This window comes from Phoenix dactylifera, chromosome 8 (assembly GCF_009389715.1).
Source record: "Phoenix dactylifera cultivar Barhee BC4 chromosome 8, palm_55x_up_171113_PBpolish2nd_filt_p, whole genome shotgun sequence".
Classification (NCBI taxonomy): domain Eukaryota; kingdom Viridiplantae; phylum Streptophyta; class Magnoliopsida; order Arecales; family Arecaceae; genus Phoenix; species Phoenix dactylifera.
The window spans coordinates 28,594,761-28,735,859 of record NC_052399.1 but is presented as its reverse complement, the minus strand read 5'-3'; the positions used below and the strand labels follow the sequence as shown (position 1 = coordinate 28,735,859).

General features: G+C 38.3%; 12 protein-coding genes, 2 long non-coding RNA genes and 1 pseudogene across 32 annotated transcripts in view; 9 read left to right on the top strand and 6 right to left on the bottom strand.

Moving 5' to 3' along the window:
• The window catches only part of LOC103712592 (sucrose synthase 1-like), a 6,770-nt gene extending 3,015 nt beyond the window's left edge, over positions 1-3,755 (top strand). For all 3 annotated transcript variants that reach the window (XM_026806736.2, XM_008799158.4, XM_017844147.3), the window contains exons 6-16: positions 369-487; positions 598-814; positions 932-1,027; positions 1,166-1,339; positions 1,572-1,688; positions 1,799-1,965; positions 2,058-2,282; positions 2,443-2,761; positions 2,900-3,144; positions 3,226-3,364; positions 3,457-3,755. In XM_026806736.2, coding sequence (XP_026662537.1) covers positions 369-487; positions 598-814; positions 932-1,027; positions 1,166-1,339; positions 1,572-1,688; positions 1,799-1,965; positions 2,058-2,282; positions 2,443-2,761; positions 2,900-3,144; positions 3,226-3,364; positions 3,457-3,513 — 1,875 coding nt within the window. In that variant the 3' untranslated portion in view covers positions 3,514-3,755. The remainder of the gene's footprint in view (positions 1-368; positions 488-597; positions 815-931; positions 1,028-1,165; positions 1,340-1,571; positions 1,689-1,798; positions 1,966-2,057; positions 2,283-2,442; positions 2,762-2,899; positions 3,145-3,225; positions 3,365-3,456) is intronic.
• A 1,336-nt stretch (positions 3,756-5,091) lies between these two features.
• On the bottom strand, positions 5,092-9,918 carry LOC103712593 (kinetochore protein SPC24 homolog). 2 transcript variants are annotated; one of them, XM_008799159.4, is made up of 6 exons: positions 9,787-9,917; positions 9,414-9,692; positions 7,824-7,965; positions 7,581-7,682; positions 5,640-5,713; positions 5,092-5,425 (listed from the first exon to the last, which is right to left on the bottom strand). In XM_008799159.4, exons 2-6 carry the CDS (start codon positions 9,592-9,594, stop codon positions 5,328-5,330), a joined length of 597 nt encoding a protein of 198 aa, XP_008797381.1. In that variant the 5' UTR covers positions 9,595-9,692; positions 9,787-9,917; the 3' UTR covers positions 5,092-5,327. The 2 variants fall into 2 exon arrangements, with proteins under 2 accessions (XP_008797381.1, XP_026662536.1); XM_026806735.2 differs by having other exon boundaries at positions 5,423-5,554; positions 9,787-9,918.
• Positions 9,919-10,218: 300 nt separating this feature from the next.
• LOC108511500 lies at positions 10,219-17,286 on the top strand. 2 transcript variants are annotated; one of them, XR_003386684.2, is made up of 3 exons: positions 10,219-10,558; positions 14,625-14,946; positions 16,528-17,286. It is a non-coding gene; the product is annotated as an uncharacterized LOC108511500 (long non-coding RNA). The 2 variants fall into 2 exon arrangements; XR_001879765.3 differs by lacking the exon at positions 10,219-10,558 and having other exon boundaries at positions 11,697-14,946.
• Positions 17,287-18,015: 729 nt separating this feature from the next.
• On the top strand, positions 18,016-20,650 carry LOC120111680. Its single transcript, XR_005513129.1, has 2 exons — positions 18,016-18,781; positions 20,385-20,650. It is a non-coding gene; the product is annotated as an uncharacterized LOC120111680 (long non-coding RNA).
• Positions 20,651-22,966: 2,316 nt separating this feature from the next.
• LOC103712610 (probable E3 ubiquitin-protein ligase RNF144A) lies at positions 22,967-27,098 on the top strand. Its single transcript, XM_017844145.3, has 2 exons — positions 22,967-24,745; positions 26,763-27,098. Exons 1-2 carry the CDS (start codon positions 23,703-23,705, stop codon positions 26,836-26,838), a joined length of 1,119 nt encoding a protein of 372 aa, XP_017699634.2. The 5' UTR covers positions 22,967-23,702; the 3' UTR covers positions 26,839-27,098.
• A 2,054-nt stretch (positions 27,099-29,152) lies between these two features.
• LOC103712589 (E3 ubiquitin-protein ligase RNF19B-like) lies at positions 29,153-33,059 on the top strand. The gene is made up of 2 exons (XM_008799153.4): positions 29,153-30,879; positions 32,423-33,059. The coding sequence occupies exons 1-2, from the start codon at positions 29,570-29,572 to the stop codon at positions 32,526-32,528; spliced, it is 1,416 nt and encodes a 471-aa protein (XP_008797375.2). The 5' UTR covers positions 29,153-29,569; the 3' UTR covers positions 32,529-33,059.
• A 4,223-nt stretch (positions 33,060-37,282) lies between these two features.
• LOC103712588 (ethylene-responsive transcription factor 1-like) lies at positions 37,283-42,104 on the bottom strand. Its single transcript, XM_008799152.3, has 3 exons — positions 41,504-42,104; positions 37,669-38,591; positions 37,283-37,570 (listed from the first exon to the last, which is right to left on the bottom strand). Exons 1-2 carry the CDS (start codon positions 41,769-41,771, stop codon positions 37,717-37,719), a joined length of 1,143 nt encoding a protein of 380 aa, XP_008797374.2. The 5' UTR covers positions 41,772-42,104; the 3' UTR covers positions 37,283-37,570; positions 37,669-37,716.
• Positions 42,105-47,036: 4,932 nt separating this feature from the next.
• LOC103712587 (protein TONSOKU) lies at positions 47,037-58,195 on the top strand. Its single transcript, XM_039129456.1, has 20 exons — positions 47,037-47,412; positions 48,178-48,975; positions 49,661-49,837; positions 50,179-50,270; positions 50,426-50,524; positions 50,604-51,088; positions 51,189-51,229; positions 51,512-51,784; positions 52,344-52,491; positions 53,386-53,505; positions 54,375-54,475; positions 54,584-54,707; positions 54,884-54,996; positions 55,221-55,332; positions 55,805-55,909; positions 56,005-56,071; positions 56,177-56,297; positions 56,407-56,580; positions 57,417-57,534; positions 57,615-58,195. Exons 1-20 carry the CDS (start codon positions 47,137-47,139, stop codon positions 58,121-58,123), a joined length of 4,053 nt encoding a protein of 1,350 aa, XP_038985384.1. The 5' UTR covers positions 47,037-47,136; the 3' UTR covers positions 58,124-58,195.
• A 545-nt stretch (positions 58,196-58,740) lies between these two features.
• Positions 58,741-61,670, bottom strand: LOC103712586 (annotated as a pseudogene).
• Positions 61,671-69,361: 7,691 nt separating this feature from the next.
• On the bottom strand, positions 69,362-75,001 carry LOC103712585 (proteasome subunit alpha type-5-A-like). Its single transcript, XM_039129455.1, has 7 exons — positions 74,827-75,001; positions 74,651-74,732; positions 74,472-74,552; positions 73,098-73,211; positions 72,911-73,012; positions 72,290-72,348; positions 69,362-69,463 (listed from the first exon to the last, which is right to left on the bottom strand). Exons 1-7 carry the CDS (start codon positions 74,838-74,840, stop codon positions 69,412-69,414), a joined length of 504 nt encoding a protein of 167 aa, XP_038985383.1. The 5' UTR covers positions 74,841-75,001; the 3' UTR covers positions 69,362-69,411.
• A 2,627-nt stretch (positions 75,002-77,628) lies between these two features.
• LOC103712608 (pentatricopeptide repeat-containing protein At2g33680-like) lies at positions 77,629-80,022 on the bottom strand. The gene has a single exon (XM_039129643.1). It carries the CDS (start codon positions 80,020-80,022, stop codon positions 77,629-77,631), a length of 2,394 nt encoding a protein of 797 aa, XP_038985571.1.
• A 704-nt stretch (positions 80,023-80,726) lies between these two features.
• LOC103712607 (nuclear intron maturase 3, mitochondrial) lies at positions 80,727-90,996 on the top strand. 9 transcript variants are annotated; one of them, XM_039129454.1, is made up of 5 exons: positions 80,727-83,234; positions 83,482-83,585; positions 84,184-84,425; positions 85,565-85,760; positions 90,619-90,996. In XM_039129454.1, the coding sequence occupies exon 1, from the start codon at positions 80,854-80,856 to the stop codon at positions 83,089-83,091; it is 2,238 nt and encodes a 745-aa protein (XP_038985382.1). In that variant the 5' UTR covers positions 80,727-80,853; the 3' UTR covers positions 83,092-83,234; positions 83,482-83,585; positions 84,184-84,425; positions 85,565-85,760; positions 90,619-90,996. The 9 variants fall into 9 exon arrangements, with proteins under 9 accessions (XP_038985382.1, XP_038985381.1, XP_017699632.1 ...); XM_039129453.1 differs by having other exon boundaries at positions 85,539-85,760; XM_017844143.3 differs by having other exon boundaries at positions 85,533-85,760.
• Positions 90,997-95,667: 4,671 nt separating this feature from the next.
• LOC103712583 (transcription factor bHLH10-like) lies at positions 95,668-109,109 on the top strand. Of its 7 annotated transcripts, none has more exons than XM_008799147.4 (10): positions 95,668-95,767; positions 101,752-101,823; positions 101,987-102,771; positions 102,863-102,949; positions 103,026-103,121; positions 103,217-103,387; positions 103,589-103,654; positions 107,612-107,677; positions 107,764-107,832; positions 108,475-109,109. In XM_008799147.4, the coding sequence occupies exons 3-10, from the start codon at positions 102,043-102,045 to the stop codon at positions 108,799-108,801; spliced, it is 1,611 nt and encodes a 536-aa protein (XP_008797369.1). In that variant the 5' UTR covers positions 95,668-95,767; positions 101,752-101,823; positions 101,987-102,042; the 3' UTR covers positions 108,802-109,109. The 7 variants fall into 7 exon arrangements, with proteins under 7 accessions (XP_008797369.1, XP_008797368.1, XP_026662525.1 ...); XM_008799146.4 differs by having other exon boundaries at positions 101,752-101,839; XM_026806727.2 differs by lacking the exon at positions 95,668-95,767 and adding an exon at positions 95,794-95,898.
• A 2,327-nt stretch (positions 109,110-111,436) lies between these two features.
• Positions 111,437-118,240, top strand: LOC103712582 (E3 ubiquitin-protein ligase AIP2). The gene is made up of 5 exons (XM_008799142.4): positions 111,437-111,726; positions 115,871-116,084; positions 116,985-117,256; positions 117,622-117,831; positions 117,946-118,240. The coding sequence occupies exons 1-5, from the start codon at positions 111,580-111,582 to the stop codon at positions 118,093-118,095; spliced, it is 993 nt and encodes a 330-aa protein (XP_008797364.1). The 5' UTR covers positions 111,437-111,579; the 3' UTR covers positions 118,096-118,240.
• A 3,890-nt stretch (positions 118,241-122,130) lies between these two features.
• On the bottom strand, positions 122,131-136,033 carry LOC103712581 (AT-rich interactive domain-containing protein 4-like). The gene is made up of 15 exons (XM_008799141.4): positions 134,838-136,033; positions 134,516-134,707; positions 130,734-130,787; positions 130,133-130,221; positions 129,771-130,050; positions 129,566-129,622; positions 126,708-126,739; positions 125,369-125,504; positions 125,116-125,289; positions 124,127-124,762; positions 123,908-124,045; positions 123,696-123,794; positions 122,861-122,961; positions 122,675-122,765; positions 122,131-122,425 (listed from the first exon to the last, which is right to left on the bottom strand). The coding sequence occupies exons 1-15, from the start codon at positions 134,979-134,981 to the stop codon at positions 122,300-122,302; spliced, it is 2,349 nt and encodes a 782-aa protein (XP_008797363.2). The 5' UTR covers positions 134,982-136,033; the 3' UTR covers positions 122,131-122,299.
• Between the last annotated feature and the right edge of the window lie 5,066 nt (positions 136,034-141,099).

Genomic DNA, 141,099 nt, shown 5'->3' with positions numbered 1-141,099 from the left:
TTATTCTTAAATCTGAATTCAGGCCTTTCATAAAATTGTTACTCTTTTTGAAACAATTATCATAATCTTAATCTTATTATATCCGTAATAGTGAAAATTGACCTGATGTTTGAGGTTTTAAATGATCAGGAGGAAATGCCTATCATGATTTTAATTATGAACAGTAACTTGGATCGAGAAATTTAAAGTTTTTCTGATCCTAAAGATCCAGAACGTTTATATAACATCTCACCAGGTGTGTACATATATATATGTAATCTGAACCCCCCCCCCCCCCCCCCCCCCCGGCGGCGAACTCCACACGCGCACACAGACAAAAAAAAAAGGGAAAAAAATATAGTATATTAATTTTTGATGTTGTCATGCAGACAATGATGTTAAATGATAGAATACAAAGCCTTAGCGCTCTCCAAGCTGCACTAAGAAAGTCTGAGGAATATCTGTTGAGTATCGCAGCAGACACTCCATATTCGGAATTTAATCACAGGTAATTTTATGTACATTTTTTCTCTATTAATAATATAGTTTAGAGTTCTACAAGATTTTAACTAGAATGTCATATCTGAATGGATTGTTTCCTATTTGAATAATGTTTAGATTTCAAGAGCTTGGTTTAGAAAAGGGTTGGGGTGATACAGCACAGCGTGTCTGCCAGACTATTCATCTACTCCGTGATCTTCTTGAGGCACCTGATCCTTGCACCCTAGAGAAATTTCTTGGGACAATTCCTATGGTGTTTAATGTTGTCATTTTATCTCCGCATGGTTACTTTGCCCAAGCTAATGTTTTGGGATACCCTGACACTGGAGGCCAGGTAGAATACTCGAGCAAAAATAGATCTGGATTTGAAGAAATTTCCGCATCTTCGGATTGCCTTTTCTTCTATCAATATTTTTCTTTTCCCCATCAACAAAAATTCTTTGTTTTGCAGATTGTCTATATTTTGGATCAAGTTCGTGCACTAGAGAGCGAGATGCTTCTTAGAATAAAGCAGCAAGGTCTCAATATCACTCCCCGAATTCTTATTGTAAGTTTGACATACTATCTTGTGGTTCTCTTATTAAGTTCATTGATTCTATCTTCTTCAAGGCAAAAATCTATTAAGGATATGGGAAGTTTTGATGCTATAAAAGCCTTCTTCTGTGACCGTTATTTTATCTTACAGGTGACTAGATTACTACCTGATGCAGTAGGGACCACTTGCGGTCAGCGGCTTGAGAAAGTCCTTGGCACAGAGCACACACACATTCTGCGGGTTCCATTTAGAACTGAAAAAGGAATCCTTCGCAAATGGATCTCACGCTTCGATGTATGGCCTTACCTTGAAACTTATGCAGAGGTAGATGTCTCATCTGATTTTACTAAGCTTTTCTCTTGGCACTGGACCTTGTTTCTATTGTGCTTCCATGCCTACCCCTGAAGTTTTTTAGTTCTTTTGATGCTACATGTATTATTGATGAAATACTTGGGCATGATAAATTGATCTATGAAATCTGATGGTTTGGGTTGCAGTGCTCTTGCTGCATAAAATTTTCTGCAAATTTCTGAATTTATTTTTGTTTTGTGGATAGGATGTTGCCAATGAACTGGCTGGGGAACTGCAGGCAACCCCAGATCTAATTATTGGAAACTACAGTGATGGAAACCTAGTAGCATCTTTGCTGGCACATAAGCTAGGAGTTACTCAGGTTTGTTACTTTATAACATCAAGTGGTCTTTTGTTTTCCTTTCTGAAACCAGACTGCCCTCGTTATCTACCCTAGTTATTTACGATATCTACATGTCCTTTTGTATACAGTGTACTATTGCCCATGCCTTGGAGAAAACAAAGTATCCAAATTCAGATATATACTGGAAAAAGTTTGAGAACCAGTACCATTTTTCTTCTCAGTTTACTGCCGATTTAATTGCTATGAATCATGCTGATTTCATTATCACCAGTACTTTCCAAGAGATTGCCGGAAGGTATTGTTTCCATCCGGAGTTTAATTATCCTTTTGTCATACTAATTTCTGATAAAATGGAACTGATATTTTCAAACATCTATGTTATATCAGCAAGGACACTGTCGGGCAGTATGAGTCTCACATTGCGTTTACCCTCCCTGGGCTCTACCGAGTGGTTCATGGAATTGATGTATTTGATCCAAAGTTCAACATTGTTTCCCCAGGAGCTGATATGTCTATTTACTTCCCTTACACGGAGGAGAGTAAGAGATTGACTTCTCTCCACCCTGAAATTGAGGAGCTCCTCTTCAGTTCTGTGGACAACTCTGAACACAAGTAAAGATCTACGAACATCTCTTCTAGTTCCTTTATTCTGTCACTCTCTCTCTCTCTAAAATAAAAATTCTTTCAAAGTTTTTTTTCATATAATGTTCTCATTTGTTTTCAAAAATCTCCTCTTCTTAGTTGATAGTTACTGACTTGGAGATTCTTGCAGGTTTGTATTGAAGGACCGGAATAAGCCTATTATCTTCTCAATGGCAAGACTGGACCGTGTGAAGAACATGACAGGTCTGGTTGAGCTATATGGAAGGAATGCCCGTCTGAGGGAACTGGTCAACCTTGTCGTTGTGGCTGGAGACCACGGGAAGAAATCCAAGGATCTTGAGGAACAAGAAGAGCTAAAGAAGATGTACAAGCTTATTGATCAGTACAAATTGAATGGCCAGATCCGCTGGATCTCTGCGCAGATGAACAGGGTTCGCAATGGTGAGCTGTACCGCTACATTGCTGATACTGGAGGAGCCTTTGTACAGGTATAGCCTTCTGCTGTCTAATTCTTTTTTTCTAGGACAAATTGGTGCCTAATCCATTTGATAGTGAGTTATGAGCCATGAATTGCAGCAATTGTTATCCTATAGAATTTCACTGATGTTTCTTTTCGTTGGTTTAAGCCGGCATTTTATGAAGCATTTGGGCTCACTGTCATCGAAGCCATGACGTGTGGCCTGCCCACATTTGCAACATCTAATGGAGGGCCGGCAGAGATCATAGTTCATGGTGTTTCTGGCTTCCACATTGATCCTTACCAGGGCGACAAAGCTGCTGAGCTTCTAGTCAGTTTCTTTGAGAAATGCAGGGAAGACCCCAACCACTGGAATAAAATTTCACAAGGAGGGCTGAAGAGAATTGAGGAGAAGTAAGTGTTACGCCTCATGAAGTACTTTTCCAAATCGAGTCTCTTGATTTCAAATGAGATCTGAAGCTTGTTATAATACAGGTACACTTGGAAGCTGTATTCTGAGAGGTTGATGACATTGGCTGGTGTTTATGGATTTTGGAAGTATGTCTCCAAACTCGATAGGCGAGAGACCCGTCGTTACCTTGAGATGTTTTATGCTCTCAAATATCGTAACTTGGTGAGTTTATCTTTTTCTATGTATCTGCTACTCATGTATATATTTCAGTTAGTTGATTAAATGATTCACCTTTGCTGTGATGTCCGATGCAGGCAACCTCTGTCCCTCTGGCTGTTGATGGAGAGACTATTAGCAATGGACCGAATTAATGATAAGGGGATGTAGACTCTGGTGTTTGCTAGTGATTCAGGATTCAAATGGAAAAGCTTCTGTCATCTTCCTTTCTGTCCTTTCTTTTGGATTAGCACATTTTTCTCATTTCTTTTGGATTGACATCATTTGTAAGGGCTTGTTTTGTGTTTCACTAAGTGTGGAAGACTTTGATGCTTTCTGAATGTGATTCTACATGTGAGGCTTAGTCCCAGAAATACAAATACTTTATCTAACCTTATTTCTCTGTGCCGAATGAACGTATGTCTGCAGAAAGCTAGCCAAGTATTATGCAACAATTATAGTGAGTGAGATAACCAAGACTTGAACGATATATTGCTGCAGGAAGAACCCAGATTGTATTGATAGGGACTTGGATCCAATCAAGGAACAGGGCTGCAATTGGATCAGTTTGAGATGAGATCTAGTCTAGCTTGTCTTTGTAGATGCAAACTATTAGGCTTGACTGCAAACCCTACCTGATTCCCTGGTGCAATGTTGCTCAACTTTTGCTTACCTATTATTGTAAGGACTAGGGCTGGGTTAGGCTGGGACATGCCTCTACCTAAACTTTGGCTCGTTGTTGTTGTTTTTTTTTTTTTTTCTTTCACAGACTTTGGACGGGGCTTAGGGCTATTTTTGGATAATCCTAGGCTCGATCCGAATCCAATCGGGCTGGCTCAAATTATCTGTTTGAGCTAATAATAGGTCTGTTTGAATACGATTAAAATTTAATATTTTATAATATTGCTGCTTATATAAATAAGCTAGTTAAAAATTATATTTTTTCATAATACATATGTAAATAATATACGATATATTATTTTTAAAATAACAACGTACAAAAATAAATTGATTTGGGCTTAAATACAGGTCTGAATTCAGACACCATTCCAGATCTTGTTTAGACTCGGGCTCAGGCCATTTTTAGCCCTAATTGAACTCACTTTTCTGTTACTTAATAGACATAAATAGATTTTGTGTCTGATATTCCTAAATTAGTAACCGCGGGGTGATGAGATCATAAAGCATAAACATAAAAGAGGCGCGTGTCCAGAATTGAACTCAGATACCCTCGCATCCCAAGCGAGAATCATAATACCATTATGTAAACCGAGTCCTCCTATAAATCGTCCAACTCAGCTCCTGCAAACACGCGATCCACCACATAGGTGGAAGCCGAAGCCTTGCGGGCTGTTCTCAAATGCAAATTACTATTTGCAATGTAAATTGTCTTCATTGGATAGAAAGCACTGAAGCCTTAAGCCTTGGCAGTGGACTAAAGGAGACTTAAGAGTTAGGCTCTTAAGCTTCAGCACTCAAACCACAAGCTTAACCCTGCTTCTCTATGTAAGCACATTCACTGTTACCCGCTAATCTGTAAACCCAATCAATCTTTCATGTCAATTAACAAGGTGGCAAAACCTTCAAACTAATTTATACCTTGGGTGATGTTGGATTTTAAAATCTTTCAAGAATCACACTCTTGCACCTGCTTCCTAAGTGATTCTTAACTCTGAATTTGTTTTAGAGCTTTAAGAGCTTTGATTCATTGCTTTGGTGACAAAAAAAACAGCTGAAATTAACAAATACTGATATTAAGCAGCAGAAGTCTGATGGCTAAGTCCACATTCCTTTGCCATTCATCATAGTATGACTCGACAAGCTAACACGATCACCACCTCCCCAACCTCAACAAAAAAAAAAGCAGGAAGCTGACATAAGATTCATACATAAGACTATGAACAGCTGAAAATGAACAGTAACTTGGCGATGCCTCAACTATGCCATCAGGAACTGGATGATGAATCAACTATGCAATCTTCCACAATCTGTTCAATACCTCTGTTGGAGATGCTGTGAGCTCGAACTCAAATTTCTCAACTTTCTTCTTGTTTCTCTCCACAACATCTGATTAGTTTTAAGGACAAAGCCCATTGAATCACATTATGTCAAATAAAGATCTCGAGAAACTTCCCAGAAGAAGTCCTCAGCAAAGAAAAGCTCAAGGAAATCCTTTAATTGGACTGGCACGAGATTCTACTGACTGAATGAAGGGGAAATACCATTATACAAACAAATGAAATAAGGAAATGCAAGTGCCTACTTCTGGTAAAAAGGATACAGCCAGAAATCTTGCCCTTGTCTTCTAAATTTGGGATGATACTTGTCACTGAAGCACACATAGAAAGCAAATCTCTGCAAATAAAGAAGCCAGATTAATTCACAATTGATTAGCTGTAGTATAATAATCGAAAGTGCTTCACCTCATTGTAGTTTGATGGAAACCATCAGCTTATCTAAAAGGGACACACATACAAATGTAGGTACAAATATTAAAAAGGGAAGGGGGGGGGGGGATATTTGAATATATCTCTAATTGAATAATAAGAGGTAGAAAAACTTTGGTGTTCAAAGAGTTTTATGCTAAAGGCAAATTTGTGACATAGGAGTTGCCATTTTCTCTCACATTAATCCATATCTAAAGTCTTCATACCCAGAGCATATTATAGAATTAGCAACATTTGTTAAATCTTCTCAATCAGAACTCTCACTCTATCTCCTATTGGGCTAAGGAGAATTGATGCTTTACAGGGTCTTGGCTGCTAGTGCAATTGTATATTACATGGCTCTCTTGAGTCTTGATCTTAAATTGAAAATGACCCACAGGACAAATTTCTGTTAAGGTATATCCAGAACTATACTTGATAAGAACATAGAAGTTTTTGTTGTAACCATAACCTTTAGTCTGCAGGCTTTATCCTATTTGCATGGGATTTGCTTAACTGTTATAAATATTATCATTATACTCTGAAAGAATTAGTCTTATACTTTAAGAATTTTCCATTGCTATCTCTTAGGTTGATGGCAATCCTCCATGTAATGGTGTTGAATTCTAACTATGGCAATTTTAGACAAAAGGACCTAGTATGAGATCTAGAAGATGAATTGTTGAGAAGGGAGGCATAACTTACTGTATATAATACTTGCAAACTAAGTTAATGCACCAGAAACAACCGTCCAAGATTACACTGAGCTTGTAAAGAATATGAACAAATAGGAATAAATGAATGTATTCAAGTTGGAGGCTCAACTCAGAAGACAGTGCTGGAAGTTCATGCTAGAAAAGATCTGAACTTGTTTGTATAAAGGTGACCATGAGGCAGGACTGAAGATTGGCAGTCGTCAACACTGCTGGCTATTCCTAACTTTTGTTGTGCCCTTGCTGATCTACATTGGTGGAAGGAGCAGCTAATAATGTATGTATAAGTCCTAGGATTTTTAAATACCAAGGCATATTTGTTGCAAGAGAATTTTATATATTAGAATTATGCTCGGCAGTTTTCATGTACAATGTATCCACACTATCAGATACAGCTATCTAACTTTGCCTTCGCCATAACTCAATTCACTAAGATGGATACAAGTATCCTATACTGACAAGGTTAAGATACAATAAATTCAACTAAAATATGTCAAATTTTATAGTATACGTAAAAGTTCTCTCAGATACAAAGGTTCCACATGATGTTGAGAATATGTCAAAAGAATTTAACAGAGGAAAGATCACATAGAATGTGCATAAGAAATATTAAGGAGATTATCGTGGTGCCAATATATACATGTCCAAGTGTCCGACATCCGTTTGTCATTTTCTCCTTCATATTGGTATTTAGGTGTCAACTAGAAGGTAAAAGTGACAAATTTTGTAGGGTGAAGTTCTATAGGCTACTTGTGATGAAACAAGACTCTGTGAGATGGAGAAAAACCACAAAGGCATGTATTGAATTGCTATAATTATGGCATTTGGATGACTGGACAACCAATACCCTTTTAAGGCCCAATGGTGTATCTTATTTTGAGTACTCTTAATTCATGTTGTTCATACTTCATATGACTAGTCTTGTTACTTTCAGTGCTAAAAATAAAGTCCATATCAGCTGGAAAGTGGGGTCTCTAAAATGACATTTGGGAAGCCTGAAAAAAACAAACATTATTCAACATGAAAAATGTACAAAAAGAATTTTGAAAATGCAGAGTGAAATAAAGATACATAGATACTTACTGTGCAGTCGATATGTCTTTCTCTTTTTTCTTGATTATTTCTTTTCGTTCTTCAATTGAAAACCTCTGATGTTCCAAATCACCAAGGTCATCACTGATTGTCGTGTTGTAGCACATTAAAGATAATTCAGTAATGATTGAAAGTTTGCCATTTCTAAATAAAATATCTTTTTGAAAATACAAGTACACTGAAATGAACTGAAACATATCTTAAATATACTAGTATACTTGAACTTAAACTTATCTTAATTCCTGACAAAGCAGCCGTTCCTCTTGAAGTTTATCTTCCAATTCATTTTGAAGTTGTTCTAATTCAGCATCAGCAATCGTTTCACATTTTACCTTCTTTATCTTCTCCTGATATGCATTCATCTTTTTTTGATAGTCTGCAGTACAATCAGGATGCAAACATTTAACAGATAATGCTTTGCTAGGATAGCATATTTACCGTGAAGGAATTTAAGTTTTAAGGAACCATAAAGAACCAAATTAAGTTTCACTAAAGAAACCGCCCAGAGCATATTCCCAGCATTCTCATCTTGAGTCCTTAAAAGGATTTCTCTTCTTCCTGATTCTTCATGACAACACAAAATCTACAATGACTGCTTTCTCTAAGCAGAAAACAAATTCTTCTTGTCCAGGGCCTCTACCAAAAACACTTGTCGCCAGCATCTCAAATATATGATCCCATGACAAACTGACAATGGCAATATTGATGCTTGATGTCTCTCGATATGGTTGCAGATAAGCTGAAGCCAAGATTTGCAGCTCAGCCTTGGATTATTAAATAAAAGGGATATATGATCAAGAGTAACTACAAATGTTCAGTCTTCATTCATTTTATAATCAACGAGCTTGAAAAAATCTTGAGCTGAGCTCAAACTTCTGCTTATATTTGCAAGCCCAGAGCTTTCGGCCTGGCCAGTTTTGAAGCCGAGGCTTGAATGGGGTTTGAGCCTAGCTTGTTTCCCAATCAGATGAGCTCAAAGAAGCCTGTCACTAAACTGAGCCTAAGCTGTTTATGAACAGCTTGATTTACTTGCAGCTGTAATTTTGCAGATAATATATACGGACACCAAGAGCTGATAGAGTGCATGACTTTAATAGCTTCAGAGTTTGAAGGAGAAGAGAGAGAATTTTGAAAGATTGGTCTAGTTGCATTCTTTTGGACTATTTCTCCTTTCCTATGTCATTGCCTAAGACAGGAATCACCTAAGAAGAAAGGTGGCAGTATGCCATCTAAATTTCAGGAGGGATCTGATGGATTTAAAACTTCAGATAGTTATGGCAATGGTTAAATTCATAAACATTTATCCATCTTCATCAGTTATCACATCATAAGATTAGGAGGTTAGTAAATGCTTAATGATTTCCCACTTCCCCTCATCGTGGCTGGCTGAAACATTGACTAGACACTGACATTGTCCTGTTATTGTTGGAAGTGTTATTTAAAAAAAGTTTTAGAAGAAGGCCATGATTTTTTTTTTTTTTGGGGGGGGGGGGGGAGGCCAGGACCATCACTCAGTTCCTCAACCCCATATCATGCACAAAAGACGAAAGTTAGCATCTTTGACATACTGTGTATTGGATCTGCAAATGCCAGAGCATCTCTTGAGTTCAAATTGGTTCAATCAATATGAATCTCTTCACTTGTTTAAGGTTTAATAGAGAACTTATGGTTTAAAGATATTCTTTTGGCAAGACTTCTAGGATTTAACTTCTCTTTTGGCTTTTTTAAAATCTAAGCTAAATCTCCCGCTATCAACCATCAAGGAAAACGAAAAAAATCAGATAAAATTAAAAATAGAAGACGAAGAAATGGAGGGATCCTGACCTTCTAATAAGCTTCGTAGCTCCTGGGAATCCGACTGACACGAGGAGCGGATCATCTTAGCTCCCTCCAGCGATTGCATCAAGCTATCACCATCCTTCTTATTCTTGAGGACTCCAACAAGATCATCCCCCAGCGAGAGAAGATTCTGAATGTCGACTCTTTTACCAGCATTCGCCATCATAAAACACCAGAAACCCACCGCGGACGAGAGAATTCCCACTCTTTGATGAATAAAAATCCAATCTTTAAGTCCCTCCCCTTCCCCCAAGTTCACTCCTCCTGCATCAAACACGTATAAAACAAGAAATTCCGATTCAAAACCACCACATTTCTCCAATTATTCCCAAATAATGAGAGCGAGAGAGGGTTTAACCAGTGGCGGAGCCGCCGCCACTATATATCCACCGCCGCCGTCCGCCGCCCGCCGCCGTCCGCCGCCGGGTTTCGGAAAACCTTCCGTGCCCTACTAGGTTAGGGAAAGGGGGAGAACGGGGTGCTGACAGAAAAGGTAAGCGATGAAAGGCCCGCATATGAATTTCTATACAAATAAATTAGATCTCCTGTCCGGATTGTAATTAAACGCATCCTAGCCGCCCATATTATCATTAATCGCATATGAAACCGGCTACCGCATAGGATGGTTTATGGGAAGGCATCGTAGATAATTCTTAACAGGCGGCAGGTGCGTTTAAAAGTAGGGCTGGATCGTTTTCGGGTCGGGTTTAAATTAAAGAACCGGATCCGGTAAGCGAGGAACGGGTTTTCTCTTTATCCGACCAGACCCGATATAGAGGTCCATCCTGCTTTTTATTTTTTTACTAAGTTTTCTTCCGTCCATCGATAAGAAGGCTCGTTTTCTCTCTCCATCCATCGCTTCGAGCTTCATCCAGCACTGAATCTTTTGGAATTTTTTTATTATTTTTGGGCATCTGAAGCATTAAAAAATGAGGTTTTCTGACAAAAGTTTCCTCTTTTTTTTTGAATTCAGTATTGTCTCGATTCTATTTCTCTGTATGGTACGATTTTTCCCGAGTATTTAGGGATTTTATGAATCCTAGGGCTTCCTATTGAAAACCATGTGGAGCTTGATTTCAGATGTTATGTATTGGCACTCTTCTTGCTTTCACTCAAGATTATCAAGAAAGGTAAAATTCTGAAAGATTGGAGCTTTTTTTATGTTTTAGATTAGGGACGTTTTCTCTGATGAAGAGAAAATGATTCTATGGAGTACAATAGCTTAATTTAGTGCAATCTTGATGTTTGATTAATATATAATATGGATTAATATTTTCAACCTCAACAAATATGAGAATTGGGAAGATTTGGCATAGATGACGTATGTTATTTTGCTAGGTAGGGATGAGAAATGGTTACTGATGGAACCGCAATATGTTAGGAGTGAAAGCGAAAGACCTATGTATTTTAATATATAATGATCCATGGTCAGCAGAGTCAGCCATATGTTGAACTCCTAATATTATGGGCTCCTTTTGGTCTTGAAGTGCTTCTTTTCTACAATGGTCTAAAATAATAACATTAAAGCAGACAAGTAATTATTTTATTATAAGCTAATTTTTTATATAATATTTGGGAATAATTTAGTGCAATTCTAGAATTCTATATATAAAAAATAAGTTTTTTTTTTTTGGTGATCAAAAAGGGCTTATAGACGATTGCCCCGGAGGTCAATGAAGTGATTCCAAGCCTCTTAATAATATAGAAAACATCTGTGGTAATTAATATAGCTCTCTACACATCATATCTAAATATTGGATATTATCCACTGAAACTTTTCATTTTTTAAACATTAAATAAGTTTTAAATGTTAAATTTGAATCCAATGCCTTAAAATAGTAATCAATCTCGGTCTTAATGTATCATCCAATAATTTGATATATCATATCTCATGTCTCAGTTGAGATCTTGGAATATCATGTTCTTTTTTTTTTTGCAAATTTTATCTTCACACCACCAGCTGTTGTCAACCAAGATCTTGGTTCATCTCAGCATTGACCACTCATTTTGACGGCTAAGAAAACAAATTTTACAAGGTTCTGTATATTATGTTTCTATTTGTCCTTTTTCTTATTAGATCAACACCTTCATGATTGGGTGGCTGTCTGAAAAGAGGATGATATACGGGGAGAAATTTTAAACTTAGGAAATAACTTCTCTTAGAGGACATAAGGGTTACAATTCAGAAAAGAAGAGGAGAGAGAAGATGTGGGATCATTGGGATTGGACCTTGGCCCCCGGGGGGGGGGGGGGGGGGGGGGGGGGGGGGGGCGTTGAATGGGTTAATACTACAGAGGTAGTAGCCCAGGATGCTGCTATATCTTTTAACTTGCAGCTGACTAGGTATGTGGTGGCTTTATTCACCGACATGTCTGCTAAAATTTAGGTAAATAGAGTAGCTGGCTTCATATGATTTAAGGGATCTCATCTATTGGATCGTTCTCACTCCAAAATGAATGCAGTTCCTGGGGTGTTAGCATCATGATGGTGCTACCTTGGACCTTGGTATCATGTAGACCCCACCAAGATGATTGTAGGATTAAGATGATATTCCCACATTTAGTGGATGCTGTTTTTTCTTATTGGTGATGCTCATTAGTTCCATAACAAGGAATTCTGAGGACAAAAATTGAGAGAAGGAATATTCTTGAATTTCAAAAAACTTTCTTTTTAAATGAGTATAAATTTGACTTCACTTCTCTCTTTTCCAGCATTTTATTGTGATTATGTGTGTGTGTACTTAATACTGCACTATGTTTTGTTGGATCCTACACTATGCATCTCAATACTGAAAGAAACATTGCTCTTTTTTTTTAAAAAAAAATCTCTGAATCTTGTATAGTTTTCCTATGATATTATCCCAAGAGAGTTTTGGTGCTAGCTTCCTGAGTTTTTTTTCAAACCTTGAATCACCTATGAACTTCTATCTACTTATTCTATTGGGTTATTATAATTTGCTTGAAACTGCAGCTTAATTGTCTGACAGTTCAAATGTGCAATCATCTTATTTAGTTCTTGGATTATTCTTTTGATTTCTCATGATGGACTCCTAGGAGCATATTTTGTGAGTATGTTGCAGCATAACCATTTCTGGCACTTAATATGTTCCCTTCTGCTTAGAAAATTGTGAAGTTTGATACTCTCGATTGCTGCTATAAGTTTTTCATTTCCTTGTAATGGCATTTCTTCTTTCAGTCTATATAGGTTTTCATTGAATATGTTGCTTTTTAATTATTTGATAAAAATGAACTTTTTTTGGGAGGAGGAAAAGTGATAGATATGCCGATAAGAACATTTTATTTGAGCATATGAATTTGTTGTTTAAAACTTGTTCAGTGTCACGTCATATTGTTATTCTTCATTGAGCTTAGACCAAATAAGGGGCTCTTGAGTCCTATTCTCTCTTTGTTGTGGTATAACCTGTAGGAGGAGCTCTGTCTGTTGAAAGCCTTCAAGAGTCAAATACAGGATGGAAGCATCTAGAGAAATAGTTTCATATCCTTCACTCTTTAAGCTTGATATGAAAGCTATTATCAGGATGGCTTCCAATCTGATTTCTGGAGTGTCCCTGAGAAAAAAGCTTGCTCATCAGGGAAAATATCCTTAATACAATGAAATCCTTATCAGTTAATGATTGAGAACGACTTTCATGATGGATATGATTTAGGTGTAGGGTCTTTGCATTACTTCACAACCCAAAGATCACCCTGAAGTGAACTTGAAAGATGTCTTGAGTGGGATAGTTGCAATTCTCACTAGCAGAAGCAAAGGATATGGTGGCGTTCAACCTCGTTAAATTGCTAATATATCATTTTTGGGATTTGAAAGCAATGGAGACTAAGGTCTGCAATCTCGGTACTGGGTAACATACTGGTACATTACTAGTTCAATATAGTACGAGTTGGTACGGTATGGTATGCATCCCATACCGAAATAGCTCTCAAACCATTTTTTCACTTTTATCTCGGTACAAGTAGGTACACACCTCGGAATGCCTCGATACGAGGCGGTACAAGATCTGTACCAATCTGAATATGAGTTTCGTACCAGTTTCAACTTGGTATGGTACGGTAGGCTCCATACCGAACGGTTCGAGATGGTACGTCAACCTAAGATGGAGACATGTTCCTACATTCATCAGTGTACATTACCAAGTGCACTACTCTTGCTTGAGGCAGAAGCCACCAACTATAGTACTTTTAAGGAGATTCTAGAAGAAGAACCTATGGAGTGACTTCCAGATTGTTATACTACAGTCTGCATGTAGTGCACTTCTCCTTTCACTGCCCTTTACCCATGGGAGGCATTACTGCCGATTTTGAGCGGCTATCTTCTGCATTTGTTCCTTAACTTATGGCTTCTATGTCTGATATTTCAATGTTGCATGTAGACATGTGGGAGTTTGGAGGGTGATTCATGAAAGTGAGATAAAATGTCAAAAAAAACCTTTATTTATCTAACCTTGCACTAGGAAAGTCTCATGCCTTTAAGACTTCTACCATGTATATGGGATGGCTTTATGAATCAAACTGCTCTCTTGTGAGTTGTTATTAATTTCACAGCCCGGTACATTTCCAGCAGATAGAGTACTTTACTATAAAACCTAAATGACTAGTTGCTGGAAAGTGAAAGGTAAAATACTGATTTTGCTGCTTTATGTTTATGGAACTTAGAAGCAGCCCTCCCAATTTCCGTGGATTAGGGGGGAAAAAACTTCGTTGAAGAATTTGGCTAGCAAGGTTTGGTTTTGAGGACTGCTTTCATGTTTGAGGTACAGAACACAATATCAAATGTTCAGCAAGTACAAACACTTAAGTAATACACTAAGAAATTGATGATCTATCAATATATGTGTTGTTCTTTTATCATTTAGAGCTCATATATTGATGTCTCTTCCTCTAATTTATACATCTTTAAGGCAAGAGATGTATCAAAAAAAAAAGTCTGATCTGTCAAGAGGCAAAATTGCTCGTGAAAATTCCAAGTTTATTAGCATGATGCATGACCTTACCTTTCTTATGTTTATTAAAGACATGCAAATTGTGTGTTGTTGAACATATCAGATGCCAAGTTTGATTTTGTGGGTGACCATAAAAAGAACATTATTTGAAGTAATTAACATGATGAAGACATAACTTGGGTCTTTTTTAGTTGGTTTAGCTTCCTAATAAATAATAGCTGATTGTAATATTGCAGGATTCTGTACTTCGAACTTGGTCATCCAAGAGGAATATGTGAATTCAAGTTCTGGGACTGTGCCGTGCCTTTAGATCATACATCTTTCTTTTTGATTTCTCTTTTTGTCTAACCTGTATTGTACAGATCTTGGGCGAACTGATGGACTTCATCATTGTTCTACATGGTTCTAAAGCTGTCAAGACATTTACCAGCTCCAAGCACTTTTCCCTTGTGAGAGGTTTGAATGCAATAGCAGGACCAGTTGGGAGAGTCTTTGAAGCAGATTTCTGAGCTGGTGATAAAGGATCTGGAATTTGTTACACTAACAGTTGTACCAAAGGTAATATTATCAGAAACAAAAATATCTGGATGTTTAGTAACCACTGCATTTTCTTTGTTCTATATTTTTCCCAAACATGTGGTGAACCAACATTTTTCCTTCTCATGATCAGTTCGCTCTCCTACTCTTCCCCTAAACTCTGTCATGTACCTATGTACTCGTCACTGGCGTCAGCACCCTTTGCTCCTCAAATTTGGTGAAGTCTTTCTCTGAAGATCCAACTGCCATTGTCTATACCTTGTGCACTTGCCACTCCACAATCATGTTTCCCAAGAGATTATTTTATAAGCAATACTCTTCACAAACGTCATGGTTCCCATCTACTTCTGTTTCTTGTTTCTTTTGACTCCTTGTTATGGTAAGTAGATGTTGGGGAAACTCACCCATGTTTAGACCATCCAACATGGATCCAAAGTTTCTGATGTGCATTCTCATGGAAGATGATTTAGAGTGGATTTTTGAGCTGTGCTCGGGTGCTCGATATTGTGTTATGGGATTTACTGGAGTTTGAATTTTGCATATAATATGTACTTGAAAGAAGAACTTGAAACAAAGAACCTTGAGTCCAATATTAGGTTGATCCATGACTTTAAACTAGTAACTAGTTGTTGAATCAATGGGTTTGACTTCATCTATGAAATATGAAATTGCTGTGAGAATTAAGATACTTGGCTTTTCTTGAAATAACCTTCAATTTGCTTGTTTTAATGGTCATGCCGAATTATTTGCTGACGAAGGAAAAAACAGTTATATAAATTATAAGCTAAAATCAAATTTGTTGTAGTCTGATAATAATTATATTATAGTATAATAAAATCAATAATTGCAGTATACTATAATATGCTATAATGTAACTATAGTATGATAATTATTTAGAATAATGTACTAGAATAAACTTATTCTAAAATCAAAAATAAAATTTATATTATGGTATAATACTATAATAATTATACAATGTGATAATATGATAATGTTACTATAGCATCGATGTTATAATTAGTACCAATGGCATGTCAGTTGCATGGTGATCACCCTCTCTCCTGACTAAATAACCAAGAACAGAAATTGCAGATGCAGTTTTCAGATGCGAGCAAACCAAACAGATCCTTGCAATACCAATGCAACACTTCTAGGTGCAGCTGCATCTAGACATGCGGCAACCAAAGTGCCCCTTAATTCAAACTTGGTAGGAGCAATTTTCTGGACAATGTACATTTAATACTACTTAATAATATGTGATATATGTTTGCGTTTTTAAATGACTGTTGCAGCTAGAATCAATAAATTGGACAACTTTCGTTGACAAGGTGATTGTTCATTGTGCTTGACATATTTTTGATATATGTATGTATTTACAGCCATGACTAATGATTTGAAAATTTTCACAAATGATTTCATCTGGGGTGTTAAAAGTTGGAAAATTGTGTATATAAAACCTATACTAAGAAGTCTGGCTCACTCCTATGGTAATCCACTCCTTGCAGTGTCTCCATTTCAGGTGTCAATTATAAGACATAGTGTGTCTTTTGCATGTCATGACAGGAAGTATGATGTCTATGTTTCTGTTTGAAATGGAATCAGGTGCTTTTGTTGGAGTCTCACTGGAAGGTAACATTGTTGCAACATGGATTGATGCTAATCTGTGATTCTAGGCGATGCTTATCTGACTGCAACTGACATTATTCTGGGAACAGTAGAGTGACCTGAAGCTGCTGCGCATTTTATATTGTTCTGAATGGCCTCTACTGGTGGCTGACATGCTAAACTTCCAATTGTTTGTCAGAGTTCCCATTGTTCATCAATGCTCTGCTTTATTTTGACCATCAGAGAGGCCAGTCAAACAATAAGATGATGGTTGGGATCACAACGAACAAAACAGAAAATGACACTTTTGGGTGTTCACCGGAGTGTGAAAAATATCAACAGTATACCTTGCTTGTTCTGCATCTCTATATTGTCGGAACTGAGAAAGACCGTGCATATTTTTATCAGAACATTCAATGGAAATACACTTGAACATTGTTCATTTACTTTTGGTTATATTGGTTTCTTTTTGGACATCAGTTGTAGACTATCATTGTACTGGTAGCCTTTCTGTGATTAACCTTAAATTATTGTTCCATTTGCAAAACTGCATTAATCTTTGGAAATTTTTTGTCCTCCAAATTTTAGGCAAGTTCTTCTTGATGAATATATTTTAACCAGTCCATAATCTAGCCTACCATGCATGGTGCTCCTTTATATTATGTTAGTCAGATAGCTTGTGAAATGTATATGGGGTGAATTACTTGTCTCATTTTCGTGAAGCTTCAAATTAACCTTAGCAATTGCTCAGCAAAAGTATATTGGTTTTTATTGGTATTGTTGATTTTTTGTTCATTGAGGAACAACTAATATGCAAGGTACACTTTTAATGAGGAAGAAGAAAGCAAAAGAAATAAAAAGAAAGTAAAGAATACAAAGAGCAACTCATTGAGCAACTCAGGTTGGTATGTTCAGACTATTTCTCTGTTATATACAAAGAGCTGAGGAACACTTCTGAGAGAGGTGAGGGAAGTTTGAAATAAGGAGGGCCTGCAAGACATTAGGAAGCTGGACTTCAGTTGTTAAAATAAAACTGTTCATGTAGTAGAACATGCAAGAGATGTTTCATGCTTTACCTTGTCTGACTTTAAAGAACTAAGGGCTCTGCTTAATGTGAAAGCACCATAGTTTATGCTTATTCTGCAATCGAGCGAAACCTACACAACAAAAATAGTAGTAAACTGAGAATTCTAGGTAAGTAAAGCTTACTGATTTCCATTACTGTGTGTGGAACCAAGATGACAAGAAGTGAACCTAAATTTGTCCCCTTTTTTTTCTATTGTAGATACCTAATCTTCAGTAATGGACGTTCAAGAGAATAACAAATAGATGAATTAAGGAGAACTGAATATATAGAAAACTTGAGATCAAGAAGTACCAGGTTTGAAGCGAACCTTAATCTTTGGCAATAGAAAGTTCAAGACATGCAACCGAGCAAGGATTCCTCCAGATACTCTGATCTCAATGTGATGACCATCTGAAGAACTGTTCATCAATTCCCCGCTGATAAATTTGCTGATGTTTAGTTGTTTGAACAAGACATGCATCAGAACAGTCTCATTCCTGCTGTGAGATGGCTGATAAAATGTTGGAACCTCGAGAACGCCTATCGGATTGCTTTCAAATAAAATCCCAAGCACTGAGGAACCGTATCTGATTCCAAACTTGTTGGGGTTTTGCGTGACAAACATCAAGGAAACCACTGATGAAGAGTCATTTCCTTCCTTGCCAGAGATTGCATCCAGCTTGAGAGAACCCAATTGTATGGCATGCAGATGGAAGATCGGCTTCTTTGGTTTTAGGACAAATATTATGACTAGAATTGCTGCAGTTAATATTGCTAGGCTGAAGAGAAGGGAAGAAAGGACGCAACACCACTTTCCAGGAGGAAAACTTGGATTATGAGTCTCCATGCTGCTTGGGTAGTGAGCCTCTATGATCTCAAATGGTTGTCGATTTGGTGCGTCCATTCTCACAAATCTTCTCCTCCTTTCTTGTTCTCCTTTAGCTTTTAGTTTGTGAAGCATAGAATGCTATGAATCCATAGAGAAATTGTGCAATGAGGCAGGAGGGCTGAGTTATATACTAATTTCAAGCATTAAAGGAGACGGCCGGGCTTTCCCTTGGTAATAAGCCTCGTGCAAGTACCTCTTGCCTTTATTCCTTTCTTAAAAGTTGCCTCTTGAGCCCCTTTAAGTGGTATCTCCCCGGAAACCGATGGCTTCTGCTGCTGGACTTCTTCCTTCCAAAGGTAATGGAGGTTCCACCTTTATGCTTGACAGCATTCGTATTCTTAAGTTTCAGAGATCATCATACCATTTACTTTTTCTACCATAAAATCATAGCATTTGTGATGCTGATGTCTTCTCGTACCACTGACCTAACCATGCACACTATTTATGTATTATGACATGATGAACATCAAGAGACATTTAAAACGTCATGAGTTACCATAGTACAATTTCTAGCTCAACTCCGGTGCATAAGATCATGAGACAATTAAAGAACATGAGAGAGAGAGAGAGAGAGAGGGAGGGACTTAAGCGAGTTCTCTTTTCCCCCTTTGAGAGGAAGAAGGGAGAGACTGGAGAGATGACATCTTTTAAAGAAATCAACTACTAAGAGACCAAGAAAAGATATATTTAAAAAGAAAAGAATGAATGATCACTGGCCTGGATCAAAATTGCAATTTCAATCGAAGAAACATGCATGAACTCCTACAAACTTAGCTATAAGCGGTTTCCACGTATATTTGGAATTTAGAAGAGGTATTAAGGATGAAGAAATGTCAGGCCTCATAGTTTGGATCTTTCTTTATGATTTGGCCATAAAGGAAGGAAGCCATAAAGGAAGGAATTTCTGTCTCCTCTACGAGAAGAAGTCTGGTAATCTTTTAGTAAAGTCAGTAGATATTAAAAATGTAAGAGAGGCTCTTTTAATCCTGCAAAGTTATCAATAGGCTAATCTGTTCATGTTTTGACAAAAAAAAAGAAAATCTCTTATAGTAATGTCGTTGGGTTCTATGATACATATTTAACAAGTAACCTCTTTAATAAACTTAATATGTAGCTAAACTTGCATCCATGATACTTCCTCCATGCATATATATGTGCATGAGAACTTCTGTACAATGAGAAGTTTATTGCTGCCTACTTAGATGCCTTGCTTTTGTTTCCTTTTGAAATGTTTTGGTATCGATAGCAGGAAGTATCGCCATTACATCTAAGGAAATTATGTGTCAACTTCAACTATTATTACTTTCACATGCAGTGATGTCGATTAAATGAACAAACAATTACGTAGTCGTGTTTCGTTAAGTGCAGAAATGCTCCTTTAAGTGTATGAAAGTACACAAATAATGAGGAGGAAAAAAGACATCGTAAAGCCAGCAACGTATAAGAAGATGCATTAACTGATAAGGTCCAAGTGATAGCAACTTTTCATGGAAAGAGCTAGATTAATGAAATATAGCCAGGCCTACATAAATTACCGTTCGGTCACCAAGCTGCATGAAACCTAGACGTCCGTTGTCTCAAAAAAAAATTAAAACAAAATGTGTACGTATCATTGAAAGTATCATTGCAATCTTTCCTACTTGATCATATGATGATGAGAGGTGCGTGTGATTCATATTGCATGTAGACGAGACAACTTTCTCATACATACATATACATTTTACATACATACGTACATACATACATACATACATACATACATGCACACATATACATACTCTCCCATGACAAATCATAAATAGGCAACAAATGTTGATGAATGTCATGAGCCGCCACCTTTTTCCTCTCTCTTTGATTCATTCCCTTTTTCCTCTTTTGCAACCCGTGTGGGAGCGCTAGCTTGATGGTGGCCTGCCGGGGCTCCGCCGCCTCCCCCGCTCCCACCGCGGCTTCTCTCCGATATCTGCGAGGTGTCAGATCCTATCATTAGAATGATAGAATGAGCAGGTTGCAGTCGATACAAATCATTGTTTGTATTGATAAAATGGCATGTATATCAAGACACTTATAATTGCATGTATCTGAATAAGTCTGCTAAAATTACATATATATTGACAATATTCATTAATTGACGTGCCAATCAACCACTGCACACCAATTACATAGATGAATTGAGTGGTGTGCATATTTGATGCTGCATGCAGCAAGGTTTTTTTTTATTATTATTTTTTTAAGAGAAATCCTTGTGAGGAAATTATGTGCATATTACTTTCTCCTTTTTATAAAAATTATGTGCATGTTTGATGGCACACTCACGCCAACTTAAACGATCGCATCATTCTCATCTAATGTCTGCACCATTTCATAAATCCTGCACATCTTTGAGACTAGCAAAACAGTGCAAAATATGCCATGAACACGCAAGCACGCTAAAGAGGAGCAAGGTGCCAAACTTAACCCGTTTGGCAACTTTTGAAAGGAAACATTCACAAATTTAGTAGCATAAAAATTTTGTAATATATTTGGCGATGATCCCACAAAAAAAATGGTGTAATATATTTGGTGAAAGCTATCTTGGCAAGAAAGTGAGTACTTACTGGTCATCTTGGTGCTTAACCTTGAGATCTTAATTAAGCACTCTCACTATAAGATCTAGACTGAGTTTTCACTTGTTAGACAACTTTCGAGTTGATGTTTGCTCCCTGCTTATGCTTTTAGAGTTAAGCATGGGCCATTGAAACTGAAGTAGATCCTATGAGATTTATATTATAGCAGTTTGTTGATGGATCTTGGCACGTGCAATGCATGTGATCTGCGAGGAAGGATGCATGGTCCTAAACCCTTCATTTGATTAAATATTAGACAAAAGGGAGTTAATTCCATCCTTTTCCTTCCTTTTTTGTGTCAATATTTCTTTCTTGTGTGATCAAACATGCAATTGAACATCACTTATAAACAACATAAAAAGGTTTGTTTTATAAACCTCAGCTTTCATAAAACAAAAAATTATAATTAGATTTCAAAAATTAAATTAAAAAATATTTTTAATGAGATGAACGATAAAAAATGTACTAGAATAAGATTTATAACCGAGCAGTGTACTAAGATTAGTATCTTTGATGTCCAATTTACGTTGCTAGTTTTCAATGAGAGAAAAAGGATAGTTCAAAAATACATTACAAGTAGAATCAACTTTTGGAGTCGATCTCTAAGAATTTACATTATAATTGTAAACAATATCTAGCATATGTTGATGGTGTCAATAGGTTCGATTATCAAAGTTAGTAGATTTTGAAACTGATGGTTTAGATTTGAATCCTTCGTCATCTAATTCCAGCGTTATCACAAAAAAATAGAATATATGATTCACATCCTCTACATATGAAATAGAAATAGAAAAAGAAGTAGAGTGGATATTTTTTCAAAAGGGAGATAGAAAAAAAGTATAGCGGAATGGTTCTTATTGGGATGGAAAAAAGGACTTCTTTCCTTATAAAAAAGGTGTATAGGAGAAAATATTCATGACCAGAGTCGATCTAGTAAGGGGCACTTTTACGGTGTAACATAGACTAGAATCTATTCTTCTTCTTTTTTTGTTAGCATATTAGAGATTGAGTGAAATCAAAGGTGGACTCCAAAGTTAATATTCTTTCAAATGAAAGTCGAATCAAGGAGGACCGGTTGCTAGTGTCCATAGGTTCAGTTGTCAAAACTACTAAATTTTGCTAGTAGTGATCTAGCTTTAAATCTTGTCTTCATCTAATTTCAGCGTTATCACAAAAAAATTTAGAATATATGATTTACATCCTCTATATATGACATGAAAATAGAAAAAGACCTAGAGTGGATATTTTAGAAAAAAAAAGGAGATAGAAATAGCAAAAAGGGGAGTGGTTCTTATTAGGATAGGAAAAAAAAACTTACTTCTTTAAAAAAAATTATATATATAATTTTTTTTTGCATGAATACCCTTCTAAAAATTTAAATTTGCGTGAATACCCTCTTAAAATTTATATTTATTTCTGTACCCTCATAAAACACTGTTTTTACACAAATATCCCTAATATTATAACAATTCTTCTAACCCAAATTTATTTTAATTAAAAATAAAATAAAATTTTGAAATTATTGTTTTGTCCATCATCGCAATCGTCTTATAAATGTTTCATTTTGCACATCTACCTATTAAGGATATTTTAGTCATTTTAATTTAAAACCATTAATTTTTTAACGATGTTAGATAACATGGGTACATTACATATGAAAAACAAGAATAAAAATGGATAGAATAGCAAAACAAATATTTTACGAATATATATATATATATGCAAATATCAATTTTGAAAGAATATTTCTGCAAAATTCGATATTTAGGATGATATTTATGCAAAAAAGATTTAAGAAAAACTATGAGCAGATAAGAGACATTCTTACATAGAAGATTAAAAATGAATCACAAAGTTAATATTCTTTTCATTGGAGGTTGAATCGTGGACCAATTTTATGATCATGGTCATCTATATAAGCATGAGGATAATGATTGTATGTGCCCAAAATCCAATTTTGATGGAGATATTAGAGCCCTTCATTCAGATGATTCTGAGCCCCCGGATTGAGTCGGATCCTGATTGGGTCCATTTGAGTCCGAGTCATTTTATTTTATTGCATTATTTACTTTTGTCTTAGTCAAGTCGATTGGGTTAGTTGTTTTGTTATTAGACTAGTCAATTAGGTCTATATAATTAGGCCAATTTAGTGGACCAACTTTGGAAAGGGTTAATTGATGTAAGAGTCCGAATTTAGTCAGTGTCAATTGATTGATTTGGTCAATTGATTACTTGAATCGGTCAAGATCTATATAAAGACCATCCCTCTCATGTACGAGGCAATTGATGATTGAATGAAAAAAACCTAGCCTCCTTCTTCTTCTTCTATAATCTCTTCTTTCTGTATCTCTATAATCTCTTCTTTCTTCTTCTTCTCTTTTTCTTTCTCTTACTCTCTTCCTCCCTACAGTGGTGTTCATCAAATTCTATCCCATAAGTTTCTAATGTGATAGATTAGAGTAGTAGTGATAGATAAACACGAATATTCGTGTCACCCTCCACCAGCCCTAGGAGCGTTTACTTTCCTACGAAGGGGAAACTCTTCTTTTCGAATCTAATCCGCCCTTCCACGGTTCCACCTTCTTCCGTTTAGACTAATAGGGCTAAAGCTATGAGACACCGGCGCTCCAACCCTCCCGCGGCGGCCGGAGCCGCCTCACTTCAAATCTCCCGCCACGGCGGCGACCGCGACCACCCCATCCCCGTCGACCGCCTCTCCGTCGAGGGCGACGATGAGAAGGAAGACAGAGACTCCGTCGCCGGAATCTCCCACTACAGCGGCGACAGGAACCGCCCCATCTCCGTCGAGGACTACCACGACGACGTCCTCCTCCAGATCGCCATTGCCGAGTCCCTCCACCACCAGCCCCCGCCTGCCTTCATCGACCTCGAGGGCTCCGAAGGTGTTAAACAAGAGAGCCGCGGCCGGGAAGGGAAAAGGCCCATTAAAGAGATCTCTTTTATCGACCTCGATGGCTTCGGAGCATTGGAGCACGACCTGGATGACCCAAGAGGGAGGCTGTCAAAAAGGAGGCGTTTTGAAGAAAACCCTGTTCCAGAGGTCGGGGAATCTTCCGCTGCTCCGCCGACGGAGCCCAAGCTCTATTGTAGCATCTGTATGCAGGATTATCTCGATTTTGAGAGCTTCAGTATGAGGGGCTGCTCCCACTTGTACTGCGCCAGCTGCGTGAGCCAGTACGTGGCGGCGAAGGTGGAGGAGAATGAGGTGTTGATCGGCTGCCCAGACCCCAGCTGCAAGACTGGATATTTAGAGCTGGATATGTGCCAATTGATCCTCCCGCCCAAGGTGATCGACCAATGGGCAAGCAGGCTCTGCGAGGAGATACTTGAGCCAATGAGGTTTTACTGCCCATACAAGGATTGCTCCGCATTGCTGATACATGAAGGGGGAATTAATGGTGAGGTGATTAGAGAATCAGAATGCCCGCATTGTTATCGGCTGTTTTGTGCTCAGTGTAAGGCGCCGTGGCATTCAAATATCACATGCGAGGCCTATCAGCAGCTTGGAGAGGACGAGAAGGGGAGGGAGGATTTGATGCTGATGGAGATGGCGAAGAACCAGCACTGGCAGAGGTGCCCCAAGTGCAAGTTCTTTGTGGAGAGGACTGAGGGATGTAATTTTATGAGGTGCAGGTAATGCTTATCTTCTCCATAGCAATGCCATTGTTAGTTTCTATATTAGCATCTACTCATCTGGCTTGCCCTTTTTAGGGAGTCTTTCCATCAAGCTTTACATGGCCTTACCAACTACATATAAACCACTGATGCAGGCTACATAGCTACCCTCCTTTAACTCATCTATCTGAAGCTGGACATGCTTTAGTGGCTTATTCCTCACAAATGTGAGAAGCATTATATCGAACTTTAGAATTTTCAGATTACTTAGTTGACTAGAGGCTAGCATTCATTCGTCCGAACATGATGTCCCATTTGATGAGTTACTATCTATTGCAGTCTATAGGAATAAGGGAGGATAAATTGTTATGAGCTTTAGAATTACATGGCTTGACGATGATTTATTGGAAGTAAGTGTTTTGGTATTTTGAACTATCGACTTTAAAAATCCCATTTTTATTGCATTTTAGCACTGTGGAGAGGCAAGTAATCGATGAGTGGGCGGAGATTTCATCGTGGTTGTGTTATAATGTAAATGTCTCAAGAGAAAATGAGATGATACTTACGGCAAAGATGCCCAGTTTTGATTAATATCATGAAAATAAGCTTAGTGTTTTATTACTTAACAGTTTATAGGGGGACTTAAAGAGTGGATAAATAACAAAAAAATGTTTCTGTAAGCTTGGAGAAAGCATATGAGATAAAACTGGGGTTTAGCAGAAGTTAGTCGGTAGGAAAGATATATACACTAGGTGTTGTCCTGGTAGCTTGAAGTATTTGAACAAATGAAGACTGTTAATTGCAAAAATTAGTTTAGATGAGGTTATGATCTTCTATAAATTTAATTTAAGGATATGAGAACTGGGATGAGTCTCAAGTTGGAATTGGATGTGCCTAAGAAGCTTGTTGAAATGAAAATTTCTGTTTTAATTGGGATGAAGTGCTTGACCCATTACATGTGGTAAATATTTAGTATTATGAAGCTGCTAATTCGTTTTATATAATATACAAATATATAATGCAATACATAATGCAAAAACAGAGAAGCAGTTGAAGTCCCTTCCCGATCAAGCTAGAGTTCAAGAAGAGCTCCTCCGTTGTTGTTGATTTGAGTCAATAGCTGAATCTGAAGAAAGGATCTGACTAAATAGAAGGCTGAATTTATAGCTGGGCTTTTATGCAATTTTATCATACCATTCACATAAGATGAGCATTGGCAGATATGAGAATGTCAAGGTGGATGGATGTTAAATCATGGGGAAGTAATGTTTAAAACAAGAACCTTAATTCACACTATAGTGGGGAACTCTTGAAACGTAGTTCTATGGCCTATGGGCAATTCAACTGTAGCGTAATATTGAAAGAGGCATTCGGTTTTGTAATTGGCTTTTATCTTTGGGATGTTGCAAAGGGAGACTGGACCTAGCATAAATTCATGGAATTCGAGGCACTATAGTACTGAGTTTTATAGCCAAACATATGCTATTAGTTCTTGATTATTTGTTTTAAAATACAGTTGGACTTTATTTTTTTTATATTCAGAAATCATAGTTATACATATATTTTTTATCCTTCACCAAAAACCTTCAATGAACACTTCCTTAATCATGAACAGTGCAGTTCTAATGTCATGGTCCTCTAAGCCGTGCGGAATCTCGATTCAATCTCCATTTGTAGTTATATACCGGATTATATCCTAAAGAACTCTCTCAGATGCTTCAAATATAACAGCTCTACACCACATTTGGCCAATTTTACCACCATGTATATGCGCATATATGTAGTTTGGCAGCATAGTTGTTTATCAGTAATGTTCTTTTGATATTGTTGGTCGCTCAACTGTGGTAATGTTTTTTCTTTCCAGAATATATATGACATGTAGATTTAACTATCTCGAACTTGTTTATTTATTTCTCACTCTTTTATTGCGGCATGTGCATTTCTAATTGATAGTTCATGTTACCTTATTGTGTTAATGGTAATGCTTCCTTGTTAAACTAACGATTCTTTTCTTTTTTTTTTACTGGGTTTGAAGGTGCGGTAATACCTTCTGCTACAGGTGTGCAGGGCCAATGAACAGTGACCATTATTGTCTAAAATGCCGAAGTTAGCTCTAGTTGACGAGAGCTTGCCAAAAAAAATTATACCAGTCTCATTGATGAATGCTAGGAATGACAGTGTCTTACGTTTCTTCTTTTTAAGATATATATAAATTCTCCTGAGACGGTAGTGGTCATAGCCTCTGTGCTTAGAAATTGTTTTTATGATTATTAAGATGTCTTTTGAGTAGTCCTGAGGCCAAGATTTTGCCCCTCAGGTTCTTCTATCATAGAATAGAATGGTAGAATGAGCAGCTTCTAGTTGATACCAATCATTGCTTGTATTTGTAAAATCTGCATATACATACACACGTATATGCACGCACTTATATTTTTTTATATATAAATATGGGGGGAGAGAGCTAGATTTGGTTACAATCGAGTAGATTTTCACTCGGATTTGGCTAGATCTAGATTGGATGATAGGATCTCACATTGATAATCAAACGTTAGATGTGATCTACTACCTAAAATTTGCTTACATACTAAAAATTGTGAGATTTGAAGATGCCTAGCCTATGCATTAGCTAATTAAAAATATGCAATCTAAATAACATTAAATTATATATAGAGAGAGAGATAGAGAAGAATTTGAGGTGAAATTTTTGATTTGCCTGTTCCTAGTCGTCATGGAAAAGAAAGGCAGAAAGAAATAAGAAAGAAATTATTTTTCTAGAGCTTGTCCAGTACTACTAGTACTAAAAATGCATATTCTTCGCGCGCGCGTCAGGTAGACGCGCCGCCTTGCATGCAAGCAAAGCGTTATTGGTGGCCAAAGCTAGCAGGAAAGCAATGGTCCCAAGTAGTACGATTCAATCAGACCCATAAGAAAAGAAGCAAGTGGTAAACTATGTTCAACAAGAGTGAAGTAATTAGAAGAACGAGGTATGTGCAATAAGGGACTTTTACTTAGTTTTATATCTTCGAGTCCTGGTTCACTTCGCTTCTCTCTTGCCCTATCTATTATATATATATATATATATATATATATATATAGAGAGAGAGAGAGAGAGAGAGAGAGAGAGAGAGAGAGAGAGAGAGAGTCCAACTCTTCTTTTAGTTTTTTTTAAAGAATGCCTGAAATTCCCAATATTTTGATAGAATTTACGAGTTATTTGTCGTTTGACCATCATATAGCAATTTTATTTTAGGAAAGTATGGAAATTATTTTGGGCGAGGTGATCTACTAATTTCTCTATGCTGGACACAAGGTCATATAGAAAATTCTTGTTAATTGGCATGGTGCATGACTTTAAGATATAAACTGTAAGCCTCTGTCACTTTTGCCAACAAATTTGATCTGCTATGAAATCACAATCATGCGCACATAAAAACTGCATCTTATTCAATCTCAATGTGCATATTGTGTCATACATTCAACATGATGCGCCTTTGAAAGTTTATGTGACAAATAAAGGTAAGAATTCAAATAATCATGCTGAAAAACTTAGTAATGAAATGTGTTTAAACTAGAATTTGAGCAGTCCAAAATCGGATTTTAAAAGTTTTATCTAAAATAAATTTTAGTTAAGATTCAAAATGTTGCCCATTTAAAATCTTACAAGCAATGGTTTATTCTAAAAATATTATTCATGATTATTTTTTGTTTATATTGAATTAAAAAGTACTAAAAAAAGGTGCCCAGTAGTAGTATTTAAAATAGATAACTTACCGATAATTATACATATTTTATAGTATTATGTCTAACTTCTAAATATTTTAATTTTTAAGAATAATCTAGTTTGTCCGATTGAGTTGATGATAAGACATTAATCCAATAACTTGGACCTTTACAAGGTCGATCTTTGTTTCATAATTTGGCAAAGAAACTGACGTGGCAAAGCCTTATAGAAAGGAAAAATCTTCAAATGAAATTAATTTCAAATTTATAAAACTAGATGCTAGTTTTTGATAAGAATTTAACAATTGTTATGCATTATTATGTAAATCATTTAAAAAAAAAATCTTGTAAAATTTTTGACTTCGATGCTAACAAATTTGAAATCAATTTTTGCCCAAAAAAAATTATAAGAATTTCTTCTATCCAAAAAAATGGTACTTACTTTTTAAAAATAATTTCTAGAAAATTGAAATATATCCTACCAAAAAAAATGAATAATACAAAAGTACTGCAGATAAAAAGCAAATTGCGTGGACCATGAATAAAGGAGAGAAAAGAAGGGATCCAAAAAAAAAAAAAACGAGAAGCAAAAGTTTGAAAAAGGGAAGAATAGAAAAAAATTAGGAAAGGAATCCCCTAAGAAAAATATCCGGACGCATATAAAAATCCAGCTCGGGAAACTGAAGTTCTTGGAGTCGAGGAGCCCTGGGAAATTGAAGAGTCCTCAAGCCATAAATTTTGGTAAGCGTTGGCTTTTGAAGCCGCTCGCACATATTTCAAAGCTCTCCGACTCCCATGGCTTCGAGCTGTATCTCTCAAAAGCACTTATTCTTGCGACTCCTCATCCCGATTTCGCTCGACCATTAAAGCACTTATTCTTTCACCCGAAAGATACAACCCGAACCTTTTTTTCCCCAAACAAACCATGCTTTTTTTTTTACTCAACTGCTTTTTTGATGTCTCTTTTCTTCTCTCTCTTCCTTTTTTTTTTCCTTCTTTAGTGGATTCCCTCTTCCCGCACTAGCTGCCTCTCTTAGCCCTGAAGGAAAAGAGACGCTTCAGGGGTTAAGATAAGACCAAGAGATCTCCAATACCTTCTTTCTTCCATCTAACCATCGTTTAATGGATCCTGTGCAGCACGACCTAATGGATACTTCGGTGCAAGAGCGGAGGGAAGGCCGGCTGATCCACCGAGGAGAAGGAGAAGATTCCTTCTTCTCAGCATTCGATGCCATCGATGCCGACGGGCTCGGCGAAGCCCTTGACGATGACGAGAACCTTGCGCAGGAACTACAGCTCCAAGAGGTGCTCATGGTCTCCACCAAGTCAACAAATCCACACGTCGAGACTGGCGAGCCCTTGGGTCCTTCTCTTCCCTGCTGCTGTGTGATCTGTGAGAGACCGCTGCCGTCGCCGGAGGTTTTCCGAGCAGTGACATGCTCTCATGCGCTCTGCCGCGCTTGCTTGGACCAGTATATCGAAGCAGAGCTCCAGAAGGATGTTTCTTCTGTCAAATGTCCCCGTGCAGGCTGCGACTTGGTGCTCGAGCCCGAACCTTACATGGGTTTTGTTCGGCCGGACGTCTTCGATAGGTGGCTCGATGCCCACCAGAGAGGTGATCAGAGGAAGAGCATTGTTCTAGTGGAACCGCATCCAAGCGTAGAGCAAGGCGAAGCTGCCATCTTCCATGTCTCCATCCAAGGAGAGTTCAGCCGCCGCGATCTCCTCAAGCTCGCAAACACCTTGCTTGATGCTGCGGCGGCACCGGGAGATGGCCCGGGCAATCCAAAGGGGAAGCAACCGATCATCGAATCTCCTCATCCCGTGACGGAGATCGGGCAGTCGTCTAGCGCTTCGCAGGACGTCGACAGCGAGTTCTACTGCGCTATCTGCATGGATCCGAAGCCTCTTCACGAGAGCTTCGACATAAATGGTTGCTCCCACAAGTTCTGCACGAGCTGTGTGAGACTCTACGTCACGGCGAAGGTTGGGGAGAATTCGATCACGATCGGTTGCCCTGACCCGGCATGCAAAGATGGGAATCTCGAGCCCGAGAAGTGTCGGTCGATCCTCCCAGGAGAAGTGTTCGACCGTTGGGGCGTCGCTCTGTGTGAATCGGCGCTCGGGCCGGCGAAGTTCTACTGCCCGTATAAGGACTGCTCGGCGCTGCTACTCAACGAAGGTGGCAATGGCGACGAGCAGGTGATGACAGATGCGGAGTGTCCTCATTGCAAGAGAGTGTTATGTGCTCGGTGCAGCGTGCCATGGCATCATGGCATCAACTGCGAGCAGTTTCAGCAGCTGGAGGAGGATGAGAAGGGCGAGGGGGACCTGATGCTGAGGCAATTAGCCAACACAAGCAGGTGGCAGAGGTGTCCCGAGTGTAAGATCTATGTGGAGAAGATTGAAGGTTGTAATTTTATGAGCTGCAGGTAATGCTTGCCCAATTTTATTGCCATCCTTCTTTATTTGATTTCTTGATATGCGATCTAGTATTTGAAACTGTGTGAGTACATATCATACATTGGCATGCATCGAAAATATAATATGCAAAAGGGACTACATATCATAGAAAAGATGGCATGTAAGCTTTTCTTGTATACATTAGGATACCATCTTCATGTCAAGTGAGACCTCTTAATCTAGGGGGAATGTTGTGGTGATTTTATGAATTGTTTCATGCTTTGAGTCAACCATTGGAATAATTTATTCCTTGAATTTATATCTCTAAATTTCTCAGCTTCTTGGAGTGGGCTTTATTAGACCTTTTTTTTTCTTCTTCTCTCTTGTGTAAAATATTGACTTCTTGCATATATGAGGCTTTGTTCTTTTCCTTGTCCTCAAACACCCACACCTGCTAAGAGTGCCACCTAGTTCAGCTGTTTAAAGTCATTGGGGATTAGCTACCATAATTCTGATTTGTACAACGAAAAGAGTCGACTTTTTGTTTACTCTATAACTTTCTTAACTTTTTTAGCTCTTTAACATTTTTGTTTCCTAAGTTGCCTGCTTTTGGATTAACCATTGGCAATTTACTCTGCATACCAGTCTACAGTTGTCTGCTCCTTAGCAAAACTTTCTAGAATTAACTAATGTCAACTTTTTTGATTGAGATGAAAAAATAACTAATCATCAAAAACTAGTTATCTCGAGACCCGTGCTTACGAGACTCGCGCAGTCGAGACTTGTGATTCGTGCATCTTCGCGTGCATCCTAGGTGCTCCGGCTCAGTATATGTCAATCGTACATTTCATAAATTTAAAGTGGATAATGGTGTAGCTATTTTTGTAACTCCCTACTCATTTTTGTTTACAAAATCATTATTATTTTTCCCCATTTCTTTGAGGGACTACCTTGGCTTCCTACAACAACTGAATGTAAGTGAACCCTAGTTGCAGGGGGTGGCCTTTTTCCAGCGACACAAACTACTATAATTGGAAAGGGTTTTAAAGATGTCTCTATGATGGGTTGAAGTCCAAGCAAGAACAATCTTTGGTGCTTACATTTTTAATATTTCTTTAATAGTACAACCAGATATAATAACAGTTCCTATAAACAAACATAAGAATAACCTCAACTACATGCATCTTCCAACTACAAGCATCCAAACACCATCTTAAGGCATCAAGGGACTCAGCAAGTATGTATAACGATCTAGGACCTTACCCAAAGAAGCTAGCTAAGAAGGTGTTATGTGGATTCATTAGCTCTATATAACAATCCAAGATTTACTCAGTGCATAGCCAATGTGAAATTAAACATATGCCCGCCCAGATCATCACAGTATGCTTTCCATTTTTTTATCCCTTGTCTGGGAATATGCAATAGCAAATTCTTCTTCTTATATTATGTTAATAAAATAATGATTGGTAATCTTATTATTGTGTATCTAGTTTCAAAGATCCTGCAATTTCTTTGCGTGATATGTTCGCTCTTCTTGTGCAAACTAATGTTTTGTTTGGCAATAATTCGAAGGTGCGGTCATTGCTTCTGCTATGTTTGCGCATCTCCAATGCGGAAGGATAACCATTACTGCAATAATTGTTTGGGTGTTGCGGAGCAACCTCATGCCCCTGCTTAATAAAAATTTATCAGAAATCCTTTGTTTAGTCATTTTTTATCTTTTTTTTCCTAAACTAGATTGTTTTGCAAGATAGAGGCATATAGAAAGTCCTTGTTCTTTTGAGTGACAATAGAAGGATGTTGTTCACTGGGGCGGTTCTATTCACATGAAAGTTTGAATCTTTCTAAGAAACATAGCATGTTTTTGTACATAATTTGTGCACAACAGTCATGGTTATGAATGAGATGGTGTATCTCCCTTGGTTACTTTGGGAGATTAGTTTGTTTCTCCTTGCGTAGCTGGGGCCTTCATGGTTGACACGGACAAATAGCCTTAACCAAGGCTGAACCTAGGCCATTGTTGCAGCATTTGGACTAGAAGCAGAACAAGGCCAAGATCCCTTGAAGGACCAAAGGTCACCATAGCACACTTCCATGAAGGCAGTTGAGGTGGATGCTTTTGCTCTCTACATGGGGTTGGTCCAACAGCTTGCAGGGCAAAATCATGGACATTTTAGTGAGGTTAAATATTATCGGAAACCTAGATATATATATATATATATATATATATATATATATATATATATATATATATAGATGCTTAACAAGATTGTAAGCTTACAAGGGAATGAAAATTATAAATTGTTGTGTTTCCCACAACAATATTTTTCGTGACAGGCTCATCTCCAGGCTCCCCTGCAGCACCAACTTTTTGAATGCCTTTCTGTCACCTTAAGCCATTGCTCTAGCTCATGCTTGTGGAGTTCTGTGGGATTTTTTGTGCAGTGAGGACTGTAATTCTCTGTTTTTGCTTTCAGTTGGATGCTCGGTTTCCTAGCAATTGAGCTTTGGGTTTGTTTGCTTCTTTGGTTCCTCAGTCACCTCATTTCTTCTCACTTCATTTGCTTGATGAAACTTGAAGTGGACTACCAATAGATTTTTAGAAAAGAAGGACAAGATCTACAGAATAAAAATCTAATTTCAGTTGCACAAGCAAAAATCTTAGCATAAGTATATTTAAACAAAACTATTAATTGCATATACTAGTATATGTGTACGTGCGAAGATATATTTATGATTGGTTTTGATCATTTGATGGATCTTTTAGATTTTAAGAAAAACAATGAGATGATATCAAGAGGCATAGAAAAGAGTATATGAAGAGTAAGAAAGTAGGCCTTTCTTTTGAATTAAAATAAAATTTTTATCTAATGAAAGAACTATTGCTCCGTATTTACAAATATGATCATTATATGATACGAATATAGCTCAAGGAGTGTGAATAGAAAGATCCATTTTCGCATCTCAAATGATCGTCAATATACCGATGCTCTTCCAAATCAAAGGGGAGGATCATGCTGGTTGAGAGTGAGATTAATCTCATCTAATCGGGATAATGTTGGTGAAAATAGAAAGATCTTGTTTACTAGGGCAATCAGAGAATTATTTACAATAATTAATAAATAATAAATATAAATATAGGGAACAGCCTTTCTTTCTCCATTTTTTATAAAAAATATTTTTTGCTCCATTAATTAATTACTTTTAATATGCATATCGATAACATTAAAGGCCTCAACTCATTCTTTCTTAATGCAGTTTCGATGGTAACCATTGAACGCTTGCTCGAATGGTATTATTCTTTTCATATTTTATACGCATGCATGCGTAGGACTTTAACACACGCAACTAGAACTCTATGTTCCTTTAACAATTGCTAATCATTACTTCCAAATGCTTGCACCTCAAATAATGGTTAGAATGCTATGTGGGCAAATATCATACAAAACTGTGATGTTTGGGAATGCACAGCACCCTATTTTCATGATTCCATTTAACACATTACTGTTGTGTTCAATTAGTTTTTATTTAAGATATTGAAAAAAGAAGAATATTTTTCTATTAAAAATTGCAAGATGTGCATACCAATCCATGTTACTTAAAGGGAATGTTTATTTGAGAACTCATCTATTCATTCAACGTATTCACCCAAAACACGTTCAAATTGGTGCATGAATACATATAAATATATTTGTTTAAATATTTTATTATTCAAACAAAATTTGTAATAAAGCATTCAGCTGAGCAAAACAATTAGTTTTTCTTCTTTTCTTTTCTTTTCTTTTCTTTTTAGATAGCACGTCTAAGAAATACTTGAATAGAAAATTTTATGTTTTTTATTTTCTTTGAATGAAAGGGAGGTAGAGGTGGCTACCAAATTTTTGTTAAGATTAGAAAAAAATTACATTAGATAGGAGAGAAGATTTAAAAAAATTATATTCCAGCTGGTAGATGAAACAAGACAGAAAAATGAGGAAAAAAATTCATACATACTGTATATCAACCAAAGGTTCGCTATTTTGATACCAGACTTTGTACCTGTACTATTCTATTATAGTATCGATACACAGTATAGTACGAGGCAGCCGGACGTATGAGTGTCAGTACAGTATGAAACTACATATCGATATTGTACTAACTGGTACGGCTGTCAACCATCATAAAGATCTTTAGGGATATTTCTAATCTTCATCCAAACTCTCCCGAAATCCGATCTAAGATTCTGGTCATGTATTGTAGATCAGTCATTAAAAATGTGAAGTCCTTCCCATAACATAGGAATGTTTATTAAGGAAAGTCTTGAAATTCCCTTCTTTGCTGTCCGAAACTATTCAAAGCCACGAGTTTATAGTCTAATGGTATAAAAGCAGATCTTTGTCAAAATATCTTGAATAATCTTTTGAGATTACTTGATCCAAAATAATCTTCGAACATTTCTGGCTGCAGCTTTGATGTACGTACGCATGGATTGATTGTCCCACATGAAGGAGAGTTTACGAATAGCAGATTGGACCCGCAGCACGGCAAGAATAGTAGCTCACAGCTCTCATCATTTGTAAGGACGTATTCCGGGTTGCGGGTCAATCCTGGAATAGTGATGAGTTACCCTGCAATTCCTCCACAACCATACTTTGCTGGAATAAATTTATCCTCAGTGGCGCCGCTTTTCACAGCACTTAGAAATTAGAATTGGGAAGTTGAGTCATGGGTTAGAGAGTTGAACAAAAAAAAAAGGGTCCTTAGTGGGTTTTTTAAGTAATGCTCCTTAGTGAATGTTGACGTGTCTGGTGTGAGGTGTAAGCAGGCTTAGGCTTATATAATTTATAATAGGTCACTGGGTCCGAACAATCTGAAAACTTTAGATACACTTGAATCAAAAGGCCATCTAATGTCTTCTTTTTTGATGGAAAAAAGGCCATCTTATGATTGCTGCCTAGGATTGCAGTGTTAAAAAAGCAAAGAAAGAGTCCCTTGAGAGCTTCATTGGCTCTGATTCAGAGAACCGTACTCCTTGCTACATCAACCAAGTCATTTACTTCTCATTTAGCACTAATAACCTTAAAAACTTTAGTTCACCCTCTAGACCTTCTAAAAGGAATGCCAAGCTCTAGGGCAGGTGTGAACTAGCACATTCATGAAGACCCAAGTCATCTTATTTGTACCATTCCAACTACAAATTGCAAACACCAATTACTTCATGACATATATATATATATATATAGGACCAGGGAACTCGGAAATGAGTAAAGGATGGAAGGCCAAGTTGGTTATAAACAAAGAGGAGATAGCTCCTGCGCAACCACCAATTAAAGCAGGTGCACTGCATCTGGAATCACCAAGATAAGGTCTGTCTCATGGCCACAAATGACGCAGAGTTACGGACTCCTTCCCTTCAATAAATAGGGCCAGTGACACCCTTGCATCAGAGGAAGCCATTTCCGAGTTACCAATATGTTTCCACATAGAATAGAACTATAATCTTGTGCTAGCATACCGATAATATACTTCTGAACTGAGCAAAATGAAAGGAAAAAAATTCATGTAACCAACCCCAACTAATTTAGGATTACAGTTTAGTTGAGTTGTTATTCTTAACATGATCCCACCATGAATGAGCATGCAAAGTTAAATATGAACCCTAATTCCATCATTAACATTCATTCCACAAATTAGATAGTAATCTCGCAAATTACTGATCCAGAACTGAATCAACTAATCAGAACATGAAGTGTTAATTCTTTAACTTTCAGAATAGTGGTAGAATGCTGATTGGCATGCTTTTATATGACACAAATTTGCAGCCAAATAGCATCTTTTTTTTTTTTTGACATATTAATCTTCTCTATGCTAAACAGCCTTGGTTAAGCTGGTTGGCATGATGGCATCCTTCTCTGCTTGGGAGAGGTCCACATTTCCAACCCTGGTGGGGTTGCCTCCACTATTTCTCAAAAGAACCTCCTATATGAAATAGACAAAACAAAAATAATAAATATACATATAAAGATACAATAATAACCCCTGTAGCTATCAGCAATTTTACACTCTCAAGCTAACAAAAGTTAGGAAAACCTGGAATGGTAGTTCGTATCTCATGTTAAGTGCTTGTGTTGGTGATTTATCTGAAGCAGAATGCCAACTGATTTCAGTTGTAAACAAAACAAATTATAATGTCAAATTATAATATGCAAATGGTGGATCATGAGATTCTAATGACCCTTTCCATAATCCATTCTGAATAGCTGGAGCCATTTATTCGATGATGGGATTCCAGCAAAAGAAGAGAAACCATTATGCTCAAGCCAAATCTATCACCTTTGATTTGATATAGATTCTGCGAATGCCCATACGCCTAATAAGATTGCAGCTTTGTAGCAATTATTTCATCTGCATCTCAATACAGCAATTACCTTAATAATAACCAGCTTAAGGAAATAACCAGCAAGAGGAAACAAGAATACATAGTTGCAAGCTCAAGTACCAACATGTCCACAAGCATCTTCTTAGCAACATCGGACAAACATACAATCAAAGCAGAAATCTTACAGGTTTCAACATTATCCATCATGACATTAACATAAAAGACCCAAGTCCAGTACTCAAACAGGAACGGTTCACATGATAACAGAGCCAAAACCAACGATTAAATACCTACAGACAATAGCATAAACCAAGCACAACCGACAGTGTCTGCTTCACCATATCCTCCATGAAGATCGATTCCTGAAACAGAAATAAAAGAAGATAGAGCTCTAAGAGAAAAATAAATAGGAAGGCAAAAATAAAATCAATAAACCCAACAAATACATGGGAATGCTTACACTTCGATCTTTATTTACAGAGCACCAGTTGCCAGAATCCGAGATCCCTCAGTAAACGCTGTTTTCCACAGGTAGCAGGTCATCGAAACTCCAAAGGTCGACATCACTCACAACCTGAGTCAGGTCGCTGTTCAGAAAGCTGTTGATCGACTCGTCCACGCTCCCATCAAGATAAGGCATCTGCAGAAACTTCATGTACGATTCAAAAACAGACAGCTCTTCGGAGATATCCTCCTCTGTGGGCGGCACCACCTCACCAGCATTGTTCTTCAGTTTCTTCTGTGGGCCGCCGACTTCCAGGAATGCAGATTCCTCACCTTCAGTGATGGTGGGAATAGGAGCAAGAACTGATGTGATCTCAGGAGTCTTAGCCTCACGTTCCCATCCAAAGTCTGAACAACCAAAAGAGTTACTTCCCTGATCGGAGCATAAATTCATCCCAGGTCCCCCGGTAGGAACAACAGGTTTTATTGCAGGGAAGGCACTCGGGTTCTCAGCTTGCTTAATGGGCTGCTTCTCCTCAATGAAATCAAAGATGGAGTAGGAATCTTGATCTGGTTCGCCCAAGTAACTGAAGGACTGGCTAAACTTAAGATTCTCGGGTTGGTTTGGTTTGGGTGCTCTTGGGGCAGTTGCTTTCTGGATGTGTTTTTGAGCACTTGGGCTTACCTCATTGGGGAAGTTCACCTTCGCTTTCTTGCCACGGATCTTACGGGCTTCTGCATCATAGGCCCTTGCAGCTTCTTCAGCAGTGTTAAATGTTCCAAGCCAAACACGAACTCCCTTACGAGGATCTCTGATTTCAGCTGCCCACTTACCCCAGGGACGCTGACGGATTCCCCTATACTGATTCTTTCTCTTTCTATTAGCTGACTTAGCTATGGGCCCATCATACCCTACAGGCTTCAGCATGGTCGATCCATCTGCAGTCCACATAAAATAAATATAGCACATGAATAAAAGACTCGGAGGAAGAAACAATTTACCTTTTAGTACTTGGATATCTTCTTCACTAGGAAAAAATTAAGAGAAGATGCATTCAGCGCTACATTTAGTCCACAATAAGAAATTAGAAAAGTATGAATGGTCGTCACAACTTGCCCAATGTACATTTTTTCAACTAAAAAATGAGACAATCAGAATATCTGAACCAAGAATAGAAAGAACTTTTTCTTTTATTTTGGGTCAAGACTTGATTACGTTGTGACTGCTCTCCTGTTTAACAATTAATGAAAAGTTGAAAAGGCAAAACTACATAGTGATGGAGAAAATATGTTGTATGCATCCATAGATAATGCTTGTCTTCCTTCTTATTTTACCAATATATATATTATTGTTTAAAGGAAAAATCAGAATATTAATGCTGCTAGTTAAAAAATTGATGAAAAAGAAAAAAGTTATGGTAACCTTTACTTTCACTGGAACATCATCTTCATCATCTTGGGCCTTATCCTGTGGAAATGAGATCAGCTGTGAAGCACAACTTTAACTCAAGAGAGATCCATGGAAAAATTGAACAAAGTTAAAGCACCAGCTATCACTGAGATGTTGTTCCTATAAAATTGGTTTTGAACTCCTAGGTAAAGCGAAATATAGGCAAGAGAAGACCCATCCACGAAACCTAGAAATCAATCTGGTCAGAGTTTTAGCTCAAGAAACCATGGACCGACTCTCTGAGGTTGCCTTGTAATTTGAAAATGTCTACTTAAAGTGGAACATTTAACTTTGGGAAGCACACATTGTTGAGAAATAAGTTACAGAAACAGTTCTAACCTTTACTTTTCCCCATAACAGCAAAAAAGGAAATTGAACTAATTCATTAATGTACGTGATGCATATCTCTTTTCAGTTTGTTTTCCTCATGACTAAGAATCCGTTGGCTACACATCTGGTCTAAAATTCTAAATAGATTAAAGAAAGAAAGGTGGCCTTCATCAATCTATAACAAGAAATGTGCATTTGATCTCCATTAATCCTTGCCATCTCTTTAATGTGTGTAACATAAAAATCTGGAAATAATTTTCTGAACACAACTTCTATGTTTTTAAAATCAACAAGATACAGATAGTTTGCATTGATTTGTTATGATGATTCAGCATTCCCAGCAAAAGGACAGGAGTCCAAAGGTAGCCCTGTAAATACCAGACATCATCTCACAGTGGACCTAAATTTCCATCTCATGGCTCTTCCAAATTTACAGTCTAAACCTAGACAATTATTTAACAACAGAAACTGCAACACCATAATGTTGAAAAGGATAATAGTGTACAAAAGCCCAAATGGTAACAAAGCTCAAGGAAACAGAAATTTATCTTGGTGATGCAAAGCCAGAATTGAGATAATGATCATGAACAAGAAACATTCACAAGGTGGTATCTTAAGCCACATCCAAGAAGGAGAAGGAGAAGAAGAAAAGAGAGAGGGAAATTGTACAACCAGAAAAAATGGTAATGTCGTCACAAGAATACAGCATAAAAAATATAAATGCATCACAGAAAGTTAACATGGTAAATTAATTATTTTTGGGATTTTGGAAAGAATGATATCTCGATAATAGAGAAATGCAAATTCCAGTTATAACCTGAAAAATCATTTAATGGAAAAGTAGGAATCGTGAAAGTCCTTAAATATTGTAGAAGATCTGAGAAGGACAAACTCTAATAACTGCCCCAACAAAGATCCCCAATGCTAATTTATTAAATAAACTCACAAGAAATAAAGGGATTGAGATAGCAAATTCTACGAGGACTCGCAAATTTTCTTTTAACAAAAAAAAATCCATGTCTATTGTGAGAAAGGAGAAAAAATCCCTGCAATTCTTGATAAAAGTAAACGGAGAAAGAGTAACAGAAATCATTTACCCAATTGCAAATAAACAAGAACAAAAATAGAAGTTTCTACATTTTTATGAAGAAAATCCATTCCAAATAACTTTTATCGGAAAATTTTCTGCGCATACAGACACCAGGGGGGAGGAGCCTTGAGAGTGGATTGCAGGAAAGGAAGCAAGTTTTTTTTCGTAAATATTCAATTAAAGGGTAAGGGGGAGCAGAAAACCGGAGTCTTTTTTCCTTCCTTTCTTTTTCTCTTTCAAATGAAATCACAACAAAATCAACAAAATCCTAGTAGTAGAAATCACATTTCGACAATCATGTAGAGAAGAAAATGATGAAACAAAAGAAATGGCTCGATTCTAAACAAATACCATCTCCTTCTCTAACTTTTAACGTATAATTTTTAGAACCCGGGAAAAAAGATGGCAGCTTTTAAGCAAAAGAAAAAAACTATTTTTTCCCATTTGGATGCCACTGGTAGAAGAGAATTAGTTTATCTTTTTTTTTATTCCAATCAACTTCGGCTATAGCTAAGAAGTAGAAGTCGCATTCACCGATCAACTAAAACAGTAGAAGATTAAAATGAAAAAAACGATTCAAAACCAGAGAAAAATAAACACATTATTTACATTGCAAAATTTTTCAGTGCTCGATCTCTTAAAATCCCGGGGAAAAGCACGCCGTCAAAGAAGTAATAGTAAAAATCCAACCTTTTCGTCTAGGTACCTAGGGTGGAAGAGAATTATTTGATCTTTTTCTTCCGATTAACCTAAGAAACATCCGACACCGAAGAACAAAAGATAATAAAAAGAAATCCCATTCACAAACCAAATAAAGCAGAAGAGATTACATCAAAACAAAAGAAACAACTCGAACGCTAAGAAGACAAGCGGATCGCTTCCATTTTCGAAATTCTAGCACCCATTTCCCAAAATCCGGGGAAAAAATCGCAGCTTTCTAGCAAAAGAGTGGTAAAAATCCAATCTTTTTAATCTGGATACCTCGGGGGAAGGGGGTTTTGGGTGGGACGGCGAAGGGCTTGACGTCGATGAGCTCCGCCTGGTCGTCCTCCTCGGATTCCGACGACTCGTCGTTGAACTCCTGGAAATCAGCCTCAAAGTCGTCGTCGATCCCCACCGCGGGCTGGCGCTTGCCCCCGCTCTTCTTCTGCGCGCCAGCCTTCTTGAGATCCGGCCAAAGATGGTCGGCGGTCACCCGCCTGGACCTCTCCGTCGGTATGAAGTCGGAGATGATCGCTCCTCCACACATCTCCACACGCTAAAACTCCTTTCTTTAAGGAATCAGTGGAAGAAAATTGGAGAGAAAAAGGGAAGTTTTGGAGAGTCGTTAGAAGCCGTAGCTTCAGGTGTGAGAGGCTTGCAAAGGTTGGTGGGAGGGGGTTTTTATGTTGATGGGTTTAGAAGGAAGGGAAGGAGGGATAGGGGACTTGTATTCAGGTGAGAAAATGTGATGTATTCAATGAAATTTTTTGAGTAAATCTCATGAAATAAAGGCGAAAATTTATGGATACCATTTAGCTTGGTCACAGGAAAATATATGCATATCCTGTAAAGGTACAGGATTTTGATGAAGAGAAAGAGCTAGTTGGCAAAAATACTGTAGTATCCTTCTTGCATGCATTGAATTATATGAATACCTCTTTGTTAGGGGCAGGGTCAGTGTTTAGAATGAGGTTGAGCACCATCATAACTTGCCTTTACTTTTAATAACCTCTCAGATGTAGAGAATCTAGGACTATTGAGAATCACATCATTAAACAGATGCTAAGATTTAGGGAGCCTAAAATTATGGCTGCTTCCAATCAATTGGTGATGTGGTGAGGATTTGCTTAATGCAACTTGCAAAGGATGGGTTATTTCATATCTAAATTATGAGATTAGATATACCTTTTAGATTGTTATGTCATGAACATCTACTACCAAACATTATTTGTTCACCTAACTATTTCCAAACATTTGCAATTGATTGTTGGGTAGGTTTTGTGCATAGAGTCACAACGCCATCTTGTTGAACATGGTTGCGAAGGCGGGTTCCATACATTGGAAGAATTAATGAAATATTAGATATAAATGTTGTATAGTGCCCCAAGTTATAAACTTATAATGTCACCTATATTCTTGGTATTTTTGTTTCATATTTCTTTCTTTATATAACTAGAAGCAAATGCCAGTTATTACTTTCATGCAAGAACACTTATAATTACAGTGATAATTAATAAGAAAAATGGATTCAAAGAAAAACTTTTGTTGCACCATGCAAACATGAAACAAGTGTTGTAGACATTAAAGGAACCAGCAGTGCACGCTATAAGAAATGCCTTATAATTAATGAGATGTCTCTTATTTGGTTGGAGTTTTCAAAGGAGAGAAATGGAAAAGTTGTATTCTCATAGGAATATGATTCCTATATTTCATGGAAAAGTCTTTTCCATGAGGCGGAAATCACTTTATTTTTATTTTTTCCCAAAAAGACCCTTCAACATTAAAGAAGCATTAAAGAGACATTAAAGACTTAATTTTTATTAAGGGCATAATAGAAATTATACATAACTTTCCCAAAAAAGTGGATGGCCAACCAAACATAAGCACTTTATAAATTTGTCACTTTTCTATGGTCAACCAAACATGTCAAAAGTACCTTCCTAAGCATTCTCTTCCTAGAAATTTGTTTCCCAGAAATCATATTCATAGGAGAAAAAATGCTTTCCGTGAATCAAACGAGCCCTAAGTAGCAGTTTGTTCATTTATAAAGCTGGAATCGATGGCCCATCATCTTGGCTCTCAGAGACATCATAGAGATATGCTACATTGCACTTCCATCTAAAAAGAAACTCCATGCTTTCATTTAGAGAGGCAGTGAGATAACCCTCTCACCCCTTCTCTATCTACAGTAAATGGCTAATTTGTAAGTAAGTGAGAGATGGAGGCTACATTTGGATCTGGAGATTTACCTCAGATATCATAAGGCAAGGATCTGATGGAAAAAAAAAGTACAGGGGTGGGGCAAGGATGTACGGAAAAAAAGAGGTGCATGCATGGAATCTTGGGGTGAGAAAAAGGAGGAGATGGGAAGAGCAAAGAGACGAAGCTACGTGGGTCCCCGTCGGCTGTGGACAAGCGAGCCAACTTGGTTTCGGTGCCCCGAAACTATAGTTGCGTAGGGATCCGGCGATGGCACGTACATCTCGCGCACGATGACGTGCAATTTGCAGTACTGTAAAGTTACGATAACGACGTTATTCAAACCTACATTTAAAAAGACATCAGAAATGGATATTAGGAATGGATTGCATCTTCCTTGAAAGGAACTCAGCTATGATTATTGAATGGACTTGGAGCGAGGATCGGCGAGGGGGCGGACATCTGCTGCTTGATAACATTCGCAGGATGGTACGAGGCTGCAGTTTTTTTCAAGCCATGTATGTGTTTTAGGAGTGAACAAGACTACAGAATGGGTTGCTTCTTTTACTACTCAACACTCAAGAGAGGTTTTGTACATGTAGCTGTCTTCACCACTTTTGCGCCACATCCTCTTTCTAGACTCTTCTAGCTATACTCATGTTGTACTAAAAAGAAAAAAGAAAAAAAAAAGTCCAGCCCTTTCCTCGCCCCCAAGGCAGAGCCAAACATTTTTTAAGCTCAAACTCAAAAATTAGGCGAGGTCTAATTAAGAAGTTGAAATTGCAAGCCTCAAATGGTTTTGATCTAAGCTAAGGTTGACTACGAGCTTGGTTTGTTCATGTAAATAGGTTCGAATTCGATTAGGTCTAAGGTTGATATATGTGGGTGCTTCCTTAAAGTAGGCCAGAGCATAATATTGGCTTGGTTCATGGATGCTGATTCGATTTCTATGATCTTTTGTGATCATGCAATTCAAACATATGGGAGTATCATAATTCATAGATGGTTGGATACAATTGAGATAGGATCATGTCATGCCATTGTCTTTATTTGAAATGCTCGTACGAGGATGTAGGATTCCATCATTAATCCAACCATGTCGTGCACCTAATAAAGCCAACAAAAATGTAGAGCTGGTTGCTTGCAGAGGCTAAAAGTTGCTGCAACTGAAAGTCTCTCCATTTTTATGCGGACAGTTTCATGAGATCCGGTAAAGAAGCGTCGCATGGCACATTGCCTCCTATAAAATCCAAGTGGGTTAGCGTCGTATTGTGCTGGGTTGGCTCAGGGGAATTAATTTAGATAGAATTAGCTTAAGTAAATTACTAAATAGTAAAAAGGTTTCTGGTTTTTTTTTCTTAGGTCAATAAGGTTTGCTTGATTACAGTCAGATGCACTCATGCCAATTTTTACTCGGTAGGACTGTATAAGAATTCCATGCGAAGAAAGGATGGAAGCCTATCTATTTCGCCGCTTCAATCGTATCGGATTGAGTATAAGTTCAATTATTTTCCATATATCCAACATCAAGTTGGCATTTTGAAACCAACACAATTGTAGGCTTCCATGTTGAGTGAATCTAAAACTCCGCAACATTAGAAATACTCACCAAAAGCAAGTGGTGACCATCATCATCGTAGAGATTTCACCATCTACCGCCATGTAATCTAGGTTTGCTGAAGATATAAATGCTCATCGAAAACATAATACACGTTTCAAACAAAAACAAATGATAATTAAAAAAAATTAAAAAAAATTAAAAGACAAAATTATAAGAGGAAATATATGTGCTTCAAGAGATGGAGAACTGGTCTAAACTCGGACCAAATATCCATCCGATTTCCGACCCAACGGCTGAGCCGATGAGTAGGTTCATGTTATGGTTGATCAAATTGGACCTGACCGGCCCAGTTTAATTATGCGCTACTGTATCCACCATATCTATAGAATGGAATATTAGTAGGACAAAGGGAGGCGTGTGGCAAAAATTTACCTTTCAGTTTCAGCCTTTGGACTAAGTTCAATGAACTCTCCACTAGTATATTGTTATGAGACCTATTAATTATTATTAAATGCATGACTGTGACAGGTATTTTGGACCTTGTAGCCAACACCTTTCTTTGATCATGGTATGATTAAAGAATCGTTTGGGTCGCAAAAAACAACGAGAAAGGTGTGATCAACAAAAAAATAAAATAATATTTTTTGTTTTATTAGAGTTTTCAAAAAATAAAAAATAGTATTTTTATAGAAATAAAATTTTTATATTTTATAAAAAAAGTCATGGGATATTAAAAAATTACTTTTTGTACTGGTTAGAAATTAGAATTCTTTGTTCTCCAAAAATTCATGAATAATATAATAAAATAGTTTTTATTAAGAATATAATAAATATTTTATATAATTTTTTTAAAAAATAAAATGTTCAACAAAATATAACCTACTATGATATATGCCATTGTTTTTTTATCAACCAAATATATTAAAGTTATTTTCTCGAGCTTTTTTTTTCTAGAAGCCTATGCTTGAATTCTGGATTTTTGGTTGCGTTTCTTTCTCTCTCTCTCTCTTACTTTCTGGATTCCTCCAGAGAGATAGCGAGGGCTAGAGGGGCATGACACGAAGCGACGCAGCTTCTTTCTTCTCCTTCCGGCAAAGATGCCTCAACTGGTATTTTGTACGTATATAAAGTAAGATAGAGAAGCGATGACAAGTGGCTGCTTCCCACTCCCAGGACTCATTTGATTTGGTCAAAAAAAGAAAAAAATATTTAGTTAAACTTTTTTTAAAAAATAAAAATATTCTTTTTTTATATAAATAAAATTATTATATTTTATAAAAAATATTATTTTATATTTTATTTAAAGAAAAGTTCATGCTAACTGATTTAAAAGGCAAGTGCTAGCTAAAATACTAAAAATAGAGGCCGACATATCTATAGTGCAATTATAAGTGAAGAAGATAAAAGCTATCAACCTAATGCGAGATAATTAATGAAGGAATTTAACGCTGATGATCCACTATTCACAATGTGGAAGAGATAGGTATATTACATACCTACCATGTATGATAATAATGGTATACAGGGTACATAAGGCCAAAAACATTTGGTAAAATTAAATAGTGACACATATTTTATATTTTTCTAAATATAAAATTAAGTACTTGGTCTTATTTTTATGAATTTATATTTAGATTAGGCATATTTCCACCCAATGTGCTGGCCATCCTCGTACAAAGGGATAGAGGAAGGGAAACGTGACGGTTCCAATTTTGAGAGTACCATAAAGGCGAAGAACGCGGAGTTGCTTTGAGTACTTTACGATTTTTTATTTTTTAACTTTATTAAATATATTTGTATACATAATGTATAAAATATCTGTTTTAGCTATAAAAAAAAAAAAGACAAGAAAGAAAGAAAGGAAGAAAGGGAGACGTGACAGTATCATGATGTCCGGTCGAACCAGAGAGGTCCCGTTTTACGGTTTCTAAGTTCTGGCGCCGGTCGACCTGAACCAAGAAACCGGTTCACCGTCTAGACCGGGTCCAACAATATTATTTATATAAAGGCTCTAAGCACCTTTCGCTGGTCTCAGTGCACCCAAATAAATTCGATGCACAAAATTTGGCGGGAACTCGTCGCCTCTCTCTTTCTCTCCGACCCGACTCGGCGACTCCAAAGTTGAAACCCTAGCTCTAGGAGGACCGTGGCGATGGGGCGAGGGGAGGAGGAGGAGCTCCGGGCGGCGAAACGGGGATACCGTGATGCGGAGCGGGAGGGAAACCACGAGGAGGCGGCGCGGTGGGCCAACGTGGTGGGCGACATCCTTAAGCGCCGCGGCGAGTACGTGGAGGCCCTCCGCTGGCTCCGCCTCGACTACGACGTCTCCGTCAAACACCTTCCCCAGAAGCAGATTCTCCCCACCTGCCAGTCTCTCGGGGAGGTCTACCTCCGCCTCGACCGCTTCAAGGAAGCTCTCACCTACCAGGTACTCTGTTTTTTTATTCCCCTTTTTTTCTTTTGTTGATCGAATTTGAAATGATGTTGAAATTTATAAAGCCCCCCTTTTTTGGAATCTTGTTTCGTCGTCTGCGTTTGTTTATCAGGATTTGGTTGTTTTGTCTAATCAATGACTCCTAGATGTAGGAATTGCGGAGAAGTTGCATATGGTGAAGAACTTGCTAAAATCCAATCTTTTCTTCCTTGAATTGGGCTTCTCCAAAGCAGTTGTACTGAAATTACTCCAGTTTGTTCTTCACATAATTGGTCGAAGTCATCCTTGCAGCTAGATTCTCCATGAATGAATCATCATAAAATGCTTATTTATGTTAACCTCCTTCCTATATGTCTTTTTGAGGTTCTTTATATTCACTGCTATGTTGTAAAGATGAAAGTGACTGAAAAGTTGCATATTAAAGGGGTTTAAGCTCCCCTCCTCCCTACCTTCCTTTTTCTGCAGAAAGAATTAAGAATAAAATCCCAGGAGAGTCTTCTTAATTATTAATGCAAATATTTATACTAAAACCAGCAATTTCTCTCCACTCTTATAGTGGTCATACCTGTATTGAAGTAGAAAATTCTCATTTATTTGATACTTGATTGTGCAGTCTACCATTCTCCATATGCATGTAGTTTTCTCTGATATGCCTTCCATGTATCAATTTTGTGGGAGATTTCATACTACATTTGCTTGAAATTAGCTTTTGTTTTGTAGCTTGATGCATCCAATTCTTGTTGTTTGCTTGAATTGCAGAAGAAGCATTTGGAACTTGCCAAGGATTCAAACGATCTTGTTGAGCAACAAAGAGCTAGCACTCAACTTGGTCGAACTTACCATGAGATGTTCTTGAGATCTGAAAATGACCATCATGCTGTGCGAAATGCCAAAAAGTATTTTAAGTTGGCGATGAAACTCGCACGAACACTTAAGGAGAGTTCTTGTGAAAAATCTTCTCTCTTTATTAAGGAATTCATTGATGCTCACAACAACATAGGTATGCTTGAAATGGACCTTGATAATTTGGAGGATGCTGAGAAGATACTTCTTCAAGGTCTAAAAATATGTGATGATGAAGAGGTTTCAGAAAATGATGATGGTCGCAGCAGGCTTCATAACAATCTCGGAAGTCTCTATATTGAATTGCGGGAGTGGAATAAAGCTAGAGAGCACATTGAGAAGGACATCTTAATTTGTAAAAGAATCTGTCATCCTCAAGGTGAAGCCAAGGGGTTCATCAATCTCGGGGAACTGCATTATCGAGTTCAGAAGTATGATGAAGCACTCCTTTGCTATCAGAAGGCACTTGACATTGCAAAGTGCATGGAAGATGAAGACACATTAGTTGGTCAGATCAATCAGAATATCCGGACTGTGAAAGAAGCAGCTAAAGTGCTGGAGGAGTTAAAAAAAGACGAGCAGAAACTCAAAAAACTGACAAGGACCACAAGCGAAGCCCGGGGCACATCAAATGAGAGAAAATGTCTGCTGGAGCAGAATGCATGTCTTGATTGTCTAATTGAAAAATGTGGCATGATATTTGCCTGGCCAAAAGTGAGTTTTTAATGTTGTCATAATCTTAATCTATCTTTGTTCTTTTTGTTCACCTGACTTTGTTGTTTCTTTATGCCATGGAAACCTTGCTTAAAGTCCTCAACTTCTTCTTGTATGAAAACAGTAAGATGTTTCTTAGATAGTTCTAATAGATATAAATTTGTCATGTTTCAGATAATGTAGGACATTGTTTCAGTTGCAAAATGAGAAGCCATGTTACCCTTGAAAGAAAGAAGATTTCATGCTAAGTATTATTCAAATCTTCTAAAATGATGTACTCTCTACCAAGGTTTCAATATTCTTGCAGATTGAGGTGATTGGAGATATTTGTTTGCATCAGCTGGATAATCATCTTACTAATAGTCAAGGATTCAAGAGAGATAGGTTGAATTAACATATTTGTGGTTTTAAGATGATTTAGGCACATAGACAATAAGCAGAAAGGTGGAGGTAAATTAATGAAAGGGATCATTTATATTTTCTCTGTCTTTGCCAATTAAAATGAAAAATGAAAATTCTTTTTTATTTCATTTGCTACAACATGGGCAACCTCAATATAATCAGTCGTATAGGACTTTAGCAGTCTATTGTGTAACATCAAATACTAATGCCGGAATAAAATGTGATTTTGGCTAATGGTTTAGTTTATCTAGAAATTTCTGATGTACCATGTTTTTTGATTTAGCATCAGGAATTTGCTAAAAGGAAGAAAAGGGTGGCGAGCGAACTTTGCGACAAGGAAAAGCTTAGTGATTCTTTTCTTGCCATCGGAGAGTCCTACCAGAAGCTCAGGAACTTTGGCAAAGCTCGGAAATGGTATATGAAGAGTTGGAATGGGTACAAGTTAATAGGAAACCTTGAGGTAAAATATATTAGGTTCTTGCTTGGAATAAAGAATATTATGTTGCACTAAATTATCTATGTTCAAGTGACGAACATTAAGCGCTTAATGTTTTGGGTAGATAATAGTATGTTTGAAATTGATAGCGTTCCTTGGGTGGCAATACTTTGTTGTATCACCAAAGAGGTGCACTTGGTTGTCTTACAACGCCCAGATGGTGCCCTGATCAATTTCTTTGTGCTCACTGGTGCTGCTAATGAGCTTTGCCACCTGACATTAAATATGCATCCATGTCTCAGACATGATAGAAAGAAGTATTTACACTGTCAGTTAACACTTATTTAATAAAATAATGATTGCAGGGGCAAGCATTAGCCAAGATAAATATTGGAGAGGTTTTGGACTCGTCTGGTGACTGGGCTAGTGCATTGGAGGCATTCGAAGAGGGTTACAGGCAATATTTCATTTCTTAAATAAACACTAAATTTCACTAAAATGGACAATATTTTGGAGCATAGGAGAAAGTCAATTGTTTAGTCTAAAATAGTCATTACTGCTGGTTTCTTCATGCTTTCTGTGCTATATTCTGAGGACTTGCTTTCTTTTCAGAATTGCAGTTCAAGGCAATTTACCATCTGCCCAGATGTCTGCGCTGGACAATATGCATTACAGCCACATGATTAGGTTTGACAATGTTGAAGAAGCCAGGTATCTTTAAGGGCATGCAGACTTATTGGTAGAAGAATGCTGTTCAGGCAAATTGCTTATTGAAGCATTTCTGCTGCAGGAAATTGCAGCATGACATTCGGAAGTTGAAGATTTTACTAGAAGAAGATGCATTGAGGAACAGGGGGAATGATTATTGCTCTGAAACTGAAACAGAAAGCGATGATGTATCTAATGATGTGCCTGATGTATGTGCTTCATCTGATATTAACAAGACTCCTACAATCAGGTCTAACCTGCTCACAAGTGGAGAGGAATCTTGTGAGGATGTTCCTCTTGCATCACTTATCCGCCGCAGTAAAAAATCAGCTAAGATCAAGATGTCTCAGTTGGATTCTGTTGGCAAGAAGGCCAAGATGTCTTGTCATCTGGCTGAAGCTTCCTCTAGAGATTTATACAAGTTGAATGATGATCAGCAGCCAGCTGGTCGTAAGCGTATTCGTGTAGTGATCTCTGATGACGAAGCTGATGAGACAGATGAGATCACTGGATCAGGAAGAAAGTTTCATAAAAGACTGGTTGAGGATGTTGCTACTTTTCAAGAAGGTTGGATTCAAGCAATTTGACTTCTTATATATTTAATTATTTGTTGAATGTTTTTTACTTTTTGCTTGATACTAAAAGCTCTTGTTCCTGTGATCCTCAGAAAACCACAGGGGTGAGCCAATTGGCACCAATGAATTTCAGGTAACTTTAATCCCATAAGCTCTTAATTCTAAGCTATCTCATCATTTTGTGCTTGTAGTGTGCCATTTCATAATTTGTTGCTTGTTTTATCTGTGACAGTTTGTTGTTGTGTCTGATAGGCATCTTTCACCTTAATTTATTGGTACTATGATAAAAGCCTATATTGTCTATTAAAATATTTTGTGCATTATGCTCACGAGACACAAGTTTTGTGTGGGAAATTTACATGGCTGTTGCCTACGCTGAAGCTCATGACTGTAACAATTGCTTTCCATTCCACAGGACGTTTCACATCCCAGTGCATCCAAAGATGTACTCAGTGCTTCTACACCTATCATTGAAGAAAGTATTTGTTCTTTCAGATCCAAAAGCCCCATGTTTACTGCTGATAATGGCACAGATTTTGGATCTTCAAGTGATGCAGGAATAGGCATTGCATCCAAATCTGCAGCAAGTGGCTCTAAATTTGATAGCGGTCATGTACCTGGCAGTCTTCCACAAAGAGAGAATGGTTCAGGATTCAATAACTTCAATCTATCTGAAGATGACAATAGTGTAAGCTTTATTATTTCCATTTATTGTTCTTTGTTATGTATCACTGCATTAACTGAATGTATATGTCACACTAACAAATTGCGTACAGCAAATCATGGCTATGGTGAAGGCTCTTCATGGCTTTGGTCGTTGACTTTTTTGCCTAATAACAGTATTTGTCAACTATTAGAGGAAAATGTGCTGAAAATATGATTATGACTTTGGATGCTTTCAAAATTATTTTTTCCCTTTTCCCTATGCTAGCATATAATTCTAGGGAACTGATCTGATATAAAAAATCATATGTTCATTTGTGACATGGCTTGGAATGCACAAGATTTTGACTCCCTTATTTCTTGGTGATTTGGTCACATCAGAATAAACATCCTCATTTCTTGATTTGCATTTTTCCAATTTCTGTTTTTGTTTGTTTTTTACCCAAATGAAAGATTCTCTACTGTATTAGTGGATCAGTTTTACGAAGTCATGTTTCGTGGTACCTTTTCAAGTGTAATATGTCTTAGTTAACAATGTGTTCCAATGTTATTTATTAATCTTCACATGTCTGCTCAATATGCAGCAGTTCATCACATTTAAAATTGGTGATAAGTTAGTATATGTGGACATAAGTTCTTGCGATGATGGGGGCTATCTGAACATCGAATACATGAAAGCTGAAGTGGCATGTGTTTACTATCTTCAGCTCTCTGAAGAGAGGAGGGCCAAAGGTATGTTAGAAACTTCTATGGTCAAATTATATACTGTACCATTCTTATTGGCTTTAAAACCTTAATCTTAGTTGATAAGCCTTTATCACATTTATGTGGTTGGCTATGACAATCAAGACATGGTACATTAGATTCTACAGCCAGCATTATAGATTTTTTTTCATTTTGACTTTGAATTCCCCATGTAGTTCAATGAGAGCTTCAGAATGTTAATTCTCATTCTAAATTCGAAGAAGTAAATTGGAAACTGGAGTATGCAGCCTGATTTTACATTCTAATATGCGACTTGTGTGTTGTTTGTGCATTAATGGTACCCAAGGTGGAGAAAAAAGAAAAACGGCCTAGCTTCTTAGACCAACCTGAACTTCTAAAAATCCTTGTGTTCTCATCCTTTCTCAGTTGATTTCTTCTTCATTCTCAACAGTTCATTATACTATTCACCATGAAGAGTAGAGGTGAAAGAGGATCCGTATTTTTTAAGCCTCGTTTTAATTATTAAACCATCTAAAGGATAGAGTATTTGGTCAACTTATAGGCGAACCCTCTTTTTTAATCCTTGTCGTTACACTAAACCATCTAAAGGGCAGAGTATTTGGTCAACTTGTAAGCTTTTCACCAAACTTCTATATACAGTACTAAATCTTCTTGCTTTCAACATTACTAGAAGTTCCTGACAGTATCATCATAGGCATTTCAAAATCAAGTTTCAGTTGAAAAAAACATTTAGCCAAACATTTTACTCCAGAATATATTTTGGTTTTGTTGTCGATCCAATATATCAAAAGGATTTCCTCAATATTGTTGTATATGTTCTTTAGATAATGGATGGTTTTATGCATGCTAAGTGCTGTCTAGAGTTCTACTTTGCTCTACTAATTAAGCTGCATGCTTTAGGATTGTTGCCTGTCATCGGACATCTTAAATGTTCCGGGAAATCTCTGGATCCTGAAGAGACAATTGAAGGTCTTAAGCATCTTGCTTGTGGAAAAATCTGGATTGATGTGGTTATCGATGGTAAGAATTTTCAAGATGCATTCATATTTCTTCAATCTATTGTTTTTGCAAATATCAAATTCTTGTGATATAATTCAGCTGCTGCCTACTAACATATGCATCTGAGACAGAGTGCAAAAAGTATGCATCGACCATGTAAATAACACACATGGCAAATAGTGCTCAGTATGTGCTAATCAAGGGGTACATTTTCATTTTCTCCTGTTAGTGGCATCTACCTTTGGTTTTGTTAGAAAGAGAATGACACTGAAAAATTCACTAAAGATAAAAGGGAAAGAAGTAATGAGGCACCCATTGTTCGGAGCAATGCATACTTGATACCATAGTTTCAAATCCCCGTGGGATATCTTGCTGGGTGCAGGGATGGGTCCAGTCCCAATTATCGGGATGAGACCATCCCACCATCATCCAAGTGTCCTGAACAGTGCTTCTTGGAACATCCCTGCCCCTAAGAGTCAGGATGGGGCGCAACTGCAGTGTGTCCCATTCCACAGAAAAACCTGGACAGTCCCATCCCATGGAATTTTAAAATCTTACTCCATACTAGGTTTGTGTTTATGTCAACAACAAACTGATTGACGAGTAAAGGAGATCTCTTCTTAGACTTTCGTGAGGTATCACTTCTTTGAGACATGTTTCTCTTTGGTCTTTTGTCATCTTCTAGCTTGATAATATTGTCATAAAACAGTTCAAATATCCGTCCACTTCCTGTTTCTTAACAAAAAGAGGATCTGTTAAGTTCCACCATTGAGGTTTTATTAAATATCATTTACATTTGCATTCTATAATTTTTCAATAACCATATATTCTTTTTCTTTCGTCATGGTTACGGAACACGGCCTATTTCTAATGTGACTTATACTGCAAAGGATGGGTTCCAAAACGCCTTATGAAGTTGTATATTGATTACTGTGGGAAGTTATTGGAGGCACCCAATATGAAATTGCTGAAAAAACTATATAATCTGGAGGTAATTTCTTTCCAAAACTTCAGTATAGTTCGTTATTTTAAGTAATTGTTATCTGTTCATGCGGCTGATAAATCAAAATTTTCAAATTGGCTTATTTGTTTAAATCAGGTCTCGGAGGATGAGGTCATAGTATCTGACTGTGGATTGCAGGATTTTTCGATTTCACCTTTCTTAAAAGCAATGCAGGGTCACAGAACAGTTGCAGTATTGGACATCTCTCATAATTTGTTAGGTATAATGCTATCTATTGCATGTAAAATATAATCTCTTCTATGCCTGTTCTGATCTTAAAGCTTGAGACTGGAGATATGCCATATCTTCTAACCACATGCACCGGTACACAGTCTCACACACTGATTAGTCCTGGAATTTCCGAATAATACTATTGCTTGATTTGATATTTCACAGGGAATGAAACAATGGAGAAGCTTCAACAAATATTTACATCATCAAGCCAGAAATATGGTGGTTTGACATTGGATCTGCATTGTAACCGTTTTGGTCCAACTGCTTTATTCCAGGTTTTCCTTTCGCTTTCTATTAAATGCTGCTGCCCGATGGACTACTTTTTTTTTCTTCTCCCTTAAGAATGCAAAGCTTGTAAAATTTTTTAGAACCATTTTAAATTTGGGATTGTGAAATAGATTTTTTCTAATTATGGTGATTTTTTATTGAAATATTAAGTATTTAACCAGAGGTTGATTTCTCTTATATTTCAAACACAAATTTTCTCCTCAATTGACAGATTTGTGAATGCTCCGTCATGTTCTCTCGATTGGAAGTGCTTAATCTGTCTGAAAACCGTCTGACAGATGCATGCAGTTCATACCTTGCCACCATCTTGCAGAATTGCAAAGGTGTGCATTGCTATCAATTGCATTTTCTTATCTTGTCGGTGTTTAATATTTAGAGGTGATCGAAATGCAATTCGGCTGAAACATGGTGAGGCAGCGTAGATGAAGTGTTGCCCACGGAAATAAAGGGAAAGGTAGAAAAGAGAGATACTGTGGAAGTAAATTCCAAAAATGATTTGAAAATTTCCTTGTATTGTAATGCCTTATAAAGAGATACCAGATAGAATTGGACTTTCGTGCGACTTTTGGTTCTTTAACCAGAATAGTCTCCAGATAGTGATGCAATTTAAATCTGCTATATGGAGCTTGTAATGAGTCATTTAAGCTCCCTCCATTAGGCAGTACTGGTCATTAATATTAATATGGTTAGCGAAGGAATTTCTTCATCAGCTGGCATTTGCTCTTTTTAACTCTTTTAATTTACTCTGTTACATAAGTCTCTAACTTAAAATCAACTTCTTATTTTTGTTTGCAGCACTGTACTGCTTAAACATAGAGCAGTGTTCTATCACATCTAGAACGATTCAGAAGGTTGCTGACTCACTACATGATGGATCTGTCCTTTCGCATCTCTCATTAGGTATTGCTTGTGATGCTTCTGTTAAAGTTTGAGCTCAATTTATTTAATTATTTAGTTCGAATTGCTTATATTTTTTTTATCTGTATGTCTAACAGGAAAGAATAATCCTATATCTGGAAATGCAATGGTTAATCTACTTTCCAAACTTTCTTCTTTAAACCGGTGAAAAATCTAACTTTGTTATCATTTTTTTTAAATGATTTTTTGCTTGATAATTCCTGAATGTTTCGCAAATGGGAACAAATGCATCAAATTTTTTGCTTGTAGATTTTCAGAACTAAGCTTGACTGGTGTAAGACTGAACAAGACTATGGTTAATAGCCTCTGCCAACTTGCTCAATCCTCAAGTCTGTCAGGGTTGTTTCTTGGACGAACATATATTGGAACCGTGAGTGAACTTTCTTTGCATAGTTTACCCTCTCAGAGAGTACTATTTACCTTTAACAATCAAGCTGATTTGCGTATATATCTGAACTTACATATTGCATGTATTGCAGGACGGTGCTGTAAAGTTAACTGAGGCATTATCCAGTGGGCCTCAAGAGTTGGTGAAGTTAGACCTATCATATTGCGGGCTGACGTCTCATGATTTTACAAAAGTTTGTGCAAATCTTGCTGTCATTGGTGGTATAATCGAATTAAACCTTGGAGGAAATTCCATTGGTCAAGAGGTTTGTTGTTCTATCCTTCCTTGAAAATAACACAGAATGCATTATCTTACAAGGTTGATTCTTCGCTTAAGCCATTTTTTCCAGCTTAAGATCACAACTGTAGATGCTGCATGCATAACGGATATTTGTTTCAACCTTACTCTTGGATATATAGCTATGTACAACATGAGAATATTTCATCCAAAATTTGAAGAAAATGTGATGTTGGTTATTCAATGTGCAATGCAATTCTCGTCACTTGAGCCAATTAGTGTTTTAGCATGCCTTAATTATGTTGATTTCAGGGGTGAACCAAAAATTTTGGCATCCTCTGCATTAATCTGTTTGATATTCTGCTGTTCTATCATGATATTTATAAGTTTGATAATAACTATGTTAATCAATCAGGGCAAATCTTTTACTAATCGTGATACCCCCTGCCCCCCCCTCCTCTTCCCCAAAAGGATTCGGTGTTTGAATTTCCTCTGTAGTGACATTCATGTGGGTTTTGTCATGTTTAGATGAGCTCCACTAGCATAGTATTATAAGTTGAAAACCATGGTTATAGATATCTCCAGACAGTGATGAGTGATTGAAGCTTTTATACATGCTAAATTACATAACATTTAAGTCCAAGCTTGCAGTTTCTAATTAGAATAACTATATGGTCAGCGCCTTATCTTTGTAAATGGATATCCAATCCCTCACCTCATGATGTCATGAACAAGGCTTATAGCTTGCTTGCAGGCTTAGACCAATCTAGTACTACCTAATGTGAGAGAGAGACATTTATTTATTCTGCTCTTTTAAACTTGAATTTGTGGTTATTTCTCCTTTCACCCTATGCATGGAAGCAGGTCTGTGATGCTCTGGGATCAATTCTTGTGGATCCTCAATGCAGCCTCAAATTTCTCATTCTCAACAAGTGCCATCTCGGGTTGGCAGGAATTGTTCGAATTGTTCAGGCACTAGCAGGTCATGAAACATCTTGACCTGTTCCTTTCGAACCATCTATCGTCATCAATCTCCTCTGATTATTTGTCGACTGTTCACAGATAATGACTCGCTGGAGGAGCTTCACTTGGCTGAGAATTCTGAGGTCTGCAAGGAAAGAACCTTGAAGTATGATTCAATGATGCAAGGGAGCTCAACTCCTGCAACCCAAAAGCCTGATGTAGCTGAAATGGCTAATGCAGTTGATGCAGTGAATGCTGGGCGCACTGGGATTGAAGTTGCCGATAGCGAAGATGAGATGATCAAGGAGGAACTTCCCACCTTGTCCGGGCCCGATGGAAGCTGTGCAAGCAGCTGTCAGAGGAACCCGTATGGGGGTTGTCAGCTGATTCAAGAGCTATCCGAGGCCATTGCTTTGGCCAAGCAATTGCAGCTGCTTAATCTCAGTCAGAATGGATTCTCTGAAGAAGCTATAGAATCGTTGTATGCTTCATGGTCGAGTTCTAGATGTGAAGCTATGGCTCGCAAGCATGTTAGCAAAGACTTGATCCATTTTTGGGTAGATGGAAAGAGGTGTTGTGGTGTAAAGCCCTGCTGTAAAAGAGATTAAAGGGTTGTTCTTCGATGAAGTCCTCTTGCTTATTTAAAGGAAATAAAAACTTCTTGTCCCAGTATTTTTTTAGTAATCGGCATCCTGGAGCTTCAGGTGATCGGTTTCATCTGTGAAAATAATTATATAGTTTGTTAATTTCTCATAGTCCTTGTTCAGGTTTTTTGGTAGGTTGAGTTTGACGCGGGCTAAATCTACCCTGGATTGCATAGATCTCTACATCCAATTCTAGATCCATATTAAAATCCTAAGCGTGATCCTTGGCGCAAAGTTATTCAGGTCCTTTTTTCCCCCCAACATTTTAGGCCTGGATCTTTCTGGGTTGGAATTGGCATATTGGTATCATCTTATTACATAAATGCCTTTAAACTTTAGAATATTATGGATAAGAATCAAAGGAAAACTTTCATCCATTTTGAGCCTAAACCATTCCATCCAGGAGTGCATTAAGATCCAAAATCCCAAGGATAACATCCGGTCCAAGGAAATCCCAATAAAGTCACGCTACCAATAACTGTTGCAGGTACCAACACATCCGTTTCACGCTCACTCCCAAGCAAATAAAAGCCCTCCCAAATACCATGCACATGCCTTTGTCCGACGCACCGAAAGCAAGATGGAATACCAAGACTGCGTGTAATAATAATTTAAACAAGTACATGACAACAAGAAGCATGCCCCCAAACATAGTCACTGATGGTCCCCAAAACCTTATCTCTAGCATTTTAGAACCACCATTACCTCTTTCCCTCCATCTCATCACTCTTCTTTGATGTACACAGTGCTCTTATGCTCTCTTCGAAGCCAGAAGCCACACTGTCAACATTATTACACACACACATATATATATATATATATATATATATATATATATATACTTAAATAAACCCTTTTAAAACCCTTTGGCTTGGCTTCAACAAAAAAAGGGCATTACAAAAACCCTAGGTAATTCTTGCAACTCTTCTAAAACCCTGAGCAAGGGTTCGTTCGGACTTGCATCAAAACAAAAGCGTCTCCTTGCTTCCAAGGCCATCACAGAGGTGCCTGCATTGTGATCACAATGGGGCTGGCCACAATATGCCTCCCGTCACTCCATGTCAGCGCGCCGCTCCTCACACGCAAGCTTCCCGGCGGCAGCTTCTCCTCCACAACCGCCGCCGCCTTCACCCTCAGAATGAAGCTCAGCTTCTGCCCTGTCCTCCGAAACACCAGCTCCTTCGGCTCCACCGTCACCGTGCTCCCCTCCGGCGCCCTCACCGATGCCCGATACACTGCGCCGCCCCTCCCGACGTTCCTCACCGTCCTTATAAAGTGCGTCGACATCCTTTTTCCACTCCCATTATCGACGAACACCGCTGCGAACGACGGGTAGTTCAAATTTCCGGCGTGCCCGGCCTTCCTTGCGCCGCTGCAATCCGCCGCACGCCTCGTGATCGACCTGATGTTCTGCTGCGTATAATTCAAATTGCAGAGAAAATTCACGTAATCCAGCAACGAGACGTCATAGATTAGCCCAGGGTCCATAGCTCGTTGGGGGTCGACATGGCCGGAACCGAAGTCGAAGACATCGGAGGAATTCCCGGTCGACTCGTCCAGCATTGTCATCTTCCTGTTATCCTTGGTGTAGGGCGGTGGTCATCAGTGCGGATTTGACCGCCGCCGGGGCTCCACTCCGGGTGCGCGGCCTTGAGAAGGGCGGCGAGCCCGGACACGTGGGGGCACGCCATTGATGTGCCTGATAGGATGTTGAACTCCGTCCGCCGGCGGTCTGAGGGGATACGGCGGGACCGACGCCGTCGGGCCACGCGGCCAAGATGTTGAGCCCGGGGGCTATGAGGTCCGGCTTCAGGATCTCCGGTGACTGGGGGTTCGGGCCCCGGGCCGAGAAGGAGGCGACCACCGGCGCCGGCCGGACCCCCAGGCGGGTCCCGTGGAAGAGGATGGCGGCCGTGGCCGGGGAGTGGAGGGTGGCGGCGGCGATGTACTTGCGGATCTTGTCACCGCGGCAGCGCCGACGGCGGCGGCAGGGAGGACGTGGCAGTCGGCGACAAAGGCCCTCGCCGTCGAAGACGCCGTTGGCGAGGATCATCCCGACGCCGCCGGCCTTGCGGACGGCCTCGCCCTTGGCGGCGCGGGAGTTGACGCCGCGGTCGCAGACGACGATCTTGCCGCGGACGGCCGTCCCGGTTGAGGGAGTCCTCGAGGCAGAGGGAGGACGAGTAGGCCGTCGCCGGCGCCGCCCTAGGGAGGCGGCGGCGTAGATCAGGGGGTAGAGGCGGCCGGGGGCGAGACCGGGGCCGCCGGAGACGCTGACGCCGGGGAGGATCCGGCCGTCGCCGAGCTTGACGTCGGCGGGGAAGTCGCGGGTCCATGGAGCCGGCACCGACGGGTGGTGACCCAGGGGGCGACGTTGGTAACGGTGAGGCCCCCGGGGCCACCGTTGCCGGCGGAGGCGGAGACGAAGATCCCGGCCTCGGCGGCGGCGAAGGCGCCGATGGCGATGGCGTCGAGGTAGTAAGGGACGACGGCGCCACCGACGGAGAGCGAAATGACGTCGACACCGTCGGCGACAGCGGGCGTCGAAGGCTGCGAGGATATCGGAGTCGAAGCAGCCAGCGACCCAGCAGACCTTATAGGCGGCGAGGCGGGCCTTGGGGGGCATGCGGCGGCGACGCCGCGGCGTAGCCGAGGGTGGAGGCCGGGAAGACGTAGCGGCCAGCGGCGATGGGAGGCGGTGTTGGGGTGCCGTGGCCGGTCAGTGTCGCGCGGGGAACGGAGCTCGGGCGGGAACTGTCGTTTCATGCTGGCCTGCTTGGTGGCCTCGTACTCGCGCTCAGCAGAAAGTAGCGGGACGGCCGAGCGGAGCTTGCGGTTGCAGGCCAGTAGGCGGGAAACCAGCGCCGGGGAACGCAGCGCCCTTCCACGTTGGCGGGGACGGGGCCGAGGCCGCTTGTCCGGGGAAGCCCGGCGCTCGGAGGCCAGATGCCGGTGTCGATTACTCCGCACGACGCAGGTCGGAGCCCAAAGTCCCGTCTCGGCGAGGAGGTCCGGAAGGCGGTCGGAGGAGAGGAGGCCGAGGAAGCGAGGGGAGGCGGGTGGTGAGTGGGCGGCGGACTTGCTCCGGGAAGACGGCCCAGACACCGGGGAAGGAGGAGAGGTGGCGGGCAGCGGCGGGGGAGAGGCGGGCGGAGAAGCCGTGGAAGACGGAGGAGTAGGGTTGGATGAGGGCGGCCACCGGGGGTCCAGGAGCCGTCAGCGGAGCCGGAGACGGTGGCGACGGTGGTCTCGTACCAGTGGGAGTGGGTGGGGAAAACGGACGGCTTGGCATCGCGGTCGACGCGGGACGATGTACGTGCGCTTGCGCCATTGCTGAATGTCGTTGGAATCGGCGGCCAAGATGCAGGATGGAGCAGTAGGAGGCGGAGGAGAAGGGTAAGGAACAGGAATCGAAGCTTTATTTCCATTCCAAGAAAGGAAGGAGGGTAGAGGGAGAGTGGAGTTTGGGGGAGGGAGGATCGGATCCGTGGCTTTATATGCGGCAGCAGTGGTGCGGTGGCACTCTGGGACGCTGATGGTCTCTTTGGTTTTGTTAGTTTACTATTACCTTTTTTTTTTTTTTTTTTGGCTAAGAAACAATAGTAAAATATGGTCCCTTTGCTTTTGGTCGTCTCTGATTCAGACCATATGAGAATGATCGAGTACTGTTGCAACTTTCAGAGCATATATATTTATCGAGAGGCAAATATAATCGCTGATTGGATGGCCTTCTACAAGATGATTCACTTTGGAGGCTTTTCTAGGTGAACCAAGCCTATAGACGCTTCCGACCTGCTTAGCCGGTTTTTTTTTTTGATTTTGTTGGTTGCACTCATGCGTATGGTGCAAGCTGCCGGTGTACCAAAAAAAATAAAAACAACCATACATGAGCCTATCCAAAAAAAAATAAAAAATATATTTAAGTTTTTTTTTATTTCACATTAAACATTATTCAAAGAGTGTGACTGCTGTCTCTAATATGGACGGGCATATTAATATAATAGTACATTATGGAGATTGGATATAAAGGGATTGCAACTTCCCCACGTCCCCATATGTCCCACAAATTTGAACAATATGCATACCCTAACCAAGCTCTTTAAGTGCATATTAACCATGATATGGAGATTCCCACTTCTCATAGCTATTATTGTTCTAATGATAAATCAAAGTTAGAGAGTCATCAACAAATTTCATGTTATGCGATTAACCATCTCTGCACAGATAAAATTATCTCTATTTAATTTGAGAAATGAGGATGCCAGGTCAAGATCAACTTGCATCATGGACCGTTCATGGATCGCATAACTGATCCTTTACAATAATACAAATCTGCTGCATCGTGCCCATCATGCGATTCACCGATGAATTGCGAGCCACCACCAAACCTCTCTATTTGGGCATCAAGTTGAACAGAATCTTGGCTTGAGGATTCCACCATTCAAATTCAAGGTCTCTAGCAGATGAGAGAGGGATGCCAACTATTTGACCTAATTCTTGCTAATCTAATGAATTTTGACAAAATTTATAAAAGAAACACACTCCTGCAAATTGGATGTGCAATGTCATATTATATAATAAGAGATTCAAATTGGAGGACCACGACCAATCGACCATCCATAGTATATCTCTCATCTAATACACATGCCAAATTCTATTTGATTATAATTGTAGCCAGTAATTCCTTTTGCAGTCATTTAGAGTCAGGCTTAGACGTTATTATTTGCGACAAAATCTCATTTTAGTTTGATCAAATAAAAGTAATCATGGTAGAAGAGATTTTGATTAATGTAATGGTGGCAACAAAGTGTTACAATGGATAATGATAAATATAGATGGTAGGAGAATACAATAGACAGATAAGTAAAATTGGTTAAGAGCTTTGGTGGAGATAATGAAGGACATAAGTTTTCGCACAAGATGGTGCCTATTTAAGTTGGTCATAGTTTTGTGTTTGGACTTGATCATTACTCAGCATTTGTAGATGTGTTTCAAGTGACATGCAATTTACAAGAGTTAAGCCTAGTCTAATAAAAAATCATTATATGTTTGCAATCATTTATGAGATGCAATTCTAATTGCCATTATACAACATATTGGATGGTCGTCTGTAGATTGCTAGACTCATTACACTGCTACTCAGAAAAAAAAAAAAAAAGGAAACAGCTTGGTACATTCTTAGTAGGATGAAGTGACTTCAACAATAAAGGAATAGCTTAATCAATAATTGAGACAGTGAAGAGAGAAAAACAGGATTGAAAAAGCAAGCTGAACTTATTCGCTTCGCCTTATTTCTAATGTTTCCTACTTGGATATCCTCTCCCAAATACTCATAGAGCATGTTGGTTAGAAAAAGTTGGACTCTGAAATAGAAATAAAAATAACTGACTCCCATTCCAACCATTTGGTTGGAGGAGTCCCATTCACATTCCAATATAGAGGAAATGGGAATAGCCCAATCCTCTCCAAAATTCAATTCCTATTCTTCTTAGTATTAAATTCTATTTCGATTTGATTTCGGTCATGAACCAAATGAATCGGAAGATATGGTCATTCCAATTCTGATAACGAATCCACAAACCTAACTATCTCCACGATAGTAAACAAGAGATTTTAATAGCAAGAAAAAGTTAGCGCCATCTAAATGCTCTATTTGACTCCAAAAATAAGCTTGTAGAGCCCAACTTATCTTTTGTTTCCTTTGTTTTATTAAAACCTTAATTGAGGAAAGAAAGCAAAAAATTTCTAACCATAAGTCCTCCCATTCACAACCCTATCCAGACAACAGCCAATACCAATGCTGTGGATTGCTGCCGATCAACAGGAGTATACGTACTAATGTGTACAAGATTATGAGAGAGGACGTCCATCACATCAGACGGTTCAAATGCAGCCAAACACATGCCACGTGTCCTTCTGATGTGCTCCACGCTCCCACTTCGATGGGTCCATCGTCCACTTCCTGCTTTAGATTTTAGTAACACAGTAGCCAGTAGGAGCAGCAGAGACGCGTGCGAACCGCACGCGTCTTGGCTGGCATCGTTATGCGGCCCTCCGCGTGGGCCCCCACGTGCGCCCTCTCCCGTGACTCCCGACAGACGCGTACCGCTGTATGCATCCCAGCCGTCCGTTCCCTGGCGATCATCATCTGATTTCCGGATTTTGAGAGGACCGTGGAGAGCATGCAATAGATCAGGACCGTTCGTAGGTGCAGGGTCCATCAAATACGGGCTCATCCTTTCGTTTTGGTCCCATTCAAATTGGAGGACCCTGGAAGGTGTGCCAAAAATTCCATGAAACAGTGTCCAAAAGTTGTCTTTATTGGATTCTCTGCATCTGTTTGAGTTTTTGACTGTACAAACTTTACATGAAGTGATATGTCTATGGTTATGATCCATGATATATGTGAATGCTTTCCCCTGGAATCAAGCTTTTACTGTTCTTTGAATTTTGAATTTTTTCACAAGAGAATATTTAAGAGACTAAAAATATTTGGGTGTTCCTTGTCCATTTGATGAAACATTAACACATTAAACAAGATTTTGGGTAAAACAACCATTTTTTAATAACTCATTTTTTATCTCTCAGTTTTATCAAAAAATTTTATGGATAACAAGCAAGCAAATGTTCATTAAGAACTATATTTGTGTGAACATGTTTACTTCAATTTAACAACTAGGAAAATATCACAACCAGTCTCTCTTTCTGTGTATTTCGTATTTTTTTGCAACCTAAATCATGGAAAAAGAGCATAACAAAGTGCCATACCGGTAAATAATATGGAAAAGAAGTGATTTTTAAATGTTTTGTTAAAAATTGCATAGATGTTGTATAGCTCACTGATAGCATATTATAGAGTAAACTACAAAGATCACGATGGTTGTCGATAGTCGAAATTAGGTATTCGACCATATGAAGTGAGGTCACATGGTGAAGGAAACCTAATAAAGAAGAAAAGGAGGGGGAAAATTCTTAAAAAACTGAGATATGCAAGTAATGAACTTCCTCAATGGCACTATCTAGAGGATAAAAGAGCCCGAAATGATCTCTACTTATAAGATGAAGGTTCTGTTATCTATTCTTTTGTCTCATTTCTATTAAAGGTGACAACATCTAGTATTAATATTAATATTTAGTTCCAAATATGGTCTCCATAGTCTATTTTGTTTATATTCACTCTAGATTATGCAAACCTAAGTCGGCTACTGCAGCACGCGGAAAGCACTTGAAAGGAGCTTACAGTAACCTTACAGTTATAAGTGCTTTAGGAGAACTTCAGTAACCTTACAGTTAATGAGCAATGGACAGGATGCAGCATCTATGGATAAAAGATGACTGAGGATATCAATTGGTTCTCTCCCGCATCTCAATCAATTTGATATCCACCATATAGATGCTTTATTTTTCTGGCTAGGAATCTCTCAAGTGTGAACTATTTGTCATCTACAGAAATTTAGAATCTTTTTTCTCGAGCCGTATGAGGAAAAACCTTCTATACGTTTCTAGAAGGGGCATTGTTTATTTACATCTATTCCAATGAGCCATCTACTGAATCATAAGAAGTTCTGGTTCTGGAGGTATAATATCGACCACTTGATATCCATCCAAGAGGATGCCCAACCTGGTATTAAAGGAGTAGCTCAAGTTTTGCTGTTGAAGTGCATGGAGTTAGGATCTTAGCAAGCTCAAGAGTTGGCATGGGATTCAATCATCCAATGCTAGCTAATACCATGTACAGATCAGGGTCTAGCAGGGAACATTGTAGCTCAGTTAAACTCCAGAGCCTCTGTGTGTCATTCTCTGCTAGCATGCTAAAAACCATGTTAAACTTCATATACAAGCACTAGCAATTGCATTAGCATTCATTTGGTTAGACCCTTGATACACTTTTGACAAGAGAAGACAAGAATCCCAGATGCCTAGGTGTGGACAAGAGAGGCTTTCCAAAAGGAAGAGAACAAGAAAGAAGGAAAAAGATAAAGGAAAGCGCGTGCAGGGGCCAGGACTTGGGGGAGATGAAATATTGAGTAAGGGGGATAGGTGTAGGTGCATGCATGCGATTATTAGAACTCCTTTTGCGCGAAAGAAGGATGCACCTTCCTACGTGCGAACCTACTATTGGATCGTACAATAATTGCTTCGAGATTGTGTAGATGAAGGAGGTTGGAGGGCTTGAAGATATGCATAGGAACACAATCCGACAGCCGATGTTCGCAAAAGAAGATCAACTATTCTTTCATCTTAAATGAGTCTAGCCGGTTAAAAAGTTCGTGTTGGAGAATCCAGAGTCTCTTTTTTGGGGTCATATTTACAATATCTGTTCATCCTATTTGCTCTTCTAACCTATGGTTACAGATCTTGCTCCAAGGTTTTGACGCGGACGTAGAATTTTGAAGAGCTTTTGTGATTCCATGGATTCTCAAACCAGAATTATATTCAAAAACTTGCCATGGTTTGTGTGTTACTGAAGAAATTTGACCAACATATATTAAACAAGATAATAAAGTCATTATGATATTTCTATGCAAAAAAAGACCATTGTAAACGTGGGTATAATCAAAATTCTTTAACTTTATTAGAAGTTTATTTTCATAATGAACAAAAGAATTGTTAATTTGCAAAAATCTGGAGTGACTCATTGCTATGATGTGCATATATGTATTTTGGCAGATGAGCATTCAAAGTGGAGCCTCTGCTTTTCCCAGAAGCAAGGCAGTGAAGCAGTAGAGAAGGGAAGGGAACACATTTGGAGACAAATGCAGTGGGGATGGGTATATGGTAGAAAGATGAATACATGAAACTAGAGTAACAGAAGCAGGTGGAGAGAGAAGTGAAGGTAAATTACTGTATGAGGCAAGGTATAGAGTGGCGGAGATGAATAGAACAGAGGGTAGAGGCCCCTGTGGTACCCTTCTAGAGGACTCTGCCTCTCCGACACCAGATTGAATAATAATTTCTCTGCCTGGTACCGGTGTATCCCCCACATCATTCATCTCTTTAATGAGCAAATCTAGCCAAGTTTTCAAGAGCTTGTCGATGATAGTAGTGCCCACTTCTTCTCACATTTAAACAGACCCCAATGATGATATTAAGCACATTTGGTGTTTTTTTATTTTTTTTCTTTCTTTTTATTTTTTATTTTTTATTTTTATTTTTTAGGAAGAGAATACTGTGTCATTGAATAATACCTGTTGCGCCGATCCCGGAACGCCAAGATGGGCACTTCCGTGAACCTATAAGACGGACGGCAAGAGTCAAAAAAACTCGCCAGATTAGCTCCAACCGAGCCCTCCAATATTTTCGAGGAGGATTTTTCTGAATAAAAGAAATGGAGAGTGAAAAAAAAATAGTCATGCCGGAATTAAGGAGTAAGGAAGTGTTCTTTTTTTCCTCTTTTTTTCTTTGAGATCCCACATTTTCGATAAATCGTACCCCAATAACAATAACTCTAGGCCGTACTATAACAATCTGTTAACATGGTGCAACAACCTAGAGACAAGTTATAATGCAATCGCACGTGATGAAATTGCTGAAACTATACAAACATTTAGGCAGAAGCGGTCAACCCGCCTTTGCCATAAAAAGAGAATGCTCAGCTCAGGCCCGTCACCAAGCTGGACGATGCATAGATAAGCTGAGGTACCTTGGCTGCTCTGATTTGCTTATCCTAGCTTTTCTGGCCGGCTCGAAGGTCTGATGAACCCTAACAACACTCACGTCAGACATCTTATTTGTAATTGGTAGGAACTTCATGATCAAGGAATTATTCATGAGAAAAACCAACCCATTTAACTAATTGCTTGAATGAATGCTTTATTCTATCAAAAAATACAAAGATGAATGCTTTACGAAAACAAGTTGATGATTGAGAATATTCTCGATTTGTGTAGTTTAACAGTCGACATAAGAATAGACCTTCACCTACGGTGACCATTTTCTGTGTCAGAATTGAAGCTTTATTCCGTTGGTATAACCCAACATAGCCTAATAATTCATTTTTCTATGGTCGTGGAAGCCAAACCACTCTTTTCCTCTTTTCTCTTCTTTTTCTTTTTTTTTTCTTTTTTCTGTTTCAATAAGACAAAGGCCTTTTTCCAACATCATAAAGAATTACTTTAGAACAAGGAACAAAACTCCGTGCCAAACAGACCTCTACCAATTTGATGCAACCAAAGGAAAGATAATCATTACCAAAAAGAATAATCCGGTATAACTGTGTATGCCACCACAAACTCATTTGCAAAGAAGCAGAGCTAACATCCAGTGAGATAAATTATAAGTTAGTCACGCAACTAAGACCCATCGCAATTTGGAATCCATCAAAAAGGGTCTCTTCCCCTGGCTGCAATGTCAAAAAGTCAATGGAGATAAAGAATGATAGCACTGGTCCCAGTTGGTATGAGAAAATAAAAGTATAAGCATCAGCCTTGGATTGTGGAACAATGTTTTTACTTGAATTACAAAAAAAACGATGTTATACTTTTCAGTGCAAAATAAAGGCTATCTATCAATAATATCTTTTTGATCAACTGGTTGTTGCTGGAAGCAGAGGAAGCCATGACACATTTTTTTCTTGAATGATACTTGTCGGCTGACAGGTTTATGATGTCTATTTTGCAAGTTACACAAAGCAAATATAGTGAGTGCAAACACAAGCAAGACGAGATGAGCAGGGCAAGTAAATCAGAATATGGAATAAGATTCTCACTGGACATTCCCCAATTCAGAAAAAGAATCCCAACATGAGCTGATATCAGATAGTTTGTGGGAGAGAACTTATTGGAAGCGTTAGTATCAATTCTTTTATAGGTGGTTGATGACAGCTTCAACCTCAGAAGGAGAATAGAGATGATAAGTTGGAGCCACTTTGCAATGTCAACGTTGTTTGGTGTTACTGAACAAGAGCAAAATCTATATCAGCATTATTTTGACGGTCCAGAAAAGGAAAAGAAATAAAAACAACAAGACAGTCCTGCCTTGTCTTCCATCACTTGTCTCAAGATTGAGAGTGCTATCGTTTCAGCTTCTGAAGGGTTATATCCTGCAGGATAATATCATCCAGTACATTTCCAAGGTTAATATCATTCATGAGTCAGTTTTGAGGGCTTCAAGTATTTGAAAGAAGCCTGGAAGTGGATGACTAGCTTGCCAATACACAATAACAACTCCAAGAAAATATAGTTGATCAAGCAAATCAATGTACTTGTTATATACTGCTCTTGCAAGGCAGCGTCCCTTCTTTCGAACCAGATCTATTGCTTTGCATTGCACTGCCAAAATGCGCTGGATGGGTCTGTGTAGTATCTGCATATTGCATGTGCGAAAAGTAAATACACTGCATAGGGAAACTATATTTATGCATGCATGTGCAAAAAGCTATTTCATTTACTTATGCATAAAAGTCAATGTAGTTCATTCGGTAAACGATAAGAAAAAAAACGAAAATGAACCAACTCAATTTACTTCATTTTTCTATCATCCTGCCAAAAAAATAGCAGATCATCAGTCCTTTCACCGCATATGCGGAGTTTCTGGAATAGGTTTAACGTACAGAAGGAGCAATCTTTTCAGCACACAAAAAGGGAAGGACATTGTTTTTTAACATGGTTTATGCTTCCTTGAAGTCTTCAGCAGAATATTGGCATAAGTTTTTCTCATGAAGAGATAATCACTCTATACTTAATTTTGTAATTTCGTATCATTATAAGCATGCTGATTATTTATATTCATGGCGTCTCAGCTTGCTGACAAGGAACTAGAGCTAAGGCACTGAAAAAAATGTGATGAATTTCCTACGACAAACAATGCTCCTGTAGTGAATTTGGAGGATAGCTAGCTGGAAATTTTTTAATCCATCAACACCACATCCAGAAACTAATCCACCTGTGAAAGAAAGGTTTTGGCTATGCACCACAACAAATAAGATTGAGAGTTAGGAGGCATTAGAATTTTGAGAGCCGGAGATTAAATGGCAATGGTATGCCACTTTCATGGTAGGCTTGTTATCCTGAACCAAAAATGAGCTAAGTGGATGCAAAGAAAAGCCGGCAGTATTTGGTTTTGATGAAGATACTGGTGGATAGTATTAATAACTTTGATAGCGGATCCTTGCAGCTGAGTCAAGGGAAAACGAAAACAGTTAGTTTGTAAACTGATCACCTCTAGTCAGGATTGAAAATCACAAGCTAGTGATTTGATTATCAGACATTCTGGACCACAAAGGCAATGAAGTGGATGATAAGAATGACATGATTGATGGTTGCAGTGCTAATGTTTGCTGGTGATCACTGCAGCCTACTATTGCTTCCGCTCTTATACATAGCAAATCTTTACACCTGCAAAAAATTACGCTGCTGCCTAGTTGATGTCCGTACTACATTGTAAACATTACCTGCTACCTAGTTGTTATCCAAACCACTGGTGCTCACATTTTGCATGTAAACTTAATGAGCTGGGGATATGGAACATCATGGTTATGTATGCAAGCTGCAAACAAATATACATCATACATGGAAGCTCATATTGTTTTGGTGGTTAGCACTTAAATTGCTATACTAGTTACTTGAGGCATGCACTAGTGGGAGGATCTAACAGAACCTAAGTCGGCTATAGATAAAGGAGTCGCGGACTACTTAACCTCCCTTTCAAATGAATTCATATCCACCTGTATCTTTAGATACACATATGTAGCACATTTCTATGCTCATCTTTATGCAGCTTAGATGATGACAGCAAATGTTACAAGTATGGAACTATCGAATGGGTGCTGTTGAAATGCAGCCAAGAATTTCTTCTGTCATGAATTATGAGTTAAAAACCATTAGGCAGCATAATTGTTTTCAACAAACAGAATAAGCATAACATTTATAATGTGACGGTCAAACATGTCTATGACTTTTCTAAATAATATTTCCTTGTAAATATTGATTGGAAGTAAATTATAGATTTTTTAATTTTCCACTTTCAAAATTTCCATGGCCTAGAGGGGGACAACTGACCAAGATGGTAGTCTCTACTGTTGATACAAGAGACCTGGGTTTGATCCTGCCTCCGCCGACTTTTGGCTAGGCTTCCATGCATCCTATTCTGACAAAATGGCCAACTATATGTTTCTTAGGTTCTTTACCAAAAATTGGCTGAAATATTTGGCTTTGATGGTCAAACGCAGTTGTGGCGCTGTGAATAAACTAGACAGATGATTCTAGAATGCATGCTAGTTGATTACATGAAAAAAAAAAAACTCTAATAAGTATTAATTCATATATTCAATTGGAATAGTTTAAATCCACTAGATATGTACTATGTGGCCTGAAGCTCTATTTCTTAAATTGAAATCCCGACCAATCTTTCTCCCTAGTACAGGCAAAAGCAAACAATACAGCATACCTCCTTTTTCTCTCCCACTATATATAACAGATCTCTTATAATGAGATTACAAGAAATTAGTTTGACATATGAAAATGGATTAATATTGAACTAGAGAAAATTGCATTTTGAGAATATTTTTGAATGTCAACAACCTTAATGAACACGTTTCAGAAACATATCTTTAACCTTTAATACATGATTTATGAACCTTTGGTACACATCTCTAAAAGTAACACTACTTGTTGCTACTAGATGTAACCTGAATACTCCAAGGAATCAGTATGTTCGGCAAAAGAAGATTTCCAATATGCTGCTCAAATGCCTTTCAGGCATATAGGTGAAGAAATTTCACTGTATTGTTAGGAGAATCATTAAAATATATTGTTTCAGATTACCATGTCATAATTAAGTTTTACCATGTTAAGTAAGTTTCGATAGTTCAAGTATTAGAATTGAGGTTTACATCTTATGACTAGTCACCAGATAATTGTTTTGTATGGTACTACAGCTTACAGTTTCATTAGAAAAGTTTAATTTTATGCAATTAAATAAAATCCTGAAAACACAACATATTTCTTATTAAGCATCTAATGCATTCAAAAAACAGATGACTGAAGCTGCCCTATTCCTACAATTCAAAGAGATAAACTTCAGTCTATCAAGCATATGAATAGACAGAAATACTCCAACCAATATCAAATATACCAAATTGTGAGGCATCAAAAATTTGAAAATCAAGATATCAAGCAACGAGGTACTTACAAGCTAGGCCCATTCTCATCATGTCCAGCAATTAGGAGAGCCACCCCAAAAGGACGTGACTATAGAAAAGAACAATATTAATATAAGAAAAAAAAGGATCATGAATACAACTAATATCTATTTTATTTCATGGAATTATTTTTCTAAAAGGAGAAGATATTTTTGATAAATAAAGTAACATGAGCAAATATCAGAACAAGCAAAAAAAATTGTATTTTCCTCTTTATTTGAGTTGAAAATTCAATGGCAACCTATATTGGGTTAAATGCCCTAATATGGTTTCAGCCTACTTCGTGACGAAAATAAGTATGAGGATCACAAAGAATAGCAATGAAGATCCAACATCTTAAACAATGTGATGGCACAAAGCGACGAAGGAAAAGTCTTCCAAAGAGACACCAATTACCAAATGCACTTGAAAAGGAAAAGGCATTACGGTTCTAGACTGTTGAACTGAAATTTGTTAATCATGTATGGCATGCTATGGGTTCCATAAGCTGGAAAAATACTGTTTGGAAAAGGAAGAGCATCATCTAAAGCCCCCCCCCCCTTCTTCTATAATTTGAATTAACATACTTATTCCAGATGTTAGTCAGGCTTAAAATAATTAACAAGGTTTACCATAGATCCTTCCTTGCCTTCACCAAACCTAAGGGCAAGATCACAGAGAGCTTGTGTAGTAGAATCAACTGACATTGGCTCGCCATATGAGAACCTGTGATTCTGATAATCAGGCAACCAGTTTAGTTATTTATAAACGCTATAGCACCTAAGCTACTCTGGAGTGCAACTGACAATGAAACAACACCTGGGTTTCAACACGTGCATGTTCAACAAGAGCGCGAGCATCAGCCATTACTCCACTGATAGCACAACCTATGTGTTCATCAATCTCCATGATCTTTTCTACACTGCCTGGTTCCTGTAATGCAATTTTTTTTTTACAATTTGATCTGTAGACTTGAATAACAAGAATAGAAACACATGAAAAAAAACTATGAAGATGGAAAATTAAGGAAATAAAACCTCCAGAGGTGAAAGAGTAGTCAAACTAGAAGACAATCTGATATCAGATACAAAATTCAAGCTGCACATGGTGACCATCCATCAATGTCCAAATTTGTCAAATAATAACCTGGATAAATTGGTTTGTACAAGTGTCTAGCATTTATTGAGTAATGCAATGAAATAAAGTTGAGAATACTAGAACACCATTTTTAACTTTTTTTTTTTTGCTTTGAAAATGGGGAAGGGGGAGGAAGGGACAAGCCCACCCCTGCGTAGCAGCCCCCACTGGGCCCCCACCCCGCCAGGAGCCATTTTTAACTATTTACTAACTTGGTGTTTGGTATGTTTCATGTTTTTCAGAGAATCCATGAAAATATGTATGCTGAGTGGTGTAGCAGAAATTTTTTTCCCTCGGATAGGATAATTAAACTAAATTTAAATAGATCCCACCAGATTTCTTTTAGGAAACGAAAAGGCTCACAACAAATATAGCTGACATCAGATTGATAGTTAGGTGAATTTGCATAACCTAAGAGCTGCAGTGGCTGGGACGCTACCTTATTGTAGGAAAAAAAAGAAAAAAGAAATAAATTTGTGTAGAGTGCATTATATTCAAGTATAGAAACATAGCCACCAATAATTTCTAATATAGAAAGAATCCTGCATGCCTCTGGAAACAATAATATCAATTTAGTTCATAAGGCAAGTATACCAAGATGTAGAATTGCACCATGCATGATAAAGATCAAGAGCAGTGAGGTTGGTGATTCTCTGTCCACTAGAATCATTTGAGGCGACTTTCCTGATGTAAAATAGCATATTCTCTTTCTACTCATTTTCTTTTCCCATTGACCTGTCAAATAAGTAACTCCTTTGCAGTGTATAAAAGGCTAAGATCATAACACTTCCTAAACTCCTGACCAACATAGTTAAGTTCGCTAAACTCATGACTGCCTTGAAATCTGAACAATATGGGTGCTTCATCTTATAATCAACTATTTATCTATAATACAAAGATCACGTCTCTCCACTATAAGGAAAGCCACATTAATAACCACTATCCTAAAAGAGAATCTAATTCACAAACCCAATTCAGATTATCAATTAGAAGCCTAAATATTCACAAAGCAGAACCAAGAGCAAAACTTTGAGTTGAAGTTCAGGGGGAAAATACCAGAAGAGGAGAACTGACACGCTTCTCAATAGCGAGAACGACACCCTCCTTTGTCTTCAAACCGATCGCAGTCGACCCCAACTGCGCAAAAATTAAAGCAAAGGCCGAGAAACGCTCAAAAGAGACCTTTTCTGTTGATTTATATGCCAAAAAATTACGATAAAAATGGGAAAGATTACCTTGATCGCCTCGATGGCGTATTCGATCTGAAACATCCTTCCCTCCGGCGAGAAGGTGTGAGCATTTAGGCCATAATCCGTTCTTCAAATCCATCCCAATCTCAAGGGACTCAACAAACGACTGAACCAAACAAAACGAGATGAACACCCTAGATTCGAGAGCGTTGAGGCCTCACCTTGTGAGAAGCATCTCGGAGGCCGACCAGAACCCTAGGATCCCGCAATGCAGCGCGCCGAAACCCTAGAAATTGCGTTTGAAAAGGAGATTAGAGGGAAGAGAGATATCGAAGAAAGTAGAAGGGGAGGGAAGGCGTCGCATGGTAAGGCCACCAGCGGGCGCGTTTTCGTGTGGAGGTGAAAGAATTTCTAACGGGGAGGTGACGGGACTTCCGCCTCCAAAGTTAAGCCTTAATGGGCCTCACTAGATCAAGAAGAGGCCCATGGGCCGTGACACTGATGGATCCTGCTCGGTCTCTCAGACACTGAGCTCAATAGCTTATGGGAACTAATTGCTAGATGGGGGGATTGCCAAAAAGTTAACAATTTTTTTCCTTTTAAAAAAAAAATTCCACAATCTCTACCATTAAAATGATCCACTGGCAATTGTGGCAAACCCCCTCTTCTGCCAATAAGTTTTCATTTGTTGGTAATTCGACGTATATCAGCAGCAAGATTTCGAGGCCGAGATGCGAGATGATTTAAGAAGTCCTCAGAAGTTGATGGATCATAATTCAATCCATAAAGCTAGTCCAGTATCTATGGCTTAAGAGTTCTTGGTGAGCTCAATTTTGATGATGATATTGTCCAAATTGAGAATGTTGGGTTTGGTTCGAAAGAACTTGTCGCGGAAGACTATATATTCTCATGGTCATCATAGACTAATTTGCGAAAGCTCGTGCAGTATTTTCGAACCACAATCGATCTTTTGAAAGCTGTTTTTTTTTGTAGTATATTGATGCATTGTCTCTTTTTGAAGCAATCCCTAATCAACAGAAACCGACTCCCTAAAATACATGGCGTTTAGTGGTGCATGACTCAAATAATCATTTCTCAGATTAAGAACTCTTCCAACTGGACAAATGACCAAAAAAGATTATGCACATTTCTGGTATTAGTTACTATGTGCCAGCTATTTCATTTAGCTAATTACACTTGAACTTAACTTTTAATGTATGAGTTAAGGTTTGAGTTGTGGATGACTGATAATGATTTGTAAAGCCTTGCATAAGTAGGATTGCTAAGGGTTTGCTTTGTTTTGCTTTGTTCTGCTCTCTCTCTCTCTTCCCCTATGTCAAAAATAAATGGCCTAGTTTACATAAAAAAGAAATCAATATATTGCTTTACATGTTATGTAGTCTCTCTGCAAAACTCTTAGTTGTTTTGTACAAGTTTAAGAAAAGAGAGTGGTGAAACTTGCCTGCTACCTAGTAAAATTCCGCTACTATATATTATATCACAAGTTCAAGCACCTAGTTTTAAATAATCCTTGATATTAGAGACATGTCAACCAATTCAATCCAAATTACTGATAGATGTCAGGTCCAATTCTTGATGTCAAAGTCGATGCTTAGATCATACGGTTCGCTGGTTTGTTTCTACGTTCGCATTGGAGAGGAGCAACCTGGCGGTATCTGGCTGGAATTAAATTTTTGATTGATTTTTTTCTGAAAAGTGTGCACTGTAACTTTATGCACTTACTTATCTATAAATTGTTTTCTCATTAGTTAACTACTAGAAAGATTTGTCATCTTAGTACCGAATTCTATATCGTTACCATTCTATTATTGTGCTGGTATGTGGTACGGTATAAGATGGCATGACGTATCAGGTATTCGTAAACAGCATAGCATATTGAATGTTGATAGAGTATGAGATTATGTACCAATTCGGTATCGTATGAGACTCCGTACCAATTCTACATTGGTACGGTATGCATGCTGATATAGTATGGTACCAGACCAATCAGTATGGCAAATCTTGACTAATGCAGTGAGTACTCCAAATAAAAAGAGATATGATTAAATTGGTATTGGAGGATTTAGTGCTAGCTAGTTGAAGCTACGCTCAAGATTAATAGTTACTGCATGATATCCATGCTAGTCGAATTTGTTAAATAAGCTCATGAATCCAAGAATTCTAGAGAAGAATGGGAGCAGAAGCAACTAAAATGACTCCTGCCAAAATTGCATGCTGTCATTACCGGACAACTGAGGGGAATCAGACTGGGATAATCTTAATTGATGTTAAATGAGAGACTGCATAGCTTCAACTTTCCACACAAAGAAACAAAAAAATTTGGTGCCTCAGGTCTGCAAGTACGCAGAAGAAATATAATATCAGAACTCATAATACGTGACTTGAAGACTTAATTAGTTGGGTGTAAAACAACTAAAACTACGTACATATTCAATCTCCCACGAAAAAATGAATGTGTAGAGCTATTTCTGTCCATATCAGTGATTTGCCAAACAATGCATCAATGAATTCTACAAACCTATTCCCTGGAATATTTGGCTTCGATAATGGAGAATATTCATAAAACAAGGTCCAGTTAGTCAGTCTTGTGATTTCACAGATCCTTTCTCAAAACTCTGTTCATGCCATTCAACTTGCAAGCACTCTGGCATGCAAGCAAAACATGTGAAATGGTCTTTCTGAATAATTTCAAGATAAGGCTGCATGCTTGAGGATCTTGATAATAAACAAATGCCGGTTGAAATACTAATCTTGAATGCTGATTGAGAAACTTCAAAAATCCAGAAGAACATAATACATTCTGTTGTATTCTCTCTGCATATGCTGTTAATCAGTATCCAAGTTTTAGAAAGACTGGCTTGGTGAATCTTGCCCACTCTCTAGTAGAATACTCAGGCATCAGTTCAGCTGATTTCCATATTTCTTACTTAGTTCAAGCAATCAGTTTCCACTTTATTATATACTACGGCCAAAGGGTATTAGCTAGTTCGTCCCCAATTAACTTAACAAGCAATCCAACTCTTGCCAACTTTTTTCACGTTTATGTGAACTATCTCCATTGCTTCTCTAGCTGTCCTTCTATCAACCCACCTTTCTTCAACTGCATACAAATTAGACAATAATACATAAGTTGATCCATCAACCATGCCCCACATCACCATCTTGGCTACCGCAGCCAAACCTAATGCAACGTATCCATAATTTATACAAGAACTAATCAGACTTCTCAACATTGTCGAACCAGGTGTAAATCCCATTCTTTGAATAAAATCGACAGCTTCCTTGAACAAACCAGCACGCCCAAGAGCATCAACAACACAAGCACAATGTTCAATCTCTGGTCTAATTCTGAAGTCATCCCACATCATGGTGTAGTATTGGATTACCTTGTGAACAAGGCCGCCGTGGCTGCAACCAGTCAGAACTGCAAGAAATGTAATTCCATCGGGCTTCACCCCAAGGTCAATCATCTCGTTGTATGCCTTCAAAAGCTCAGCAATGTTACCATGCTGGGCATGCCCCGAAAGCAAAGCATTCCAAAGGATGAGGTCATGTTTAGATGTCCTTGTGAAGTAGTTGACCGCACTCTTCATGCTACCGCACTTGGAATACATGTCAATAAGAGCGCTCCCGATGAAGGTATCCTCTTCTAGTCCAGTTTTTATGATAGCAGCATGAAGTGACTTCCCAATTTCAGAAGATGTTAATTTCGTTGAGGCTGTCAGTGCACAAGCAAAAGTAAAGTGATTTGGCTTTAATCCATCTTGGAGCATTCTAACAAGCCATACTAGAGCTTCCTCACTATAGCCAAGTTTCGCATAGGCTGAAATCAATGCAGTCCATGAAACAACATCATGCCTCATCATTCTGAAAAGTTTAGTGGCCTCAGTCAAGCACCCACAATCAGCATAAAGAGATAGTAATGCAGTCTGGACTGAGATATCGGTTTCACAACCTGACTTGATCACAAAAGCATGAGCTTGTTTTCCTTGATCAATAGCCTGCAGATCAGTGCATCCCGTGAGAACACTGATGCATGAAACTGAATCTACATAGAAACCTTCTCTATTCATCTGGTAGAAACTTCTCAAAGCTTCCATGGAGAACCCATTGTAGACATACCCTGATATTATTGTCGTCCATGATAATACACTGCAATCTTTACCAAGCTGTTGAAATATTTTCTGCGCATCCTCCATAGAGATACATTTTGCATACATATCCATTAATGCATGTCTGATGCAGCTGTTGGATTCGAAACCATATTTAAGAATAAGAGAATGGAGCTGTATACCTAGTTGCAAGCACCCAGAAGTGGCTGCAATCCCGAGAATGCAAACTAACAATATGTCATCCAACAACCCTCCTTCATGGCAGATCCAATAGAACACTTCCAAAGCATCTTGAAAGCATCCTAGATTGGCATAGCCATCAATCAAACTGGTCCAAGACACCACGCTCTTGCTATCTGAACAAACCAACAAATCAAAAGCATCATTGGTAAAGCCACAGTCACAATACATCCTCACAAGAATATTCTCCACAGCATCGTCGCTCTCAAAGCCAAGCTTAATTGCCAAACAATGAACTTGAATTCCTTGTCTCAAAGATTCATACCCATTAATCCCACCCAACAGATTCACAAAAGTAGCTCTATTGGGCACCATAGAAAATGCCAAAACATAATCTCGAAACTTCACAAAAGCTTCCCCAAAATTCCCAGCTTTTGCAAGTAAACCAATCACAGTGTTAACCAACACAATGTCTTTACACTCCAACATGTCAAAAACCTTCATCATCTCACCTAAAAGCCCAAACTTAGCGTAAAACTCGACAAGTCCATTTGCAACAAAAGCACTGTTGCCAAGGCCATACTTAATTATAACGCAATGAATCCACAATCCCACACCAAAATCTCGATAACTTGAGCAACTCTTAAGAGCACGTGTGAAACTAAATTCATCCGGAGCAACTCCACATCGCAGCATTTCTCTGAAGCCAGCAAAGGCATCCGAGCGGAGCCCAGAAAGAAAGTACCCATCGATGATGGTGTTCCAGGAGACAACATCAGGTTGCAGCATTTCATCAAAGACCTGACGGGCGTCATCCACGGACTGGCACTTGGAGTACACATTGGCCAGGCTGTTTGAGAGGAAGAGGCGGGGACGGGGCATGGTCTTGAGGATGTGGCAATGGAGGGCCTTTCCATTGGAAATCGACTGGGTCTCCGTGAAGGCTCGGAAAAGCCCGGCGTACGTCTTCTCTAGCTCAAAGAGTTCCGTGGAGGACCTAATGGAAGCTGGGTTATTTGAATACAAACGGGTGTGGAATTTGACCGTTAAGTTGATGATGGAGCGAAAGGAGAGCTTAAGCTTCGTTGGAGATCTGAAGCCCATCCATCCAATTAGTAATTACCGAGCCATTATCGCCGGACCTCCTTCCAGTGATCTAATGAGAGCTTAGGAGCCGAGCCCGTACCATCATAACGGGTCCGACTCGTGAAGCGCAAATCTGGAATTGTATCTCAAAAGTTTTCTGGCAGATGAATTTCGATAGTAGCTTGTCTGCTGATGATGGTAATGCTGGAGTGGCGTTCGGCGATCAGGCCTCTAGGTTGATTGCTGCAGGGCGTCGTACTTTTGAAGCTCCTGCTTTTGGAGCGAAATTCAGGGCTGCGTAAAAGAGATTATTCTATGCGAGATTTGTGCTAGAGGCTAAGTGTATCATTCTTGAGGCGGACTCAGCTGCAACGATTGAGCGTATACTAGAGATAGGCGAAGGAAGGCAAAGCATTCATTTCGAAGAGACATTGGGCTGATGTTGAAAGAGTGTTGTACTTTTCAGATCGTGTATATATTTCGGAAAGCAAATAAAGTTGCTGATTAGACCATCTTATTTGCTGCCCAACACTCTAGAAGAAATCTTTGGACCCAGCTACTGTGTAGTTTTTTTTTCTATAGATTCAGCTCGCTGTGCTCATATGAAATTAGTGTCAGCTTGATGTACCAAAAAAAAAATAAATAAATAAACAAATAAAAAAAAAAGGGTCCCGTTCCACACGTTTCCGGATCCGGATCTATGCACCATATAATCGACTCCTCCGCCTTTGCCGGCTTCTCCGCCATTCCTTCTCCTCCCTCGGCCGCCCTTTTTCGTTCAAAAAACCTCGTTTTTTTTCTTAGACTCCCGCCGCCGCCGGCCGACGCCTCCTCCTTCTTTCGAATTCAATGCTCGTAGCTCTCAAACGCCTCCTCGTTCCTTCCACAGCCCGCGCTTTTACCTCCCTCTCCCCTCTCCCGTCCCCTATCTCCCCTTCCGACTTCGAATCCCTCGTCCTCCGCCAGTACCGAGCCGGAAAATTCCACGCTCTCCTCCCCTCCGTCGTAGCCGATCCCTCCGTCCTCCTCGCCGCCTGTCGCAACCTCTTCTCCCGCTCCCACCCCTCCTCCTCCACGCTCCCCCTCCCCCTCCTTCCCTTCTCCCTTCCCGCCTTCTCCGCCACCCTCCGCAGCGGCGCCCTCGACCCCTTATCTCTCTGCTCCTCCCTCGCCTCCTCCCGCCGGAAAGGTCAGGCCTTGATCCTCCCCACCCTCGAGCTCAAAGTCGCCCTCGAGGCCCTCCGTATGGCCCTCGCCGCCGTCTACGAGTCCCGCCTCGCCACCTTCGCCTACGGCGGCCGCGCCGGGATAGGCCGCCACACCGCCGTCCGCTACCTTAAGTCCACCGTCAGCAACCCCACCTGGTGGTTCCGTGTCGCCCTCCGGCGTGAGCACTTCGGTCCCCGCCACGTGCGCCGTCTCGCCGCCGTCATGGAGGAGAAGATCGACGATCCAGCCCTCATTGCCCTCGTCGAGCGGCTTTTCAAATCGGAGGCGGTGGCGATCGAGCTCGGTGGAGTTGGTCTGGGGAGAGGGTTCCCCCAAGTGAGCGATCTTAGCTCGATTCTCATCAATATCTACTTCGATGCCTTTGATCGGGAGATCCAGGAGCTTCGAGCTGAGGTCCATAAGAAGAATCCCAGGCTCTGTGATCTCGATGGTGAGAACTCTCCGGTTATTCATATGCCTATTAGGGTTTATGCCGTTAGGTACTTGGACGAGATACTGGTGATCACTTCTGGCTCCAAATTGTTCACAATGAACATAAAAGATAGGATTTTGAAGCACTTGGAGGGAGAATTGGATCTCAAAATCGATAAATTGAAGAGCTCGATCCATAGCGCCGTCTCCGAGAAGATGGATTTCATGGGAATGGAACTTCAGGCTGTCCCTCCTTCGGTTCTGCACCCTCCCATGTCAGAGAAGGCCATTAGGGCAAAGAAGAAGTACCTAAAGAGGAAGGCGGCAAAGGCATTGGAGTTGAAGAATGCCCGTGAGACTCGAAGGAAGAAGCTTGGATTGAAGATATTGAATCATTTGTTCAAGAAGCTTAAGCGTGGCCATGTGTTTGAATTTGATTTCCGGATCGAGAGCGAGGTCAGAGAGGTGTTTAGGAATTGGGCTGAGGAGGTGGTGGCAGAGTACTTCAAGTCTAGAGAGGATTGCTGGAATTGGCACCGGATGCTCACGACTGGAGACTTTTTATCTTTGAAGAGGGTGAGGGATCAGTTGCCTCCGGAGCTGCTAGATTCATACGATGAGTTTCAGGAGAAGGTCGATAAGTATCTAAATCCTGTTGGAATTAGTAAGGTCTTAGAGGAAGAGGAGAGACAAGAGGAGGAAGAAGAAGAGAGGAGATATGCTAGGAGGACAGTGGAGGATTTAACTGAGTTGAAAATGAGAGTCAATGCACCTATACAACTTGTAAGGAGGGCGGTGAAATTGGCTGGGTTTACTAATTCTATGGGGCGACCCCGGCCAATCAAATTGCTCATCTGTTTAGAGGATGCTGGTATTATCAAATGGTATGCTGGTGTGGGAAGGAGATGGTTGGAGTATTTCTGTTGCTGTCGGAACTTTAGAATGGTAAAGACTGTTGTCAATTACCACTTGAGGTTCTCTTGTTTCTTGACACTGGCAGAGAAGCATGAATCCACTAAACGCCAAGCCATTAGACATTACACCAAGGATCTGAAAGTCATCGATGACAATGGTGTGGAAGAAGTCTACTTTCCTACTGAGAGGGAGATAAAGATGATGGGAGACAAGAATCTCTCTGATCCAAAGCCTGTGGATGGCACATTATCTATGATTTTAGCTAGACTAGCAGTCAATGAACCTGCTTGCTCCTGCTTAGCCCATTTCTGTGATAGAAAGGATACTGTTCTCTATAGAATACGTTTGCTTCAGAACCGTTTGAATGTAGATCCCTTGAATGAGAACAGGTGGGTGCCAGGGATGGGCGCTATTCATGAAAGCCTGAATAAAAAGGTTCTTTCACTCTGTCCACAACATGCAAGCGATTTGTTCATGGGCAGGATTGCACTCCAAGACATTGACTGTACCTCATTTGTGAATGTCGAGTAAATTGCACAAGTAACATATCAATTGCTTAGACGATATGGTTCTGAATTCGGTGAAACTGTTGGAGGTCATCACTAGACAAATGTTCACACAAGCTCTCCTTGTTGCTTTGCCAATGTGGTGTTGCTAACTCTTCATTTGCCCAGGTAAGAGAGATTTGATTGAAAGTTTCATATTTTCAAATAAAATATTGATTGATATTAATGTCATTGTCATTTATTGGGTACTGAAAATGGAAGCTATTCAAGGAGTTACAATTGAAGGATCAAAAGTTTTTGCACTAACAAGACATAGACTAGCATCAAATATGTGACTTTAGTTAAATAATATCCTGTTTAAGTTTTTATCTTCTTAATGGCTCAGTCCTTTTGTTTTTCAATATGTATTTACTAGGTTCTTGTTCTTTACCAAAGAAAAAGGTGCATATTATAAGCTATTTTCGGTATTACTGCTCGGTGACTTCTGGTTTTAGAGATGCACAATTCTGGTATTGGAAGGTATGCACTTTAATTCTTCTTTATCTTTCACAAGGAGCAATATTCTCTTCTAGTCCTTGTTTGCTTGTAGCTTTTATGTATTTTCAAAAGTAGATAATTTACTGTAGACATTTTTTCAGTGAATTAGAGATCATATCATCAATAGATATCGATTCTGAACCAGATCCATATTTTCTAAGAATGAATCAGCAAATTTTATATCATAAGCATGCAAGTTTCCTTGAAGATTAGGCAACTCTTCTTTTCTGCTTATCAAATTATGATAAAACATAGTACTGCATTGTTTAAGGACCATCCCTAATATTCTTTTGATGATGCAGTCAGAAATGGAATGTCTACCGACTTGATTGTCCTCTAGGGAATTACCATAGCACTAGAAAATGCAAAATTGCCCTTTTATTACAATTATTAGTGTCCTTCCCTCTTACAGTCCTTAATGTTGATGTGAGCTTGCATTTGGTTTAATTGGCTGCACAAAGGGATTAAGTCATAAGACTCTGTTTGCTGTAATGTTTATACATTTGAGAAGTATAGCAATTGCTGGTTTTTTGTACTAGAAAAACAAAATAAAATTTGGAAATCTTGCATCTTTCTGCAGATATAATAAACTATTGTTCCAATCTGTCATGGAAAAGTGCTATTTCACATCTGAGTATACACAAGTAAATGTTGAATCTGGCAATGTGAATAAATATCTTCTATGTTGTAGCATATGCAGCAACATTCGAAGCTAGTGAACTTGTTGATTACACTTCAATTGTTTATGAAGCTGCCAAAATTTCTACCAGGGTTCATACATGTTCTGCTATGCAACTTCAGATAGCAGTTCTGCTCTCTTTGGTAATGGCACAGTGGCCCTATTTCACATTTGCATTTCTTGAAAAACTCATTTGGACAATGATAGGTTATGATAACAATCTGCACTTTGGAGTATATAGAAAAAATGAGATCGCAATTTTTTCTTCTTCATGGAGCCATGTTCACACAAATAATATGCAATTTATTTATTAAAGAATTAGGAAACTGATCTGGAACTTATACCTAGACTAGTATCATTAGGGTATGTTTGTCTTTGCTATAATTTCTTGTTTTCTATTTTAAAAACAAAATTACAGAAACTGAGACAAAAAACATGTTTAGTGTTATAGTTTTTATTTTCTTTTTTCAAAAATTATTTTTTAAAAAAATAAGAAAATCATGTTTGTACCACCACAACCAATACCACCTCTACCACCATCATTGCCTTATTACCTTTGCCATTGTTGTCGCTGCCTCCACCACTATTGTTGCCGCCTCCACCACTATTTTTGCCGCCTCCGCCATCGTTGTTGTCACTGCCACTCCACCGTTACCATCATCCTCACTTTGCCACATTGCTGATATCTTCGCTATCGCTACCACCACTGCCACCGTCATTGTTGTCGTTGCCTCTACCACACCACCACTGCCATTGTCGCCTCCGTCCCTTTGGCATATCATTGATGTCATTGCCACCACCGCCACCACTGTAGCTATCATTGCCACCTCTATTATATCATTGCCAATGCTGCCACTGACACCACTACAGCCTCCATTGCCTTCGCTGTTGCTACCACTGTCTCCTCCTACCATCACCATGTTTGTTTTTAAAATAATTGACTACACCAAATCTGTATATATTTGTAAAAATAAAAAAATAGAAACAGAATTTCTATTTTCTGAAAATAGAAAAAAATGAAAGTGATTGCAAATGACACCCTACTTTCTACAAATTTTACTAACATATTGGTCAAAAAAAACTTAAAACAACTTATCTTTAGTCTGGTTAACTAGTCAATGTTGGAAAATTTATAGCCGTAATAGAGCAATCCATTATAGATTGAGGTACCTGTCTGGGTAAATAGAGCACATCTAGGAATTGATAGAGGTGCTCACTCGTGCACTTATTGATCCCCTTCTGATTTTGAGGATTAGTGCTGAACCATGCTTATGACATGAAGATGGTCTCAAAGCAAAAGATAGCGGATGAGAAAGTGAACATGGTGATTAAGGAAATGGACTGAAGCAGAAACACACCCTGATGGAAACCCAAGTAGCTAAAGTGATGCATTAGTGGAGGCTTTGGAGGTTGGCTCCTTGACAAGCACTTGTCTAGTACAATAAATCCACCATCTGAGCATTTGGGACAACGAACAGGTAAAATTTTAATTATATTTGAATTTAGGTATGAAGCTTTTCATTAAAATGTGATGCTTAGTTAATTGTTCTTCCTAATAGGTCCTGATATTTATATTACTCTTGAGGATTTACTGTGTTCGAATATATGTTCCTTGCCCGTAAGTCATGTATGTCCACCCAATAATGTGACTATACTTTTCCTCCAGGTGTTCATAACTTCATACTCGCTTATATTTACCTGTAGGCTTATTCACTTATTCATTAGCAAATAGCCTGTTATTTGTTAGTCCATATGTTGCATGAAGGAACTAGTGAATGTGTCGTGTATTTAAAGCCTGATTGTTATATGTCCTGTGTATTATTATTATTTTAAAGTTATCAGTGCAATAGCTAGTATTTCTGGGAATGTTTTGGCATTTGTCTACTATCTGATTTGCTGTAACTGTCATGGGTGCCTTGTTGCTTTGGCGTGATCTTTGCGAATGTTGTAATAGTTTGAGTAGTTTGACCCTGCTGGCTTTTTTTCTTCCTTACATGAGAAATATCTTGAACATCTTAACTTTCTCTATTGAATTTGGGTTGTGAAGAGCTGAAACTTTGGTTTCTGTTTCCTCTTTCTTGGTGGAGATGTGATCTTTGATTCTTACTTGGTGACCAATTAATTCATGTAGATCTCTTCTTATTTTTGTTATTTTTAAAATTTCTTAAATGGATTTATGGTTGGGTTATCTTCATATCTTGATGAATCTTTTGTCTTTGACCATCGAAACCACTCTAGATTCCTGCTCTTAGAATCTTTCCCAAGATATGCAAAATTTTCATCCACGATAATACTGTCACTACTAGCTGAGGACTATTAATCTGCTTGTGGGTGTCAAAAAAAGGGGAATTTTCATCTGAGCTCTAATAAACCTAATGAGGTTCTGTAGCTAGTAAGGAACCATCTAGTAGATGTAGCTAACAAATTAATAAGCATCCGCTAAGATGTGATGCAAGGTCTGCCGTATCGGTACCGGTTGGCATACGGGTGGCAGCCCGGACCGGTACGTACCGATCTCATACCGGTTCCGTACCAGTCCGTACCGGTTCCATACCGATTTTCCAACGATAAGCTACCGGTACCAAATTTCACGCTGATCCGGTACCGGTCCCAGGCCGGACCGGTATGTACCGACCCGTATCGGCCGGTATGTACCGGTACGGTAGACCATGATATGATGTACCTTGCAAGGAGAGGCAAAAGATCTTTCTCAGTGATATTTAGTGTAGGTAATCTCTAGTTGCTGGAAGGTATCTGGAGCAATATCTATTTGAATCTCAAATGGTTTTTCGTTTTTCCATCTTCAAGATGTTCAATAGTTAATGGAAGTTTTCGAGGATAATGATAATTATTTTGGAACCTATTTTCCTCAAGGACTTATTTGTGATTCTTGTATATTTTATAATTATAGAGTTTACTATGACAAAATAAAGAATTGCAGTCTTTATGCACACAAAACTTTGGGGAACAAAGGGCAAAAGGAATTCTATATGTATATTTTGTTTCCAATCTACTGTTGTTAATATAGACATGGAGAAATAGCCTCTTGGGTTTTGAAATGGTTGGAATACCATATGGGTCGTGATAGTGTCATACTACAAGATTTATCATTGTCTAATTTGGGTCCAAACAATAACAATAGCATTTATAGTTTTGTTTTCCATTGATCTTAGTAATTTTGGCTCCAAAGCAAGGCTATTAATAGGCCTAGGCTGGCTTGAAGGCTCATTGGATTGGGCTAGATTAGGCTTGACCATAAAGGTTTTTGATCGGGCTTGGGCCTAAAAGTCAGAGCTTGAATGAGCAAGGTTAGTGGTATCATTCTGAACTGCTCGGTTTGGGGCGTATCGAGCTGTACCGGAGGCGGATTGGGATGGTTCCAACCTTCACATTGAGAAATCGGCAAGGGGAGGGGGAGGGAGAAGGAAAGAGAGGAAAAGAGAGAGAGAGAGAGAGAGGAGGGAGGGAGAGCGAGGGAGGGGAGAGAGAGGGAGAAGGTCGGTGGAGGCCAATGAAGGGCCATGGAGGGGCGGAGGAAGGGCTCCTCCCTTCGGTTCCCTTGTTTCATTCGAAACAAGGGTGTCGGTGAATGAGTTTTGGGCTGGTTTCTAGGCAAAGCCTTGGCCTGGGCCCAAGTTAGATCCCGACATGGATCTGATCTTGACTTGGTATAGCCCCAACAAATTTGTGCCCTAGATCTAATCTCTCCATCCTCTTCTTTTCTTTCCGGTGGACAATGGAAGTGTGGTAGGTGGCGAACGACCCCTCCCTCTCTCTCGGTTCCTCTCTCTTCATGGAGCACTGGAGGTTAAGGAGGGTGATAGGTTTCTTTTTGGGATCCTAATTTAAGTTTGATTGACAATAGAGATTTAGTTTAAGAGTCCAAGTTCATTCGGGATTGGCTACCTCGTATTTCCTCTTTTGCTTTTTCTTATGTTTGCAAGACAGTTATGAATCTAAAAATATGTAGTGCCTTAAGGGCCTTCTAGACAAAAATCAATTTAATAAAATAAGCTTAAAGGCTTTTGGAGGTGCCAATCCCCTCGAAATGATCATATATATATATATATATATATATATATATATATATATATATATATATATATTCTTCTACCTAATTTGGCTATTTTTTTATTTTATTTTGCTTTAAATATCATACATGGGAATTGGGTTCCTATCAACTTGGTAGCATAGCATCTTTCCTAATGCATGACTCTCATGCAAAATTAGAAGAAAAAGCTCAACATACAGGTCTTGAATCCTACGGCATGGCAACAGAAAGTTCTCAATAGACAAACGACCGAACAAGTGACTCAAATGGGAGCCCAAATTTAAAGCATGATTGGAGGCCAAGTTTGACCAGAAGCTTGAACAACTTGAGGAGTTCAATCTAGGCATAATGACTAAAGCCTTTGAAAAATTTTGGAATGATCATCGTGATTGGACTTCAGCATTCACTGTTGCCAAAGATCCTGATAAATAAAAGGTGGAGGATATTGAAGACTAACACCAATATGCAAAGGATACTAAAGATGTTAAAAGATAGAAAGTACATGTCATGACAAAAATCTTCGTTCCCTTGCATGAAAGTGGAGTTTCCTCCATGGCAAGATGGCGATCCATCAGGATGGATATCATGAGCATAAAAGTTTTTCCATTTTCATGGCATTGCAATCCAATGGTATGATTAGTTTGAGTCATACCATGAGCTTTCTACATGGGAAGAATTTATTGAAGGACTCCTCGTTCTTTTCGGTCCTCTTGAATATGAGAATGTCATTTTGGTCCTACATAGGAATGATAGGTTTCTTAATTGAGGATGCTTATTTTAATTTGATTTATGATAAGTGTTTAGTTTAGGAGTCAAGTCTATCAGGGATTGGCTACCTAATACTTTTATTTGCTTTTCCTTTTTACCTTGAGGACAAGTAGCTATAAATCTATAAATATGTAGTGTGCTACGGGCCATTTAGATAGAAAATCGATTTAATAAAATCAGCCAAAAGGATTTTGCAGGTTCTGATCCCCTCTAAGTGATCAAATATTCCTTGTTCTACCTATTTTATTTATTCATCAGTTTTGTATTTGCCTCAAATAAAATTGGTAGGAAATGGATTCCTATTAGAGGGGGAGGTGGAGGCTAACAATCTCCTCTCTCTCGGACTCCCCCCATTCTCTTTCTAGATTGCACTCCCCCCATTCTCTTTCTAGATTGGTCGCTCACTCGTTGAAGCTAAGAGATGATGGTGGTTATGGGAGACGTTTGGAAGACTTGGCCACTTATTGAGAAATGAGTTCTTGTTCTTTATCCCCTGCTGATGCCAAAAACTAGGAAGTGGAGACCATTTGCTTGTGCCAAGTGCTGAAAATTATAATGTTTACCATCTGATGTGTAAGGATGCAGATGTGCGGTCCTGTGAGCTTAATTAAACATTGTTTGGCTGGATTCTTGCAGCTCTGTTGAAAACTTTGGGATATCCTTGGCTCAGATCCAGCCCATTGGCATCCCCATAGACGAGCTCACAACCAAAAGCTCATAAAACACATTGCCACTTTAGGCAAGGAGCAGCGGTTCGATTTCAAAGGGCGTTGGTCCTCGCTTCAACCCCAATGATACTATGCCCAGTTCCACGAACACTGGCTTGGTCTGGGGGCTACGTGGGGTGGAGTCCGTATAGGGTAGTGGGTGGGGGAAGATCTAACTGAATAGAACCATGAGCTCTTGTGCTGGCACACTGACTCACTCATCCTGAACATGCATCTCTTTCCATTGCCATTCGCCTATTGGCGACTGAGATGTCCATTTGATTAGGTTTAAATTTTGAACTCTTTAATGCTGGTACATATATATCTCAGCTTATGTATCTGCCATTATGATACATGTAACATGTTACATTATGTATTGGTGTTGGCACCCGACACCTGAGGTGAGCTTTTCCTCCACTGTATATTGGTTAGGGTATGAGCAGACACTGAGCCTCGTCTTTGTGGCCTGTTGTTTTCACCATAGATTGCAGCGACTTAAGTCGATGTCGGCTTCCATTAATTACCAAGCCTCATGTTTGATTTGAATCAGATGTTGGTGGTCCGTTGTTTCCCCTGAGCCCGATCTTGGTGGCTTGTTATTTCCACCGTAGCTTGCCGTGCCTGCTTCCATCAATTACCAAGTCTCACGTTTGATGGGAACCAGATGCTGTGCTATTTCTATCATATTAGAGCCAGATGCTGTTAATTGCAATTGCTTGATTGTTGCTTATTGGTTGTGATTCTAAGATTCATACATCTAGAAAGATGATAAATATCATATCTAACAACTTTCCCCTTTTATGCCGCCAGGATCTGGGACGCCAAACAGATGTGGAGGAGAGAAGGCACAGAGCCACAGAGATTCTATGAGCAAAGAATGAGGCCAATAGCAGTCAAGGTCTATTTGTAAGTCATGTAGTAAGCAGCCTTCTGTGACTTTGGTGATGATGATGATGGTGGTGGTGGTATGCAACCATAGATGGTGGAATTGTGGAGTGTCTAAATTAATCAGCAGTTCCTTGATATCTCTAAAAAATCTTGAGTCAGTCGTATTCTTTTCATTGTCCAAACAATTCTTGACATTTTATGTATTAATCAAATTCTTTTTGCCTTTTTGGAGATTAACAAGTTTATTACTTCATTCATCAAATACTCATAGTTACAAATTAGAGTATGCTATCTGTGGTCGATGGTGATGGTATATTTTTGCTGCTTGCTACTTATTTATTGCCTCTTCCATGCCCATGTTTTCCTTGGGTTAGTGACCAATCGAGAGAAATAGAAGGAATACGTCTATTGTACTGTATTTATATACTGTAATTATATCATGCTCGCTTGCATGATGTGCCTGTATTTATATAGTTGCCTTCCCTGACTTGGTTTTTCCCTCTTTTGTTTTTTCTCAGATCCCTTTCCATAAAGTCTGAAGGATTAAATTCTTTGTAAAATACAATTTATTTATTCAAATATTTTTTTAATAAAAATTAAAAATATGATCAAATTTCGACAAAAACATGCCATATTTTAGTTTATTAAGAAACAATTATTACGGCCGTATATGCTTTGCTCGTGTTCATTGCATGTGCTTCAGTACCAGCCCTTGTAAGATTCATTTGCATGGGATGCAATCAAGAGCATCATATTCTTTCTACGACATTGATAGTTCGTATGCATGGACTCATGGTGCAGTGCTTCAAGTATATGTGTAATATTTTCGCTGTAAATGGAAAATTTCATTGGACTTTATCTTCAAAGAATATGGAGCCATCCTCACAATTCAAAGTGACCTTCTTAAGCCTTTGGCGTTGCATATTACATACTATTTGATGCGAGGCATTTGAGTTACTTGAGATAAGCAGCATAAAAAGAGTTCAAAACTAAATCCCAAATGTTCCTGCACCAATTTACAGCCACTCAATAACTTTCATCTGCCCTTCAAAATCCAACCTGATAGATGAACAGGCTTGCTTTGCTCGGTGGAGTTGCATGGTGCTTTGTAACCACAGAAAATCATTAAAGGGTACTGGAGACCTTCTGAAGTTGAAGTCGGGCAAAATTTTGAATGAAAACAGAAAAAAAAAAAGTAGAAGATTTTGAATCTGATTATCCTTGTCGTTGGGGGTCCCATGCAGAGCCGGCCCGAGCCTTAGGCGATCGAGGCGGTCGCCTAAGGCCCCGGGCCAATGGAAGGCCCCGGGAGGTGAAGGGAGAAAAGAAATTGAGAGAGAGAGGGGGAAGTTTTTGGCACCGTGATCAAAAGGAAGCAAAGGCCCCTTTTAAAACGGAAACAGGAGCTAGCTACGAGTCTTCCCCCTTGATGGAAGGGAGGTGGAGAGTTTTCTGGCCTGCAGAGGAGCAATTTGGGAAGTTGGGGACAGTAGTTTTGTTTTGGGTGGAGAGAGAGAGAGAGAGAGAGGAGGGATTTGGTTAGCTTGATACCCGCTTGAAGCCACTCTTATCTTTCATCCCTTCTCTTTTTTGGTTTTGGTCTTGGTTTTCCTTCCCTCACAATACTCCTGATCCACCTGGGCCATCGGGAAGAAAGATAGGGGGATTGGAGATGGACTTCTTGGAGGGTAGAGAGAGAAAAGGAGGGAAGAGGGGGGGGGGGGGGGGGGGGGGGGGGGTGGTGTTGAATGGCTGCTTCGGTACTCACCAAGTAAGGGTACTCACTTTGAAAGGAAGAGGTGGGATGGGATTTTTATAAATTAGATCGAGTGAATTTTCCATAATGCCCCTACTTTTTTTTATAGAAAAGGTCTGGACAAATTCTGCTCTTGCTTTACCATAATTCCCATAATTTCTTTATCTTGACCATGAAGTGCCATAGGATGATCTTTTCCTATTCTACTCTTACTTGACAGAATAAAAGTATTATTAAGTATTATCTCAGTTATTTAATTAGTTTCATGGCTCTTTTCTTAGGTTAATTACTTTTCTATATTTTCATTCAAAAATTATATTAAATTGAAAAGACTTCTTATCTATTCTTATCAGATTCGTGTATCTTTATTGGAATATTATACTTGATTACTATCTATTTTTATATCATTTTTAAAAAATATTTTATACTTATTTAAAATTTTATTATTAAAAAAAAGGCCTCATCTATTGGATTCGCCTTAGGCCCCCAAATGTATTGGGCCGCCCCTGGTCCCATGCCTAGTATTTATAAAAGAGAGGGTGCAAATCTAGATGATTCTAAGATTCGCGAACGAGTGGTTGAGCTCTTTCCATATCCGTGGATGAGAGATTGAGCTCTTTTCATATACCGCTCTTTCCATATCCGCGAACGAGAGGGGTTTCAGGTGTGGTGTGACTGGGCGCTTTTTTTATTTATTGGTCCTTTACCATATTTTTTCTTGGAGTACTGAGTTGTAACCGATCAATTATTATTCGTATTTTGCTAACCATTTGTCGTCACCATTCGGCAAACTGAGCTATCACGCAAGATTTTAGGGATGAAATTTTAGAGATGGCAAGTCTAAGATATATTACTATCTATACTCTACATAATCCACCCTCTAAGTAAATCGTTATTAGCACATAAATAGGGAGATTTTATTTGGTCCATCGCTATCCACGTATCGATCAGGAACAAAAGAATAAGTATATGATGGTGGGATCCAACTGCAATATATTTTCTGTCTTGCTTATTTTCTGGACCCTCTCAATTTTTATCGCTAAAGAGGTTCCAAACTCGTGGTTCACACCAGTTTCTCTTTTCCCCTACATGCATACGTCTCACGTGGGTCCCACCTCTACTTGCCATTCCAAACCCTAACCTCGTCGCCCGCGCATCTTTATCCACGTTTTTCAAACTCTAATCGCGAAACTACTCCGCCTAATCCGGCCTCAACAAAACATCCTGTAACATATTTACCATATTACCCCCCTCCCAAGCACGCGGTGGCCCTCAACGTCCTATAAATTATTTTATTTATTTTTGCAAACAAAAAATATAATCTCCTCTCCAGTTATATTATATATAATGATGAGGAAAAAGATAATTACCTTTCTTATATATTATTAGTATTGTAAATATTATAAAATAAATAATAAAATATTAGTTTTATTGTATAATTTTTTTAAAATAATTTATATTCGATTTGGGACTAATAGAAAGCAGCATATCTATTTTGCCTCTTCTGATCGAACCTGCCTTAAAAAAAAGAAAGTTTTCTTCCTACACTATGAAAGACCGTAAATATATCTTTTTTGAAATAGACCGAGCTTTTCTATTAAAAGTCCACCATATATAAAGTGGATAAAATCGAGATTTATGCTATAAATATAAATTTATTGCTACAAATATGAATTATTAAAAAATAAAATATGGTATTTGGATACTTTTAGTGGTCGTCGTGTTAATTCTTTCGACCGAATTGAACCCCTCGGTTATAATATTTATTGTTTTAATTTTAAAAATTAAAATATTATTTTTGAGGCAAATAATAATTTCCGCAGGGTTTGTTATAATAATCTAAAATTCTTTATTTTAGACAAATCTCATCCCAATATTATCCCAAAACCGCTCGATTATCCCAAGTTACGACGAAGTCTCAACGCCGCGCCGATCCCCCGCCGATATCGGCGAAACAGCGCCGCGAAATCCGGGGAACTTAATTTACGAAATTGCCCATGATTAAATTCTCGACTTCTGTGAAAAATATGAGACTCGGGGGTAGTTTAGTCAAAGTGGAGTAACGAACTCCAGGGCAGTTTGGTCATTTAGAGAAGGTTCGAGCCTGTCCACTTTAAAAAGCGTGGGGACTTTTCCGGCGACCGCTTTTCAAGCCGCGTGGGGAACAGCTTCCCATCAAACCCGAGAACAGAAACCGGACACTTGTGGCCAGCGGGAGGAAGCCACGTGTCAGAATATAATCTCTTTTGGGATGGACAAACGCCGGGGAAGGGAATAAACAAATAGAAGTAATAAATTATGGCTTACCTTTCGTGTGAGTGTTGTACATTGCTGGAATAATGTTTTATTAGTTCCGCCAATCAAATCATGAGCTAATCCTTGTATTAAAGTACTTACTTTTGGCCACCCTAGTGAGGTTACCTCTCCTCCATTGAGGATAATGGAGCCAAAAATTAATATATATATTTTAAAAAAATTTGGTCTACCCTATTTTTTGAGTATTTGATTAAAATTATGAATTAGTTTTAGTTTCGTATAATTTAATACTAGTTTTATCCTGATATTATGGTACCTTCTTTACAAATTGATAAGTATTAATTTATCATGATCTATGATCATATTTTGTTGCTGGATACCATAAATTTTACTATATACTAAAACATTTTGATATTAGAGAGTAAAAAAAATAGATTTAAACACTAGTAAATATTTTCTGTCATTCGGTCACCTTGGACAGAATTATATAGTAAATTTCTAATCTTATAGTCTACCTTGTTTTATTGAGCTAATTTATCCAAAATTAACGTAAAAATTTAGGCAACTATACCATCATATAAAATTTTGACACAAATTATTGTAAATTTATATTGATTTCAATTTAAAAATAAAACAAATTGCAATATCTTCTGATGATACTGTGACAAAATAGAAGTCGCAATTATTATTATTATTTTTAAAGTAGAGCAACCCAAATTGTGTTCACTTTGATACAGTATCAAATAGTATCTGTCTCTTGTCGATATGTGGAAAAGAAGTCAACATTTTAGCCCTACCTGGGGTGACCACACCATAAACAAAAAGGTTCCAAAGTCTATCAAAGTAGGGCCTCAACTTGGTGCCAAAATCGGATGCGGTTATACAAAACCATTCCAGGTTGTACAAGACTCACACCATGACTGTTCCCCCCGTTCACACTTAAAAACCCAAGGCGAAGGAAAGCTGGAACTGATTTCTCTTTCTTCTATTCTCTCCTCTCATTTTCTCCAACTCCTCTTTGTCTTTTGCTCCCAAGCTTACTCTCTTGGCTTTCTTTCGGTAAGTATATCCGTCCACTCCCAATTCCCATATTTCGATCAAATTAGGGTTAGATTTCTCGAATTCTCTCGATGGAATCATATAATTGGCGATTTGCTCTGCTCTGATTCCCAAGCGGCTGGTGTTTGCGTGTGAATTTCTGATCCCTAGGCTTCTAATTTGTGAATTTATTCGTCCTCCTCCTGCTTTATTTTTTTGGATTTAGCTGTTCGTTTTTGGTCCTCTGCCGTGGGTAAAGATTCGTTTACCCCCAATTTTTGGATTTTTTGCTTCTCGTTTTTTGAATTGTTCGAGCAGTCTGTGTTTGCGGGCGACCTATGTTGTTGAGGTGTTTATGTGTTTTAGTTTGTGGCCTTTTTTTTTTAAAAAAATAATTAAAATCTCCTTTCAAGCAATTATTTGGCAAATCACATAGTTTTGTGCTTTCTTGTGACTTAAACTTGGTGCTCAGTGGAAAATTATAGTATGAGTAATGAGAACATGTGAAATAATATGTTTCTTGGTTCTCCTGTGTCTCAGGTTTCTTGGTTTTTTTATGCCAACGACTAAAAGTTGGTGAAATTCTAAAGTTGGTTCACTGTAATGAATCTGGAGGAGCAGTAGGGAGTTGTATTTATGCAATTTTCAAGGTTTAATGGCATGAAAACAAGGAATGAAATGATAAGATTACTTTCCACTGCGTGGTGCTTGTACCTCATAATTCATGGTCTCCTTAGTCCACTTAAGAACAAAGAGTAGGCATTTCTGGCTCTTTCTCTTGTGTATCCAACCATCAGAAGTCCGGAACAAGAGTAAAGTGAGACCTTACTCTTTATTCTCAAGAGAGGTTGGCTTTTGGCAGAGGCATGGCATATCATGCACTACCAAGCTAAAATCTAGCTTGCATATGAGCAAAAAGATACAGTTACCTATAAGCAAATGCATTACAAGCACCACACTGAAATTCTTTCCTGGTCTAGCATGAATTAATTTAGATTGCTTTCCAGGGATGAGTGGATATGAAAGTAAATGGCCCTAAAACCTTAAATCAAGTTCAGGCATAAAAGCCAATTATATTAGTCCGTCGACACAATTTAATGCAAAAATGTTAAAATTGGATGTTTCTATCACTAAGAAAGCATAAATTAAAATACATCCTGGAGATGCCTTGGAAAGAAAGAAAGGGAAATATACAAAAAGGATGTTCCATCTCAGCCATCTGGATCCCCCTTGTTTAGATCATCTTCTGAAGTTGGGCCAGTAGTTCTCTTTTTTGCAGTAATGTACAATATTTCGAAATATTCTGCAAGTTTTCATGTTTTTATGATCATTCTGTCTTGAAGCAGAAATAATTTGAAATAAGATGCTTTGTGCATTGCACTTGTGCTGTCATCTCTCTCAAAAATCTCCCTGCTTTCACGCAACAGAGCAATTGCAAACATCTGATGTCTATATTATCTCCTATGACATTTTAATTAGCCAGGTATACAGTGATGCAGACATTGACATAGCTCCTAGTGTCTGCCATCAGTGACGCGGCAAATATCACTTTTTGTGTTCTTGCATCTCTAGTGCTCCTAGTGCTAAACCTAAGGTTTGTAATCTTGGTATCGGACCCTCTACCCTTGCCCAACTGGTACATCCCAGTGTCAGTATGGTACATAACTCGGTACCGTCACTTGATATAGGGGTGTACCATGTCTTGGTACCCTACTGTATGGTATGGTAGGTCCCGTACCAGGTGGTATGGTCCTAGATTGCAAACCTTAGCTAAATCTTACACTTGAACTTGCTATGTCTTAGACTCTTAGTGCTCACAAACCACAGAGGTAGAAGGAATGTACCGGATATTGTCAAATTTAAGGATTTAGATGCCTGAATTTATTTTCAATTCTCAGGCTTCTATTTTCTGTTTTCTTTAAATCTTGTTGTCTTTGTGATTATATTTCTAGCAGGTTTCTCAGTCCTAATATGAGTAGGACTATCATCTTAAAGGTCATGTTTTGGCCTAGATTGGATTAGGAAAGCCTTAAACTGAATAGGAATGTACTTTGATGATATTTTGATAGCTCTCTTGTGTATGGTCCAATAAAGGTACAGAGATTACCATAATTTGGAAGTCTTTGGTCATGTTTGTTCGATTAGTTTATAATTTTGATTTATTGGAGTTTTAGGTTGATTAAGAGACTTAAGTAACACTATGTAAGTCAGACTCCTAGGTTTATTATAGGCTAGTTCGTGGTCCTCTTATAGATTAGGAAAAGTTGGTTTAGTATAAGTTCATGGGAGTACGAATTATGTACAGTTTACGGACTGACTTTGAATGAGTTAGCTCCTCTGTGGAGGCTATTTCGGTCGTTTCTTCTCTCGATTATCTTGGTACTTCCACTGTCTTGATTGTCACAAAAGAAAAGTTTTCATATTGCCAAGATCTGGAATTTATTTCAACACGAATCAAAGTTATGTGCTGCCTGGGCACTTATCGGTTTCATCAGATTCTTTATGTAAATATCTGTTTGAACACATAACATTTCGTGAAGCTAGATGTCCATTTACTTGGCTGAAGAGAATGTAATAACAGCTCTCTTGTCATCAGAAATATATATAAATGGATTTACTGTATCATTAAGTTCGTATTTTTAGAGTGAATTTATTTACAGCGATAATGGTTTTTTCTTGAAGAATTACCTTGCATAAATATGCAAAGAACGTGACAAAACTTGATTAAAGTGATCAAAACCTAAATTATAATAATTGATTTACTTTTTTATCATTTCTTTTATCTGAAAAGATTGTAATAATCAATTCTCTGATACAAGTTATAATTGTTTATGGAATTGTTGATCAATCATGTGCTGACTACCTATCAAAAATTCAGTCTGTTCCATTCAAGTTTATTATTAGGTTTTAAGACTTTGGCAAAGAAAATTAGACAAACTCTTTTATGACTTTATACCTACACAACCTTGGTTCAATTCTACAATTTCTTTATGCATGTTTTTTGGGCAATAGATATTGATCTGAATTGACAAAACTTTAAAGTCATCATTTTTATTTAAAAAACAGCAAGAAAACTCTAAATTAAATTGTCGACTCAGCTTTTAATAGTGTTTTCACTCTAGTTCCTCTTAATTATACTGTATGGGGGATCACTCAATTTGAGGTATCATGTCGTTATTCTGAGCTTATTGGAAACAATGCATTGATTATGTGTGGAGCATACAGTCCGTACAACTCAATAGTCCAGTATGATACTCCTTCCTGCTGCAGTCTGTATACCTTGCTGAATCATAGAGTAGGATGCCTATGGACTAGCCATACTCTGGTTGCTATTATAAAAGAAACAAGATAATGAAACATTATATTACGAGATTAATGATTTGTGGTTTTGACATTTTGTTGTTTGACATAGTCATATCTGAGACCTAGGCTAAAATTAGAGGAATATGTGAGGCATTTGCTTTGGAACTCGATGGTTATTTAACCCAAAGAGCCTATGAGTTATGAAATGCTGAAGCAAAATTATTGCTTCTTCTAGAAGATTTATTCAACAATAGTATTCTGCCGTATAGAATGGTTTCATAGTGCTGATTAATGTCTGACACCAGAATTATCTTACTTGATATCTACCAAGTAGTGTCTTGTAAAGCAGAGATTGAACATGTGAAAGCTCCAATATTACACTTCTTAGTATATTGTGGTTGGAATTTTTTTTTTGAAAATTCAAAATTCTATATGCATCATGATTGCAAAGTAAGTTGTTTGCGAAGTTTGTGTATTTTCACCTGAGCAGGTGAGTCTTATGTTGGACTATCATTCTTCTTCCAAAGGATCTACTTGATTTACTGGCTCCATGATGTTGAGTGCAATAATGAAATTTTCTAGCTGAGATAAAAAGAAGTTCTAAACCTTTTTTTTCCTGGTTATTTACTAGTCAAATGTGATATGTAATGCTAGTTCCTTGCAAAGTCATCTTCATGCAATTGAAAGAAATATGATAAGTTACTTAAGCTGATATTGTTTACTGTTAGAATTGCTCATTTATAAAAAAATGACATGACTCTGTTACTAACCTGAGCATGACCCGAGATGTGGGCACCCTTCTCTCTTTGAAGATGGTCTTAGGTTCAACTTCCTCAAATGTGCTTAAAGATTTCCGAGCATATAGATGTAATGAATTTGAGAGTGTTTAGACACCACATGCATGGTGTGGAGGCTTGTGTGTCGGGTAGGTTGATGTGACTTTGAGTCTTTCTCAAGTTCAATGACCAACTAAAAAGTGAAATTGTTTTCTTAGTTAGATTTCATGCAAATACTTAGATTTTTTTAGTTACTTTGTTGCTTGACTAAACTAACTTTCAGATTACGTAATGGGAGCATTTATTGTGTCACTGTAGATACACAAGTAGCAGTACTATAAAAAAATATGTGGCAAGGTTAGTACCGGTAGCTTGACATGTGCCGATCAGGTAGTGGGTTGATAGATAGGGTATTTTACCGTACAAGCATGGTGTTGTTACCATTATATACTGACACATGATAGACGATGCCATACTAGTTAGGTGTTGGTACACCCAAATCTAGAGTGAGAAGGGGGAAGAGAGGGAGGCATCGAGCACCTCTAGATGGCAACTGTTGGGGGCTGATGGGGAGGCAACTCTAGAGATGAAGTTGGCGGCAAAGGTGCTAGGTTCGTGGAGAAGGCAATAGAGTATGCCGAAGAAGGGTTCAGGGGTCTCAGAGGATTTCGCGTGGAAGATGTCTTGGGTGAGGAGCAGGAGGTTGAGGTGGGAGAGAGGGAGGGGGAAGGTGAGGTGGTCGGTGGCGGCGGTCAAGAGTGCTTGGCAGCAGTAGTCCTGAGAGATCAAAGAGAGAGCAAGAGAGAAAGGTGAGGAGAAAAATGAGAGAGATCGGGAATTAGGGGTCGAGATTGAGGGGATTTATAAGTGTGGCCAGTTCGGCCCAAGCGAAGTGGGCCAATATTGTCCGATGTTGAGCATAACCTATCGACTCGGCCAGTTTGGACCAATATAGACCAATTCACCTTTTGTCTTATTTTGGAAGCCCGAACTGCCCATTTCAGGTTGGTTTGGCAATCAGTATGTGGGTGTATTCCTAACATAAGTGGCATAAGTAATATACTCTAGCAACTTTCTTTAGTCTTATACCAGCTCTTGGACCCCAAAAGAATATAAAATTTCTCTCAAGATTTGGGCATTTCAATTGTCAACTATGGCTGCTGAATATTTTGGAAGTTGCGGTGGGTTGAAGATGTTGATCACTCTGAATTATTAACTAGTAACTAGTATCAATGCAAGTTAGCATACTTAAGCTGAACCATGATGGATATTTGCTTGAAAATCCAGGTCTTTTTGGTGTTTGGGTGTCTGATGGCGCTCGGATGCCTATACATTCCAAAGGCCTTTCTTGGTCCCATGAATTGAGATTGGAGCGTTCAGTCATGGTCCCATTGCAAATTTGAAATTGAATTTGATGGGATATTCTGAAAGAAGGAGATTCTTATGCTACATGAAGAACCAAGGACTTTCATGGTAGTTGGTTACTTGCATATGATGATTACTTTAATATTTTTGATCATGAATACGTCTCATCTAATTACATTCTCACCTCCACTGACAAGGAAGCATGGTTCACTATACCGGACCCTACTGCCCCCTACCAGTATGGGTACGGAAACCAGTATTTTAAACCATGTGAGGAGGGTTCTTGCCAAGTGCCCTATATTGTTGGTGGATTTTGATGCTGGATGGTGTAGAATAGTATTGTGCTGTGGATTGCTTTGAGTTATGATTCTATGTTCTCTTTTTATCTTTCCCATTCCATCTACAATCCATTTTGTTTAATTATGAATTTATGACATCAAGTTTTATAGAGTATTTTTCCTAGGTGTTATTAATTGAGGGTTGTTTGGTGAAATGGCAATTGCTGCAACTGGTGTTATTAATTATATGGCCATAACAGTTATACGTTATGATGTTATGTAGGAGTCAAGAGACTAGGAGAAGAAGCTGCTTGCATTTCTCACTATTCCTGAATATGGGGTGTTCAGGAAATAGGTGATGAAAAGATTTGGTATCTATTATTCATTCCCTGTGCATAAAATCACTTCTGCCATGCTGAATTCTCATATATAGGATTGGGCAGACAGTGGCTTCTGTTTAGTAATGAAACTTTTGGGTGAAACAATCATATCTGAAGGATTTTGTTGTCTATTGCCAGAATTAGTATTCTCGCTCTTCTTAGACTGAGGCAGTGGAGGTCTTCAAGAAACTGAAATGGATGATTTTATTGATCCCTTCCTTTCACCGTTGACATGGCCAGATGCAAATACCTCTGCAAGGTCATCTTGGATTGGCACTGCTGTATCTCAGACAACTAGCTTAGTTGCTGGTTCAATGGAAGCATATGGAGGAGATGAAAAGAACCCACCCATAAGTGTGATACCTTCAAATCGTATTATAGGGAATGCATGTACGGATGAATTAAATCTGCATAGCCATGATAGCACCTCTTCCATGTTCCTTGATGGAAATCTAAAGTATGCCATTGATAAGGACATATTTCCTGGTGAGAAATTATCTCTGCATAAGGTACATAGACAAAACTCAGAGTCATCCCTCCAAGACAATGCAACGCAGGAAAGTAATTTCTCACTACAGGGTGTTATAGAGAGTAATTCAACAGCAGGAACGTTTGGCTCGGAATTGAATCCATCATGCTCTGTAACACTTCCTCATAGCACACTGACCATGGGCAGTTCAATTGAGAGCAATGGCTGCGAATTATCTACCTTCCAGCAGTCACTTGGAGATGCTCATTCAATTTCTTCACTTCCTGCAATGTGGCCTTCATCATACACAGGTGTTTCTTCTTTAATGGGACAGGGGAGACTACAAGCATTTGGTTTCCAAGGGCTGGAAAGTGATAATGTTATGTTGAGGGAAACATGCGTTGAGAATGGCAAATTTGCACAGCTGGAGGATTTGCCTGGAGCATCTCTTCATGTAAAAGTTGCATATGCATATCCTAATATACTTGTCTCCTCTTACTGATGATTACCATTCTAACCCTTTTATATTCAAATTTCACTTGCAGGAACATAATGAGCCGCACAACCCTAATTTGTCTTCTTTCAGTGCTGGACAACAGATAAAATTGCCTAGTGTTGGTTTGCAGCAACAGGTACTACATACTTATTTAACACCTGTTTTTAGCTATCCCGGCAAGTCATTCAAAGTTAAGATGCCCACACTTGCAGGAGCAAAATGGGTTGCACAACCTTTGTTTGCCCTCATTGGCTTCTCCACCACAAATGTCACCAACTAAAACAGCAGGAGTACAGATTTGTCAACAGGTAGTTTACTTGGTTATCTTTTATGTTTACTCTATATTTACCCCTAATTTTGCTTTTTTATTTGATGAGAGTGCTCCTTTTGTTGCCATATATAGTTGCCACCATCTACTCAAGCGAACACTGGCAAGCATCACGTGAATCATTCTTCTAATACTCAATCACAATCAGCTCCAGCTAATGCTGGTGGTGGTTGCAATGGAGCTGTCAAGCCACGTGTGAGAGCACGTCGTGGACAGGCCACTGATCCTCATAGTATCGCAGAACGGGTTAGTTCATAATTCTATTATCACGTCTTACGCCAAGCCTGGCTGCATGGATGCCCTTATGAAGTTTGTTTTAATAAGGTTTCCTTTCTTTAGTTGTTTCTGTTGGTTACCTGAATATGAATTGTTGCTTTATCAGTTGTTTTATATTTTTTCATGAAAAAAGAAATACAATATAATTTGAAAGTTAACCACAAAATGCAGCTTCGGAGAGAGAAAATCGCTGAAAGAATGAAGAATCTGCAGGGGCTCGTGCCAAATTCAAATAAGGTATACTTTAACCTTTATTTTTTCCATTTTATTTAGGGGCATCTTCTTTCGACCCTTCCAAAATAATGACTCATATAGTTGATTTGGTAAGATATCTTTGTTTGGAATTGGTCATAATTTAAGGATGGAATATCTATGTAGCGCATAAACTGAGTGATAACCATCTTCGATTAAAAGAACTTTTGGCAACTTGAATAAAATGGGAACCACACGTCTCATCGGCAATGCAATGGGATTTTCTTAACTTTTAGTGCTTGGATGATCTTCTGTTTGAGAATCCAATTTATGAACTAATGTATACTATGTTTACCACTTATTTGGGTGCCTGTGTCAAGCTAAGCGTTTTTTTTTTATCACAAGAGATCTGTTCTAAGCTTGTATCTGAGCATGCTTTTGTTAGATGAATATACTGCTGACATTGAGGAATATCATGCAGAACTGAAATCATGGTTTTCTGGAAGTTGTCTTTTACATCTAATGTTTAAGGTAAAGAAACTACTGTGCAAGTTAGGGCCTGATCCAAAGCTTAAGAGACTACACCTTTTGTCAATGTTTTAGAAATTTTTATAAGAAGGGAATAGAAGTTGTCGTTCTGCTGAAATTTGACAGCAAATTGAAATTGGATTAATAACTTAGAAGTAAACTAAATAGATATTAACTTGGGGAAGTTGAGGTATTAGTACTGATTTAGATAATGCCTGGCAGGTTGCTTGAAGACTTGAAAGCCTAGAACCATGGGAACGCAAAACCAGATGAATAACTAGCAGTTGTTAATAAAGGAAAATGGAGGAAGATACAATGATGATAACCATTGCATTTCTTTTGGGTTCAACTATCTGATCAGGTGTAATTTAAAGAACTCTTCTTGTTATTTAACAATTCTAGTGCGTACCTCCAAAAGTGTTGTCCTGTCCGTTATGGACTTTGCTTGTTCCTTGACAAAATTGTTTTCCAATTTTTACTGTTATGCTCCTACTACAGCAAGAAACACAAACTTGTTCTGTTCTGTTTTGTTCCAGTCATGGAATTTGTTTGCTAGTGGTGTGACTATTGTTGTCAAAGTGGCGCCTAGTTGTCTGGGCAGCTTGCTAGGCACTTGGAGAGGCCAGAGCAACTAGGAAGTGACTACCTAGGCATTAGTTTGTTGAAATAGATTAGCTTTTTTTTGTAATTTTCTACTTTCTTTACATTATTCCAACTCTTATGACTGAAATAAACTTATTTTAAATGAATAGGAGTGAAAATAACACGTGTACTTATCATTTCCCTCATCTCACCTGCCCAGTCACTTGACCCTAGAGTTGCCTCCTTGTTCAGAAGCCATCCTAATAGTCTTTCAGCAACCATCCAATTACCCAAAGGCCAGAATATATTTTTCCAATTTTGTTCAAAAATAATGTAATTAACCTCATATTTTAAATCATACATAAAAATAATCAAATGAACTGTATTGGTGTGGTCTCTCTAAGCGCCTAGCACCTAGGCACCAGTTTTGACAACACTACTTAGGCCTAGTTTCGTTGGAGGATAAGATTAGGGATAAGGGGGTTTATGCCTGTTATCTTATATCTACATAACTTATATGTACCATTCCCATCCAAGAATCTGGTGGGAATTGGGTCTAGGTAAGAGAAAACACATAAGACCCATTGGGTTATTTTTTTTTTTTAAAAAAAAAAGAGGAAAAGGAAATATCAAGTCTAGGTATGTTAATACCTATATCCTACTCAGCAGGGGGTTTGGGTTGTGTATACATCAGGTTTGAATCTAAGTACCAATTGGGTACTGTTATTTAGAAAGCTCAATTCTCTTCACATCTCAAGATAATTGACATGTCTTTGAGCATAATTGATAATTTCTATAAGAGAAATTAAGGGAATGAGAAAAAAATGTACATTTTACACTTGGTAAACTATCAAGTCTTGGCTTGGATTAGTTCGGATTTGTAAAAATTAGTTCCTTACCTTGGGTCTGGATGGGTGCACATCCACTAGAGCTAGACCAGGACCTAGAAAGTTTATGGGTCTAACTGTAACCATGCTTGACCTGTAGGTTTATGGGTTTGTGTAAGGTTCAAGGCTATGGGTCTTAGTGATAGCTTATAAGCAAGAAGTCTGCAAAACCTATGTTTTTTTTGTGTTTGTAGATATTTTTGATATTATAAAGTAATCCAACAGTATAGATTTTCATTTTTCAACTCTGTTAGCTGAATTTGGCAAGCGATGTAAAATCCTTACTTTGCACCCTGTGTTTATTATAACTGCATCTTACTTGTAAACGCAAGCTTATAAATTGAAAAGTTTTACAAGAAAAATCTACTTTACCTTCGTATGTTGCAAAAAGAACAAGTCAATCTTTGGAGATTAGAAACATGATGGTCTCGTGAAGTCCTAAACGGATCGTTTCTGCAAAACATATAATAAAATGGATTTTTTTCCTGCAAAACCATCATGGTATGTTAATATAGTATAAAAATACTTATATATTGTATGATCAAATATAGAAACAAGCATACATAATATTCTAGACATATATAATGTAATACTATAGTATGTATACATACAAATATGAGGTTGGTCATAGGGGTGCAAATGGGTCGGGTTGGATTGGCTTATGAGTGATCCCGACCCAACCTGGTTCCTTGTTTGGGTCCTAATGTTGGACATAGACCCAATCCAATAGAAGATCGGGTCAGGTCGGGTCGGGTCCATTGCTAAAATTTCTGACCCAACGGGTCGGGTCGGATCGGGTCGGGTCTATGTATAACCCGGTCCTAACTCAAAAATTCTGGTCCAGGTTGGATCCAAATGAACTGAAAGAGTATGACTAAACAATATTTTCATTAAAATCAAGGGTGGGAGTTAAATTCAGTCAACCAAGATTAAGCAACAAATAGCTTGTCAAAGTAAGGACCAGATGTCAATTATGCTTAATCAATCACCCCCACTTTAATGTCTTAACAACTCACTTTCTGATAGCTGCACATTGGTGAATTTGCAGATGCATCTGGAACCTTTCTATTAAATGCATCATTAAATATATGGTCTATAAAAGCATCCAATGGTCTTGAAGCATGGCACATAAACCATAAGCCTTACAAAGAGTCATAGACCCAAAGCCATATGAACCCAATGCTATTCGTATGTGGGCATTGGCATGCCCAGAGCCTACCAGAGAGAGTGTAATTCAAGCCTCAACACCATTGACAGTAGCGCTCTCGTCCAATACCATCCATACCTAAAGAGCTCACCGTTTGGAAGGCCACCACTCTCGATCCTTTCCGGAGTGATCTCCGGTGGAAGAGGAATAGGTGCATAGGATAGAGAGGAAATAGAGGTGGAGCAGTCGGAGGTGGTGGCTGCATGCTGTGGCTCCAGGAGGGGAGAAGGGTCTAATGATGGTCTCTGCAGATGGGGGAAATGTTGACAGGCCTCAGATTAGAGGGGTGGCACGGCGTCTAGAAGGACGTCGGGCGAAAGATTTATTAGTTCTTCTTACTCCTTGTTCGGCCAGTCCTGTGGCCGAAGGGACTTAGGGGAGTAGTGAGGAGAAATAAAAGTGAATTTCTGTTACAAGATTTTGTAGGGTCTTTGGTGATGCTGTTACAAGTAGTCTAGAATTTTCAGATGCTTGTGCTTTTTATAGAATTGTCACAGTTGTTAATTTATCACTTAAGTGAAGATGTTGCAGTCTTACTCTGGACTCTTATGATCAGTTATGCAGTTTTCTGTCTCAATTTTCTATGAGAGGGTGCTCTTTGCATTTTGTTCACTATCATAATTGGTTATGCAGCCATAGAAGCTTTAAGCTTGATTTTATTCCTTTGCTGTGAAATAGGGTCCTCTATAGATTCGACTTTATATTTGATTCCTTAATTCGAGGAGAATAAATAGCAACTCTTTATTCTGACCTTGCCAGCACCTGCTCATGACTGAATTTTCCACTTTCGGTTTGCAGACAGATAAAGCATCAATGCTGGATGAAATCATTGACTATGTCAAATTCCTTCAGCTGCAGGTCAAGGTTTGCTTCCAAACTACACTTCAAACCATTACAGATAACTTTATTCTGCTCTATATCTAACATTCTTTCTGATGTTTGAACTGGAGGTTTTAAGCATGAGTCGCTTGGGTGCAGCTGGAGCAGTGGTCCCCCTACTCACAGATTCTCAATCTGAGGTGCCAAATCATTTCCCTTTCATTTTAAATGTCTGTTGTCCTATTAGAGCATCACATGCTTAGTTGCTTGTCCTTATTCGGTCTGATGTTGCCTTTTGTTCTGGGGAATCAGGCTATTTCCATAAAATCAATGGAGTAAGGCCTCATTATGTCTGTCACTTTGATTTCTAATTAATGACCATTCTACTAAATTCTCTCGTATAAATTGTTATCTTACTGCAGTATGGACTGGGTTTGCGCCTTACTTTTTCTTTTTAAGTTTTCTGTGACCTTAATTTATTGTGTGTATGCATTCACTCTTCATTAAGGATGTATGCTGAGGAGTTGTAATCATTCTTAAAACTCGAATTATTACAAGCAGAGCTAAATAGGTTGCTGAAATTGGTGAAAAATTTGAAACAATGTTCTGAGAGAGTATATGCAACCTAGTCTGAGAGGGAGCATTTTCGAACTTTCTATGTGCAATTTGTTGGCTTTGCTCCTTGTCTTTAGGCTTTTCTTTAGGCAATTTGTTACATTTGAGCAAAGTCATTTTGCCCACACTGAAACATTTTGTAACATCTCATTCTTTGTTTTCTCAGGAAAACTATAGTCCTTGATGAGAAAATGCTATGTAATTTAAAACTGTTAATTTCAATACAGGGCTCTGGCAGTCTGCTCCTATCAACATCATCATCATCAGTTGGGCAGGGAGCAGATTTATCTGAGTCGCAGGATACCTTAGCCTTTGAGCAAGAAGTTGCGAAGCTGATGGAATCCGACGTCACTACGGCAATGCAGTACCTTCAGAACAAAGGCCTCTGCCTCATGCCAATTGCTCTTGCCACTGCAATATCTAATCAGCAGGGCTCCTCCTCCTGTTCCATTCCACCTGACAGAAGGAAAGCTGATATGAACCATGGGGTGATCTGTCCAGAAGATGGAGCCAATGGCTGCAACGGGCCTGGTGTTAAACGAGAAGAGCCTTAGAAACCGATCGGCAACCAAAGAGAGTCGAAACCAAAGGAATGAGAGCTAACTGAATTTGACTTTTCTATCCTTTATTTCTAATTTGTTTGCTCCTAAGACTTCTGTTTTTGATCAGCAGGCTGTTTGGATGTCCTTTGGTAACTGATGTATAGGCTTATTCAGCATACATGTGGATGTGTGGACTGATATTTTGTATACCATACATATACATGTATATTTATGCATGTATTTGTATGTAAAGTAAATAAATAATTTTATTGGTATGGGTTAAATGAATTTGGGAGATAAATTGTTTGGGATGGTTTTAAGATGGTATATATGACATCATGATACATTGTACCATATCCAACCGAAAGGTACAGGATGTATTATATTGGTTTGATACCGATATATGATATGGAGGTTGTACCAATTTTTAGTATGCCGAACGGGTTTTGTATTGTACCGTACTGATATAGTAATAGCGTGGCGTCGGTATGGGATTCAGTACCGAAACGGTGGTATTTTATATGGGAGTTTAAGGCAGCTCAAGTGAACAATTAAAACAGAACTTGGTGACTGACTGAACTGAACTCAACTAGAACAGTTCGTTCTGCCTCTCGGTGCTTAATGTACAGTCTATTGTTTTCCTTCCATCTCTTATCTCAACCATCCTCCGCGCTCACTGCCTTTTTTTATGATCCAAAATATATAACTCTTATCTTTACAAACCAAGTAAGGTCCACCTACCCGGTCCATCTAATGTCTAGTTTAGATTTTCGTCAAACTTTGCCACTATGTAAAAATTAAAATCTGAAGTTCGGCTAAATTAAAGATGGTTTTGGTATAGTTGAATCCAACCTAATAAAACATGAATAAATAAAATATACCTCAAAAATAGATCGAAATATTTAAACCTTACTCAGGCTTTCGACATGCCCAACTACGGTTGCGAGCCTGCTCAGTCATCCTGGAGGATGACTCGGCTACGGTCATCAGCTGGATCCGGGAGGGTTCGAGGGGTGCCAGCGGTGACCACCCTCTACTTCAAGACATCTGAGCCATGACGAAGGATAGAGAAGTTTTTCACACCAAGCATATATTTCGTGAAACTAATGGGGCTGTGGATTGGGTGGCCGCCTATATGGCCAACCATGCTGGTAGTTCTTTGTGGGCTGGAGATGGGGAGCTATCTGGAGCGCTCCAAGATATTCTGTTCTCTGATTTTATTGGGTGCATTCGTACTCATCAGGTATGAATCACCCGTTTTAGCAACAAAATAAATTCAAGTGCAATTTAAACCTCGCTATAAATAGGATATTTTTTTATTAAAAAAAGATGGAGGAGGCCAAAGTTACTCCAATACAATTTTTCTAGGCACCTGAGTGTGGGACCAAGATTTTTTACTTCATGAAAATTTTAGATTAGGGCGGGTCCAAGCCTTTTAGAGACTCAACCCTGGTCTCCCATTTTGCAGCGAGAGGGTGCATCACTGAGCTAATCCGCAGGTGAAGGACAAAAATAAATGATCTAGTGGCAACGTAACCTAGAATCTCATACAAAATGCGACACCTATAAAGCTATATAACCTTGCTATTGGTCTGCTCCTTGCTGCTGCTCATAGACAGACTATATACATATCCAGGGTCACCCTGCCAATAAATTTAGATTGAAAAAATTACACATCAGCAGTGTAATTTTTTGACATCTAACTTCTATATTCTATTAGCATTTTCTGAACTAATTCATTCGGATCGGAACAAACTGCCGTCACCTTTTGCCCCCCATGAAGAGAGAAGAGGAAGAGTCCGTGAACACCGGAAGGAAGCTGGGATGGAGGCCTAAATATAGCGGCAACCATAACTAGTTTCAATTTCTAAATTTTTATACTATCAAATATTCAGATGGTATAACTTCTTGTCTCTTTGGCGAGAAGCAAGGGTTTTATTTTGTAGGGCATTGTTTGTTTGTTTCTAATATCATGTGAGCTAGGCTTGGTCTATCCAAAAGTTTAAGCTTCTGGCCGTATAAAGGTGGGGTTGAAAATTTGAAATTGGAATGGATATGGATCAGATACTAGTATATCCATCTATTTTTATTTTATTTGGTGAATACAGATACGAAAATGGATATGAATCATGTGTAAATACAAATTGGATATTAAAAGTATGGAGTTGGATAATTAAAATTATGATAAAAAAATAAAGTTATTACTAAGTAAATGATAAATCAAATTAATAATATATTAATATGGTCATATTTTTTAAAAAAAAATTTATAAGTGCTATATAAAATTAAATAGAGTTATAAATAAAATCGGATATTCGAATATGGATCAGATAGTTATATATTTATATCTATATCAATATTTGTGAAAAATAGATATGGATATAGATATTAGTTGAATGCTCAATTTCTATCTGTATCGTATAAAAATAGATCTGAATGAATGTTACCCGTCTGCTTTCACTCCTATGCCAAGGGTAGGGAAAGCAAACGTGATTAGAGCCTTTTTTCCGTTTAAAATTAAAGCAGCAAATTTTATACCTCTCACGTGAGTCTCACGTGATGACACTAGCGTATGGAATTGGCTGTCCCCTGTTCCTGACCGGACAGCAAACCTCCTCCGTGCGAGTTAGAAATTGCCGCGATCTCCTCCTCGCCTCAGCCGTCGCATTTCGCCTGTCGGCTTTCCCCTCTCTCAAGAAAGCCGAGGTTTTTAACCCGCTGAGGAGAGGAGGGAGAGTCCGCGCTCGGCTTTCAGATCTAGGGTTAGAGTTTCCAATAATATCGATCGAAATGGCTTCGGTGGAGCTCGTAATGGAGGAATTGCAAGCGCTGCAGAAGAAATTGGGGAAGAAGCAGTCTTTCGAGGAGGCCGTCTCCTCGATCTCATCTCTCCTCCGGGATCGATACTCGTCTTCCTCTCCATCCCTTCGCAAATCGGTAGCTTTTCATGCCTTTCCTCCCAAAACTCCGTTCTTTCTTCTAGTTTCTACTCCAAATTATCGTTCCCAGGTCCCTAATTTATAAGCACGTTTTCAGAAATTTGAATTCATGTATCTGCGCCGTGGTTGTGCTTGTGCCGATTTTTTTTGATTTATTGCAGATTTTATGGGTCATACATCATAAATTGCTTTGGCTATATACTCGTGTGATTGCTCGAATTCCAAAGAAACAGTTTTGAAGGGTTTTTTTTGAAGGAATTATCGAAATTGATTAAAATTATGCATCTTTTATGTTTGTTTGGAAGTATATTCTTAGAAGTTTCCCTCTTTTATTGGAACTTTTGGTTTCTTTAGTATTTGACAGATGTTGTTCATGGATTCAATTTTTCTATCATTAATATTTTTTTTGATGTTTTTTGTTTCATACATGGCAAAACTGATGGAGAAGAATGAAAATTAGGGCAAATCCAACCTGGTGGTTGTTCCTCCAACATGCTTTTTATCATAATATTTGGTATTCTATTGGAAAGCTTAAAGTACAACGTAGGGAAAACTGTACCACCTTTGTCGTTATCTATATTCTTGAGAATATAGAGCTAGTATTCTTGAGAATATAGAGCAAGTTGCTAGCTTGCTTTTCAATTCCTCATCCAAGTGAGGGCATTCTGGTTATCTTTTTTCTACAGCTACATTTGTGATAGATAACTAACTTTTGTTAAGAAAAAGTTTTGCCTCTCAAATCAATAGAAGTAGATGTCACTAATAATATCAAACCATCATGCTCCCACATATTACCCTTTGGGCTTGTATTCTTTGTTGATTCTCCAACCAAGCAAAGAGATTTTATATCTAAATTTATATAATGAGATTTCCGTTGACTGTCCTATATAATTCAAATATTTAAAGAAAAAAAATGCTACCTCCTTTAAGACCCATGTGATTTGATGTCTTTTCTTTTTTCTTCCTTTCGCCATCCTTAGTAATATCTGCCACTTCTTTCCTATGCTACCATATTCAGTCTCAGGTGAGCCAAATAAAAAGCGTAATGTATATTTTATAAAAAGCCTGCGAAAGCGCATGAGCAATAAGGTGACTCCAAACAAACCCAACAATCTCGAACTGAAATTGATGACAAATAAATATTAGAGATAAAATATTATGCAAGTTGTAGTGTATTGCAATGATGGCCATCATCCAACAAATAGAAACTTATGCAGGTGGAGGATGACCACCAAATCCAAAATAAGGAGGATTGTTAGGATCCTCCCCACATACAAGCACCTTATAGAAGGACTAATGGTATGATCCCAAAAGTAATTAATATTAGATCCCAATGATAGTATAAATGGAATATAAATATTTACTTTCTTTCTCTTTAATAACATATGTTACAGTTAACAATGTTGACTTTTTATTAAAAGTAAATTTCTAGACAATTTATTTTATAAAAAACAAGATATATCTTATAGATTCATGGATATACAACTTCTGGAGTAAAGGGAGGGTGACCTTTATGGGTGAAAACATTGAGGAAGCATATGGGAACTCAAATTGGAAGATGGATAATTTTCCTTGAAAGGATGTATTTAGAGAGCTTTGGTTTAGGTTGCGAAGAACTGTACCATAGGCAACATTCTTTTATTGAGTAATTGTTGTCAATGCTTTATTTGGAGTAACTGGATTTATGGGAGGTAGCGGACTCTAGTGGTTATGGAAGTTTTCAAAAGATTATGCTTTCTTGGGAAATGGGATGAACTTTTTAGATGTGCCACACTTTGTTTCCCATATTTATATGCAGGTAGCAATCTATTCTTTTATCTAGTTATTCCAAAAGCTTGTTGATTATTGTATCCTTCTAATTTTTTTGAGTGGGTGTTGGTTCTATAAGCAAAAATTAGCAAGAGTACCTTGACTGAGATGTATGATGATGGACCGACAACAGATGTTAATCCGGACTGGTTCCGGGGCTCGTATTGGCCGGCGATTAGTTCGATATGATCTTGGTGTACTGTACTGAGTCGGGCATACTGAACCATGGGAAGGGAGAGGAAGGAAGAGAGAGAGGGAAGGAGGGAGGGAGAGGGAGGAAGGGGGAGAGAGATGGGAGGCTTGCCAGACAATGGCATTGTGGTGGCAAAGAGGGGGGAGCAAGCGAGCATCTGACAGAGAGAGAGAGAGAGAGGAGGGAGGCTTATCGGTCGATGGCATCGTAGCATTGAAGAGGGGGGAGCAAGCTAGTATTTGATAGAGAGAAAGAGAGGGGGATGCTTATCGGCCACGACATTGCAACATTAAAGAAAGGGGAGCAACCAAGCATTCGGCATAGAGAGAGAGAGAGAGAGAGAGAGAGAGAGAGAGAGAGAGAGAGAGAGAGAGAAATTTACTGGCTGATGGCATCATGGCATCAAAGAGGAAGGAGCGGGCGAGCGTCCGAGGGGGAGAGAGAGAGAGAGAGAGCCCTCAAAGGCTCTTGAAATACCAAACCACTTGCTTTGTTGAACTGACCCGACTTGGTGTCGTTTTAGTTCTGTATGAGATAAACTGCTTGGCTTGGATCAGTTCAGCGATCGCTGTGTTAATCTCTTTAATGCATAAAAGATGATGACTTGTATTTTAGCCTTCCATTAAAGTTTGAAAATCTACATGATTGAGACATGAGTGTTATATGGATCCATAGGAGATTGATAAACTAAAAGATTATATTTCATTCTCTAGATGAAAAATCACTTTTATTAGCCAAATGCATGACAATTAAGTTTTCAAATCATTTCTTTTTTGGCTAAGCTTGAGTAATTTGCATGTGCTTTTATTGTTGATGGGTGGCATGGGACCTAGTAGAAATTGAGGGATTCACTTTGTCAATTGGGATATTGTTTGTTGCCATGCCAAGGTTCAAGGATAGTAAGGAGTTGGTATCTGAGGATATGATTGCAAATATTGTTTTTTTGACAAATGGGTTTGGAGGAACAATAATAAAATGGGATACTTATCTTTGTTTAAAAAGGAGGATTGGGGAGTGGGGGAATACTTGTCATAGAATGTAGTTTGATGTAATTTGGTCGGTATCAAGGATTTGAAAATATAGGGTAGTGTATCACTTAGACTTGCATAGCCAGATAAAACCAAGGTCATAAATTGTATAGCTGTGTTCACATGTTGAAGTTCTTTTAGGTTGCTGTGTCGGATTCTCCAAGACTCCTGGGCACTTGACACTCTTGTCCCATGTCCAACTATGGATAACCCTGATATGTGGCTTGTGATTTCTGGGATGAGGAGGGAAGAGTTTTTCTCTTACCTCTGAAGACCTGGAGAGACCTTTTGCAGTTACCTCATACCTGATGATCATTAATAACCTTATTTTCTCTGGGGAAATGAGGACTAGTGATTAGCACTTGTTGAATGAGATTATTAAAGTAACTTTCCAAGAAGAACTGATATTTGACAAGTTTGCCAATTATGTTGTGCTGCATTTATAAGTGGCTTAAATGGGCAGTTAGAGAATAAGATTTTTTTTGGGTAGAATGAGTTAATTTTGCAGAACAGGAACCTGAGCCAGTCAGCCAGATGAAGGTCTTATTTTGACTAGTAGATTGCTGTTCATTACTTCTGTCTCCTCATTACAATACTTTTTTAAAATGAATATTGCAAATTACACCTCTCTTTTTGCTTTTCATTTGAATGTCTTTGCAGGAGAAAATTTGGAAAGAAATTTTGAATTGGCCTTATGTTTTTGATATTGGACTTGCCTATGTTAATGAATGTCTGTTTTCTACTGGTAATTCCCATTGCTACTTAACTGTGTAAAAGGAAAAAAATTCCTCCAGGTTGTCCTCTGGAGTTGGTCTAGCTTTGTTGTAACAGTAAGGATTTCTGTGTTCTTTACTTATATTCGTGAATCTTTTGCAACTTAAGAATAGGTGGCCTCTCTTTGTAATATTTGGCTTGAATTTTTTAGTTAACAATGTCTTTCTTAGATACTTTTGAACTTTGCCTGACTCTTCTCTTTTTGATAATTCCTATGTAATTTTATTAACTTTTAAGTTTATTTTATTTGAATGAAATTATTCTGTAAATTTTATACCGGTCTAACTGTTAGCTTATACACTATGTACTTACTTTGTCTATTTTTTTTTTTTATTCAGATTTATTCTACTATTTGCCGTGTTGCAACTGTTCTTCAGACTAGATATACGGCGACTGGCTTCTGGCTTGCTGGCTTAAGGCTCTTTGAAGAAGCAGAGGGCCTGGTTACTGAGTCCTCAGAAAAGGAGCATATGAAGAAATGCATTGCTAGAGCTCGTGAGCATCTACATGAAATGGAGTCTGAGATTCCAGTGTCAAACAGAGGACCAACAGGTACTGCTTCCATATAAAAGAACAGATTGTCTTATTGTGAATAAGCTGATGATCTTGTGCAAATTTGATAATTTGGCTAATGTTATACCAGGCATTTGACATGTGTTTCCTGCTCATTCTTTTTATAGAGTTTTCATGTCCAAGGTCAACCTGCCCATTCTTTATGTAGAATTCTGTGGATGATATTCAGTTCCCGCATTTAAGCTGATGTCATAATAGCCTATTCTGCAACTGAAGTAGGGAAATGACTGATTTTGGTGAGTGGTTTGCAAAGAACTTAGGAAGCTCATTTTGATATGAGCTGTAGAGTTATGCTAGTCAGAATATAGAAAAAGATGATGCAGAGTGCAGGGCGTATATGATCCCCCTGCAGAAAGTTCAGGGCAATTGGAATAGGAAAGCTGGAGTTGTGTTAGTGGTTTGCAAAGAAATCATGAAATTCAGTGATATAAGTTGTAGAGTTATACTAGTCAGAATGTAGAAAAAGATGACGCAGAGTGCAGGGCGTATATGATCCCCCTGCAGAAAGTTTAGGGCGATTGGAATAAGAAAGCTGGAGAGGATGCATCTATGCATATGTATTGGTTGAATTAGTACCAAAGTTGTAACTATAGGTGCGGAAGAGATTTGACAATGCAACTTGCATGTTGGTTCTTAATAGAACTTACATTATCCCATAATATAGACACATTTCAACTTGTCAAAGTTTTAAGTTTCACCGGACAACTTAGCTGCTGAAATTTTGCAGATTTTCATAACTAGTTTCCTGGTTAGGCAGCATTTTTGGGGAAGCTAAGGCTTTGAATACCTATTTTAAATGCTAATTATTTGTGCTTCATTTTTTTGATGCATAGATAATTTCTTACATTTTTTTTTCCTTTTTTTTTTTGCTTTCTTCAGATTCTAGGTATCTTTTTGAAGGGCACTTGACTGTTGAGCCTGAACCTGCACCTCCTGCATGGCTTGTGGCACAGAATCTACTAACAACTCTAGCTGTAGCACAAGATTGGACTTCTATTCCTGAATCTTCTCGAGGTCAGGAGGAAAACAATGATGCAACTGAAAATGCTAGAGTGACTGACGTTCCTGAATCTGTTCGAGAACTAATTAACAATATGCAAGAAATCGGTGGCTTTCTGGACCTGGATAATGTTATTGAAGCTTCATTGCAGGTATGAGCATGCATTTTAATTTCATGGAAACACCACATGTTTCTTTTAGTTATATGTAATTTCTTGTAAGACTAAGGTTAGGGTATAGAATGCTTACAGTGTATTGGTAAAGTATCCTCTTTGGATGATTACAACTTAATTTCTAGGTCTTTCAAGAGAGAAGAAAATTCTAGAGTTGGGGAATTCATATCCTAAACAAATGTCATTAGTCTAGGTCTCTTATGTGTTCACAAATTCAGCCGGACAAACATGTTAAATCACGGGAAAATATATAGATTTTAGCAGTAGTTGATGTGCCTAATTTAGATTTAATTTCATTTCTGAAGGCGATCATTAAAACCTACACATCCTTCTCATGTTTCCAGGAAATTGGTGCTGGGGCGCAGCGACCGCCACCAGCCTCAAAAGAAGTTGTTGCAAATCTGCCAGTTATTAATGTAACTGAGGAAGTCATTGCTAGGTTGGGCAGAGAAACACACTGTGCTGTTTGCCAGGAGAACTTTGTTAAAGATGACAAATTGCAGGAGCTACCTTGCAAGCATCTCTTCCATCCCCCGTGTCTGAAACCATGGCTGGTGATACAGCACTTTCTTTGTTATTGTCATTAGTAAATTCAAGTACTGGAAAATACTATCAAATGATTTCCTGTGATCATTTTTATCTTAGCTTTCTCTTTTACTGACCTGCAGGATGAGCACAACTCCTGTCCAATATGCAGACATGAAATGAGGACAGATGACCATGCATATGAGAGCTGGAAAGAGAGAGAAAGAGAGGCAGAGGAAGAAAGGAAGGGTGCAGCGAATGCTGTTCGGGGAGGCGAATACATGTATGTTTGATAAATAGTTATTGAAATAAATATTGTTGCTGCGTAAACATCGTCGATGTTTGTCTTGATGATAAATGTTCAAATATTTACAACCACCCGGCAGACCACGTCAACCCACTGAATTGCAGTCTATTGCCTTCTTTGTTTCTCTCTTAGATTTCTTTTTTTCTCTCTTTTTTCCTGAGTAATTGGACAGGTTAAACCTGGCTAGACGTTGGAGCAAGAGCAAGATCAAACCTAGGTATCTTATATTAACAGAATAGACAAACAAGCTGGCACCCTTTCTTTGAAGGGAGAAAATGGCACTGGTTAAGTTGGAACTATATTTACCAAGCATGATTGCGAAATGATGGTAACTGTGATACAACCTTCTTAAGATCAGATGTCAGGAGGAGCCACAAGATTAATGAAACCATGATCCAGCAGTAACAATTGATAGCATCTCCTAATGCACGAGGTCGAGAATCGCATCCATCGCTAATGTCGCTGAACTGCAGCAGCTATGATTAGAGGGTCTGATATTAGTAGGTAGACTGCCAAGCTTTTGGTGCAGGAGTTATGACTAGAACTGAGTATTGAACAGTCCTCTGTGACAAGGGTAGTTGAGTACTCTGATAAGAAGATGCTAATATTCAAACTAATGAAAGAATGGATAGAACCTGTATATATAAAGCATAAGTTGCGACATGTACTTGGACAGCTTGATCCTGTTCAATTGAAGAAGGCATTCAACTGGCATTAGAAATAAAAAAAAAAAGGAAAAAGAAGATAGAGAGAGGGTTCAAAAGTCCTAGGGTGCCTGCAGTAACAAAATTCAGATCCAGACTAACGACAAGGTAAATTGAGGCTAGATTTCTCTCTCTCTCTCTCGATCACTAATCCATCAACCAGACTTCTTGCTCTTAAAGTTAGGTGCTGCAACTAGCATGGGAAACATCCCACTTCAATACGCATCCATGGCAAATCTTAGATCCACACCTGGAAAAAAAACAGCAGGAATAAGCACACAACATGTTCGTAAACATAATCCACTACAAAATCAATCTTTTCATTAGAATTTCTCTTAAAATCTGCAGAATGCTTCTATCAATTATGTTAATATCGTAAATCATCATTATACTTTCATTTCTAGTTCATCCTTCTCCCTTGCGTGCAGCTATGCGCTAAAGTATCAGAAAGTCACTCCAGAGGTGACATGTTGTAATTGGTAGAACTTTATTAGCACTATCATATATCATATCTCAAGGTGCATTTGGTTCACAACTAAAGTCAGGTTGGAATGAAATTTGAATACTAGGAGAGAGTCGGGATTGTGGTATTCCCATTCCTCTCCTAGAATTGAAATCGGAATGGAACTTCTACCAGCCAAATAATTGGAATAGAAGTCATTCATTCTCATTTTGATTTAACCACTCAAACTCTCCCAAACTAAATATACCCTAAAAAAAGTTCTCGACTCATCCATGCATTACTGAGATTGAGTACCTCCTGAGAATTTTCCCTGATGAGCAAGTTTCTCACATTTTTGTGAGAGTCATGCTCTTGCTGACTAGCTTGTGAACTTGGGTCCAAAGATATCTGATCGGCAACTGTGGACTCACAGCTTCCCACCAGATCTCCTGTAGTTACTCCGGGCGGATGCCCAGTAGACTAATATTTGGTTTCCGAGGTGGCCGTCACGACGAAAGGGCATGGAAGCAGTTGCTGTTTTGGAACATCTCTGTTGACTCGATGCCTCCATGCGGATCTTACAAAAGATTCTAGACACTAGAAGATTCACCTCTCCATTTCTTGGTGCGGAGGTTATTTGGCATACTTCTCATCCATACTATATTAGGAGGAGCTCTTCTTCATTGGAGAGTGCTGAGAAGTAGAAATCATTGTTGAAGAATTGAAGTCCACATGCAGGCTTAGAGAGATTTTCTTTTTCGCTTATTTCGGATGCATGTAATAATAGACAACATCGCCAACATCTCTCTAATGATCCAGCAATAAAGACATTTAAGTTGAATACTGGCCATGTGAATCCTAAAACCAATGTTAACTCGCACTTGAATCATGTCAAGATCGTGATAAACTGCACCAAAAATTGCAGCAAGGTTGCACAGTCTCTAGATCGAATCATGCAACATTTACAACCTGCCCTTGAGGCTCATGATAAGCTGCACTTATAATTGAGTCAAATTGCAAAAAACCTGTTTAAGTCACATCCAAATTTGTGCCAGAGTTGAATAAACCTGTCAGAAAATGAATCAAAAAAGACATTAAACTTTGCCTACTGACTTAGAAAAGGGTCTAGACCCATGAATTCTAGCAAAATAAACACTTTTAACTGATAATTGGATCTAAAACATTAAGCTAATAGAGTGAGTAAATAATATGTAGAATAGCCTGAAGCTTAACCAGCAACTATGACCGAAATAGTAGACGTTATTTGTCCACTAAAACAGGTTACGTTATATCCATACGATAAAAATAAAAAGTGACGAGGAAAACGCGCTTGCTTGCGTCATTGAGAGGGAAACTGGGATTTCCAAACCCGAGAAATTGGCATCTCAGCTCACTCTCGGGCACCTCGTACACCAGGATCTGTAAGAATTATTTATGGGATATGATTATAATAAATAATTCATGAATAAAACATTCACTAATACATTTATTCATGCATCAACTATGATCGATACATTCACCATAAGCATTACAACAACCTGTGTCAAATATATAGTGGATTTGGGCGCTCTAGCCATAATGAATCCTATTCCGACTGTAATCTTTTTCAATTACAACATTTTTATAAGCAGAAAATTAGTAACCCGGAAATCATGTCAAACCAAGATCAATTGATATCCAAATAGAACATATTCGAACTTCTCCTAGAATGGTTATCGATGCGAAATTCAATTCAATAAGTAATTTAAAGAAAAAATTTGTCAGTCACGTACGACGGAAAGATAGTTTCGTTCTTCAGAGTCATTCAGAATCAATTGCCATTACTTTCAAAAAAACAACTGCTACTAGGAATCAGATTCCATTCCAACTCTACCTATGTTATTTCAAGATACAAACTGCAACTTTTATGTTCATCCAATCAATGCGCTATTTTTTCTGCTTGTATTGGTGCTATTTACTTTGATCGTTGGATCAATAGGAATTTCTTTTGATCAAGCAATATTCTTTTATGCAATGCATTACAAGAGGGCCTCCTATGGATTTCTCCAACTCAATGAATTAAGATTGATCGGTCCTTTCTTCTCCTTCATCACAACGATTCTTCCCCATTCAAGAATCATTGTTTTTGTCTTCTTTCCGTCTCTTGGTCCATCCATATTTATTAAGGAATATCCATGGGCTACATTGATATCAACTTGTAAGAACACAAGCAAACATATATATTTAGTCACACCTTGGTTATTTGCCAAAAACATCTTAAATTTTTATACAAGACTAAGACTATGAAATCCAAATAATATCTTCTAGTTAGCTTTTTTAAATAAAATTCTGATTGTTATGCAACCAAATCAAAAAATTTAAAAAAAATCAATCAACTTAACATTAAAAATACTAATTTATTTAGATGGATTGTCAAAATGATAAATAATAGCTGTTATTTACAATTTTCCCTCTAAAACTGTTATTTCCATTGCACAAGAGCCATCAAACTGGAGAGAACACTTCACGGCCAGCCATGGCTACATACAACATAATAAAAGGCCTCCAAAACCACCTACCAGCCGTTATTTTACTATCATATGCAAGAAAAATAGATTACTACTATATAGAACCATTCACATCTGTTGCAGGTTATTCATGACCAATCCCACCATTCCAATGAAACTCAAATTCAGAAGTTCGATGGCTTTTTCTCTCTCTTTGCTTTCCTTCTCCCCACCATTCTCTAATTCCAAATGCATGAGATACAGTATTAAATTTAAACGAGCCATCAACTTGTGACCTTTTTTATTTTTTTATTTTGTTGGAGTCTGAGAACATAGAAGCTATCCTGCAACTGCATCACGAACGAAAACCAGAGATGAGATCGAACCGATTAGGCAAAGAACGAAGTAATTATTTTCTTTCTCTTATGTGTAGCTATGCACTATATTTAGATTTTGGACTGCGCTAAACCTTGATGAAACAACAATGAGAATATTACAAGTGAACCCCTAAACAAATTGGGGCCCCTCTATTATCAAAAACAGAAAAAGAAGAAGAAATTACACATGCCGTGAAACAGTGGATGTATTCGAAAAACCATTGACCATTTTTTGTGGTTTTTTCTTATAATTCGATAGGCTACAGTGAGGGCATATGTATTCCAACCCGTCTGTCTTTGCATAGTCCTGTAATTACATCAAATCGAACACAGGTGTAAGAACATTTTAGGACAATCAAATCCTACAAATAGTTACAAATACTACGACATGCAAGGTACTTTGTATGCGTTGTTTAACTCGGAAGAGTAATCAAAAGATTTTAACAATATTGAAACTACCAATATATAAAAGCAAGAGCTCTCAAGGATGCTAGTAAAATGGACAGCAGATAAAGATGTTTCAGATTGTAAAGCAATCTGCAGGAAGCTAACGCACCTTGAAAGTACCGAGGCCTTGTCGTCGATCGCAACCGAAGTGGGCCCATTCACCGCATAAGCCGCAGTTAACCCAATCACCAGGAGCGCTACTGGTGAAAGACTCAATATACTCCAATATCAGAGTTGATTTTGAGAACAAAGGGGAAGCATCAAACAAAAAGCAAGGAAAAAAGTTACTACATACCTGTGACACAGCAAGCAACACTCTCCATCCACATCATCATGTGCTAATTCATATTCCAGCAAATAGGTTTCATAATGCCTTTTGAGGGTATTTCCTACACCCTGAAAAAATATACAGGAAAAATGAAGAAAAAGGAGAATAATTAGTTCTCCAGCATTTTTGTATGCATGACTCCAATTATGACAATAGCGTCGATATGAAATATAAGAAAATTAATTCAGATAAAGGTTATAAGGTTCGCCTTCTCCATATCGGACTCTATACCGGTGCCATACTGGTATAGTGTCGGTATATCTAGCATAGAGGTCAATTCGGTGTACCGAGTACCGAGCCTCATACCGAGTCTCGATTTAATACCAATTCGGTGTGTACCAGCACAGCAAGCCATAGGTCACTTATTTAAGTGTCTGTGATAAAAGAGAATCTAATTATCCACATCTGAACAACTTTTCTTATATAACTATGATATCATTTATCAAAATAATGAACATAAGTTGCACGCTGTTCATCCTTTGTTGACATCAGTCTCATAGGCCACCACTACAAAAACCCAAGGAAAACAGCCCTCCACCCACTGGGCCCCACCTCACAACCCACATGCTGTGCCAGCATGTGGTACCAGAGACTAGAACCTGCAATTCCTGGACCTCCCATAATTGATATGCCCAAAAAAAAAAAATATACATGCAATGAACTCTAAAATCTAGTAAGTGTTTTTAAGTCATAGTAGATCTGCTATAATTTTGCATAAGCTATAAAAATGCAGCTTGGTGTGCAGCAGGCACCGGCAACTAATAGCAACATGAAACGTATATATACAAAAAGAGAAACATACAGTCATTCTATTGATCATTGTATGGTTGCGCATCTTTGAGAAAACTTGGCCTTTCCAATTTATGCCATTTCCAACATAAAAGCCTCCTCTTGACACCACCTGGCGCAAGAGATACTTTGAGTCATAATTTCAAAAAGTAATCAAGGAGAAACATGATAGCCATAGTAAGCCTGTAAAAAATATGCACAAAAATTTTCCAGATAAAGGTTAACCTCTCTGTACAAATTGTACAGGTCCAGGCGCTTTGCGTTTAGTATGGCATCGGGAAATTCGGATATCCCTCCCTGGGGGACAAGCCGGCTGTGGCCCCTTTGGATTAAAAACTGCATCACATCCCTCAGGAAGTCTTCCTAGAGAAGACAATTCAATAAGCTTAAATAAGCATATGATTGAGCTTCTCACTGACAAATAGATGGTTCAGAATTGCTTACTTCAGGACAAATTTGAATGGGCAACCGGTTACAGCCATGCTTCTTCATTGGCAGTGGGTTCAGTGAAATTATCTGTTGAGCATGGAATGAACTGGACAAGGATTTTCTGTGTGTCGATGGGGCAGCTGGCATTGAACTATGCTTCACTGATGGAACTATTGACAAGTTAGGCTTCACCTGGTTCCCTTCATATCCATCAGTTTCAGGTATTCCTGAAAAAGGCAGCATTTTGTGCTTCCGAGAGTGAGGAATGGGCCTCATTGCAGTGACCTTTGATCTTTGCCTCATAGGCGAGATGGTCAAAGGAGACCTTTCAAACGATATCTTTGCCCTCTTGCCATTTTTATCGGCATTTGCGCCAGCCACCCCATTTTCACCAACATTATTGATAGGGGTGACAGGATTTGATTCTAATCTTGGTTTGGACCTTTCTTTAGTTACAGAGGAAGACCATCTCGGCAAACAAAATTTGGCATCATCTTCCATAGGCAAATCTGAGCCCCGTCTTGTACAGAAGAAAAGAAGGCGATCTGAATCTTCTTTTTCGAAAGCAGCAACAGGAGTACCCTGAATACTTGCAATGCCAAGTGTGACCAAGCTACGATAAGAGACTTCAGGTGCAAGATGCTTCATAACCTGTGATTCATATGAACAAGCAACAAGCAGGCCATTATATAAAAAATATATGTCAAATTCATTGTAGGATTTAGGAACCAGAAGCCGAGCTAATACTTAGGTAGCAATTTATGTTAGCATCAACAGCCCTAGCTACTGAATATATAATTTAGCCAGCAGAGTTCTCTCTACCTTGGGATTACAGTAATAGCAAGGCAGGAACTTATTTCAATTGTGTCACTCAAAAAAAAATGCTATTGACGAGTTGACCAATTCAGGAAAACATTGGAAAAAGATATAAGAATATATGATGTAAGAATCAAAAAAATCAGTCAATATTGAGATGAGTGAAAACGGGAAAACAAGATAGCAACCTGGGCAGCCCAAGCAGGGACTTTCATGCAAACTTCAAAAGCTGGTGCTCCACAAGCTATGGAAACAGAATTTAAAGGCTCAAGTCGAGATGGATTGCTTTCCTCATAATTTGGCAGAGCATGAACTAGCTGACTCTTTTCAATGAGTTCATTCTTGATGTGGGATTCCAAAAGCTGCAATTGAGCACTTAATGATTTACCAACATGAAGCTTAATATCTCACAGAAAGTCAAATAATACTAAAAGCTTGTACCTGATCGTCAAAACAAGTCTGTGCACTACCAGAGACCAAAAGTGAGATATGAGCAGAACTGCAAGTTGTGATATCACAACGCATCGTCACAACCCCACGAGAAAAAGTCCCAGCTTGAAGGGGCGGTGGCGCAGCACTGGCAGAGAACAAATCCCATCAATGAGCTCACTGTCTTATGATGTCATTGGAAAAGGGGGAAAAAGCAATAATGCCTCTACCGTTCATAATAAAAAGCATGATAATAAATAAATAAATAAAGATATAGCTAAACTTCAAACTTTTAGCCCATGTTCATTTCAGTTCATAAGAGTTTATACACACCTTGGAAAACCCAGGGAACCAATCAACTGAAAAAAAATGTCTTCCTGTTATTTTAAGTTGTTAAATGTCAAAGTATTTTGAAATTTAAAAGATTTAGGCTAGGAAATTTTCATATACATGATATCTTTGTAAGTAATTTCAATTTAAATTTCCTTCAATAGGTGATACTGTTCTTATATGGACATTTGAATCGATGCTATGCATGTAAGTTAGAGACATTTGTGACAGTTTCTGGATGGAGATAAGTGCAAGAGTTTTCCTTGAGATACTGCTAATTAGCATGCGTTTATTATATGCAGAGTATCCACAGATGTATATCTACACTAAATGCCCCTTATACTTCTCTCCCTAAAATAATGAATTGGAGAATGACAGTTACAAGGGACATCTAACAATTATGAAATGAAGTATGAATAGACGCTTAGTGTAATACCAAGCCCAATTATCAAGTTCAATCTTAACCATTCATATCATCTAAGCATCATCAGCACAGGGCCCATGCTGGTGGATCTAATAGAGTAGCCAGGGATGCGGCTGGCCTGCATTAAGGCCAAGCAATCCTCAAACACTTCATATAACCTCATCTCCATTAGTAAGAAAGTTCTAGAAAAGAGAGAAGCCACAAACCCAAATAATACAAGTAGTTTCAGAAATTAAGCAATGACCTAAATCCCAAAAGAGCGCAGAAGCAATTGCATATCCAAGTGCAAAAATGGGGCCAATCACTACTGATTTTTGCATGAGAATAAGAATACGACTGCCCTTCTATTAAGCATATGAGCCACTATAGACATCTTTCTTTACCAATCTTACCATGAGGCATCGGCGGGTCAGATTTATCATAATAACAAAAACATAACAGCTTGTCGAAGGAATGAGAATGAAAATGACTTGTGGATAGAGCAGGTAGACAATGATTACAAAAAAAATGCAACACTATCTCAAATCCCAATGCATCATTGGTGAAGGCCATGCTTGTAACCTCCACCACAGCACTAGAGACAGCTTAAAAATATACCTGACTCGGTTATGAAGTTTACTCCCCCGAATCTGTAAACAGTAGCAAAAAAAATGAGTAAGAGGAATTATAATGCAAGCTACTAATGCCAATACAAAATGCCAGGCACAAAGGGGAAAAGAAAAATAGCAATCAGAATAAAGCAAACCAAGATATATGTCAGGACGTAGTCTTAAGAACTGGATCATCATTGATTTAATCTCCTTTAGTTTAGGACAGCTGTAAATTGTTAATTACTTTGTCTTGGTGAATATATATACACAGACATACATTCATACATACACACATATATAAATACAGATTTACAAGTATATATGTATGCAAGTATGTATATATGTTTGTATACATGTATATGAAGAAAGACCATGGCAGTTCATTCCAAGTCCTGAGTAATTGTATGCCTTTTTGCCCAAGTTGAAATGCTCCTGAAGCTATATGTTCAACACACATGCGAAGAGGCTGTAGAGGAAAGGCTTGGTAGCTAAGGGAGGAATAAAGGGGGCAAAAAGCAGAAGCTAGGGTCAGGAAGACAGTGATATCGGTTGACTTAATATCAACTCTAAGACTCTTTTTCTCAAACCTGAAGCAGTTCCTAGGAAGAGGGGCCCGACCAAATAAACAATCTCTACTAGCTGAAACTTTTATATACACTTTGCAACTAATAAGATGGCATAAGGTCTACATAGTTTATGTCACGATGCCTCTGAAAAGCGTTGTTTATGGCACCATTCTCATCATAATGCGGATACATATAATGAAAGAATGCAGACCCTTATTGGATTCAAGATAGCGAATGGAATTTGGTCAAAAGAACTAGGACTAAAAAGTATAAAGAAAGGCAGTCATGGGAGACTTAAAGTCAGTTATAAAATAATGCAGGGAAGTACCAAAGATAACATATCGTCTCCCTGAAATTTCAATCTAAATCCCATGAATCATGCTTCATATGGTGAAGGAAGAGGTGTTGTAAACGCATTATATTTTCCACCACCTGCTGTACTGACTTGCCATGTTAAACGTGCATGTTTGGTTTCCATAAGAACTTGAAAGCATGGAGAAGAGTGTACAGGGTGTAGGATTAGGGCAACAACAAGTACTTCATTATCTAACGAGACAAGAATGTAATGGCCTGTGGGTCCATGTACTAGAAATGGAAGGACAGGGTCTGCAGAAAATAATTTCTTAATGATATATAATAAATCATAAATATGTATATATGTATGCACTAGTTATAATGAACATACAAATACACGCTACTATTAAAGATTTTAGATATAGGAAAATTTTAAAAAGACTTTATGGATTAGGACCTAATATGTGTTCTATATAAAATTGTTCAAGATTAATTTGGTATATTACGTTCTTAATCTAGACAAGCTTAAGTTTTATTATGACAAGCAAATTGCTATGAATTTCAATCTTGGAGGGCGTGGGACTCATATTACACATAAAACTATAAAATTCACAAGAAGAGTCCCCCCCTTGGACTCCTTAAGAGTTCAATAATTTTTGGGTACTTTTCTATAGAAAGCATGGTTTAAACCTCTAAATATAAATCTACTTAGAGTTATCACAGCAATTGAAAAGTTGGAAACAGTGGTCACTTTTATAAAGTATTAGGATATAGTATACATTGTAAATATATGTTACATCAGGTACAAAGGGTGCTTTGGATTGGAATTGGCACATCCACCGTGTTGGGATAACCTTGGGGGATAGGGCAAGCATCTATTTTATAGTTGGTAGGGAATGCCACGATTTGGAAGAAATTTTCTTTTTGAAAAAATATGGCATTTATAATGGGTTTAATATCTTAATTTGCTTTGTAAGATAGTATAGGAAAAGCAAATGAATTTAGAGTAGCATCGGTGAAACATGGGTTGAAGTACCAAAATTGGTATGCCTGAGGTATGAAGAGGTGCAGTAGAGTGTTGTACGCTACTATACTAATACACAATATTCCTCTTAGTGCAGACACAACAAAAATAAGATGTTATACATATACTGGCATGGTTTGGTAAGGTTGCTCCATTGTGCAGAGGTCATAAGTTCGAAACATTAAAATAGCCTCTCCACGGTAAGGCTGTGTGTCTCTAACCTTTCCCACACCCCACAATGGGGGCAGCCTTGTGTATTAGGCTGCCCTACCATAAGTTGGCATGGTTAGGCACCAAGGGGTGTACCAATACAAGCACCTTAAGGGTACAATACAGTACAGCTAGCACAAACCAGTGTGCACATACTTAAATCCAAGAGTGGAAGCAACGAATGTTAGTGTACATGCACTAGATATATTTTCTGGAAAAAATCTCCCTCTCCCCTCCTCGATTGTTATACTATGTATCATTCTTTATAAAAGATCTCTTATTTGCTGCATGCCCATTGAAACTAAAAAACACTTAAATCTATTCTTTACTAATTCCCAAGTGCTCGAAGACTCCATGTCCATCCTGAATTCAAACTATTTTCAGATTTACTACCTGCCATACCTGTTTTCAATCAGATATATAGTAAAATCATCAAGGAATCTCTCAAGACTCCACCATTCCATTTTGAAGATTTGAAACACTAACTCATAGGTTTCATCCACCTTTGTTTTAAAAATCCCCTAAAACGTTTACAATGCTATGAACTACAATGACTTTGCCAAATCATCCTAAAAGGACAACTGAAAAATGAGATAGTGATTTTCCAGCTGAAATTATAACTAGACCATAGTGATAGATTATGAAAAAGACAGGGATCGACAACGTTTTTTGTCTATACATGTTAGGCAAGAAGTGTTAAACTCAACCATAATGACACAATAAATTAAAAAGATTCTGTAACTTGAATAATTATTTTTTCAGCATACTTACTTCAATATTCAGGAGGGCATTCAAACCGTCTTCTAAAGAACCCAGCAGACATGCATCCTGGAAAATAAGGAAACAAATAGCCGATAAAATATGTATTATGATAAGTTATGACAAATGTTTATGAAATAGATACGGAATAGATTAGGCTAAGCAGCAAGGAAGCAGCAAGGAGGGGGAGAGGGTAATTATATAAACTCAAGCTCACCAAGGTGCAGGGCAGTCCACAAACCAGAAACCTCATGTCCACATCCTCATCATAAATTTTTATAGCAGGAAGAGCTTCAGATGAGCCTTCTTCTTCTTCTTCGCCCATATCCTTCTCTGCAGGAGTTATATTGATCTTTGGAGCATCTCCTAGTAGACGGGGCGCAAGCTTACCACTAGCCTTCTGGCCATTATCTGGCAAAACATGATTATTCCGTACACAGTATAGCCGGAAAGATGCATGTGCAAGTTGAAAAGCATCCCATGTATGGCTATATGAACTGAACCCAACAAAAAGCTGACATTAGACTGCATGAAGTTCCTTGGATGGAGGAAGAGAAACAGATTAACAAATGACCATACCTCTGTACAACTGATAGCAATGCTTGGCGAAAGTGCGAAGCAGCATAAGATGAAAATGCATTCTTCCAATATATTACATATGGTACCCCCTGACAATTTAAAAAATAAAAAATAAAAAATTTGGACCACCACTTGGCCTATTTTGAAAGTGAGAAATGGGGTGCTCTCTGAAAAATAGCATCATTGTCATATTCATAACACAGTGAAAGCTCAATGAGCAGAAATATATTGAGAAAAAGGTAAGAATTGGTAATAAGATCATATAAACTGTCTTAATGCCAAAACAATAGAAGGGAAAGGGCAATCAATAAATAATAGAAATTGCGATCAAAATATATGAGCATAAGTGCCACCAAAAAATATGGATATTTCAAAGACAACAAGAAATAAAATCTACACATTTCCAGCTCCTACTTGTAAATCAAAAAGATCTAATAAAGAAACAAAAATCACCAAAAAAAGCTGGATATTTCAAAGAACACAAGAAATAAAATCTGCACATTTCCAGCTCCTACTTGTAAATCAAAAAGATCTAATAAAGAAAAAAAAATCACCAAGTAGTAGGAAGCGTGATATTCAGTACATATTTGTAAACATTCACCTTGAAGTGAAGTGCCTGTGCAAGTTTTTCACTGTTTGGGACCTCCAAATAAACCTGCATCAAGATTTTAGATGGTCAGATGCCAGAAAATGATATGTTCTAGAAGTACCAATACTAATACTTGAGTAAATTTATACATGTATTTGCTCATATATAAACACAAATGTACGCATGCATGTGGATAAAAACAGATGAAAATAAAGATAGAGTCACATAGTGCAAATTAATGAAATATTGCAAAAACTGAATGTCACTATACTATAATCAATCACAGTATAGAAACCTGAAATCAGCATAGAATAAATTGAAAGGGTAAAAAGAATGATTTCATTTGACACCCGATGATTTCTATACATTAACCATTCCAAAACACGAAACTACGAAAAAAGATCACTTAAATTTGAGTAGTAATGTCATTTTGAACCTAGGGAGAAACTAGATTATTGCTCAAAGTATGTGACTGATTTATGCAACTAACATGGGTAAGCAATTCCTATCCAACAATCCGTTGCTACTACTAACAACCACTATAGATATGATCAAGTAGAGAATTAGAAAAACCTCTCTTAATAAGAAAATTATAGCATTTTCAGGGGACATGCAATTATTATTTCATGTCATAAATGTTGAGCTGCCGTTATCAAAAGTATCCCTACAATCAGATGTTCCATCAATGAGGCATCACTAATGCCTAATTCTGACTGCCAAAACTAGACTATCAATAATACGATAATAAAGATCAAAGCATGGTCCTAAAAACTCAAATACGCCCTTCAAAATATAGTTCATATGGGCTACTAGAACCCAGTATATGAACAACAGGAACATAAATAGCATGATAGCTACCTTAAATGGCATGCTTAAGGACAGTTAATACTGGTTCAGAAAACCCATGGAACAATTGGAAGGGTTTAAATGAGTATTGATATTAAGAACAAATAGATAGAGATTGTCCACTTACATCTAGAAATATGAAGCTATAGGGTAATCCATTTTGATTAATATCATACAAAACGTACTAAGAAATATGAAGCTATAGGGTAATCCATTTTGATTAATATCATACAAAACGTACTAAGCGAAGGATTTATAAACTGGCGGTCAATACGGTACTGTCGTAATTGTATCATTCCAATGCAAAAAGCAACACGAGTACTGGTGCTAGAACACCAAAACTAGTAACACTGGTGCATACCGACCATACAAGTTGATACCGGTCAGTATTGGCAGCACCGTATTTGATCATACTAGGTCAGCATCCATGACTTTTCAGTCTATTTGATACTCTAAGTCTCCGCATGTACCAATCAGTACCGGTACAAATGAGTCCCCGCCGCCTTTCATCTTGCCTTTGTTACGCAAGACGCCAACAAAGAACCTTGGCCCTCTCGCTTAAGGGTTTGGCTAACTTGAGGATGTCACGTGGAAGCTTTCCTAAATCCATTTTTCGGAGCCGGGATCAAAACGACTTATATCATACCAACACTATACCATTCAAGTTTGGTATGTACCATTGGTATCGGTACCATACCAATACCATACCGTGTTGACAACTAGCATAGGTTTTGGTGCTAGTTTTTAAGCTTTGTACTAAGCAGAAAATATGCCTATAAAAATCACTATCGCTAGAAAGAAATATTTGAATTTTCCTCTTTTTTCTGATAAAGAGGCTCAAAGCTGACCTAATTTATTAAAGAATGAAAGAATCAGATGCTTTATGTAGGAGTAAAGAGAGAAGGCTTATAGCAAGGAATTAAGCTGAAAGGAGTATCACAACTATACCACAATTCATCCTATTTTTCGAATTATAGCAAGCACCCCATTTTTAATAAGGATTAAATTATTTGCATAAGATGATGGATGGGGGCGAAGCTTTCCTAAGAAAAATACAATCATTCCTCTCTATCAGCAAGCAACAGCAAGTTGCTAGAATCACCTGATCTCGTCTATTTTTAAGAGATCTAGGGATAAATTTTCTTCTCTATTTAATCCATTAATCAAATAAGGAAGAAGCCCTACCTTTGATAGCCAACTTGCACCTGAGTTCAGTCTAAATAGATTTCGAGAAGCTGCAACTTAAGAAAGATGGTTAGCAGTCTCTACCAGACAGTTGCAAAGAGAACATCCTCCTGAGAGCTGCCAACCCTTTCGGGCAAGGTTCTCCTATTTATATATCTTGTTTTTTATGAATTCAACATTGGCCTACTTCTTTGGATTGATAACTTGAAATCAGCAGGGAACCACCTTAGTGGCTTCATGTTCCAAAAACACTTCTATAAATATCAATATAACTAGAAACATATTGGGTAAAGATAAAAAAATTGAAATCAATGTTGGCCTATTTCTTTTGAGTTCAGCAGGAAACAACCTTACTGGCATTATGCTACAAAAACAAATGTTGGGCATGGTTTAGGTCCACGGTGCACACTGAGCGCATGAGTGCAATCAATAAGCCTTAAATTTGTTTTCAAATCATTACATGGAGGTATATCAACATAAAATCTTCATATTTATATCAATATTCTAACTGATATATTTTCATACAATAGTCAGGGCACTGGTGCTTTTGCAAGTAATGTTGTTTAAAGACATTTTAGCAATTATAATCTTGTAACGTGAATTTTTGATACCATATCTTTATGAATAGGAATGCATGTTCGTGGATGTTATATAGAGGAGGTGAATCAGGGTCACCATGAAACATATAAGATAAACTTTCCATTAATAGCATGAATGCACAATGATGTTGTAGGGAGAGGAAAAGCAGAACAGTGCGGTCAGCATTGCATTTGTTTTAACAACTCCCACTAAAAGCCATATTTGTTAAAGGAAATACAACCCAGCTGGTGTACAACAAAAAAGATGAAGGCATAAATTGGCACTTCATTTTGCAGCAGGAATAATCTTCTTCTTAGGGCTCGTTTGGTTCGCAGAAAAAGGAGGGGGGAAAGTGTGGTCAACGGGAAAGTAATGAAATGCCTCTTGTTTGGTTGGAGTTTTCAAAGGAAAGAGATGGGAAAGTTGTATTCCCATGGGAATATGATTCCCACATTTCATGGGAAAGTCTTTCCCATGAGAAACATGGGAAAGTTACTTTCCCATGAGGTGGGAATCACTCCTTTTTTATTTTTTCCCAAAAAGACCCTTCAGCATTAAAGAAGCATTAAAGAGGCATTAAAGACCTAATTTTTATTAAGGGCATAATAGGAATTATACATAACTTTCCTAGGAAAGTGGATGGTCAACCAAACATAAGCATTTTGGAAATTTGTCACTTTTCCATGGTTAACCAAACATGCCAAAAGTACTTTCCTAGGTATCCTCTTCCTAGGAATCTGATTTCCAGGAATCATATTCCTAGGAGGGAAAATACTTCCCGCGAACCAAACGAGCCCTTAGGGTATATCCATAACATTTCTCATATAAAGCAAGCAAAACAAACCTTTTTTTCGTGCAAAGGAGAAAAACACTACTTACCCTCATTATATAGCATACAATTACCAAATTACTACCACAACAAGATATCTCTCGACTCAAAGGATCACACAGATGCATCATTATCTGGAAGCATGCACACATGCATGCATGCAGGCAAGGCAAATGCATATACAAATACCAAGTTATGACATTAAAGAAGATCACCATAAAGCATCAACTGAATCTACTAACCATTAATTTGAAAGCACTATAGCATTCCATTCCCCAAAAACCATCATCACATTAGACTATAGAAACAAAGGGAACACCAAAGTAATGAATGCTGGGAATTGCAGAATGCTTACAATGGTAGGTAATGGAGGACTAATAAGCGAGCTAAATGCCTGGGGGTCCAAGGCATTGAATGTTCCCCAAGTAAGAGAGCCAATTTCTTCCTCATTTTCAAGCTGCTCCCCTTGGAAGTATAGAAAATTTGGTTGCACTGATTTCTGAACTTCAGAATATTTCTCAAATGTAGGATTGTTAAGTGTCTGAACCTGCATCGAACAACGAAGTGGAGGCAAAAAGAAAAAAAAAACATCGATTAACAGGTACTGCAAGATATCCAGAGCTAAAACCTATTCATAAACTAAGGACACAAAGATAAATACATGAAACTACACCAACCTCTAATCTCCCGGATGAAACAAGCTCGGGAAATGGATACAGAGACCGCTGCCTCGCCTCCCCGCTCTGTCTATGGGCGAATTTCCCGCACAAAACTGCGAGGAGACTGCAGTTTTGCTTCGCGAAGCCCTGAACATGAAACATTATACACGCATGACAATGCCAAGAGGAGAATCTGCGAAGCCACTTACTTCGTCCTCCGCTATACCCAAAAATCCACACCGACCAACAACTACAACCACCAAAGAGAAACAAATCCAGAGTCTCACATTCTCTTCCCCCCAAATCAAACCAAATCCACCCAAACCACCACCAAAACGATCAAACCTTCCCCCAATCGCCCCGAGAATACCACTAATCGAGGGAAAAGCGAAGAATCCGCGGCTTTTCCGGCGAGGAACTGCTCCGAAGAACAAACCCTCGGGCCAGAAAAGGGGGGAGATCGGAGGAAGAGTAAAGTAACGAAGGAAACCCTAGCAGCACACAATCACCGACCCGGCCTCCCCGTAAAGATCACACATGAGGCATAAAATAAATAAACACTACAAAAATAACAACACACTAATCATCGAAAAGGGGGAGACAAGTATTTGCATCCATCTATATCCATCTTCGAAAGCCCACACCCAAATCCGAGCCCAAACGCGATAAAAATCCCACCTTTGCGTCGCGTTTTCGCTGTCGCCGAACGAACCCAATGCCCTCTCTCCCCCACACGCCGAGTCAAACAAAACAAAGAAAAAAAAAAAGTTGAGTAACAAAAAAGGGAGACAGAGGGAGGGGATTGGAATATTAAACAATTGGAAATCTCTATCTCTCATCAATAGAGGAAACTGGAAACAAGAATTAAGACCAAACGTGATTAAAAAAAAACAACAAACAAGTGGAGATGAGGAGGACACAAGATTCTATGGAGATCTAGGATTATAACTCGGTATTACTATCGTTGTTAGAGGGGTTAAAATATAAACCGAAATAAAATGACCAAAAAAAACCTATTACTATTATGCTGCTGTTCTGAATTTTTATTAAAATGAAAAAAAATGTTGGATTTCGACGGTGGTTTTCTTTTTGGGATTGGTTTTTTTTTTTTGATTCGATTTATGGGCGACCGCCATTATGGTATGACTGCAGTTATTGCACGAAGTCCAATCTTTTTCCTGCCGCGCTCTTTGCCTTGGTCGATCGGTTGGATAAATCAAGATCAAGATCGATAGCGCTTGAAAAGTTGTTCGTAGGGAGCTCTGGTTCGGCCGCTGGTCTCCAGGGGTTAAGAGCTGACGAGCTGGCGACCGCCGGCTCACGTGCATGAACTTTTGACTCACGTGCATGAACTTTTGAAGGTATTTGAACTTTTAAAGAACCTTCTATTATCTAAGCATATATACCAAGAGGCTAACGGAGCAACAGATTGAATAGTCTTTTACGTGACTAACCATTCTGAAGAAATTCTATAGTTGAGAGAGAGGCAACTATTCAATGCTCTCTGAAATTTTTTATTTTTTGATTTCTTTGAGTGTATTCGTATCCGCTATGTGTGATACATCCGTTTCAAACTTTTCAGCAAGAAAAAAAAAAACTTTCTCTTCTCTTTCTCGATGGTCATATAAGATAATTACAGTTGTCTTAGTGATTATGTGCGCGAATCTGAATAATTTGAAAAGTATAAAATATATTATAAAATTTAGTTGCCCTATAATTAATAATTATATAACGGTAGCAGTTTCTTTTATTAATTTTCTAAATATAAGAGAGATAGATTAAGAAAAGGGGGGCCGCACCCACAAAGTTTCTATTATTTTTAAACTATAAAAGTGCGATTTAACCATTGCACAAAAACTCATCCTTATAGAAGAGATCGATACAAGGCTTTCTATTCTTAGCAAACTTACATTTTTGGCATCGAGATATAAGAAAGGTACGAAAGGATAAAGATGGAAGAGATCCGTTCTCTCTAGCATCAACATAAAAGATGGGCAAATAAAAGCTCCATGGTGAAATTGACGCACATCTCTGGTATCAATACTCGAGACTTTCTACCATCTTTGTCTTGAGCATCTCTGGTGATTGATAATGACTGCAATAGCGCATGCAAAAACGATATTAGTGGTGACAGAAATCATATATGAGATAATAATGGAAGTGGTTGACAAATAAGTGATTCTATATGTGATGGAGTGATGGACCATGAAAGTCTTCTTGAAATAATTTAATTAGATCCACTACAAGTTGGGGCTATGCAATTTGTTTTGTTTGCCACTTATATATGTATCCAAAGCATCTGATTTGCATTGATATTGAAACTTTTGCTTTACAAGGGAGAGGTACTACCTAGCTTGTGGGCTTGCACTTATAAGCATGATTCATCTAGTTTGGTTATGTTTAACAAAGTAGTATTACTATCACAAGTATTTTAGGAAATAACTTATGGAAGTTGTGTGTGGAATCTGTTCTCATTCCATTTACGAAAGTGATTTGTTCCACTGCACTTGCTAAATAGTTTCCTTTATAGTGAAAAATCAGAATGGCTAATAAACTTCTGTGGGAAAATGACAGAATTAGTTTTGATGAAAATCTCGAAAAGAACCAAGAGGAAGAGAACTCAAAGATAAGTAATTAATAATATATTGCAAAAGTAGGCAAAAATGCTCGAATTTTTTGACTATTTATGTAATCAGCCTTTCGATAGGAATTTTTGTAATAAAATTTAATTCATTTTACTATTTGCAACTTCTTTTTTTTTTCTTTTATGGGGATGGTGTTTATTGGAATTGAAATGCTTATGACCTGTCATTGGCGTACTAGTCGATGTTGAAATCACCACTTGTCCTAAAAGCTTAAGTTGATAGGATGAGGTAGATTTATTTATATATTTTGTATTTTCTTACAGTCTCCCTCATATGTGGGCCGGACTTCTTTTTAATATGTGAGCCCAACATGTGAAATTTTTAATAATTAGGTTAAAAAGTACAGAGACAGTGTTTGAACTTAGAACCTCTACTCTAATGCCATGTTGAAATCACCACTTGTCCTACAAGCTTAAGTTGATAAGATGAGATAAATTTATTTATATATTTTATATTTTCTTACAGTTCATGCTCTCATTCTATTAGTTCAAAATGATTGTACAATATATATTTAAAATTTTTGCAAATAACAATCAATATTATGCAAGCTCCAATGGTTCTTGGAACAAAAGTGATGGTCGCACATAGAAAATTTGATATAGGTTTTGATATAAGTTGGCTTTGATATCTCAAGGACTGCTCACCATAGTTATTCTCTAACCTCATCAATTGATACCTCGCTCTCAAAGGTTAGTCCTTTAGGAGGTCCAGGATTCAAATCCGGGATATTGCTCGAAAAAAAGTTCTACCTGCAACGCAATCTGCAATTCTGGCAATAATTTGTGCCACTTTGCTAGATTTCTTTGTAACGCATATCGAGGAATTTATACATTCATTTATTTTTTTAAGAACAAGATCAGTGTCCAAACCGAGAGTCTCACCCTGATGCAACCACTTGGGAGTTCCCCCAATAATCTAATTATTTGGGAAGAAATCTTGTGCTAGCAACGATTCCATCACTTCGCATAGAAATAACCTCAAGGAAAGGAAAAGAAAAGAAGCTTGGGCAGCATTGGCTGCAGCTTTAGCAAGAGTCTTCTAAGTTAGAGAAGAAGGGCCAGTGAATATGAGAATATTCAAAACAAAAGTGTAATCTCACCTTTGAATCTTTTAACCCTCCAATATCATCCCATGATACCTCCAAAACTTCTTCAGCTGCACCTCTCGTCATGCTTGGACCAACCTCAGCTCCTTCACATCCCCAATCATTCCATCCTTAAAACAAGTGAATCACCATCTCTACCACAACTCAACATTCTACTCTGCAAACCTAGCAGCCACTCTAAACATCCATTGCAGGATGCAGCAATAGCTTGTAGATTAACATTTCCATCCTAATGAAGGTTCTTTGAATGGAGCTGAACCAAAGAAAGATAAGAGATGATTTCATTAAAAAGGACATGGAGAAAGAACCATTGAAGAAAACTCTTTATCATTTTTCGAAACCACATCATGTCATTGTCCAACTTGAACCAACATAACCTACTCTTTTATATGTCTACAATTCAATCACTAAGCTTTCTATTTTCCAATCGACTTAAAATAATATCGAAGCCTATGGAGATGTTACCTGGCCCGAGCCCGGCCCGTTTGGAATCTTTGGATGCTGGTCGTGTCCTGCTTAGCATTATGACTTAAACTAAGACTCTCTCTCTCTCTCTCTCTCTCTCTCTCTCTACGGCCAACTCACCAAAAAGCAGTCTAATCCAGTTTAACTATGTTTCAGCCTCTCACATCAAATAAAACGACCTCCTTGTCTCTCTTCTCTACCTTGTTTTTTTTTTTGTGTGTGTGTTTTACTTTATTTTCCCACATCTTGTGCCACTAACTTTCAAAATGGTTATTTGATGGTGGGTGGTTACCAATAATTTAATAGATTTCTCTCTTATTAACTATTTGTAGTCCCAATACAGGCTTAGGTTGCATTTAGTTCGGGCATAAAATAGGTGTGAGGCTTGGAATAAGCCTTAAATCCATTTGCAAAGTTATTTGGTTCCCAGTGTCGTCTTGGCGTCAACTTTTGAGGGACAACCTCCATCCTTAGCATTCATCTTGTAGAAGACTCGGCTATGATAATTAAATTAATTCAAAATCGGCACAGCAAGACGGACAGGCAGTCATTGCTCCACAACATCTAATGACTAGCGAAAGGTTGTAGCTCCTTCCAAGCTATCCATGTTTATCAGGTTACGAACAGTGCGGCTGACTAGGTGGCCTTCTTTATGGTTAATCACTCTAGTGATTTTCTATAAAAGAATCAAGCAGATGCTGCTTATTCTTTTCATCCGTATTTTTTTTTCAATTTTATTGGTCGCACTTGTGCACATATTGTATGAGGATTTGTATTCATCTCTAAGGAGACTCGGCTACGATGATCAAATTAATTCAAGATCGATACAGCAAGACAGACAAGCAGTCTACAATATCTGAAGACTAACGAGAGGCTGCAGCTCCTTTCGAGCCATTCATATTTATAAGATTGCGAATAATGCGGTTGACTAGGTAGCCTTTTTTGTAGTTAATCACTCTCACAATTTTCTATAAAAGAATCAAGCGGATGCTGCTTATTTTTTTCATCGATATTTTTCCAATTTTATTAGTTCTATTCGTGCACGTGTTGTACGAGGCGTCATTGTATAATATATATATATATATATATATATATATATATATATATATATATATATATATATATATATATATATATATATATATATATATTCGTTGTATCAACCATTGTTTATATTTTTCAGACATGACACCACGGGATCATTCGAAACAGCCTTTTTTTGGCTCCCGGTCGCTGGCCTCGTTGTCCGCGCCCCTTTCCCTGCTCCCATGTCTGCCGCCTGCTCCGACATCCGTGCCACACGTGTCAACCAAGTGGTTGCCTCTCCCAGACGCGTGCCAATTTGGCACTTGCCCCACCGAGCAATTGGTTAAACGCGTCACGTGGGTCTCACGCTGGTCTATGATGGAGCCGCACACGTGCGAAGTTGTAGGCCGCACGCGTGTTTTCCTTGTTATGGGCCACTTTTTGTCCCATGCGAGCTATCCGATGAACAGGACAAGGTCCATCAATGCTCGTCCGGTGGTGGTCCTCCACATGATGGGAGTATATGCACGATGGACCACGGTAGACTTGGTAGGGATCAAGATTACCATGATCCTGATTTTAATGCTGCCTCATCAGTTATAGGCCTAAATTGTCTAAAACTAGCATGAAATACTTATAATGGACAAACATGAAATCTAGCTTTTTTTAGATGCAACTAAAAATTTGATCTCATCCTGCATGCTAACAACTTAGAGATGAGATGCCAAGGGCGTACCATCAATCAGTAAAGATGAAGATGTTAGTGGCCGCATCAAGCTACTTTTTCAAGATTCTAGAAAAATTGTTACAATTTATTTAGATCCAAATTCTTGAGAATGCATTTAATAGGAATTGATTCGAAATTTTTGGTTGCTAACCAATAAGATGTTACCACCGGCCAAGTTTCCATTCATGTGATTAGATTCGGGCTAGGTGGTAGCTTTTTGTTTTCTCTTTCCAACAGATATGGCATTTAGAAGTATATCCACTGCATATGATACTATCTAATTCAAACCATGATTTTGCTACAGACGTTGTA

Coding starts and splice junctions, on each gene's coding strand:
- LOC103712588 (XM_008799152.3), bottom strand. CDS start 41,771: ATGTGTGGAGGAGCGATCATCTCCGACTTCATACCGACGGAGAGGTCC. Junction 38,592..41,503: donor CAAAACCCCCTTCCCCCGAG/GTATCCAGATTA, acceptor TGTGGACTGCAG/ATGGATCGACCATGCTGAAG.
- LOC103712610 (XM_017844145.3), top strand. CDS start 23,703: ATGAGACACCGGCGCTCCAACCCTCCCGCGGCGGCCGGAGCCGCCTCA. Junction 24,746..26,762: donor TGTAATTTTATGAGGTGCAG/GTAATGCTTATC, acceptor CTGGGTTTGAAG/GTGCGGTAATACCTTCTGCT.
- LOC103712608 (XM_039129643.1), bottom strand. CDS start 80,022: ATGGGCTTCAGATCTCCAACGAAGCTTAAGCTCTCCTTTCGCTCCATC.
- LOC103712607 (XM_026806733.2), top strand. CDS start 80,854: ATGCTCGTAGCTCTCAAACGCCTCCTCGTTCCTTCCACAGCCCGCGCT.
- LOC103712581 (XM_008799141.4), bottom strand. CDS start 134,981: ATGTTTCATGTTCAGGGCTTCGCGAAGCAAAACTGCAGTCTCCTCGCA. Junction 134,708..134,837: donor TTTCATCCGGGAGATTAGAG/GTTGGTGTAGTT, acceptor TGTTCGATGCAG/GTTCAGACACTTAACAATCC. Junction 122,766..122,860: donor TGTTGCTTGCTGTGTCACAG/GTATGTAGTAAC, acceptor GTCTTTCACCAG/TAGCGCTCCTGGTGATTGGG.
- LOC103712582 (XM_008799142.4), top strand. CDS start 111,580: ATGGCTTCGGTGGAGCTCGTAATGGAGGAATTGCAAGCGCTGCAGAAG. Junction 116,085..116,984: donor GTCAAACAGAGGACCAACAG/GTACTGCTTCCA, acceptor TGCTTTCTTCAG/ATTCTAGGTATCTTTTTGAA. Junction 117,832..117,945: donor CGTGTCTGAAACCATGGCTG/GTGATACAGCAC, acceptor ACTGACCTGCAG/GATGAGCACAACTCCTGTCC.
- LOC103712583 (XM_008799147.4), top strand. CDS start 102,043: ATGGATGATTTTATTGATCCCTTCCTTTCACCGTTGACATGGCCAGAT. Junction 107,678..107,763: donor TCCTTCAGCTGCAGGTCAAG/GTTTGCTTCCAA, acceptor TTTGAACTGGAG/GTTTTAAGCATGAGTCGCTT. Junction 107,833..108,474: donor TCACAGATTCTCAATCTGAG/GTGCCAAATCAT, acceptor ATTTCAATACAG/GGCTCTGGCAGTCTGCTCCT.
- LOC103712589 (XM_008799153.4), top strand. CDS start 29,570: ATGGATCCTGTGCAGCACGACCTAATGGATACTTCGGTGCAAGAGCGG. Junction 30,880..32,422: donor TGTAATTTTATGAGCTGCAG/GTAATGCTTGCC, acceptor AATAATTCGAAG/GTGCGGTCATTGCTTCTGCT.
- LOC103712587 (XM_039129456.1), top strand. CDS start 47,137: ATGGGGCGAGGGGAGGAGGAGGAGCTCCGGGCGGCGAAACGGGGATAC. Junction 50,525..50,603: donor GACAATGTTGAAGAAGCCAG/GTATCTTTAAGG, acceptor TTTCTGCTGCAG/GAAATTGCAGCATGACATTC. Junction 54,708..54,883: donor CATCTCTCATAATTTGTTAG/GTATAATGCTAT, acceptor GATATTTCACAG/GGAATGAAACAATGGAGAAG.
- LOC103712593 (XM_008799159.4), bottom strand. CDS start 9,594: ATGATGGCGAATGCTGGTAAAAGAGTCGACATTCAGAATCTTCTCTCG. Junction 7,966..9,413: donor GCTACGAAGCTTATTAGAAG/GTCAGGATCCCT, acceptor ATTGTACTGCAG/ACTATCAAAAAAAGATGAAT. Junction 7,683..7,823: donor CTGCTTTGTCAGGAATTAAG/ATAAGTTTAAGT, acceptor GTGCTACAACAC/GACAATCAGTGATGACCTTG.
- LOC103712585 (XM_039129455.1), bottom strand. Junction 73,212..74,471: donor GTGTCAGTTCTCCTCTTCTG/GTATTTTCCCCC, acceptor ATTGCATTACAG/GAACCAGGCAGTGTAGAAAA. Junction 69,464..72,289: donor GATGAGAATGGGCCTAGCTT/GTAAGTACCTCG, acceptor TGCAATATGCAG/ATACTACACAGACCCATCCA.